This window comes from Empidonax traillii, unplaced genomic scaffold (genome assembly GCF_003031625.1).
Source record: "Empidonax traillii isolate 1590-97213 ecotype Southwest subspecies unplaced genomic scaffold, ASM303162v1 scaffold371:size713392, whole genome shotgun sequence".
Classification (NCBI taxonomy): Eukaryota; Metazoa; Chordata; class Aves; order Passeriformes; family Tyrannidae; genus Empidonax; species Empidonax traillii.
In genome coordinates, this window is record NW_020955564.1 from 410333 (window position 1) to 554511 (window position 144179).

A 144179-nucleotide genomic window follows, 5' to 3' on the forward strand; every position below is an offset into this window, starting at 1 on the left:
CTTTTAAGACTTTTTATAGCCTCTACCTTCTCCTCTAGTGCCTTTCATGCTTGCTGATTTAGTCATCCACTATTATCACCTGCAGGTAGTATTACTAGCATGTTCTGTATTGTGTGTCAGAGAGTGAAGTAGTTCATGATTCAGCTTCTGCAAAACACAGAGTCCAAAGGTTACTGGGAACGTGACATTATTTTCCTTGCTACCATCCTCTCTTCTCTATACAAGCACTCTTCACAAGTACTTAAGCACTTCATGTCTGGTATCTAATCATTACAGATGATTTGAACACTATCAAGTGCTTCCTGTTGTGGTGATACAGAATGTACAGATCTCAGCTCCCACTCTGCATCTAGAAGCAGTTGCTAAATATTGCTTGAGAGGGGGCTGCTCTTCAAAGGCTGTATCTGTGACACTGTGGTGTCTCTCATACAAAAAGAAAGAGGTGCAGGTAATAGACAACCAATCCAAAGCAAGGGTCAGATGAGAGCTTTACAGGGTGGAAAACAGCAGTACAAAGTGTTTGCAGGAACACAAGGACCATGGGCGGGGACTGTGTGCAGTGTGAAAGAATCTGGATTTCTGTGGCAACTGGAATTCATGTTGGATGTGGGTGGCGTGAGCTCTCAGCTCAACAAGTCCCAGCCATGTGCTACAGGCTGTAGAGTTTGGTGGGGATTGCAAGATATCACTCCTTCCTGAGGTCCATTCCCCAGGCGCTGCCACAGTGCCTGTAGCAGAATTGACTGTGTCAGAGCTGTTTCTCTGTGGTAATGCATTGCAGTTGTCATAAAGCCCAACCTCTCCTTGCATCCTTCTGCCACGCATCACTTGCCCAGTGAGCATAGCCCCCCACAGCCCCATGGCACAGCCTCTCACCACATCCACCCACACACAGCTGCTACACTGCCTTTCAACTCTCCCACTAGAGTCCTCTGCTGCCTTATCATCCCCCAGCCCTCAAGAACCAGTCTTAATATTTCTATTTCTATTAATACCAGCTATCTGGTATTAATATATGTGCCAGCATATTCACTGAAATACAGTGAATATGCTGGCACAAAATAAAGTCCGTATTCTTTCCATTTTCCTACTTCCTTAAGGGTAAAACTTTTCAATGAAAAGTAAAACTAGTCCCACACATCCTCTGCCTGCTGACCGTCTTCTGTCCCTTATGCCTGCTCTAGTCTGCACCTGAAGAAATACTCAGCAGTTCTGGTAGTTTGCAAATGCTTTTATAGCATTTTTAGTTCTGTTTTGACAGCTCCCAAAATTACCATTGATTGAATTATTATTCTGGCAATGTGTGCTGCGGTGCTGGTAACAGCAACTTAACAATTTTCTTTATACTCAGAGACAACAGGACTGATAGGAAAGCGAGTTTTTACTTGTTGCTACCTATCAGGACCAGTAACAGTTTGGAGAACAGATATTGCCTCACAGGCTAGTGGGGCAGCCATGGAGTTGATTCCTTGTCATAAGATACCTTTGCATGTACGTGCTTTTGTAAACGCACAGAACTTTTGTTTTTTGTTGATGGTGTGATTTCTTTCTACTAGAACCTAAATTATTCTTGTAAATAATGTTATTTATCAGCCATAAACCTTGAAGATCTCTCCCAGACAAGTTGGCACCTGTGCTGGGGCATGCTGGCAACCCTGTTACCTGTCTAATGTCCCTCACTAGGCTTGTGTTTGGTCTGAAATGCAGCATCTTGAACCTTACCTCTGCAGGAGATGCAAAACAGAAAAGTTATGACTAAGCAGCTGTGCTAGATAGATTTTATTTTTGCTTTCCTAATTTAGCCCTGTTTCAGATACGTGATGCCATGAATTACCATAGGTGTTTAGTTCCATATGCTTTGTCCATGGCAACTGCAGTAATGTGAAAAAACAGGAGAAAGTAAAACTATTTTAGGAGACTGACACTGTCCCAGTACAGTAGAGTTGTGATTGTATTTAAAAATATCTTAAGTTAATCTTTGCATTGCACAATTATTCTATTAAAAACAAGATAACATAATCTCATCAGTTCACAAAATAAAGTTCATGTGAAGGTTACTGTGAGCTAATATTACTATATTTAAATATTCTGGAATGATTACAAAATTTGTTTTTGCTTCTCATGATACAGCACTTGCAAGCGCAGTTTATAAAAAGAAGCTGGCTCCTGTTTACCCTGTGTCATCATGTAGTGAAATCATAAGACATGGTTTAAAACTGACATTAAAACTTGAGTTTACACTGCATAATTATCCAGTGAAACTTGTTGCCACAGGATCTCGCAGAGGCTATGGGCTGAGCAGGAATCTGAAAATCGATATGAAGCCTGTGTGCAGTGCGAGTGAGAACATCTGTGCATTTTGTGTCAGCCCATGTTCCACATCTGTCTTTGGTTGAAAACCAAACTGGGAAAGTAGCAATCAAGTTGTGAAGTCTTTAGAGCAGGGAAATGAGAAGGGAGGAGAGGAAAGAGCAGCTGCTGGGGTTGTGAGCACTGGGAAGGAGGCAAAGAAACAATGGTCTGGCTCAGAGGGCATGACAGCAGGAGGTGGGATGGGAAGCAGGTCGTGGGAGTGGCAACCTTGGGAAACATCTGGGAACCATTGTCCTCATTAATGAAAATTACAGAGGAAGTTCCTTTTAGATCTGGTTATTATTATTCAGTTTCTGGATATATTGATCAGAAGTGTTTGGTGATGGTGGCCCTCGGACATGGGATATCAGATGCATTGATCTAGGAGCAGTCATTGGATACATCTCTGTCACACAGAAGAAATGCTTGCACTTGTTAGTGCTTCCTGGAGAAAGCAGAAAAATCCTGAAGTTGGATAGTCCAGAAAATGACAAAAGCTTCAGAAATACGGTGTGATGGGAAAGATGCACACCCACTTCTTAAAGAATTTTATAAATAAACAATATCAAGCCTATTAAAATTATTTAAATGCTATTTATGATAGATTTTTATACTTACCCATCACAACTTGAAAGTAAATGTATCAGAAGAAATGGGTTGGACAGCGGAAAATTACTCCAGCAAACAGTGGTTCCTATCTTTTAAATTTAGTGAATAGACCTTTCAGCAGAGGCAGGAATGCCATTGAAATTCATTAGGTGTGGCATTTCCCTGTTTAGCTGTAATGAAAAGAATTGTATTGAATTTCCTTCCCCAAAATTGTTCCAGAAAGAAAATGTGATCTGTCAGATAGCTAATAAATGGGTTTCTGTGCTTACAGTCTTAACATTTGGTGTCCAACAGAAACGAGTAACTTGAGCATCTTGGTAACTTAAGTGCTGAGCTATTTTCTCTTGGAAGATTTATACTACAACTTGAGGGAGACTTGGATATTGGGCCACTTCAGATTCAGAGTTTCTAATTTGAAATGTGAAAGCATCTAAGTAAGCACTCTTTTTTCTGCAGATCTCTTCCATATGCCTTCCACGTCAATGTTCTGTGATCCTAAGACACTCATCAGGTGGAAAATCCATCAGGGACTGGCACTAGTGGGCCAGAGTGGTAGGGGCAGGAGCAGGTCAGAGCAGCAGTGTGAGGTTGTGTGACGGTGCCTGAGGGATGCTGAGGGCAGCCCAGCAGATTCCCATAGGCCCAATGAGTAACTAGAGCGAGTTGAGAGAGTGTTGCCTGCACTGATGCTTGTCCTGTGATACAAACTGATATTTCCTTTGCCGTGTCAGGCATTCACAATAGTTTTGCAGCTGTGTTAGTTTTGGTTCATGCACAGGAATAACACTCATGCCCAATACTCCCAAAGCTTTAAGACTCCACACAGCTGTGAACTTGCCCCTCAACTGGGGTGTCACAGCTCTTCTTGAGACCCCAAAATAAATTGTTTTAGGAAACTGTTTCAGACTTTAAAAAGCCCTGTATTTTGTATTTCAGGATAAGGAGGATGACACAGGCAAGTACAGCGGATGCTGATGTTGTTGTTGAAAATGACACACTATGCGACTGTGATACCTTAATCCTCAAGCTGACGATGCCTGGTGGGCTGTCAGAGGGGGCTTTCACTTTCTAGTCCTCTCTATCTTTACGTGCTGTCCAGCTTAGTGACACAGTGGCGAGAGACCACGCAGTAGCAATAGGCTATTTATCTACTCCATGCTGCTATTTTCAAAGTTTTCTATCAATTGGTAATTTTCCTACTTACTGAATTTGCATATAGCTGAAGGTTAATTATGAAGCACAGCTGGGCATATTTGTTCATTTGATAAGCATTATCAGCTCCTAGCTGACACTAGGACTCTCCTGCAGTGGGGTGCTATAAATAGCTTGTTTCATTATATAACTCAGTGGAAAGATTTGGAAGCCTTTGACAAAAGTCAGAAATGTAACAGAAGGTTCAGGGGTTTTGATGGCAATTTTGTTGCATCAGCTACTGCAGCTGAATGCCTTATATGCAGAGGAATAATGAATAATAAAATTCAAGCCACAGGTTGTGAATTTGCAAGCATATCATAGCTGTGAATTAGTGGTCAGTTTGGGCACAAAACCTCAGGCCTGATGGTGACACAGCTGCTATCCATGCCAGCTGCCAGATGTGATTTCAAGATGCTGGACTCAGTTGTGCCCTCAAACAACCAGAAGTCTCATAGGCATCAGGACAAGTTTATCTGAACTTACATAGGCTGTGATCTATGATAATTGAATTCTACATGCTGGTAGCAAACTAGACACAAAGAGAAAAAACAAAAGGAGCAAATGGCAAAGAAAATGGTCCTCTTTCAAATGCTATTGCACAGAAGAGTAGAAAAGCTGTGCTGCCTTCACACGTATACAATTATGATTGTGGAGTTGTGCTGCTATGCAGAAAGGCACAATTAGATTTTGGCATTAAGATCCTGTCTTGAAAACAAAATCAAACTATTAAAATCCATACAAAAATATAATTAATGATAGGAATAAAATGTTGTCAGTAAAAATTCCTTATATTCTATTTCCAGAGTTTATAACTTAGCAAACTGTCTGACCATAAAATCTCATATAAGGGTACTGACTGTTTGGAAGAGAATTTGTGTTTGTCAGGCTCTAATTTTTCACTGAACCTTTTGACTGAACTAGGACACTTGAGTCAGTTGCAAGGAAAGTGTGCTCTGGTTTACTGAGCTCAGGTTTCTTGCTCTGACTGTGCTTCCAAGAACTTCGGCAGGTAAAATTAGCAAGCAAACACGATCGCTGAGAAACTATATTCTCTGGAGCTTTGTTGTCTACAGCTAAAACTTGAAGGTAGCTTTTTTGTATATGGCAGCAACCAAGAGTGGTTTTAGTGGCGTATGAGGAGAACGGGGAAAAATTATCAGCTCAGGATGTCGTCTGAGGAGGAAGACCAGCCAGAGACCCCCATTGGCTCCCCTTGGTCTTGGGTAAGAACTTATGCCCTAAGGTTGCATAAATAACACTTAAAGCTTTAGAAAAAAAGTACCAAGCTAGGCTGTGTGACCCTCAATAGTAGTATAAGGAGCTGTTTTACTCTCCTGGTGAAGTTTGTGTTTCATGAGTGGTTAGATTATTTGTTCTAGTTCAATGTGGACATTTGAAAAGAATTGAATGGGGAAAACCTTCTTTTGCTTTTTCTGTGTGTGTCAGGTACTACAAGAAAACCTGGCTGATTCTGTACTACTGGCCATGTAAAGCAGCACTGTTGAAAACAGCACTGTTGAAAAACTTTTAGGTATAATGCAGGTAAAAGGATGTGAACAGTAGTGTAAACCTCCAGTTTGCTCTGGAGGTTTGCATTAAGAGCCCATGAGACTGTATTACAAATATAGAAATGTCCTACCATATTTTTTAGTAAGATTGAAGCTGCCTTAATGAAATAGAATCTGCACTGATAGTCCCCCAACAGTGGCTTCATGGTCCTGTGTTTTAAGATCTAGGCTTATGCCTAATGCTGCTAAAGAGGATGTGGGTCAGTACAGTTTTCTGGCAGAAAGACAGAGGATGAATTCACTCTGAAAGGACTTTTAGTAGAGATAGGAACAGCTCTACTGCATGGTCTGAGAATTCTCTAAGTGTCAGGAAAAGTGGGGTGTACGACAAAGGCTTTCAATTACTTAAAAAAAACCCATTAAAGTGATTAAAAAAACATATGTTTTGAAAATAGTATTTATGGTTTCATAGATGGTTTCCTTATATTTTGATAGACATACACACCTATGATTTTTCTGGGAAAGACAATGTTTGAAATGGTTTCTAAATGTTTGTGGTTAGGCATGAATGTGTGTGATAGCATGTATGGTGGGTTGACCTACCACAGCATGGAACTGAGGGTACCCAAGGAATTATCTGAGACATTTGCTTTTTGAAGGTAGAAAGCACAGAATAAATTGGTTTAGCTGCTAATAGGAACATGTATTTGAAATAGTGTCATCTTTGGAGGAACATGCAGGGATGGTAAAAATGAGCACCAGTTGTTCTCACTGTCAGGATACAGATTTCCTGGTGAGCAACAGTATTTGTGTGTTGGTAGATGTCTATTTTTGATGGAAAGGAAAATAATTTATAGGTCTTGATTTCTTAATTAAACATAAGTGGAAACTTTCTACTGAAAATCCCTTACAGACTTAGCAGAATGGAGGCTGGAGTGGGGGGAGAAACATGTTAGTTCACAGATGACTGGAGAGCTAAGGAAAATCTAGACTATATTAAACATAAACCAAACTGAGTAGAATCAAAGAAGGCAGGGATTTTATTTTTTTCTTAAAACCTCAAATGCAGGTGAATTTCTGGCCATCAGTTTTAGTAAAAATTAGTATACCCTACACAATATTTTAACTATTGCTTTGCGTGATTTGTACTTTAGCTTAAATTTCCTTCTGAAATTTCTTTCACATATAATTCTCTACTTGCTAAGGGGAATCATGCATCCCACTGCTCCTTGGGACAAATGTCTAAGCTTCATTAAAAGCTAAATAAACAGTGTTATTCAGCATATAAAGGATATTGGATTTCTGATAGAAATAGATGTGCTAAAGATCATTCAAAGCTGTTTCTATTGGCCTTTAGGAGTTGCTGACTTTGGGCTTCTGCTAAGGTCATCAGAAAGAAGAACCATGTGCCTACATAGATTTACTGAAGTGCTTCTGCATGTCACTCCCTGTAGAGTACAGAGAAAATTATGGTCCTTGGAGAGGAAGACAGACTACATATATTTGTTAATATTAAAAGCTCATAATAGAGAGCTCTTCCATTAAAAGATTCCTGAGGTTTGCAAAGATAAACATATGAGCCGTAGGCTTTGAAGTGTAGCATGTGATTAAAAACTTACATGCTTCCAGAAGCAAAGTTTTATTTTTGTAAGCATCTAGACCTCAAACTTCCCCTGGTTTACCAGGATGGTGTAAGAGGACCACAAAAATATGATTTCATATAGACTTTTTCTTTCCCTAAAGATGTGAATGAGACTGTACACTTCCGTTCTTTCCAGAGTAGGAATAAAAAAAAAAAAAAAAAAAAAAAACAACCAAATAAATTACACACGGATGTCCATGTGCTGGGCACAGAAACCTGATTTCCCATTCGTGACTGGGACAGGCACACATGGGCCATGTGCTGGCACCTGGGCTTGTGTCACAGACTGCTGGTGACAGCCAGATTTGAGGGCTCTGGAGCTTCTCTTTCAACTAAATATTGCCCAAAATGGCCACTGGTGGGTCATGTGTGAGAACGCTTCTGCTCTTCCAGCCTGGGGCAAAGAGCAATCACATTCAGTAGGGTGATTAGATCATCTCAGATGGAGACATGATGCTTGGCCTGACTTGCCTCCTGGCATCCCTGGGCATTGCTGCCCTCCTGCTGTGTCCCCCAGCAGCCAGAGCAGCTGAGCCATGGGGGGATTTTCTGTGTTACACTTTGTGGTGTGCATTGAAAACTACTAACGTATTTAACAAAGAAACACCCCCCACCCTGCCAAAACTCACACTGGAGAAAAGAGAATATTAAAAATGTTATTAAAACATCCCCAAGCTCTCCATATGGTGGCGTTTCTTTCAATCTGACCTCTTAAAGATGGTGGTTTTTTCACCTGACAACTAATAAAATACTATGGACTGTGTAGTTTACATAACAGGTACTGTCAATTATGTTCACATTTAATACAGAAATATCTAGGAGGGACATTAAAAGTACTCACACATCCTCATTATCACCAAATTTTAAAGCAAGTCTGGGCCTGTTAAAGCATAGCAGACATCAAGAAGAACTGTGCAAATTCCTGAATCAAATACAAACTTCCCATATGGCCCTAGGCAAAATTCAGGTTTCATTTGCTAGTGTTTCCACTTATTGCAGGTAGCTCTGCTCTGAGATCCTAGCTTGACATCTTCATATTCAGAGAAATTTCTACAACTTTCACCTGCACCACAGGGACTGAGCATCTGTGAAAATACCCCCTGAGCCGCTTGCACTGGGTACCCCAATTAAACAGGCACACTTGAAAATGGTAACCTTCATTTTCTCCCTACCTGCAACATTTTAAGGTTAATTTAACCTGAATTTTATGTTGTGTTTTGAGGTCCTCTGGCAGAAGCCTTCTGGAAATGCCTTGCTGCAGTTGCCATCTGCTGCAGTGGTGCCACTGAAGGTGATGCTGCCAAGGGAGAGGGCGTGGTTGGCTTCTCAGGGCACATCTCTGTCAATCTTTGCCCGGTCCCAGACCAAACCACTGGTCATTGGTAAAACCCTGTCATTTCTTCAGGGCCACAGGAGGTCCTGGATTTACCCAATTCCAGTGGGGGTAACAATGAAATCAGCATCCATTTCTCTGGAAAGCTAAGAATGTCTGTGTGTCTCTCACTGTGAGACTTTTACTACATTAAACAGCTTTCCTGTGTAAATCAGAGAGAGTGGGCCAGGGCCAGAGGTGGGTCTTCCCCTACCAGCCCTGTTGCAGCTCTGAGGAGCCAGAGACCAGAGCCCATTTGCCTGGTGGCTGCAGTCCTGCCCTTTACAGCAAGGATGCCCCAGCAACTCTGAGAGTAGGGTTTTTCCAAGCTGTTCCCGCAGATGGGAATGGTCTGGGATCTGGGACTGCTCCATCCCGTGGACCTTTGCTGGTGAAGGAATCAGGGCCTGATTCCCGCCCTGCTTTCTGACCTGCAGCTGATCTGTACCATTTCAGGCACAGGGATTCAACTACGGCCCTATGCACAGGGTCTTTGGTGTGAGCTCTTTTTTTTTTTTTTTTTTGGTAGACTTTTTTCAGCCATCTCCTGAGGAGACTTCAGACTTTTCAGAGGCAGGAGCATCTTTTCCCCACAATGGTCTTACCATGCCTTGCCTGGCAGGTCAGCAGCTGTAGCCAGGGGAGCAGATGCTGCTTAGTTGCAGTTCTTTGCTCCTGTTTTGGAGGGCTGACACTTCAGAGACAGGAGGATATATTTTTGCAAGGATAAGCAAGTCTCAAAGGTATTCAGTGCAGATCTGTTTTCTTCCAGCTTCAAGCACGTGTGCTGCCTTCCCACCTACTGAAAAACAAACAGTAAATTGAACCCAGACTCTTTCTCATGGTTCACCCCAGGGTTCATAGAGCACCTCTCTGGGGAGCTGGTTGCAGGCCGAGTCCTTTCACATTTTATTTAGGACAAATTGCTGGAGGTCAGCAATCTTGTATCTGGAGATCATGTCTCAGAAAGCCTGCCCTATCTTAATATAGAACTGAAAGTTCAGCTTGGTCCATGGGGATGAAAGTCTGTGAGGGCAGTAAGTGGTTGGCAAATAGTATCACAGCTATCAGCTGCTTCGCCTCCCATTTCCTGTTGCCTCCACGGCCTTTGCATGATAATATTTCTTTGCATGAGGAGTGATGCTTTAATAACATTTATCTTAAGCTGCCATAATTGTGAATAGAGTGTTAACCTCTCTGCTTCCTACTCTACTACTCTTTATAGTGGTCTGTGACAATTCAATCTCACTCGGAGGCGGAGTTTGAACCATGACAAGGCCACAACCTGAGAACTGGTCAGCCCAGGGGTGAGCTTCAGCAGCCCCAGCCAAGTGGCTCAGCAAAACCTACCCCGAGATCTGGGCCACAAGTGCAAAACACTCTGAAAAGTGGAGAAAGTAAGAAAAACCCAATCCAAACAGGCAGAAAACACAAACACATCTCTAAGAACAAGAGCTGTCTTAAAATCTCAGATTTTTGAAAGCAGTGATACATATTTGTTTCCTGCTACCCACTTTTATATATCTGCATTTAAAAAATTATCAAGCTCTTACCAGTCATGGCAAAGGTTAAAACACTTTTTCACTTAAAGTCCCTTGTCTCTGGGAGATAAGAATAAGATTCCTGAGAAGCAGCAGAAGTCTGGCACTTCCACTGCAGCTTCCCAAAGAGCTTCTGCTCCAAATCAACAAGCAGATAAGGGCTGGGCTGTCATCAGCTGAGCATCACCCAGGGAGCCACGAGGCCAGGGGGACATAATGGGGTGCACACAAAAAGGCACCATCACGTTGGCACCTCAGAATGTGTCCCCACTGTTTTAATGGGCACAAGCTGGGAAGATCATTTGGGAAGAGCCGTCGTGGCACAATGGTTCAGGAAATGCAAAACTGTCTTCTACTTTGCTCAAAATGATACATAGGGGGGGTAGACTGTGTTAAGGAAACAGGACAAAATGATTCTGTGGAACTCATTGCTTTTACACAGCTAGAAATAATTAAGAAATTGCAAATGGAGCTACATATGGCGAGGGCTGGAGACCGGCATGGAAGTGAGCCTGGGAGCAGAAAGCAAAGCTGTTACTTGCCTGTGGAGTAAAGGAGCAATGAGAAGAGAAGTACATGTTCTGCTGCAAAGCCTTGTGTATAGCCATCCTGTCAGGGCACTCCGCCTCACAGCTCAAGCCCCCACGCTACCAGTTCAAACGCACTTGTGTTAGAACTGAGGTACCTGGAGTCACAGTTCATGAAGTGAGGAAGGAAAGTGACCTCAAGACTATCCTAAGAATTGATTTTCTCTCTTTTGGTACCAGTAACCACACCCACAGGAAAATCGACCAATATTTTTATGAGAATTTACCAGTATAATGTCATAGAAATGGATGTAGAGAGAAAAAGAAGGTCCTGAAACTGTTCCTTCTTTAGCCTGTGGTCTATATTGTTCTAAATGGAGCTTGTAGCTTCTGCTGCACCTTCACCACCATCCTTGAATTCTCTACACCTGTGCTGCTGCCTATCAGTGCCGTATTGGGATGGTTTCCCTGCAAAGCTCACAGCAAAGGAAAGCCATCACTCAGCTTTGCAAAGCCTCTTTGTGTTCTGTCCTGTGGGGGCCCGAGAGTCCCCTCACAGGCATGAATTTTGTGGGTTTCAGTGTGAGTTTTGTTCAGGTTCAGCTTCCTGAGGCATTGCTATGGTGCTCAAGGGCAGGAGGCAAAAGCTTGTTTATTCCTTAGTAGTACCATTAGAAGCTACAGATCTTTAAATCTTCAACAAGTGGCAAGCGGTGGTTTTTATCTTTACAGTCCCTCAGGAAGTTCATCTTCAAAACCACAGACCACAGCACAAAAGGGCAATCATTTATTCAAACACAGCAGGTGCAATATTACAGGCACTGTTACCAGGCAATATAGATGTGCCTGTTTGCATTACATGCTCCATCCTTCCTTCAGAAAGGCCAAGAAGAAAATACCTGATGGAGGTATTTATGTATTTTCTGCATTGTCTGGCCCTTTTTCCCTTTTTTCCCTTCTGTCTCCTGAATTTCACAAAAGTCTTGATCTGATCTTGGAGTAATTCTGTTTTTGTGACATTGATGTTGAAATGCTCTGCTATAATGGATGAGCAAATTGTCCTTTGCCCAGAAGAGATGGGGAAGACAAGGGGCCAAGAAATTACATGGCTACTCCCAAGCAAGGGAGGCCAGGAAGCAGCCCCCTTTCATGAAGGCCTGAGACAACAAAAATAAAAAATCAAAAAGAGAGACTGAACATTGGCCGCTGGTCTGAAAGAATCTTTTTTTTTTTCAGACGCACTCTCCCTCTGAAGTCAATTGAATCAATCATCTAAGGAAGATCACTCAGGGGAGTAATATTTTGCAGGATTAGTCTAAAAATTAATCCAGTACACTTTTCTTTGCTCTTTCTTTACTCCTTCAGTGATGAAAGCCAGAAACTTGGAGTCTTTGAACTAAGTGGAAGATAACTGATCCACAAATCAGGTGAATAGTTTTAGCATATTCTTCTTTTAAATGCAGAGCCAGTAATGTTTCTGCATAGCCACAGAGACATTCCAACCCAATCTTTTAGTTGTTTTTTCAAAATTCATTGATTCATTAATATTATTGTGTTTCAGGCTAGAAATTTGCTAAGTCACTCTGAAGCCCTTCTGGGCTACAAAATATGTAGAAATGAAATAATTATTTTCCAATGAATTTTCATGTTCAGGTTGCAACCCCCAGTTCTGCTCCCTCCTGCGTTTGCAGAAGCCTTATTGCTGCCAAAAGGCTTTTAAAGTGAGGGATTTTTGGACCAAAAGTGCCCTCCAGTGGTCCCACACATTATTTATGGCTGATGCCTGGTGTTTATCTTTCTCTTCTTCGAAATGAGGCCAGGAGATATTTAAAGCTTGAAGGAAGTACAGCCAATTAAATTGGATGTACCCTTTAAAAAAGGTTGGATAATCTGAATGTATCCTTATATCCAGATATTTTGTACTCTTGTTAACCAGTATGAAAGTTTCTTTTAAATCAGTGTTTTACATCATAGATTCATAGAATCAGCCAGGTTGGAAAGGACCTCTGAGATCATCAAGTCCAACCCTTGATCCAACCCCACCGTGGTTACTGGGCTATGGCACTCAGTGCCACATCCAGTCTCATCTGAAAAACCTCCAGGGATGGAGAATCCACCACTTCCCTGGGCAGCCCATTCCAATGCCTCATTACCCTCTCTGTAAAGAATTTCTTCCCAATATCCAACCTAAACCTCCCCTGACAGAGTTTAAGCCCCTGCCCTCTTGTCCTTCTGTTGATTGCCTGGGAGAAGAGACCAACCCCCATCTGGCTACAACCTCCTCTCAGCTAGTTGTAGAGAGTGATGAGGTCTCCCCTGAGCTGTCTCCTCTCCAGACTAAACAACCCCAGCTCCCTCAGCCTCTCCTCACAGGACTTGTGCTCAAGTCCTTTCACTAGCCTGGTTGTTCTTCTCTGGACCTGCTCCAGCACCTCAATGTCCTTCCTGAACTGAGGGGCCCAGAACTGGACAGGAGTGTTTTTTCTGCATTATACAGGGGTATAACACCCTGTTCTCTTTGCTCACCCTCTGCACACAGTACAGCTTTGATGCTAACAGTCTTACTGTAATCTGCTACAGTACAGAGGTGACTTTTAAAAGCAAATAATATATCATCGGGCATCTCAAGGGTAATTTTAACTTACACAAGCGATTAGGGGTTCTGCATAGCTTTGCCAATAAAATCATTAGTTTTCCTTTAAAATCTAGAAAGCATGATGGATTGCCCTATCTTTTTTTAAGTATTTTTGGATCCCATGGACTCATTATTTCTTGAATATTTTAAGGCAGAGAAAGATGAGGTAGGAGTATAAATAGAGGCTTTGAGGGATTTCCATCCCAGTAAATATCTCTGAGAAATCTCTAGAGTTCAGGGATTTCCTTTCATTATAAATTTCTGAGCCACTCCAATCTGCCAGCTTTTGCTTAGAGATTTTTATGAGTCAAAGACATCTGAGGGCTAGCTTTCTTTCAGAGGGACATTTTGGAAATTCAATGGAAAAATACTCTTTAATATATAAATAATTTACAATAAATATTTTATTTGAAAACTCTTTTGCAAAACAACAGTTTCCTTAATCTGTTTTAGCCTTATATAAAACAAAACAGATTAAACTTGAAGGAGAGTTTTCCCAATAGGTATTTAAATGTCCTTCATCTTTATTTCCTTAGCTAAATTGGATTCACTGGCTGAGTCCCTGTACTTTTGTAAGGTCAGTGGAAATGCAACAGTCATTGCAACGGAGCTAATTTAAAGCAATTACAGACATGACCTTTGGTAAAAAAGGTTTGGGTACTCAAAAATCCCTTCTCCTGAAAATCTGATGTTATGTGTGCAATAGAGGCCAAAACTTGAATGCAAGTCAAGGAAGACTTGACTCTCAGCTAAGACTGAGGAAGGAGCTGTAGCTCTTGACCTAATCAGTGCAGCGCTGGCCTGAGACAGGATGACAAAGCTATTTTCCCTTGTACTGCTGGATGAGTTTCAATAACCCTCGGCAACTTTCTCAGTTGCTCAGTTGCAAGGGGATTATGCTAATAACACCTTTTGTACTATACTGCAAGATTCAACGAGGCTGTGCTGTGTGTGAGCAGGGTGATGCAGTTAATAAACAGGTTATAAACGCAATAATACTTTCCTTCCCCTTCTACGTGAAAAGTAACATTAAGTGATTGGAGTTTAAATGAAAGAAGGACTTTAATTCTATTTTTCATTTCATTTTTCCCTTCTGTTTCCCTTCAGCACGTGTATTAGACTTGTAAAGTAGGAGCTCATGAAGATGGGCACAGACCATTTCTGCAGCAACAGATTTGGATAAAAACCATGCCATAAAGCTGATGTTTTGCTCAAAATTAATACACTTTCTCTCTCTTTTCCCCCCCAGGGTAGCAGGTTGTGGATAGTCAGGCCCTAATGGTATAACATAGTACAAGTAGTTTCTTTTATCTCTTATGTATTTGACTAGTTCACTAACTTTACATTCTTCCTCCTTTCCTAAGTGCTGCACAAACCTCTGTAGATCAGGAAATAGCACAGAAAAGAAAATCTGCCAGGACCTGGGAAACACAAAGAAGATGGATGGTAGGAGGGGAACATCATTTTATCTTGACATAAGTCTGTGACACACAAAAAGGTGGCTTATTAATAGGCATTTGGCAGACATACTACACCAACACTTATTGACTCCAAGAAGACGACCAAAGCAGGTGTCTGATTTCCAGCAGGCAGCCTGTGCCTGATGGGTGGCAGGTTAGTGCAGCAGGAGAGGCAATGGTCACGTTTCCTGACTCAGTTTTCTTGGCAGTTCAGGGCAGCTGGGTAGGAGAGGGAAGTTTCTGCAACGGATGAGGAACTATGAAAATGTACTGGACTAAGAATTAACCCAATGCTTACTGCAGGATCCAGATATTTAGGTTTTGCCTGGGCTGGGTACTTTTCATGTAGCCTGTTAAGTAGGAAAGGGCTATTAGCAGAACAGCCTGTGGTGATGGATCCAGGTTTGGAAGAAAGGTTGGGAAGAGATGGGGGTTAATGGTAAGAGTGAAGTAGAGGTGAAGGGTGAGGGATGACAGATCCAGGGGCATGGGGACACCAGCTGGTGGGGAAAAGGTTTCCCTTCCACAGAGCACCCCCATAAATTGTACGCAAGAGCTGGGCTGCATCCAGCTCAGCAATGCTTTCCCTTGGCTTTTGACAGGAGCTGGAGGGAGCCTTCACCCTCCATTGAGAAGGGCTGCCAAAGGCCAGAGGCATCAGCCTTTAGCTCTTCCTCACATGGCATCTGGGGAAGAAGCCTCAATCCCAGCTACTCCAGGGATTCCCACAGATTCCCTGGGGCTTCCAGCTACTGCTTTCCTGTGGACTGATTTGATCTCTACCCAAGTTGGAGGGAACACAACAGGATGCTGCAAGTTTTTTTACCTCACTTGTGCTCAGTGGAAAGTGAGGCTTTGTTTGAAACCACTGAAGAATTTGTTTCCACAATCTAAAGCAACAATCCCGCTGGAGTAACTCAGTCCCTGGAACTTACTGTACCTCTCCACTGCCTACAGAGGGAACTGTGAGCTCACTTAGGCTTCCCCTAAGGTTCCAGAAGATGCTACTCACTGGGGATCTGCACATTTCCACATGTGAGGGGAAGTTCCTCACTTTAACTGGCTTGTGTCAGCTCACAGCTGTTGAATAGGGGCATTTTTGCTTGGTAATTCCAGTATTTTCTGCTTTGAAAAAGCCTTTTTTAAATGCCCAGACAAGCATCTCTGAAATCAGGACATGGGGACTGCTACAGGCATGCTTCCTGACCACTTGCTGTCCCTGTAGCTGGGTAGCAAGTTCCTCACCTGCTGTACTGGTCAAGCAAACTTTTCAACTTATCTTACACTGCCTACATTAATGATGACTTGTTACTTATTATATTAATAAAGCTGGTGGCAAGTAGCAGACAGTGAATGACTGCCCAAACTTTTGAACTCTAAGATGTGGAAAAACTTCACTTTCTTAAATTCAGGAGGATTTCATGAAAGAGACACCCTGGCACAACCTTTTTGTTTTGTCTCTGTACAGCAAGTGACAAAATGAGCCACAAATAAAGGTGCTAAGCACTGCTGAAGGTCAGAAAACAGCAGTATAGAATATGAGTCTTAGTGCATGTTCTTTTCCTTTATAAAACCTGGGATAATTTAATACTGAAAAAAAGGAAGCTCTTTTGACTGCTGTATTGATTTGCAGTGTGTATTTGCATTTGTTTTCACTTTTCCATTGACTAATCGTGGAGCTTTCACTTTTCCATGGCTAATTATGGAGCTGCAATCCCTGATGGAAGTAGTATCCTTTAGAGAAGGTACAAAAGCAGATCTATCCTGTAGTGGAAAAGGGTGAAAAATATAATGTAAGAAGAATAGCAGGCAGTTATGGAAATGGCCTTTCCGAGAGAGGTGAGAGGTACATTTACAGAAAACAGGTTGTATTTGAGTGCTCTCTGTCATACTGTCCAAAGGAAGCTCAAATGGATCATGCTTTGGCAGTGCTACACTTCCTGTTGATTAAAAAGGGAATGCAGGTGTAACCACCTTTGTTATGAATATCTCAGGTAAAAGGGGCAGCCCCAGGACCTGATCCTGCTTAAGAAATGTGACCTTGAAGTTAACGGGAACTATTCCCTGTCCCTTAAGTCAGACAAGTATATCTGGACTGAATATAGTGGGGTTCTTACATTAAACATTTTGGGATTATATGCCATGGGGACTCTGAATCTAGTGTTATCTCACTAACACTAGCATTAACAACCCTGCCCAGAGGCAGGACACCTTGCTGCTCAACTGATGCCACATAATGAAGACTGTGACCTGCATGAGAGAGGCTCTGAAACAGTAACGTCCTGTGTTGGCAGGTCAAGCAAAACAAGAATGGCTGGACATCTGTGCTTGCCCTCTGCAGAAATCCCTTCACATAGGAATAACTACATTATGGGCATTTATGGGATAATGAAGAGACAACAATTAAATATGCTGGAGCCTTCTACAGTGAACAGATTATCTCCTGCCACCAACTCTCTTTTTGCTGATTACCTGAGAACATAATTTAGAAATGGATTCTGCCAGTCTGGAGTATGAGGATGTGTTAATTTCTCACAGAGCATTTAATAATCCTTCCTCCATCTGAATGCAGGATCACCTCTGAAGCCCAAAGTACTTAAGAAAAGACTATGTACAAAATAGAGCTTTGAATGTTCCCTCAATTTAACTTCTGGAGGAAAATAGCCCTTTTTTAGGCACCATAAACAGAACTCAGGATCCTCCATTGACAGGGATGGATCTCTGATGTCCTTGCCCCTGTTGCTGGATGCTGGGTGAGGTTTGTGGTGTAGACCTTGCAACCTGTCTCTCTATATTGTTCTTAAACTATAAATCCAGGAAATAGAGACCCAAAGCATTCCTGAGGGCATCTGGTTTTGCTCTATTAATCCAGCAGCGCTTCACTGCCAGCCTAGGTGCAGTGGCGTCTTCAGGAGTGTTAAATAAACACTTGGAGTTGCTCTGCTCTTGAGTCAGCCAGCCCTGTGTGGTGACATCAACTGGTGACATAAACTTTATTCTCTATAGCCAAGGATCTGTAAAGCTTCACCTATAGCGTTGTGCTGCCTGGAGAAAAACTACACGGCATTCAACAAAGAAACCAATGGCTGCCAGGCTACTGAGCCTGGTTTAGGCAAAATACTGAAGGAAAAAGGAGGAGAGGCAGGGAACTTCTAAAAGTATGACATTGTTATATCAGGAATGAATTTTAAAGCCAGTGAAATTATTTTAGTATTAAAGCCCAGTAAAGCACAAGGGATTATTAACATTTAAAAAATATTTCTAGACTTTTAAAGCTCTCTGTGTGAACAAATACTAAACACGCGTGACAGAAATAATACATTCCTGCCCCATTGCATTCTGACATACTTCTTTCCAAGAACTTGATTCAAAGACTTCCCCTTGTTCTGCACATGCTGTTTTTCTTCTAGTCAGCAATGTTACAGCATATGTTGATTGGGTTTTATGACTGCCTTCTTCCTAGAAATAGTCCTGAACAATGTGTAGCGCTAGTGGGGAAAACAAATCACTTCCAATGAAAAGGCACACTTAGCTTTCCCCTCCTCTTTTTTTCCCCTGCCTTTCTGGACAAAAGCCAGTAGGGAACTGCTTTCAAAGCCTATTTATGAACGTGTGTTTACTTTTGCATAGACGCAGTCTTTACTACATGTGAGCCCTGTGTACTGACCCAAGGAGCTCAGAGCCTTTGTGAACATTGAGAAATTCAGTTTCATAACAGCAATCTGATGTTGATAATGTTTTCTCTATTTTAAATTGTAAAAACAGAGGCAGAGTGAGGTTAGACGGGCTGTGCAGTAGAGCACGGACAGCCTGCAATAGTGCCAGCTGCAATGGAAGTTTCCAAACTTCCTGACCTATCTCTCAGATGTGGGATTGTTTTTCCTCTCTTGTTGTTTCAACTCCAGAAATCTGATCTTGGGACAAAAGGTCTGTTCTCTCCATATTACAGACATACCCATGTTCCACAAAATGACCTAAACTTACTCCCTAAAAGGCTGTGGCTAGTAAATCCTTCTAAAAACTATGAAAACTACACACAAGGCACTGGTACTTTTTTTTTCTGCTGTTAGTAATGTACATGTGAGTCTTTAAGATTTGAGTGCTCGAAAAGTTTGAAAGAATAGCATAACTATCTGTCTTTTTATCCTAGATGCACAGAGAAAAGTGGGAAAAAAAAGTATATTTTAATTAATTCGCATTTCAATGCAGGCCTGTTGTGACTGTTCCAAACCTGTCATGAAGCCACATTTTAAAACCTGTTGTGCCCATTACTGTTGGTGCCCTGGTAGACTCTGGACAGTGACTTACATAAAAGTACTTAGATATTCAGTACTGCCTTGACAGTACTTACCTCTGTGGCAAAATTTAATCTTCTCTAAATAAATTTCATTCTGATGGGAGGCTTACCACAAATCAATGGCCAGTAGGATGAGAAACATCACTGGCAGCCTAAAATAGCCAAGATATCCATAGGGAAGACCTCTGAGTAAAAGTCTATAAGCAAACCAAGTGAGTGAACAGAAAGAATAAAAAGCCCAGCTGATTTTAAAAGGTCAGCCCCAGATGTGGCCATTAACTCCCACTTGCCACAATATTTATTCTGCACTATGGAGGCAGTTGCTGTAGGCAAATGGACAAAGGGCTCAATTTACAACACAAAAGGCTCACGTGGCTTTTCAGAGTACAGCACCCAGTTTTGTGCTGTCATCTTCCTAACCCAATCCCTACTACGGCAACTCATGCCTGAACTTGCACAGAAAACAAATGGAAGTAGTGAAATGCTCCTTTCCAAAAGCCTTCTACAAGGTGTTTGTATGTGACCTGTGGTAAAGTTTACCAGCAAGCCAAAGCACAATCTGTGCCCGATATTATTTAAAGAGCAGGCACAGCACAATCTGTGCTCGATATTATTTAAGGAGCAGGCACAGCACAGCAGCCATACCAGTTTGACTCTGTGTACTGCTGGGTGCTGCGGAGCCTGGGGATCCAGCGAGTGGCACATGCCCAGTTTCTCAAGCCTGTAAACAAACCTGCTGCCAGTGCAGTTCCACTGCTGTACCTGTTTGACCAGAATCCCTCTGAACTAATTTTCTTAATAGTTCCTGCCTTTTTTGCCTCCTGAGGGTCCTCTGGGTACATGACTGGGCATGTATCTTGTGTCTCAGACTGAACATCACTGGGGTAGCATCAGCTTTGTCTGCTCTATAACATGAAAACCCCAAATTTACAGATTCTTCATGGCTGTAGATCCTATATTCTTCCAGAGTTCAGTACTCTGAATTCCTCTGTCTTGTACTTAACAGTGAGGGTCTGGATGGCCCAAAGCTTCCTCCAAGGCCAAGCTGAATGCACAAGGGCATGTGCAGGGCAGATACCTCGGTTATGCAGCTCTAATACTTGCCAGCTTTCTGCCTTTGGCTGTGAAGAGAAGCAACCATTTTAATCTCTCTCGTGTGAAGGGCATGTATGGCCTCTTCAGTGGTCTGGGGTAAGCTGTGGCCAGCAGCCCCATTTCCAGGGCTCATGGTGCAGTTGCCCTGGAAAGGCTGGGAGGCCTCTGTGTCTGGAAAGGCTGATGCTATGAGGCAGCGTGTGAAGACTGGTGATGTGGAAACATCACCTCATGAAACACCTTTTGGTAGCCTGAGGTGGTTCCTAAGAGAAACATTCCCAGGTGCAGTGTTAACTGCAGCCATTAAAACATCCGCCAAAAGCAAGCTCAGGTGTGGTGGTGGAGCCACCACCTCTGCCAATGGTGGTGGCAGCCAAACATGCTCCACCCAGCTGAATGGTCTGTGGGAGATGACAAAACAGCCTTTATCAGCCTATGTTGTAAGATCTTAGATAAATAGCTGATAATTCTTTCTCGGAGTGACTAATGTGAGGTTAACAAATGGGAGGAGCTTAAGCAGGAAGAATACAGACCTGGTATGAGGCTCTTTCAGGATGTACTTCAAAGACCAGAGCTGGAGTCCCCTGTGTTAACCCAGTCTTGGGATGCACTTACTGAGGTGTCATACTAAATAAACTGCCATGTAGTGACTTGCCTCCAGTCAATTTCAAGTGTCGTGAGCAAACCACTATGCCTGAGCCCTGCTGCAGATTGCAGCACCCTGACAGTTCCTCTTCTCCCACTGACACTGAGCAAGAAGATTGGAGCTCTGGGACAGAAGTGCCACAGACATTCTCATTTATTTTTTCTTTTTAATTTAGAGAATTAGAGGCTGGATTGTTACAAAGCATAAGTCTGGATTTTTCAATTACGTAGGACATGAGACAGCAATGTGTACTCTCAGCACAGAGCTGAGAGCACCCTGGGCTGCATCAAAAGGAGCTGTGGTGAGACCCCATCTGTAGCACTGACTCCAGCTCTGGGGTTCTCAGTACAGGCAAGACGTGGACCTGTTAGAGCGGGTCCAGAGGAGGGACACAAAAGTGCTGGAATACTGCTCTTATGAAGACAGGCTGAAAGATTTGGGGTTGTTCAGCCTGCAGGAGACCTCAGAGTAGCCTTCCAGTATTTGAAGTGGGCTTATACAAAAGAGGGAGAGCGACTTTTCACAAGGGCATGGAGTGATAAAGACAAGGGGGAACAGTTTTAAACTCAAAGAGGATTATATTAGATGTTAGGAATAAATTCTTTACTGTGAGTGGTGAGGCACTGGCACAGGTTGCCCAGAGAAGTTGTGGATGCTCCATCATTGGAAGTGCATAAGGCCAGTTTGGCTGGGACTTTGAGCAACCTGGTCTAGTGGGTTGCATCTCTCCCCATGGTGGTGGGGGCTTGAAATAAGATGATTTTTAAGGTCCCTTCCAACCCAAGCCATTCCATGATTCTATGATTAAAATGCAGCTATCCATATTTCTAGAAGTGATGGGGCAGGGACAATACTGTGCTCGCACTGTAAGAGCTGCCCTGGCTCCCATGCTGCCTCCAGAGCAATACAGGCTGTGAGGGCTGGGCAAGTATGGAGACTCCAAGCTGCTTGTGATCTTTCCACCCTACACCTGTCCTTCTGTTTCCATGTGATGTCTTGGGACCCTGGAGCTACCAGGTTCCTTAACTATAATGACTCCTTTGACTTGGAAGCAACTACATGGGCCAGGTTTGAGTGAGTTGATAAGGCAGAAGTGGTTTTTTGTCATGCCTCCTCTGCTTCATACAATAAAACTTCACTATGGTTTCTGTGTTGCAAAGTACTTAAACTGTTCTGTGGAGATCTCCACGGGCTGCAGCCCCATTTGGCCTCCTACAGACCACTGGCTATATTTAGGTAGCCTTCTTGTAGGAGCTAAATGTAAGACAGGAATTTTTTGGCTTGATGGGTTAAGACATCAGGCCATTTAACTATGAAATCATTACTGCAGTTTTTGACAGAACTCTCTGAAGTTACATTTTTTTAATCATTATTTACTGATGTCCCAAGCTTCATCAGACTCTAGTTACAACCTCTCCAGGAAAACAAAAGTTTTCAGTCAAACCTGACTTATTCCAAATACTAAGAAATGGTTTTCTTACTCTAGGTCACTTAGAAAGGTAATTTGGTCATATGCCTAAATTAGATTGTAATCTTATTTTGAAAGAAGGTGGCCCTCCTTCCTCTTTGTCGCTTAAAATTTACTCTGTAGTGGAGATAGCTTCCTCTCACAAAAGGTACCAGCTCTGGGTCACTGTGACAGAAAAGACCATCTGCTCTGCACTCGGCACCCACAGTACAGAGAAAATGTAACTCACCTCTGGGCATCAGGTGTGCCTCTTGTAATTGTTTTGTAAAATCAAATGCTCCTCAAGGGAAGCAATTGGATGTTTCAATCTGCTATTAGCAGCAATGAAGCACACGTACACTGTGTACTTAACTACATTTAGAGGCATGATTACTGTAGGAACCTGATTTAAATTACCTGAGTAATTCACAAATGAGTAACTTTGTTTACAACGTCTGTTGCATGAATGTGATGGGCTAAACACCAGTCAGGTGATATTGTGAGACTGAGTCAGAAGTTTGAAACAGAAGACCTGCTTAGGTCACCCTGCCCATCGCTTGGCTACTCTACCATGCTTCCTTATAACTCGTTTCTGCATTGTTTCCTTAGTCAGATTCAAAAAATTTCATATAACAGGGTTTCCACCACCAGTTTCTGGATTTTTCCCCACTGTGAGATTTCATGGTTAGGAAGAAACTCCTGAAAATGCACACTCATTTTGCTGTGTCACTTCGTCACAGAATAATAGAATACAAGGCTGGAAGAGACACAGAGATCATCTGGTCCATTTCTATGCCTACAGGCAAATTCAGCTATAATTAAAAGATTTCTGACAAATGCATGTTCACCCTGCTCTGAAAGATCTCAGCTTCTTCCGGCAAGCCATATCAGAGCTTGTGTTGTCCTCCTATCATAAAGTTTTCCTAATGCCTAAATGTTTCCTGTTTTCTTTCATGCTCACTTCAACTCCATATCTCTCCCAAGGAGACATGGATTACAGTTATTACCTTTTCATTTTTTCCTTGAAATATTTTTATATAACATGTATTTTTCCCTCTACTGAGAGTATGGAGTTCTCTTGCAGATATCAGGCCATACCTGTTAACTCTGAGTCTTCTGTTTTGCTTCACCTTCTATCAGCTACAAGAAATATCCTAATTCTTAAATGTTTCATGTTTAGTTGGGAAAAATACAGCTTGGCTTAATGCTGCCAGACTGGGCAATAAAGACCATTTTTAGAGGTCAAAAGGCAAATTTTGCTTTGCACCAGAAGTTACAGTTTACTTATAAATATTATTGAATTTACCCTGACAGTTTAGGAGGATAATATTAATTTTAGCCATTGGGAGAACTGAACAACAAGGCTTGTGGCATGCCCATGCTCCTGGAAAGAAAAAGGTTCAGGTAGCTCCAGAGACAGTCTGGATCTCTTTGCCACACTGGTGCTAGTGAACTAAACAGTGACAGTGCCCGTGCCCATTCTCTGGCTTTGATGGCACTGGTGTGATCCAGACACCTCCATGCTATTAAGTTCCATCATTATTTAAAACCGGTCAGACCCCTTCAGATGCCTATTGGAAATGCTCTGTGCTCATTCCCAAAGTGGGAGCTGCCAGCTGGCTGCAGCACCCGTGCCAAGTGCTGTTCTTCCAGCGTCAGGGCACGGGCCAGAGCGTCCCAGTGACTCTGCCTGTGCCTTGACTCTGATTGTCTTGAACAGGAATAGCACTTGTGTCCTATTTCACTAACTCAAGTGCAAGGTCATCTTTTCCCCACATTAGCTTGTTCTCTAAGGTCAGCAGGGAGCCTACAGAGGCTGGCACAGATGAAGGAAAGATTTAATGCATTGTGTCTGCTTTAAAATAATTTTTGCTCCTGTCAGTTTGTATTTCCAAGCCTACTAAGTAGGAAAAGCAGACAGTCAATTTACAACAGTCACTCTGAAAATGGACAAAATATCATTCAATAAATACTAAATTTTTCCGTCAATTACAGAACTGAATGAAAACTCCTTAGGGTTGTTTTTGAAAAGTGGGAAGGGGCAGAGATTAAACAACTCTAAAGATCAAATACTAAACTGCAGCATTAACTGTACTTTCAAACTGCTGGCAGGGATCCTGGAGAATCGCGTGGTTGTTGCACCAGTACACAAAGAATGTTTTACAGGACTGTCTCTGATCACTGTTTTTCAGAGGAACTGAATGCACAGGCACTTCTGTACAATTACCAACTCTGTTGCAACACACTGTTGACTTTTCTGCTAATGAAACACACTGTTTTCCTGTGGCAGTTCCTATTATTATGTGTCTGAGATTTATTTTTTGGATCACAGAAATTTGATTGATTTTAAAAAAGAAAGAAAAGGAAAGAATGTACCCTTAGCCCAGGAGGCCAGCTGTATCCTGGACTGCAGCCAAAGCAGCGTGGCCAGCAGGTCGAGGGAAGTGTTTCTGCCCTTCTACTCTGCCCTAGTGAGACCCCACCCAGAATGTGGCTTCCAGCTCTGGGGTCCTCAGCACAGGAAAGGTGTGGACCTGTTAGAGCAGGTCCAGAGGAGGGACAGAAAAATGATCAGAGGGCCGGAATACCTGTCCTATAGAGACAGGCTGAGAGAGTTGGAGTTGTTCAGCTTGGAGAAGCTGAGACCCCAGGGAGACCTTAAGGCACCTTCCAGTTACTAAATGGGCAACAAGAGACCTGGAGAGGACTTTTTGCAAGGGCAGGTAGTGACCGGACAAGGTGCATTGGCTTTAAAGTGAAAGAGGGTAGATTTATATTAGATATTACAAAGAAGCTTTTTACTGTCATTGTGATGAAGCACTGGAACAGGCTGCCTAGAGAAGTTGTGGATGCCCCATCCCTGGAAGTATTCAAGGCCAGGTTGGATGGCGCTTTGAGCAAACTGGTCTCATAAAACTTATACTCCCCATAGCAGAGGAGTTGGAACTAGATTATCTTTAAGGTCCTTTCCAACCCAAACCATTCTATGACACCTCTTAGACACAAAGAGGCATATGCAACATGAAATTGTAATTGTATTGAATTCAACATTTGCATACAATATGCATGTGTATTTAAACCAATAATTCAGCCTGCAAAAGTGTTTCTGTTCATTTAATTATTGATGCAATAATGCAACATATTTTTATTCTGCTCCTTAGAAAGCATAGACCACTTTTTAAAACAATGGGCCACATGTAAAGAGATCTATTTCTAATTCAGATGCTAGAATTCCTTTGTAATGCAGAATAAGTAATTTAATCAGAATGTCTCTCAATTTCTTAATTTGAAAAATGACATTTATAATACCTCCTGGTCCATGGGGTTGTTGAGAGACTCAGTAAATTCTGTTTGAATAGTGTGGTGCAATCCCTAGAGTAATGTTCAAGTGTGAGATATTATGGTGAACAGAGAAAGGCTGTGTGCCAAACCTCTGTGTCTTCTGATGGTGCCACCCCAAACTTACTTGTCACATCCCCCACACAAAGTGTTATTTTAATTATACATACACCAGAGTGTGTGAGTGTAATGAACAGTAAAAAAACCCTAAGAACTGCACCTACCAGAACTGGGTGAATTTATTTCTGTAATGCTTGTTTTTCGGTTTCTGATCCTTATTTGAAATTGTTTCATTATCTTAATTCAAATGAAAGTAAGTTCAGAAAAAAAGATCATCTCATGCCTTCTCTATTTGCTCAGTAAAATTCCTCAGAGTATTCTGGGTTTCATACAACTTGGGAATGATAGAGAGCAGAGTGGGTTGGGTTTTTTTCTGGTGAGGATTTGTGTTTGAAAAATTTTGATATTTGAATATGAGGAAATATGAGTATTTTCAGAACACACCACCAGCAAATCTGGCCACATTTGGAAATTAATTCTGCAAGGCAAGAAAGGGAAATCTTTCAAATTGTTTTTTCATATCATCATCATATTTATTGATTCTGTTGAGTTAGTTCTTTCGGTATGAAATTTCACCATGAAATAAAAAGTAGTATAAAATGCAGTGCAGAATTTCTCTTCAATAAATTTTCTTTTTATTTTAAACATGTAACCCTTTATCTCCAACAACACTGGAAGCTTACCCTATTTAGTGGATATTAGTTTATTTCAGTGCGTCTTGCAACTGTGGCTTCTTTAAAAATTAAATCATCATTCACTCCTACTTCTGTGCATTCAAAAAGATGTTGTCACAGTAATTGTGTGCCACCTCAGCTGTGGGGCTCTGTCTATGGAAGTACAGCCACTCTGCTGAGGCTCTTGTGCTGCCTGTCAGCAGGTCACTGCTCATGGAATAAACTCATGGCTCTGCTATGAGGCTCCTGAGCCCCAGGTTGCTTCAAAGGGTGTGAAGTGTGTTCTTCTTGTCCTACAGAACTCCTTTTCCTGTCCTACTTGATATTAGAGGTCTTCCTGTGCCATGAACAGCTCTAAGAATGCGGCATTATGAAAAGATCTTTTTCCTAGGCGGTGGGGTGGAATTACAGCTCTACCTCTGCCCTTTGTATTGGGCATACCCATACTGCAAAAGGATAAACAGAGATTGTTGTGGTCCCTGCTTCTTCAGAGCTCACAGGGATCCCCTCCTTCCAAGCTGTCTCCAGCTGATGATACAGATCCTACTAGCAGAGGACTAAATACTTCTGCAAAACCCCTAAAACCTGAGGCAGAAAGAGAGAACTGAGAACATTTCTCAGTTCAGATAAAGATGACACAAGGGCAACGCGGCTTATACAAGAATCACAGGAGAGGTATTCATTAAGGGCAGCTGCGTTTCAAGGACCATGATTGAGGCTTGTATATGTTAACTTCTCTGTATAGTTAATTAACTGCATTATTTCTCATTATTTTTTGTTTCTTTCAGATTCCGTTGATGAAAGATCCTGGTTGGATTCGAAATGTCTGGACTCGCAATCTAAATGTAGGAATTCAATTGTTCATTTGCTTTTTCAACTCAGTGCCATAGAGCAGGCCTAGCTTGAAGCCCAATGGGTCTTTGATAAAGCAGGATCAGGCAGTGGTTAACTCTTCCAACTTTCTGGTATGCAGCTTGTCCAAGTGTCACACTTTGGACAATGTGTTACTATATGTCTCCCGCAGTATTATTGTTCCTGTTTGGAAAGTGGGTGGCTCTGGTGGCCCTAAAACGTGGCTAGTACCAGCAGGATAAGGATGGAAACAACACAAAAGTTTGGAAATTTGGCACCTGACGTGGGCAATAAGCACAGAATGAGCAAGCCTGTGGCAAATGTGAGATGCGAAACATGTCCCAAGCCAGGGAAAACATGCCCAGACATCTCTGCTGCTGCTCTTCCAGAAGGCAGAGAGCATATCTATGAGGTGGTCGTCTTGGGACATAGTCATGGATTGACAGAAAAACCACTCAGGAGAAGAAATGAGAGAGGGAGAATGGCATTTCCCACCCCAATGATAGAACCACCACTGCTGAATGATTGGTGGAGGAGGGAAAAGAGGAAGATCTGGGTATCAGCCTGATGATTTTATAAGTGACTCTGGATTGTATTTCCCAGTGACCTACTCTTACAGCAATGGTGGAGCAGAGTATTGAGATGCTGATGTGTTTGAAATCATATGTAAGACCACAGCATTTCTACTCAGCACCAAGCAGAGCAATGCAATCACATCCACTGAGCTGAGCTACGGGAGTCACCACACAGCCCTGCGTAGGTTTCGCAGGAGATGTATTAGTCTGGGTGGAGTATAAACTTAGCACAGTAATACTGCTCTCTCATGTAAATCCCACTCTGGTGTTTCCAGACAACCTACACAGTGCAGTATAGGATATATTCTATAATTTACAGAGGAACCTTCCTGATCCAAGAGCCTGTGGAGACTCGCATGTAGCTCCTTGGAGTGTACTGGCTGGTTGGTAGAACCTGGCAGCTTCTCAGTTTGGGTGTGGCAGATGTAGGAAGGTATGTCAGTTTCTACAAATTGAAGATTTAACCTTCATGAAGAGTTTGACATTAGCAATGTCATGTAAACCTTATAGGTACAAAAGCCAAACAGGCAGTCTGAAATAAGGACGAGGTTGGTTGCTGTTGGCAGGGCTTGGGTTTGGACATCCAGTACTGTAGCTGAGCTCTGCAGACAGAAAGGTACCTTGAAATTCAAAATGCCAGTAAAATGAACAGGGAAGGGACTCCAGTTAACAAAGGACAGCATAAAATCTGAAAATTAAACATATGCAAGGCAATATTACAAATGTGATCTTTTCATTCCAAACTTTGGGAACATTCAGATCTGCATTCAGGTGAGATTCTGAACTTCACAAGAACATCTCCTGGCTAATCAAAATATGCCATGTGAACATGTACTGTAACTTTGAAAGAACTGAGAAAAATGCATTCTTCCAGTAAGACTATACTTGAAGAAGAATCATGTTATGTTTTATTTGGGAAAAATTTTGTATTCTTCTTTATGTATCAGCACTATGATGTTTGCCCTAAATGTCTCATAATCTAGTAGAGGAATACATGAAGAAGAGGAGGAGGAAGAATTCTGTAATGTGGATGTGCTATATTTAAAATGTGCTGCACAAAAAGATCATGGGAAATTAGCAAACCACTAACAATAAAAAAAATATCAAAGGTGTTGCAGACAAAATATATTTTTGCACTAAGCTGGGCCTATGCCTGCTCAAAGCAGATAGCAGTATGAAACAGAAAGTGAGAAAACCACACCAGACTTTATCTGCCAGGGGAAGTAGAATTGCATAGAACAAATTACGTGTGACCTGGACAAGGTAGATGAGCAATGAGTATGATCCCAAGCCCATGCACGCAACACGAAAAACACGCAAGGTGAATGAACTGGGACGTCACCTAGGGCTGCAGGGGAGGGACGTCTGATATCACTGGGATGACTGCACAGGGAAGCCTTTCTGTTTGTGCCCAAATTGCAGTGTGGGGGTGGGAATGGGAAAAACAGTGTCTGAAGAGTTCAGATCAGAAGCAGACATGTACCTTGACATGACTCTGGACTACCTGTGGGTATGACTTTGTTTTTTATTCTATTAAATAGAATTAATTTCTGACCAGTCCTTTGTGTCTTCTTGTACTATGGTAAAGCTTGATAAAAAACACTGCTTGCCTAATTTGTTTCTAGTTGTGCTATTAAAAACAAAATAATCTTCACCTGTTTGAAACAACGAGTAAGAACATTTGCTTATGTAATACAGAGTTCACTGGCTTGAATGGGATTATGTTGTTTTGTGTGAACTGAATATCAGGCCTGATACTTTCAGACTCTAAACTCACTGGGTTGGGAATTCTCCTTGTGCATGATACACTGAACACAATGTCACTGACGTGCAAGTAATAGTAAAACAAGCTTATGTTGCTTTTGTGGGCATAGGCTGCTGGTTTTGGGAGACTATGCATGGTGTGTAGATTTGTCTGAAGGAGATAAACTGTACAGTTACCTGGAATGAGGGTAACAGGAATGAGGCAGAGTCTCTGATGAATTCTCATATTTGCATAATGGAATATGGAAAGTATACAGGCTGCCAGGACAAAGGCTTTCTGTCCCAGGACATGCTGGACCTAATGAAATGGATTTCACTAATTTCACCAAAGTAAATGATTTCCATAGATATACACAAAATTCTTGTTTTAACACAAACCTCTGCCACATTTATGGAACAAGGATGAATAATTTTCATAGTGTGCTAATTCGTGAATGCAGCTATTTTATTGAAATTGCTCTGAAACATAATGTTTAAGAAGAAGTCTTGTATGTATGTGCAAGTAAGCTCTTTTCAAACTGTAAACAATAATACCATAATCACTAAAATCCCCAATAATGGAATTACAAGGAAAGTGCTTCTAAGACAGATTATCCCAAAACAGTATCGCACCTCTCCCCCTGAATCACCCAGTGCTGAGTCTAGAGGTTAAAGATCAGAGAGATCTGAAATCCATGCTGCCAGATTAAGGTGTCCTGACAGCTTAACACACAAGAAGGAATGAGCAGACAGTGTGTTCATGGCAGGAGCTCATGAACAGAGCATCAACTTGTGCCTGCCTTGCTGTTACAGACAGCCCTGTGGGGGAAAGGGGCCCTTCAAGCAGTGGCACAGGACCCACACCTGCTGCAGAGGGTCAATTGGGAAAGTTACCCTTTTAAATGTTACACGCAGCCATTTTAAAAAACTGCTGTAACCTGGTTACATTCTACCACTTCAAATATTGAAGAAAATTGAGTATAAGTGAGAGAGGGGGGAAAAGAAAAGTAGTAATGGGTCGCATTATCTCAGTTTATTTCAGCAATAGTCACAAGACAGGGCTGAAGAGGCGAACTTCAGGGCAGTGCCTGTAGAGACCTTCCCCATCAGCTCCAGGGTCTGCCTCTCCTCCTGACAGCCTGCTCACAATCCTCCATCTGCCTCTTTCTTGAGGGGGAGATTAAACTCTTTTAATCCAGTTTATATGAAAGCCAGAACTAACGACAGTACCTGAGATAGCGCAGAATTATTTAACTTCAAAGCCAAGCCAACCTGCTTCTTGTAACCACAAGCCGGGAACAGAGTTCCCCTTCATTCATCAGGAGCCACACAGCACAACCCCTTCTATACCCTGATCTGCACAGAAGTGAAGAATTTTTCTGTCACAGTGAGAAGCACCAAATATTGCTACTTTTATTGTAAAACTCATTTTAAATACTCCACTCCTCAGTGGAGTTATGGAATGAACTTCAAAATGAGTTATATTAGCACTTAATGCTTAACCCATCAGAAGAAAGAGATAAATAAAATATCTATTTATCTTATTATCATGGCTATATCTGATACATCTTTGCCAGCTACAGTTTGCATAGTAAGGAGGCAACAACACAGTGGATGAATCAAGGTGTGCTGCTCTCCAATCCCTGAACAATAACTTTCAGAACATGTTTGCAAGGATAATTTCATGTTGGTAGGCAGTCTGATGTAGAAATTGCAGACATGAGGCTGAGAGAAAAGCAAAAAACTTCTCAACAGAAGGAGATTGTTTCCAAATATCTTCTTCCTCTTCAGGATTAAGATTGCCATTTCAGTTTGCAAGAGTTTCAGGAACAGTAAAGTAAAGATTATACCCTGGGAAGCAGACCAGCTTTGTTTGAAGTACTCAAAGTATGTTTTGTACTATTTTGTTCTAAAAAAATAATACCGGTGATTCTGATTTGCTGTGCTTTGAAAACAGAGTTCTGGGCAAAAGCTTTGCTGGTCATGCATAGATATACTGGACTGATGAAAATCTAGCTTTTGGGCTGGAAACAATAGGATGGAGGGGATTGCCATGGAGTTGAACATGATTTTCTTGTACATATGTGCACTTAGGCATCAGTATGTATTTTGCCTGAGCAGACTACAAGTCTAAGCTTGAACAAGCATATGCAGGAATTGTGGTCTTTGGCTGAAGAAAGAACATGCTGATGATTTCACTGTTATATCCTTAATCTCATACACCGTGATTGCTTTGCTTTATCAGGTCTCAAGTTTTTCTAAGCTTTTTAAGATTATATTTAGAGAGCTTAACCACGGCTATTTACAGATTTGGAGCTAAATTACTTTCTGATGAGATTAGACTGGTACAAGTGTACGTCCAGAAAGGTTGATAAATTTAGCCTCTCTTGCTCCTAATTTAAATATTCCTACACTCTTTTGCTTTGACGATGTTTGGGTCACAGAAATCAATAGAAGCCTCTGTTTCTCAGTAGCCAAGTATTTTGTAGCAGAGAAATGAGTTTTGACTGGGGAAAGAGCTGCTAGGATATAAAGGAAGCATTGAGGTTTTCGTGGTTTTGCATGGCTGGATGTGGATCTAGAGGAATAAGAAAGGCTCTTTTGAGAATTTTCATCATCCTGACTTGTTATATTCTGAGAAGGAAAAAAAAGCCCTAAAACTTGTCTGGTGATTCATTTGCTACAGATCCTTTTTTTTGGGCTGCATTTTCACTGAGGTGGAGGAAAGGGTGTATCTGTCACAAAACCAAGACCAAAAGTACTTGTTTCAAAATCAAGTTCAGTTATGCAATGCATGCCCTGATGGCATGAGAGCTGTTATCATTACAGATGAGCATTTTGGTACATAACCAGTGCCTTCTGCCCTGCCTCTAATTTCGCCTGCAACAGTTCCTGGAAAATTACAATCCCACATTTGATCATTTGACATAATAAGCCTCTCAGTTTTGCTTTTCACCAGTCACTCCCCTGCCTCATTGTTGTCTTACACTTTATACTACTTCTGGTGGCATCACAGTCCTCCTGAGGATGACGTTGCCATCTCCTCTCTTGACAGAGAGGTCAAAGGAGAAAGATAAGAAATTATGTCAGAATGTGTATTTGCTGTGACTGTCAGCAAATGATTACAATACTCAGGAACTGTGACGATACAGAAAGCAAAATCCAAAAGCTAAAGCTGGCAAAGTGCAAGTTGCTCAGGGGGACAGAATTGATAGCTGGGGCAGGCCAGAAACATCTGTCTAAATGTGACACACTGAACACACTGCCAATAGGAAGATAATTTTATATGAATAAAGTCCTGTACAGATTCATGTTGGACAAGGATTGCATTATTTCTCTTTTCAAAGTAAGTTGCTTACTACTCAGATATTCAAGTACCTGATGCTGAAACAGTTGGAACAGTCGATCCCAGGAATAGAGAAAAAGCAAAGACAGCAGGACAGTCAAAACTGACAGCAAGTGGGGGGTAAATGTTTTAGAAATCTCTTCTCTGCAACTAAATAACATCTAATTATACTTTTTAAAAAAAGTTCTCAAATCAATCAAGTACTAAGAGATAGATAAAATGCCAGTATTTAATGAAGTACTAGATAATTGGACTTGAAGGGAAAAGAAAAATGAAGGGAAAAAAAACCTGAACCAGACAGAGAATTCAGTAAACTATCACAAGTGACTGTATGTACTTTATAAAAATATTTACTTATGTTAGGAGAACAATTCCTTTGTTAAGATTGTGGGACAATTAATTAGATAATTACATAGTCAGAATCAAACTGCTTTTTTATGTTTACACTGGAATAAAACTAGATCAACTCTTAATTTACATTTCCTGAGCTACTCTGAGTGTATTGCTAGTATAAAGAATGTCAGCACCAGACCCCAGAGCAGTCTTTGCTTATGAGTTCATTATAAGTTAAAAGCTAAAAGCTCAACTTTTTATTTACTGAATAATTTTTCCCAGCACAGTGGGCATGCATTAACAATTGCAGTCATTCATGGCCCAGGTACTGTGTGCCTAAACAACAACTCTGGTTGTACTGGGGGTTGTATTGGGGGTTGTATTGGAGGTTGTTTTCCCCCATTAAAGTGGGGGGAAAGCCAGACATTACTGCTAATGCACAATGGTTTGAGCAGTTATTTTGCTCCCTGGCAACATACTTGCTAGAAAAATCAAGTAAGAATGGAAGGCCTTTTTTCCCTCGCATGGATTTTAGCAATGTTCTCTAGGAATCTGTTCTTGAGTATTATTAAAATCTTTTGTGCTTGTAGACTTTTTATAAATTGAGTTTTATTAATTTACAGAAGATTACACTGCTCAACTTTCTTCTTACTTGTATTTTCATAGGAACTATGTGCCCAGATCATAGGCTAGAACTCTACTGTACCAGAACTCTACAAACACAGAGTGAATACATAACCTATAAACTCTTTGGGACAGGAATCAAGAATAAGTTGTAATGGATGCATATAAGTTGATGACCAAAGGAATGGAAAGAAAAACTTACATGAGCAGGTCCTCCAAAATTTTGTTGACAGTTTTAGATCAAAGCAAGGAAACAAATATGCATTGACTAACACAATGCCTCCAGAAAGAAACCTGTCAAGGGGGAAGAAAACAGTAATAGTTCAGAATTTCATCGTTCCCGAGTGTTTTGGAAATGATATCACCAGGGACTTTCCTCTTGCAAGGGTAGAGCATGCCCCCTGACCATACTCCCTCTGCCAACTACTCTGTGGGTAACGCCAGAATATTTTTTAGGAACCACCCCTGACCATACTATCCTCCAAACTCTGCATTGGGCTGAGTCAAAATCACAGCCATGACTGTGTTAAGGCTTGGACGATATCGATGATTACATATTAGTGCTTGGTACTCCAGCTAGATGTAACTGGGAAGAACAGTTATGAGCTAAAGTGCAGCACAAGTAAAGACTTCAGAATCATTCAGCAGAGGTTGTTCCAGGGAAGTAATCTGAGGAACACTGCTCTGCACACCGGTCACACCATCAAAAAGAACAGAGTAAAAAAGCATAGAAGGATGAAGATAGTCCCTTGTTGTTAACTGAAGCTCACTGTTGCTCTGCAAGCATTTGACACATCCCACAGCTTCTTGTGTGTATCACGGCTGTATTTCCATGATCTTGCACATGGAACCATAAAAAATGTAGAGCATTATTCTGTGGGTTATTTTACATCAAGCAGCATAGGGTTAGACATGATAAGTAATTATAAACACCATACAGAACTTCCACAATTGAGGCTGTAGCTTCTGGATTTCTGAAAGAAACTCTAGCTTCTGGATTTCTGAAAGATGCATGGAAGGGTGGGTGTTGTTGAGGTTATGGAAAGACAGTGGTTTTGACTCAGTGTGCTATGATCACATTTTGGTTTTAGCATAGTAGAGAAAGACCATATTAGACCAATATATTAGAGCAGCCCTCCCACCTAACTTGGATGGTGATGGCTAGAGGTTACCATCCTCTCATAGGGAACACAATATGGGATCATAGTTCACACAAATGTGGTGGGCACTGGTCAGGATCCACAGCCAACACAGACAGAGCCTGTTGTATGAATACAACATCCTTGTATTCATATCAGGGATGGGATTATTTACCAGCATTTCTCATTGTCTACTGACTGTCCACTGACAAGGACGAGATGTGATATGCCTGGGAAATGAAACTGCAGGTATTTCTGGGCTCAGTTATGTATTATTTTCTCTTTGGGACTGAGTATACACCTTTATTTGTTGTGCAGAAACTGTCTTCACTGACTCTTGTGTTCCAAAACTGAAGTAAACACATTAGGGTAGCTGTGCAGGTGGGAATGGAGGAGAACAAGAGGCAGGGATTGGAGTCTGTGAGTGTGCACCTGGCCCCATTACCCAGCAACTACGTTGTAGCTGTGAGCTGTACAAAGACTGGCCAACACAGACACAGAGCTAATAAAGCTATAGCAAGAAGATGTGTCACAGAAAACAAGTCTGAAGGATTACGATTGGGTGATGTACACTGGGATTGTTTTACAGCGTAACTGGAAAGTTAACAGAAAATGGAAGACTTAAGCATTAATTACTCAACAGGGTAAGCCTGTTCCCAGGCTTCAGCTGCATGCACATTTTGGGGACTAGAATATGTAGATGCATGAAATCCAGTTCTCAAAAACTTGTTTTCAGGTCAAAAATTAGCGGGGTGCTTCAACTAATGATCTTTGATCCTTTTATATTTTTTCTTTGTCCTCTTTTGTGTGGTTGTATTACTCAGATTACTTCTCGGTTGTTTTGCACATAGCACCACCCTCTCTTGCCTTCTGTAAACAGACTTAAAAGAGCCTGGAAGATTCCTTCATCGGGTCGTTTCTAACGGGAACACCCACTTCCCTATTTATATCTGTAAGGCCGCTCTCAGTGTAGAAGGAGGTTATGATACGGTTTAAATGGAAGGGAAGCACTATCCGGCGGCAAAACTTTATTTAATCGCATTTATTTACAGTGATAAAGCGCATGAGGTTAAAAGACGTGCTCCCGACGGCTGCGCTTTGGCAGCTCAAGCTTGCACCGGCGCCTGTCACGGGTCAGGCTGGGCTGACCGATTCCCTCTTCCGCAGACCGCTTTCCCCATCACAAACCCGGGGATCACATCACCCCACGCCACCGCACCGCCCCCCGCGATGGCGCGGCCGCCGCCCCGCCCCGCCCCGCCCCGCGGCTGCCGCGGCATCTCCGGCGGGGCCCGCGCTCCGCCCCCGGCCCGGCCCCGGCCCCGGCCCGGCCCCTCCTCCGGGGCGGCACCGCCGGGCCCGGCGAGTCCCCTCGGCCGCGGCGGCCACAGAGGCGGCGGCGAGCGGAGCTTGTAGCAGAGCCGGCCCGAGGCAGAGGTGGGTGCCGGGGCTCGGGCAGGGAGGCGCTTCCTTCCTCCGGCTGCCCCCGGGCGGGGAAGGCGAGGCCGGGATGCCCCGCGGGGCGTTGTTGCCGCTGGAGGCGACGGGTCGGTCGGCCTGGGGCTTCCGCCGGCCCCGGCGGGGCTTCGGGCGGCTGCCCGCGGCCCTTGCCCTCCCCCTTACCCTCCCCGCTGCCTCCCCTTGCCGGGCAGGCTGGCGCTGCAGGGACAGCGAGCGCCGGGGTTGTTGGGCGCATCGTGGCCGGACAGTGCTTTGTGCACCGGCGAGGAGGAAGATCCGATGCTTCCCAGGTTTACCTTCGGGGAAGGCGTCCAGCGCGGGGATGTTGGTTTGGGGTGTGAGCTGCTGGAGGCCAGTGTCCCTCAGTGTCTTGCTGCTGCTGCTGCTTCCCCTTTGACGTTCGGGGCTGTATTTTTTGCCTCCCTTAGGCTGGCAGCTGCTGATGCAAATCTCCGCATTAGTGCCACTGCTTCGCTAATACTTTCCCTGAGCTGGAATAATGAAAGCGGTAACAGGACAGAGGGATTTAATGGCGTAGCAGAGCCTGGCTGGCAGCAATGCAATAGCTCCATATGAAAATGAACTTTAGATATTTTGTATTTCTTTTATATGGCACCCCTTTCCCCTCCTCTTCCCCCCCGGGCCCAAGACTTTTTCTATTGATTAGTGTATCTCCCCTACCTTCAAGAAGCAGAACTAAACGCAAATGTATCTTGTGAAGGGAGGGGAAGGAGATAAAGCTCTGCAATATTTTTGTTACCTGTCAAAACCAAGAATTGTATAGAGGCGGGATCACAGCATTGATGTTGCAGACTGTCTAGCAGATAATTTTTCTTTCCACATGTAAAGTCATCAGCCTTGATAGATCTGTTGACCTCTAATTTGGTGCATAGTCTGGGGGGTGTTTGGGAGTGGTTTATTTTCTGGATAGCTGTGTTTCTGCTGTCCTAGGAAACATACTGGCAAATGCTTAGAGTACATACGTAACAGTAACATTGTGCTGTCTTCATTGCACTGTTAGAAGTTGGATGGATGAACTCCTATTACAGTAAAATGAGCCTGCTTCCATGAAGAGAGATGGAGAAAAAGTGGGGAGACAGTGAAGGAGATAAGGGGGGAAACAACATAATTATGTTATAATTTTAAGCATGAAGCCATGAAAATAGCTAAAATAGCTTCTAATGGGTTTAGATACTTTCTGCTTTTCTGATAGCCCCTGATAATATTTGTTTACCTTATGTAGTAGGACCTGTTTGTAAGGAGTTGGGCAAGTTTTAGTCTTTGGCTGTTTTCCATACTTGAAGATGTGCAGGTACTCCCATTTGTTTATCTTTGAACATATATACAGTTGAAATGCAGTAAGAGTTTACTTTAAACTCTAAAAATATGGAAAATTCAAAATTAGAGCCTAACAAACAAGTTTGTTTTCCAATCCTGCTGAAAGAAAGGATGTCGAGTCACACGAGGTGCCAGTATATAGTAGAGCTACTACTGTTTTTCCATTCTGATTTATGTTGCCTCTCTGACATCAGAACAGTAGCACAGGGCAGCACTGTACATGACCTACCATATATCCTCCAGCTATTTCACAGGTTCTTGGTTTTAGGCATCAGTTTGTACTTTTCAGTTGGTTGTAAAGTTTGCACCTCTTTATGCAGTCAGTTCAAAGGGGTCTCAGCCCTTCAATATGTTCCCTCAAAGTGTCTCCATGAGGAGGGAAGCACTGTACAAGGGGGAAACTGAGGCACAGAGAGATCAAGGGAAATGTGGAAGGTCTCCCAGGAAACCTCAGGGAAAGGAGGAGACAAGTCTTGAGGTATGATTTCAAGACTGCCTGAAAAGTCAATAGAGGTGTCCTTTTTACTACGCAACTCTGACTCCTAGTTTCTCTCTGTAGTTGGTAGTAGCAATTGTATGGGTATGTGGTGAGTCACATCATCCTGTTGATCCAGCTAGAAGTTATTTTAAAATAATATGAAATTTAAAATTTAAAATTAAAATATTTATTTTGAAGCTGGTTTTAATGATGTTAGTTTTCAGTGCTGAGACAAGGGCAAGATTTAAGAGAGTGGGGAATGTACATTTGAGGGGTGGTGTGGGGATTGTGGTTGTACACTTCAGCTGGCCCTGAAGTAATTCTCCTGGACTCTTGGGTACCAGTCTGATACCCTGACTGAGGCTATGGGCCAGTCCTCCATTTGTTTGAAAAGGAGGAGTCATTATAGAGAAGTTTTGAGTCTTTGGTTTTTTGGTTTCAGCTGCTCTCAAGGAAATTATCTACCTTTTACAGGGACTTTGTGAAGTATTGCACCAAGCAAAGTTACAACTATTTGAATATCAGAACCAAATGAATAATCATCTTAAAGTCAAAAGTGTATGTCTTTGAGTGAGTGTGAGTGGTGGGTTTTTGGAAGGACCAGAAACTTGAAAGATAAGTTTGACCTTTGATCCATTTGACTCTTTGGCTGCTGTAAGAAGTCACAACTTTTGGTACTGGCCTTGGCTAACTTGTAATAGAAGTCAAATAGTTCCTAACAGCATATATTTCTGGAGATTTGGCTGGCAGATGAATCACAATGCTCTTACTTTGTTGTAGAGCCAGCCACTTGACGAATTTTGCTTTCTGATGTGGGACATACAAGTGAACTGCACCCGTGTCCTGATTGACCCGACTTATTGTCAGATCACCTGAATGTGATCTGTCCCACGCAGCTGTGAATGTGGGGAAGTCTGGAACAAATGTGCTTATAATCAGACTTGGACAGAGTTTGCACTCCTATTTACAGAACAACCAGAGTCACGCTGCTCAGCAGAGTTCCCTGGAGTTCTCCCTCAGCTACTTGTCCAAATCAGGGTCATGGTTGCTTATGGCTCTCTTTCAGGTCATGTGTCCAGGTTTCCTTTCCCAGGAAAAAGGAATATACGAGGAGAGTGCTTGTCTCTGTCTCACTTGGATGAGCTTGGCATACTGCAGTTGAGATATAACCACAGTAGTAGACCCTGTTTAAAACCGTTGGGAGTTACACACCCTCTGAGATATAAGCCTTAATAACATGCAAAAAACTATGTAGAATCTTGTAGGAAAGTAAAGTTCTAAACTAAGGGCTCTGTGCAACCCTCAGTTCTGTGCAACCTCTTCATGGCTCCTCTAGAGAAAGTAGACCCAGGCTCTGACTTTTCTCTGAGAAATGCACAACTATGGTGTTCTGTCTGGGAATTTACTCAAAAAAGTACAGTTGGAATTCATGGCAGTGACCTTGGGTTTGAGTGATGTGGGAGCTAACAAATAGTTAAGAAAAAGGCTTTCAAAAGTTCTTAATGATTTTCAGTTTCCAACCTGAAATTATTTAGGGTACAAAGAGATTTTAACGTGACAATCACACAGCTTTAGTGACTGTACAATGTGTTGATCACTTACTAATAAACAAAAGTACCTCTTCAAAAAATAATAGAATGATAGTTATTATGAGCTTTTGTGTTTGAGAAGTCACTGTTACTATGCTTGCGATACAGACTTGAAGGACTGAGCTTAACTTTAAAAAAATCATCTAGGGAATTGTTATCTGAAATATTTCCTTCTCTCTCCTACATTTTTATCATAAATCTTTTTTAGAACATAGCCTCTGAAACTGTTTTCAATATGGTAGAGACTTAAGTCAATAGTAACATTCCATTAATTGCAGTAGAGGGAGTTGATGTTCAGTATTGAATTGCTTCAGTGTCAAGGATATAAAAGTTTGATATGTAGTAAAAGAGTGGCAATAAGCACTGACTTTGAATAATGTCATTAACTTTTTTTTTTTTTTAATAAATGTGGAATAATTCTCTTGAAAGGACCATAGTCTGATTCCCAAATACAGTCTGGTCTCTCTCAAGCTTTACATCTTTAAAACAGAAGCCAAAGGCAGATCAGGTTTATAAAATTGTCATAGTTTCAGTTTTAGCAGCAGAGTTGCAATGATGTATTTTAAGCGAACACTGGCTCATCAGTTTTTGTCCCCTTTCATAATCTCACAAGTTGTATGGAAGTTCTTATGAGAAAAGTTGATTTGTTTTGTGCTTGTGCCCACCACTTCAGAGTGGACCAAGGTCTCATCATCACATCAGGTATTAAAAGCGTAACTATCTATATGTGTTGTTTTTCCTTGTGCTAAGCATTTGGTTTGTGTTATGTTTACCATTGCTGCAATTTTTTTGCTTCTGGCCTACAAAGCCAATGCACAGTCATAACTGTAGAACCTGAGAAAAGGGACAGAAAGGGACCTAAATGTTACATCCCTCCCAGTGAATGAAACAATGCCCAAGTCTGTTCTTGGTGGCCAGACCAGCTAGCACCATCTGCTCACATCTATTCTGTAAAGCTCTCTTAACCTCTAAAAGACGGTGTCTATTTCTAAAGTGGCCATGGGAGTGGTCCCCAGTCCATCTTCTCTCATTAGCTATGCCTGGGAATTGTTGGGAGAGTGCTTATTGGCCTGTGCCTAAAAGGTACCAGAAGCAGATTTTGAAATTTGAATAGATTCAGCTGAGATGTCCAGATTGTAATGTTCAGGTCTGTGATGGGATATGGTTTGGTTTACTGTCTTGGTCACAGGAACAGCAACAGTGTCTTTCCCGAAGATTACAGTTGCGTGTTTTTAAAGCAGTCCTAGCAGATGTTTGTCTTTCTCAAAATTTTCTGCGTTGGAAATTCCATATCTTCCAGAGGAAGTGTGCTCCAGATTTTAGTTACCCTTGCAGTATGCTACCTAAATCAAGTGTCTGACGTTAGAATGTGTTGAACAGCACTTGCATCCCTTAGTAATTTGGATGTGTGTGGATATCTAATCTATTACTCATTGTGTTGTGGCACCTGACACTGGGTATTGCGAAAGGAAAAAAGGCCTTTAGTTCCTATGACTTTAAGTATTTTATTCTGTGAAAAGAAAGTAAAGAAAGATGAAAATGTATGCATGAGACATGAGCTGTAAAAAAAAAAAATCCAAAAAAGCAAAATTAAAATAGGGACAATTACTGGCTTTTCCAGTGGAATTAGGACAGTCTAGTGTACCTGTATGAAAGAAGTGGATTATCAAGATGACAATGCGTTTGATCTTACTGTGGCATGTAGTAGAGCAGGACTTTAAAGAATTAACTTTGCTAGATCAATCTTTTCTAAGTGAATAAATCAGTTAAGTAATAAGGGAGATACTTAGCTATTTATTTTTTACTTATTTTTCCACATGATGATAAATTCTGAAAAATTACTGCTGTCTTTAGCAATCAGAAGAGTTGGAAATTTTTTAAGCCTCCTGGCAGATAATGCTAGTTAAATTTACATTAAAAATTATACTTTTAATTTTATAATAGATGCATTATTTAGAGCTCTGAAATGTGTTCTGGCAAAGAATAAAACTCAAGACATTTGAAAATCCTGACAGAAGCAGTACAGACTGTTCTCTCTTGCTGCAAGCTTGGATCAAAAGAATTCTGAATTTTCCCAGCATGAAAAAAAAAATATTCCATGCTATGTCCACTAGCATGATATGAGAACAAGAGTTTTACTAAGTTGAGTATAATTAGACAGACAGGCACGGGGGCTTTAGCGCATGACTAAGCTCATGTTTATTGCTGAAGTTGCTGCTGCCTGGTCAGTAAGTGAAAGACTTCTTGGAGCGACCAGAATGCAGTGTTGCTCCAAAACCACATGCAGTCTCTCTGGGGTTTGAGGAATGCTGGTTTCCTGGAGTGCTGACATAGTGTGGACTGACTTTAGGTTTGGCATATAAACTTAAAAACCTCAGACTCCAAACAATCTCAACTTTGGTTGGCATGGATAAAAGTTAGAATAGAGGGCCTACATCCATCAGAGTCTAATTTCTGAACTCTCCCCCATGTTAACTACAGCATCTTTTATTCCTTACATTTGAAATATAAACCATTTTTGTCAGGAAATTATGTGATTAGTCTCTTAGTCTGTCTCATAGTTCCACAGTGATTTTGTTGCACGTCAGGTTCAACCCAGCTTGAAAGGAGTGCCCATCACCAGCAGTTTGAATGTGGCACTTTCTTTATAAGGGATAGGAGATTTCCACTGTATGGAAGGAAGCTGTACTGTGCCAGTTGGCCTGGCCAGAGCTTGAGGATGGTGCCCAACTTTTTTAATAAAAATAATCTCTGTGTCCTGAGATAGCTGCACTGCCTGCCCTAAGATTTGCTGTGAACAAGAATAGTTGCAAAATTCTCTGTTTATGATTTTAGGAACCCTGCTGGTGTAACTTGTTAAGGGGATGCATCAGTTCTCATATTTGGATTGTCTGACTATAACTCTCCATATAGTGGGGTGTATATACTGTCCTAACAGCTCCTTCTCCGCCAAGGAAGTTGTGGCTGTTTTACACCTAGAAATTTTGTTACTTCAGCAAACCAAGCGTTAACTGGGGTGAACTATACAGTGTAATTTTGAGCCTAATTGTAGCCATGGTTAAATTTAGTCTTAACTGAATGAGAAATGTGTTTCTTACTGTGTTTTAGACCGGAAAAATCCTCAGTAGAAACTGAAGTATTTTCCAAAGCAAAGGGATAATTTAAGTTTCCTTACATCTGTCACCCTGGAGGCTCACTTCTGAACTTAAGTCTGTGCCTGTGTGGTGCCATCTTTTAAAAAAGTTTAGATGGTGGCCGCCAAGATAATTAGGGGGCTAAGAACTTTTGACTTAAAAAGAGAGGCTGAGAAAGCTAGTTTTGTTTAGTCTTCAGACTATTTAGTTACTTGTTGGGTATAGAGGAAACAGCTTAGATGGTGGCCGCCAAGATAATTAGGGGGCTAAGAACTTTTGACTTAAAAAGAGAGGCTGAGAAAGCTAGTTTTGTTTAGTCTTCAGACTATTTAGTTACTTGTTGGGTATAGAGGAAACAGCTGGAATGTTTAAAGGTGCAAAGTTACAGTACAAGAGGCAACTGCACAAGTTGCAACAAGGGAAATTCAAATTAGGTATTGGAAAGAAAATTTTCTCGGTGAGGACAGGCAAACATAGGAACAGAAGTGCAGGAAGGCTGAAAAATCTCCATCCTTGAAGACACTGAGAACTCAGCTGGACCAAGGCTGTGGGCCGTGTGGTCAAGTTGTCCCTGATTTGGACAGACCTTTGGACCAGGGGACCTTTAGAAGTCTCTCCCAGCCTATTGTTCTGTGACACAGCATAGGGTGTGGCCTGAGGTTCAAGTGCCGTTCTCTATGAAACAGTTTACCACTAGGTTTGCACTCAGGAAGGCATGTTTCTAATGTATAATAGGAGCCCAAAATGCTAATACCAGTTCAGTGCAGGAGAACTGAATATAGTTGTCATGAAGTTTTTATCTGTCGGCTTTTCAGTAGGTGGCATTTTCTAGATACCTGAATTGAGCACTATGCAGAAAGGCTTCTCCAAACAGAAGTATTTAGGGGTTATTCTTCCAATAGTTAATATCTGTCCTGGTTTTGGCTGGGTTAGAATTAATTTTCATCCTCCTAGATGGTACAGTTTGGGATTTTGGGTGAGAATAATGTTGATAACACACTGATGATTTAAGTGTTGCTGACCAGTGCTTACACTACACCAAGGACTTTTCAGTGTCTCATTCCCTGCCAGTGAGAAGGCTGGAGGGGCACAAGAAGTCGTTACGAGACGTGGCCAGGAATGCTGATCCCAAATGACCAAAGGGATATTCCTTACCGTATATTGTCATGCTCAGAATATAAACTGGGGGGAATACTGGTTGAGGCCTGTTGCTCATGTACTACCTGAGCATCAGTCTGCGGGTGGTAAGCAATTGCATTGTGCATCACTTGTTTTATATATTGAAATAGTTTTATTCTTCTTCTTCTTAGCATTAATTATTACATTATTATTATATTAATATGTATTATTATAATTATTATTTTTTCCTTTCTTTTCTGTCCCATTAAACTGTCTTTATTTTAACCATGAATTTTATTATTTTCACTATTCTGATTCTCCCGCACCCCATCCTGCTTGGGATGGGTGGTTGGTTGTGAGTGAGTAGCTTTATGGTTGTTGATCTCTGGCTGGAGTTAAACCATGACAACATCTTGTATAGTAAATACTTCAAAAAACCCCTGTGTGATTTTTGAAGTTAGTGCCTAGTTTTAATATTACACTTTTTGTAAGTCAGTTCCCCAGCTGTCAGATGGGGAGACCATTATTGCTTTTCAGGAGCAATGTATGTAGTGGTGACTATCATAAATAATTCTTCCTTTAGAGCATGCATGTTTTGTGTCCTGATACCCATGTATTAAAATAGAAACAGAGAAGAAAGCAAAGCCTCAGTCCATCCTTTGTGGAGGGACCTTTGGAAAAAAACACAGGTGAACATTAACTAATTAGAACAGCAGTGCATGAAGAGACCTGCCTTAATTAAAGCATTTCGTAACTTTCTGATTTTTTACTGTAATGCTTTCACTGTATTCTTTAAATAGTTTTTTGTTCATAACTTTAAATAACAGTTAAATTTGGAGCCATTTTTACATCTCATACATCTTTTTGCTGTTTATGAAAGAACACAGCTGATAGAGTATTGCAGCAGATGCTGCTGTACAGTGATTGTCTCCGACTCTGAGCTCAGTTCTGGTCTCATCACCATCAATGGGAGTTTGAGCGTTGCCCATCCTGCGAATGTCTCTTTTATTGATGTCCAAGTGATGTAGTACAACTTAGCAAAGAACTTGTCTGTAAGTCTTGTGCTCTATACTGAGTGCACAAGGACTTTGCAGAAATCAATACCTTGAAATGCGAGAGGTGTTGGAAAAATAATGAAAACAATAGACACTGGAAGTCCTTAAAATCTGTACTGTTCAGGATAATATCTGCTTAAATTCATTTATATTTTGAGAGCCCTTAGAAGTCTTTTTTATCCTGTGAGTGTGTCTATGCATGCTGTTGTGTCTGGGGGGCTAAATGTATTAAATAGGATGTGCATTAGCAGAGTAGAAGCAGCAAACTAAATGCTAAATACTAAACAAATCCAGGAGCAGAGGAAATAAAGCCAATGACTTCAGCAATCAACACGTGTCTGATTTTTAATAAAATTGCTGATACTAAAAGGCTGTTTGAAACAAGAACAGTGAAGTTGCATTAGGAAGAACTCCAATGTTCAGACACTCTGGATTGAAGGTTGATTGTCCAACCTTAATGCGCATCTATTGTCTAAATGCATTATAATAATCTTTTAATGGGAGAAATCCCTGTAAAGTGGGAAAACAGTCTTTGACTTCAGCGCAGTGGAAAATTAGATCTGCTTAAAACCATTCACTTGTCCTGCCCTTAAAAGCCTGTGGAAATAATGAGAAAAGTATATTTGGTGTTGAGGGCAAATAAATGCTAGGAGGAGATGTTATTCTGGAAGTAATGCTTTTCTCTTCAGAGATAAATGGAGGTATTTATGAGCTTCAGAGTCTAAAAGTCTGACAGTGGTTTTATAGGCAACTGATTTTAATGAACTTTTGAAAGTTGTTACAATTTGCTGACTTACAAGGTCTCATTTGCCTTTTTTTTTTTTTTTAAAGCTCTTTACGAATACGCATCAGCTGTAAATAAGTTAGGTGGGAAATCCTGATTCTATGTACAATTGTTAATTTGTGAAAGAGAATACCCCACTGCTGGATTCTTCATCTCTCAAATATCTCTAAAATAGAAATCAGGGATCAAAATCTAATTCGTTCTATTTTTTGCCTTTCAGGTCCAAACCATGAATTACGTTGGACAGTTAGCAGGGCAAGTATTTGTAACTGTGAAAGAGCTCTATAAGGGGCTGAACCCAGCCACGTTGTCAGGATGTATAGATATAATTGTTGTGCGTCAGCCAGATGGAAATCTTCAGTGTTCCCCTTTCCATGTTCGCTTTGGGAAAATGGGAGTTCTGCGTTCCAGGGAGAAAGTGGTAAGAAAATTGAGAACTTTTGTGTGTTTTGTTTGTGAGTTAACTCTAATAGCATGAAGATTACTGAATGTGCTGTGGTCTGCTAATCAAGATTTTCTTTAGACCCCCTTTATAAAGGACCCGAATTAAGGCAGGGTTCAATTAAAATGGTTGTTACTAATTCTTGCATTTCAGAGCATAATTTATGAGACATTGGCTATAACAAAAAACAAAACAAGCCATGAAATCTGTAATGTTTATTTTCAAAAAAGCAAAATTTTGAATGTGCTAATTTGAGTCTATACTAGATTCTGTTAGTGACTGTGTATTAAAACCCACTTCTTTGACACATTGAATGATAATTACAAACGAAGAGGTATTAGTAAAGTAATATTTTCAGATAATAGAATGTTGAGGTTAACTGAAGCTAGAAAAAGCAGTGAGTACCTTGAAATAAAAGTAACCAGGCTGAATGACATGGTAATATGATATTAGATATGAAGTTACTGTTGAGTAATGAGTGGCAGATTATTTTAGGAAATAATTTGTAACTACATACAGTCTAGGTTCTGATGTAGCCATAATTGTTCAGCAGAAAGATCCTAAAGTCAACATGGATATTGTTCAATTCTTACATGGATCAGAAAAAAATTCCAATATTTAGGATGGGTGAAAGTTGAAAATGTAATTGTGCCAATACTGTGTCCTGAAATACAACATAAATGTAGACTTGTCCAAATTTCCAAAAAATTTACAATGACAATGGAGTTGGTGGCAAGAGTATTTACAGGCAAAGAGGGAGATCCTTCTGAGAAGAAATGGAGATAATTAGGGTTGTACAGTGATGTGATAAATGTGTGGAAGAAATAGACACCTGAATTGAATGTAAAATGATTTTTCTAATTTTTGCTTCTTACAGTGTAAAGATAAGTCTGTTTAATGAATTTGAAAGACAGCTTTTTAAGAATTTGCATTTGGAAGTACTTCTTGCACAATTCAAAATTAGATGATGAATTAGAAGGCCAAACAAATTTGTGTGGCAATTGAAGCATTCAGAACTATATTTAAAAATATTCAGAATTTTATATAATGGCTGTAAACCTTTATGAGTAAAGGAACAAAACAGGAATGAGCTGAATGAGTTAGGAAAACATTTCTGCAATTGATTGCCTTGTGAAGGGGCAAGGAAAGAAACAGAGAGATTCACTGTTTTATGTTTATTATAAGATTTCCTACACTTCCCTGAGAAGAGTTTGCTCAGTGACAGCAGAAGGACAGCTGAACAGGAACTGTGTACCTAAAGTAACTTTCTTTTCATATGAGAATTCTTACTTTCTTCCAGGTTGACATAGAAATTAATGGAGAGGCTGTAGATTTGCACATGAAACTAGGAGACAATGGGGAGGCCTTTTTTGTGCAGGAGATGGATAATGATCAGGTAAGAGTCAAAAGTACTTTTAAGTCTTTAAACATAATTCAATACCTGCTCATCAGAGTCAGTTTTGATTTTAGGAATTTTTGTTGAAAAAATATACTTTTACCCATTTCATAAATTTGAAAGTTTCTGGACAATTTTCTGCTATGGAGATTAAATACTGTGCTGTTACTTTGGGATTTCTTTGAGTTTCTGAGATTTGAAAAAATCTAACGTTAACATGTGACTGAAAAATAAATCATGTGCATGCCAGTGTGTGAACAGAACTGGCATGTACAGAGTTCACATGCTCCAGAGTTGTGTCCAACAGAGGACCTGTTTTTTTTTTGTGGAAATCTTTAATTTGAACATATACACTCAGACAGACTGCCAGTAAAAGCGCACATGCTCTGTAAACATCTGTTCACAGATTAATTCTGGTACTCACTGTAAACATGACCTCACAACTATTATTCATGTGGAATTATATTTAAGTGAGAATGTCTGCTGTGGTTAAATACTTTTCTGTATAAATTATGATCACATTAATTTTGAGTAATCCACACCTAATGTAACTTAAGAAAATTTTGCAGGCATTTCTCCTCAGATATCCACAAAAATTTTTGTCCATGTCCAAAGCAGGATGAGTTTTCAAGTTCTTATACTGAGTATGATATTACTTGTTTCAGGTGAGAGCTGTGTGCATATGCAGTATTTATTTCTATATCTTTATTTTAAAACTTGTATGTGGCAACAGCTATTTGGTGACTGAAAATTGCTGGAAATACTTCCATGAGTGTTTAGAGATGTGTGTATATATGATTGAATAGCAGGATGTTTGTGTGACCTAGTTATAAACCACTGACCTATCTGACTGCTATGTGTCATCTGAGTTGAGAAGAGGAATTGGATTTTAGAAAACGCTCATGTTGTAGACTAAGATTTTGTTTCTGCTCTATATCTAGCATGAGGTGGATAGAGACTCATGCCACAACCTGGCCAATATTAGATGCTCAGAAGATGCTCTTTATTAAGAGTGTTGTTCCTGGCTTGCCTAAGGAGATGCAGCTGTGGAACAATTTCCATATGCCATAGAAGCACGCTGAGCTGAGGAATAAATGACTTATATTTTGATAGTTGTGCATAGGTTTTAGAACTAGTTGTATGACTGGTGAAATAACTAATGTGTTTCATGGTTTGGATTTTTTCTTTTCCAGGAGGTAATTCCTTATCATCTCTCCACATCCCCCATTCTGTCTGAGGGAACTGCTTTAATGGAATCTCAGCTGAAGAGGAATTCCATAGACAGGATAAGAAACCTGGACCCCAGTGCATCCTCACAATTACCGCCCCAAGCCCATGGATCCCAGTCTTCTACTGAAACACCTCCAGTCTGTAACTCTGTGAAAAAAAGGAGGAAGAAGAGGAGGAAGTCTACCCATAAAATAGACAGCTTAAAAAGAGAAGACACACATGGAGACACATCAGAAGATGAAGACATGTTTCCTATAGAGATAAGCTCAGAGGAAGAAAAAGAACCATTGGACAATTCGAGGTATTGCATTGGAATTAAAATATGTAATGAAAACCTGGGTTAATATTCCATTCCATGCCTTCCAAAAGTAATTTCTGAGTTAAAACACATGGGTGATGAACATGTTACTTTAAGATAAAAGCTTTAGACTAGAGAGCTATTGGGAATGTTAGTAATAAAAGTAATGAAAATGACAGTGAGAACATAAGAAGAATCCTCTGTGGTGTTGTGAACTAGAAAGTTTGAAACAGATGCCATTTCTCTATCTCGTTTTAGTTCTTTGCTGCAGAAGTGTTTTTTGTTATTTGATGTATATCACAATTCATTATTCAGATGTGTTTTTTAACTGTCATGTCTTTCCCCATACTTAGGATCCCTGTTCCAGATGTGTTTGTTGATGATGTATCTGATATAAAGGCTCCTGCAGTTTCTGTGCTTTCTCAGTCTGCACCTTATCCTCATTCAGATGGAGAATGGTCACCTCTTCAAAGGTACTTTTTCTAATATTACAGTCCTAGGTAGTACCTTCATCTTCTTTTTTCCATCAAAGTCTTCTATGCCATTGCTGTGTGAAGTTGTACTAAAAGTTTTGATAGCAAACATGGTCACTGACCACTGTTAGATGAATGCTTTCTGTAATTGCATTCAGATAGCGTACAAAAACTTCAGGTAAGCTTTGTCCTTGATTCAGCAAGTGTATGCATACAAAGGCAGGTCTTCAAATTCTGAAAAATATTTTTATCTGTAATGTCACTGTTTGTTTATAAATACTGTAGAGAGGATGAATGTTTTGTGAAATGTGAATATTTGCCTGATGCACACACCTTCTAAAGACTTTAGTGGATGCAGGTCTATAAGTCTTTAGTACTCTGAGTGTAATCCTTTTAAGAATTTGAAAGATTGAAATTGGTGTATAAAAATAAGATTTTTTTTTTAAAAGAATAAGAATACGAGCTTTTCATGTCCCTTTTAATATAGACACGAAATATTTATTGTGTGAAAAGGACACATACAGTAATTTGCTTACTTTTTCCTGTATGTGTGCATGTGTATACCTTTCATGTCAAATCAGAGCATGCTGGACCTCCTTTCTTGTCTGTGGAACCCTGGCAAAAAGGGACAATTTTTGCTTAATGTGCATTGCATTATAATTCCGATTAGGTCTGTGTGTGAGCACCCCCATGCACGTGTGCTCCACATCCTCCATGCAGACTGTTGGAGTACAGCACTATTCACAAGACCTTATGCTAAGAAGTCTAATCTCAATATCCTGCCTCTGTAGTTGAGGGGCTGTGGAAGGGATCGTGAGGAGATTATTTCAGAGCATGGGCTCAACTTAAATGTTTTGAATTGCACTCTGGAAGAAACTTTCTCCACTGTCTATAAAGCTTAATGTGATTGACCTCACCAGTCTGGTGATAACATATGTCAGTACTCTGTCCTTTTGATGGCTTTTGGAACTGTGTCCTCTGCTTGTTTCTTGATTGCAGTATTCTGAATTTTGAAAACTCTAGATGTAATTCAGCATTCATGTAGCTAATGCAGAAAGAGTTAATCAGCACTATTTTTCTTTCTCCCAACATGCTGCCCAGTAAACCTATAGATTGTGCAGGGCAAACCTCTCTCCTCACTGTTCCAGCAGATGGAGGCCTATCTAACTCTTGTCCTCAACAATCTTCCCACTTTTCTCTTCCAGACAGGTAGAACAGTTGTCCTCTTTTCTGGACTGCTCTTTACTCCTTTTAACATATTTTTACACTTTTAACACATTAATACTCAGTGAACTTCGTTGAATTTATAACTGTACTTACTGCTAACGCATATGCTTTGAAAGTGACATTGAAAACTGCTTCCTCTGCTTGCTTCTTTGTGGGCATTGACTGGAGGTAAGTTACCTTGTAGAATCATCCATTGAACCAGGATGGCTGATGTAACCTGGGTTAAAATTCAAGTTGATTAAGATGATAAAAACACCAATAAGGAAGAACATAGCTAGTGAAAACTTACATTCCTCTGAAGATTGACTTGTAGCTTTTTACAGTCAGCATATATTTTAATGACATTTTTATCCCCTGGTTTTCCTGAGTTGTTTGCTCGTGCATAGGTTGCAAAAGTAAAAGCAAAATAAAAGCCTCATAGATTGAGTGATCAATAAGAAATGAAAAACTTGTCACGGGAGGAACCCAATGCCAAAAGAAAACTCCTCTCTCTTTGTTGTCTGGTTTGGTAGAGGGGAAGACTTTCTGTGTGTTGGACTGCACTGGGGGAGAATGTTGCAGAGTAAAGATGACACAATAGTTAAGGCATCCTGTTGGAGGCCTAGGAGGCTAAGACTTAAACCTTCTCTGTAGGTAGGATTCCACTAAGGGTGGACTCTTTTCTACAAAAGTAAAATTGAATACTTTTTGTGTTATCTCAAATTTGAGAAGTCTCAAGATTCTGCAGCCAGGCCCTTTTTCTCCATTAAGTCAAGGGAGAGAGGTCACAGCAACTCAGTTAAAAAATTTAAAGTCGGTGTCTGAATATGACCTCAACAAATCTCCATTAATGCTGGGAGAGCTTTGAGTAGTAAATCAGGCTAACTTGCTCACTGATTATCTCACCGTAGTTGCCATGGGTGCCTGAGGCTGTACCGGAACTGATAATCTTGAGGTTTTCCCAGCTTCGAGGTCTGCCCCTGACTGTGTTGCAGCACCAAGTCAAAGTGAGGTCCGGGGATTTTCAAAGCTCTTTGCCCTAGTGTTTTTCATTGCAAGGAAGGGAAGGTGCACAGGTTGGAATGGAGCAGTGGTGTGCTCTGAGTGGCTCCATAAACTTTCCTCTGGAGTTCACCTGTCTTAGAGTCTAGGTAGCTCAAGTGCTGTAGTAACTTGTCTGAGTGAGGCCTTCTCTGGGTCTGCAACTGTTGAAATAAATACCTGGTGGGTCTTTCAGCAATTTTTCCCCTCCATGTGAAATAAGGAACTCTATTATGGCCATCTAAGAGGAGGTTTGGAGAGGCTCTCAGTTATCGCTGTGACATGTACATGGCATAGGCCTCTTTCCTTCTGACTATGTTTTCACGGGTTTTTTGTCATCAGTCAAGACAGGACTTTTTCTCAGGTCACACTGCTGCTTTCTTAGAGATTTTTTTGCTTCCAGTGGAAAACACTGCAGAGATCATCATGATTTGCTATTGCAGAACTGCCAACTACAGGCAAAGTTCCCTGTTCTTTGACATTGGATTAGATTAAGGGCAATCACAGCTTGTTAAGGAATACATAGGATTGTGACACAAGTATTCATCATTTATGGGATGTGAATCAGAGATGCTGATCTAAATGGCTGAAGGCTCCCTTCCTGCTTGTGCAGTGTTGTCAGGATGGGTGGCTCTAGTTTGATCTGAAATATCTCAGCAATCTTTGCAAGGCTGGGGAATTTCAGCTGGGCTGCATCAGTCCCTAACTTAAGGACAGAGGAATTGCAAGAGATAGTTCAGCCCAAGGCAAACCAAAATGTGTGCATGGATCATCAGACAGCCTTTTCCAGCAAGAGCCTTCAGAGAGCAGAACTCTACCTGCTTTAACATACATACATGTAAGTCATGGTCCTCAGTAACAGCCTCGGCACTTCCCTGCTGAAAGTACAGGCAACTGTACTTTCCGGGAAAATTGTGGAAAACCAGGTTTCTCTTCACCCCAAATTAGTTTTCTCACTGAAAAATGCAGAGGTTCTAACTGAAATGGAAACAATACCTCTGTTCTCTCAGGTTGGCTCAGTAATTGAACCTGGGCTAAACGTACTTCAAAGGCCAGACTGGAGATTTTTCTAAGGTAGTTTGAGGGTTAAAATGGCTGTAGCGCACAGATTAGGGAAGTAATTAAGTAGCAAGACTTCTTTAAGTCTAGGTGTTTTAGGTTTAAATTACCAGTAAGAGGACTATTGCTCGCTCAGATTTTCTCAAGTGCCCAGGGTCCTGACTTCCAAAGTTTCAATGTACCCTAAGCATGGAAAATACTGCAAATCCTACAAAATTTTCAGTGGGAGATGTAGAAGTTGCTGAAAAATCCGCTAGGCATTTATTAAATTCTTGGAGTTTGAAAATACTTTTAAAATTGCATTGTGTTTACTCCTTCATCTGTAAAACTGTAGGTTATACCCTGAGAACTGATAAAAAATTAAAATTCTTAGGACCTAAAAGATCTTCCACAGTGGTATGGCTTGTAAATTTTATAATTTAATTAGGTAACATAAATATCTGTAGCTAAAAAGTCATAGCAGTTGTTTATGAATTCCCTACCAGGTAGCTCTACAGAACTGCCTTTCACTGAAAGAGGGAGATCTTAGAGCAGTATCTGAAAGGGAGAGCGACTTTTGACAAGGGCATGTAGGGACAGCACAAGGGGCAATGGCTTTGAACTGAAAGGGGTTAGCTTTAGGTTGGACTTTTGGTAAGAAATTATTCACTCTGGGGCTATTGAAGCACTGGAACAGGATGCCATGAAAATGTGTGGACTTCCCATTCCTGGAGGTGTTCAAAACCAGGCTGGATGGGGCTCTGACCAACTCAGTCTCCTGGTGTGTCCCCTTCAGGGTGGTTGGATTAGATGACCTTTAAGGTCCCTTCCAACCTAAACCATTCTGTGATTCTACCTTCATTAAGTTAGGAACTTCATGAGGTAGGAAACCTTTTGTTTTTGAGAGTGAAAGTAGCTCGGTCTGGACCTTTGACTTAGGAATGTTGTGGATTATTTTGTAGCTTGTAGTTTTTAAATCAGGGTTGGATGAGTATGCCAACAGATTATGGCTCAGACAAAAAATAATGGCCTTTGTTTAGGGAGTCCTGAGTGAAATTCTATGAATTTCTATAAAAGGCAGAGTAGGGAATCAGAATTTTTCCTTTTGCCCTTAAAATCAGTGAATCATTGTTTATTAATGACTGACTCCACATTATTGACTTCACCACATTGAAAATATGCTACAAGCATATTATATTGAGTAGTTCTCAAAACAAACAGTTAACTATGTTTGAATTGAAAGGGATCAAATTCTTTGTGTAGCTCTCCTGCTGTTCACCATATAAACATGAACAAGTTAGTAGAAAGAAGGAGTCAGCTGGATTCCTTAGACTAATTTATTACTTAGTTAGGATAAGGTGTCTTGTTGATGCAAGTGAGTAATTTCTGCACTTCACATCCATTACAGCAATACTAACAACTATTCATCTACTGATGCTGGTACCATCCACATTGTTTTTCCATACAGAAAACCAAAAATCCTCTGGAAATGTTCAGGTCCAGTGTTCTTGTTCCATCTCTTTCAGCTTCTCAAATCCTACTTCCTTAACAGCACTTACTATAAAATGGGTGAGACCTCTGAATACCAGTGTCAGAGGATCCTGAACTGTTTAACCATTTTGTCATCCCTTTATACTTTCAGTTGGCTCATGATTATTTTAATCTTCAATGCTTTGGGTTGGTGGATATCAGTTTGGAAAGTGCTTAGTGCATTGTGATTACTTTTGGTTTTGTAACTTTTTTTGTTTTTCTTTAGCCAATCAGATTCACGCCCTCCTACTCCTCAAAGTGACTCGGAGTTAGTCAGTAAACCTACGGACAGAAGTGGACTGAAGGATAATCCCCACATGCACTGGGCATGGGGAGAGCTACCCCAGGCTGCAAAGGTATCCAACATAATTTGTTTAATTCCTGCTAGCATCTATTGTGCTTTAATGGGGCACATCTGCTTATCCTACTGCAGACTGCTGAAAAGGGAATGGATCCTCCTTTTACATAAAATTACAGTTTTTTATGTAAGAGAATTGCATCTGACTCCTTAGGGGGTATTGGATCTTACACCATGGATGTTCTCAACAGTGATGATATACAGTAGAAAATAAGAAGTACCTGAGACCTAATCTTGTAAAAGTTACAAGCTTAAAAACCAGATAATATCAAACCCAATGTCCTCTGGTAAATCATTGAAATTCATAAATAGTCTTAAGATGGAAATTAGGTGCTTGGTGTTTGCAGTATGCTTCAAAAAAATGAAAATGTGTTCCTTGAGTACATAAGCATCCAGAAACACCTGTATTTCTGCATGCCCAGACATGCAGTTCTCTTGGCTGAGAGGGCTGGCTTGGTGCCATTTGGCCCAGTTAGGTGGTGGGATCTGCAGTGTCCCAGCAGCATTGTCTCCTGTGCTGCACAGTGACTGCGTACGCTGCAGTTCTGTCAGGTCCTTTCACCTCCTTGTGATGGCTGTGGAGTCAGAGCATCTGCATGGGAAAGGGAAAGGGGGAGTTATTATGTCTGCTCTAGGGTGTGAGAAATAAAGGTCAGATTTCAGTGGAATATTGTAACTGTGGGGGCTGGGATGGTGCAAGGTTTGGCCCCTCCTACTGAAGGCTGGCTTCTCTGCAGACAGGAATGCAGGAGAGATGAGGTGACACACACAGTATGAAGAAAAAAGAAAAGCCTGCTTTGCAGGCCAGGGCAGTGGGTATCCTGCTCAGAAAGAAGGCTTCTATGTTCTGGTGATGGCACCAGAGTTATAATGGCACTGTTATAATTTATCTTATGACAAAAGCAGGGATGGGAATCCGGAATTCCTAATTTCTTCAGAAGAGCTCTGGTCTCTTCTTTAACAGGCCAAGGATGAGCTGTCCCATCACCTCTGTGTTATTCTCCTCCTCATGTGTATTAGAAGAAAATTGGGAGCTATTTTCTGCTCATAGAGAACTGATTTAAGTGCACACATCCATGCAGGAGTTCGAAGTTGGCATTTGCAGTCTAGAATTTAGGGTTTCCTGCCAGCAGATTTAGACATATCTTTTTTTATCCCAGTCACACAACCTGGTGTGTGTTGCAAATTTTATTCCTGGAGGCTTGTCCCTCTCTGTGAAGTCCCTGTCTGTGTCCTTAGACAAGCTATTCTGAGTTGGTCTGGCCATACCTGAACTGGGAGTTATGCTCTGGATGCTGCTCATCTTCATCTCAAAGTTGTTTGCTTGCTATGACGTGAAGGTTGTAGCATCTATACAGCTGCTGCTGTAGTTCAGCTCCCCTCTGTAAGAACACTTCCTGTCCTACACTCAGAGAAGATCTGAAATTGTTCCTATAAAGTTATTTAAAATCTGAATCTGGGGTATAGATGAATGATGGTGTCCTGGTGCCTGAGGGCATCCTGATTGTGCAAGGACTTCAGTCTGCACTGCCTTCTCCTGTTTGTCAGGGTTACCTTCTGAAGGAAAGCTAAGATTTTCACAGGCAGGGAGAAGGGCAGGGTGGGAGGTGGGATGTGCAGGTGAGTGGAACATGAAGACTGTAGAGCAGATTGCAGAACAAATCTTTCCTTGCCCCAAGATGCAGATGAATTTTGTGCAAGCAAACACACAGCAGGAAGGTCTTTAGTGCACTGTGGTTTCCATCTCACTTAGAGATGGCTTTCTGCTATAGTTGGTTATCTTGAGAATCTCGTCTCACTGGAATGAACCGAACAGGTTAAACTCTGGCTGTTGCATTTTTTAAGAGCTTTTCTTTATCGTAATCTGTTTAATTTTCCTCACAGGCCAGTTCTCTGCTCAAAGCAAAGGAAACCAGCGTGGTGGATGTAAATCCTTCTGAAAGCACTCACTTTCGGGTCATCCAGAGCTCTCCTATAGAAGAGTTTAATACAGTGTCTCCTTCACCTGCCCTTGGACAAGCAGATGCGGCAACTGCTGATGAAAGTGAGCCCTTAACAGCTGAGACAAATAAGCCAGAGACAGAGTTGCCAGGAGCAGCTGTATCACCATTGTCTGCCAATGAAGAAATAAAACAAGCTGCAGCTTGCTCAACCCAACCAACTGGCAAGACAGATTCCCCTTCAAGAAAGAAAGGTAAAGCTGTGGATTCTGCACTTTTATATATATGATTTTGTCTTCAAATTTCATGGTGGTAAAGCACCTCATTGCCATCTAAATTAATCTGTGCCCTGGAGACACTTTAAGGGCTGGAAAAGAGTAAGGTTTGGAAGGAGACTTCAAAACCTGAGTTGTGCAGCAGGAGATACGTATTAGAACATTCACAGGAGATATATATTAGATAGAACATTCTCTTTGGTCTGGAGTTTTTGGCAGCTCTGTGCATATGAGGAAGACTGTGAGCAAAACTTGCTCCAGTTTCACTCGTGTGATAGATTCAGGGGTTTCACTCTCTAGATCAGCCGGTTCACCTGAGTTATGTGTTGCTGGTAAGTGTGGAAACTGCTCTAGTAAAACATTGTAGTATGTCTTTTGCACAAACAGCAGATTTGCCTTAAAGTGAGGTGCTTCTGTTTCACATGAGCTTTTTGAGTTCTGTGTAGTAAATGTCCTGTCCTGAATTTGTGAAGTATAACTCCATCTACTTTTCCACTTCCTAATTTCTGGGCTCTATATTAATGATATTGTATCACAAGTGTTACAATCTTCACATGAAATTTATTTTCTTACAAACTGTCTGGTTTAGAGCACTCATTCTATATTTACATAAGCTGTATATATGCCTAGTTTGTGCAACTGCTTTTTAATACTATTCAGTATTTGTATAACTATTTTCCGATTACTTTTCTAATGTTTGGTGTTGAAAATTGGGATAGCGAGAAGTTGTGCATCTGAGAATTAATTCCAGATTAGTTTTTGGCCCCACAGCAGTTACTTGTTTAGATGTGCTAGCAACAACAGGACAGTGATGGCTCTGTGTGTTGGTTCTTTTGACAGACTTAAGAGCGTTGTTTTGTCCCCTACAACAGTGCATGTGCACAGACAACACATCAGTTGTATGTGCTCAACAGTGAGTTGTCTCCATAATAAGCCAGTTATGGTGTGTTAGTGACTATAGTCTAATCTGTTACTTCCCTTTTGCAAGGAGGGATTAAAGATTAGGTTTAGGAGATTAAATGCTCTGACTGCCATACTGTGACAGTAGGCCTATGCAAATACTAAAAAGGTTTTCCTTTTGCTGTTTTCCTGCAGACTTCTGATTCTTAGTGATCTTGTCTGGCATAGGGAGTCTTCGGCATGTCTCAAAACTAGTGCTCTGCTGTCCCATTTTGTGTATTCATAGTTTGAACAACTTGTTTTGAAATTTTTGGCAGTACCATTTTGTAAAAAATCAGTTCACAAACTGTTATAACTTGTTTGGTTTCTCAATCTTAAAGTGAATAGTTAAACAGTAATAACAGCTCTGGATTGTTACTCAGAAAATATTAATTGATAGGCTGATTTGTGCTTTTCTTTACAGACAAACGAAGCCGGCATCTTGGTGCTGATGGTGTCTATTTAGATGACCTCACTGACATGGATCCAGAAGTTGCTGCACTTTATTTCCCTAAGAAGTATAAGTTCTCTTCTTATATTTTACTTTTTTAAAGAGCTCTTGTCACCTTCCATATTTAGATCAAACTCATTGCCAAGCAGATAAGACCTCTTTTGCAGAGTGCAGGCAGAGATGATGGTAGAAGGTAAATAAAACTCTGTAGAGAGGAATATTAGAGCTTTTGGAAGGTGCTGCATTTGAGCCTGAGAAGTGTGCTTGCAGCTTGTTTTCTGTTTTGGTCAGTTAAGCATCATATATTGATTGTAGATCATTATGTAATATACACTGATGTTTGTGAGTGTTACTCACATGTCCTTGGAGAGAGTTGGCTTTGGGATATATTTATCCCATGTCCTGGCTTATTACCATGACGAACATATCTTACTGTTAATAGTATTAGCAGAAAATTGTTGCCCTAGTGTTGCTCTACTGTGGGTGATCACCTATAAATATGAATATAAGAAAATAATTTATGGAAGATGAATGACAGTTATATGTGGAAATATTGCACCCTGAGCATATGATTTCCAGCTCATTCTGATCTTTATTAGATCTTCTTTTAACATTTATAGCTCCTCTTTCCACATCATGTTTAAGTCATTTGACTAAAGTCATTGAGCAATAACTAAAGTAGCTTTTGTATTTTATTTTTCTTATTTGCTTGCCTAAAGTTAGCTGTTGCAATATCAGCATTTCAATAAAATGGAAAAAGATTAGTTATATGGAGAAAATGTCAGATTGAAAATTTCTTAAATGCATTCTTATAAATCTGGAGTGAAAAGCAGAGTTTGATGAGCTTGCATTTTGTAATAATTATGTCATCTATACAAAAATTTTAAGTGGGCGTAATGACTTATTGTTTCTTAAAATTTTAATCCTGGTAGTTTATATGTAGAGTGTTTTATTTATAGATACATGACATATAAATACACAAACATACACATTTTTGTTTGGTTTTAGCTATCAGTTTATATAATTAATATAAATTAAGTAATAAACTAATATGTTTATTCTTGTTCCAGTGTGAAATAGTTCTACTAGTATGAACTCTGCTTATAGTAGCATTATTTTGTCTACTAAGATTGTACAGTTTGTCTTATTTTTCCTATCTCTTGGAAATAAGTGAAGCTAGAATTATATGTGCTTAGTTTAGGCAAGGAAGTAGAAGCAGTCTAATATTTGAGGGTACATGAGGTCTATATTTATTCTTTCTTACTGTAAAATCTGAACGAATTTTTTTTCTTTCTCTTTTTTTCTTTCCTTTTAAATCTTAATTTGCATCAAATGTATACAGTGCTTGTTGAGGGGAGTGAATTTGAGAAGGAATACAAGAAGACTGAATTCCTGATTTTTTTCTTTTCCAGTGGGGATAATGTCCAAAGCAAGAGCACAAACGACACGGGGCCGCGGTCAGACAGCCACTCTCCTCAGTCTGTTGGGAGCTCAGGTGTTGACAGTGGAGCTGAAAGCACCTCGGATGGTATTCGGGATTTGCCCTCCATTGCCATTTCTCTCTGTGGAGGCCTTACTGACAACAAAGAGATAACCAAAGGTACAGAATGCCTTTCTGAATTGCAGGCATTTGCTGGCCGCCAGGTTTGAGCATTGAAGCCTGAGGCTGCAGAGCCCTCCTGTGGCTGTGCTCAAAAATGTGTTGAGAAGATAAATACTGGCCATGTAATAATCAGTTTTCTAGAACTTATCATGCTTAGAATAGTAGACTTATATAGAACTTATTATCTTTAACATGTTTCAATAATCCACTACATACAAAAATGTTTGAAGTATTTTATTGCTATTTTTATTTCTTGATAGTGCTATGTTTTGTATTACAATAGTGTTAGTGGTGCTTTTACCACTTGGTATGGTATATAGCTAGGAAATTCACAGCTGTCAGTGTCAGGAATTAAAAAGGTGGTCTTTAAATGGGGACATGAGGAGAGAGAGTTGGAAAGTTTAACCTGAGTTCCTGTGCTAACTCCAATTTCTTGTGTAACTTTTAGATACATCACTTACAATACTCTGTTCCTTACACTTCCAGTGGCATAAGGAGAAGATAAATGTGTTAAGACTTACACTTTCTGCAGTACTGTGGCATCATATAATCATATGAGCCTAATGCTAGGCTGCTTGCTGCTCAGAAGCTTTATATTAAAACATTTCAACTATACTGTGATTTATTGGAGTCATATTATTATCTGAATCACTTGTAAATTACATAACTTTTCTAAAAGGAGATTCTTCTCCCTCACAATTACATCCCTGAGCCTTGACTTAAATTGTATGTTGAACAGGAAGGACGCCCAGCAGCAGACAAAGAAACCCTCAGCATGTTCTGAGAGTGAGAGTCTCTGAACAACTTGCTTCCATATTACAGTTAAATCTCAGCACCCTCATAATGAGTGTGAAACTTAGGTGCCTGAGATATGCTAAGAGGTTTAGGTTGGCCCATCCTAGGCATCTATAAATGCATGCTTTACAAATGTAACCTTTTCCCCCACAGAAGAATTCTTAGAACATGCAGTGACATATCAGCAGTTTGTGGACAATCCCGCTATCATTGATGACCCTAACCTTGTGGTTAAAATTGGAAATAAGTAAGTATATTTCAGAAAAAAAAAAATTACTGTTGTAACAAAGACTCTTCTGTGGCACTTCAGTGCGTTAGATCAGTTTAGCCATAGCTGAAAAACAGGTTTTGAATGTCTGTAGCTTGGATTCATCCAGAAAGATTCATCCATTCATTCAACTCCCTGGTGAATTCAGGCACTTCGAGTTACCTTTCCTCCATTAAATTGAAAGTAAAGAGCAGTTTCAGATGACCTGTTACAGCTAACTGACACAATTTGAATTTCAAGAAGCTGCTATTAAATGCTAATAGTATTCACACTCAATTGACAGAGTAAAAATTAAATATGATATGAACTTGCTAAGGCTTGCCCTGAGCAAGTTTGAATAATTAATATTTGCAGGGATGTGTCAGTCTGCTTGCAGTCACTCAGTACCCAGTACTTTTTTTTGTATATACTGAATATTTTGCTAATAGGCCTCTATGGAGGCATTGCTTTTCAAGACTTGTCAAACTTCAACCATTGAGTATGAGGCTTACATTTCTGCAAGGATAAGATTATTTCATGTTTATGTTACCAGCAGCAGGGCAGTACTATAGTCTATGCCAGATGCAGATGCAACTATTTGAAGGATTCTTTAAGTTAAAATCTTCTTGCACCTGGCAAACAGTGTTAGAGGATAGAGGAGACGTCATGGCATTGTGCTTTGGGTACCCTTAGTCACAGACATTGCCTATGCAAATCTCATAAACCAGTTGATAGTTTGTATTGTGTATGTTATGGCCTCATACCTGACCCTCTCTGTGCTCTGAGGTAAGTAATTTCCTGCTTTCCTGACAGAGTCATTTGAATTTGATGATAGTATTTACCTGCTTACTGAATGTGGTAGGAATAGAAGAGTACTTAGTGAGGATCTTACTGTCATGTTCTCTGAATGCTGTGTGAGCTTCAGCTTCCCTAGGTGATGGATACTGTAATTGTCTTACTGTCTGTAATAAGAGTTGACCTCTATTCAACATGTAATAGCAGAAGCTTGACATCCTGCAGACTGCAGCCCTTGACTTTTATGTAGTTCCTGGATGGAAAAACTGAAAGACTTGTAAAAAACGTGGCACAATGCTGTGATAATGAGGTATAGTAAGGACATTAGCTGGATGGATGGTTGCCCCAGAGTTGTGCTCAATGGCTCTGTGTCCAGGTGCAGAGTGATAATGAGCAGTGTTTCTCAGGGCTCTGTCTTGGCACTGGTGCTCTTCAGTATCTTTATCAATGACATAGACTATGAGATTGAGCACACCTCCAGCAAGTTTGCAGATGACACCAAACTGAGTAGTGCATTTGAATCAACAGAAGTGGGGGATGCCATGCAGAGGGACCTGGACAAACTTGAGAAATGGGCCCTTGAGAACCTCATGAAATTCAACAAGTTCAAATGCAAGGTGCTGTGGCTGGATCAGGGCAATCCCAGACATGAGTGCAGACTGGGAGATGAACTTATTGAGAGCAGCCCTGCGGGGAAGGACTTGGGGGTTCTGGTGAATGAAGAGCTGGATGTGAGCCAACAGTGTGTGTTCACAGCCCAGAAGGCCAACTATATCCTGTGCTGTGTAGAAGGCAGCGTAGCCAGCAGGTCAAGGGAGGTGATTCTGCCCCTCTGCTCTGGTGAGACCCCACCTGCAGTGCTGTGTCCAGGTCTGCGTCCCCAGCACAGGAAGGACACTGACCTGTTTGAATGAGTCTGAAGGAGGGACACAAAGGTGTGATGAGAGGGCTGGAACACCTCTCCTGTGAAGACAGTATGACAGGGGTGGGGTTGCTCATCCTGGAGAAGAGAAGGCTCTGGGAAGACTTCATTGCAGCTTTTTTGTGCTTCAGGGGCGTTTAGAAAAAAGGAGAGCAACTTTTTACATGGGCTGATAGTGATAGGATAAGGGGGAACAGTTTTAAACTAAAAGAGGAAAGATTTAGTTTAGATGTTAGGAGGAATTCTTTACTGTGAGTCACTGGAGCAGGTTGCCCAGAGAAGTGGTGAATGCACCATCCCTGGAAGTGTTCAAGGCAAGGGGCCCTGAGCAACTGGTCTAGTGGAAAGTGTCCCTGCCCTTAGCAGGTGAGTGGAAATTAGATGCTCTCTAAGGTCTCTTCCAACCCATTCTGTAATTCTATGATGACTTGAGGAATGTGTGACAAATATGCTTTCTAATCAAGTGTCTGGCTTCTCTTACATACCCTGAAAAGTATATGCCATAAATACCTGTGGAATAAGATGGGTCTGTTATTATTAGTGCAGGCCAGAGTTTGACCTGTGCTTCATGGCTTTACCCTGCCAGGTGATAAATACAAAGTAGACTGTGAATTGGGATTACAAAATGCAGTAATCGTCTCTCTTGTGTACCCAGGTACTATAACTGGACGACAGCTGGTCCCCTTCTGCTGGCAATGCAGGCATTCCAGAAACCTTTGCCAAAGGTGAGATTGAACATGAAGATTGGTAAGAAGAGGAGTTGTGAATTTATGCCATTGATTAAGGGAGGGAATAGGGTTGTTGTACAAGAGAACACAGTACTATCTATCCACACATAAACATTCATCTAGCCTATGGTAAAGGCTAAATAAGCTGGACTAAGTTTGGTTTGTGAATAGTGTTTGCTTGCCAGGCAATTACAACTATTTTGAAAAAGGAAAACTTCCTTTTTTACTTCGTTAATATGGATTGTAAACATAAATTATGTTGGCCTATGTTAGTGTTTTAGAAAAATCTTCTGTGAGTGTGAAATTCAGTGTGTTCATACTTTTTTTTTAGTGGTTAATGTATATTCTGAAGGCTGATAACTTTCTAGACAGTGCAATTTTAAATTTAGTGGAGAAACTGGTATTTATATTTGGAACAATCTGTGTGATTGGGAGGGTTTACTTGGTTGAACTGTACCTCTGAAACTAAAATTACTCATTTATGCTACCAGTCATCCTATTGGTTTTCGTCATGACTTGTTATTTAGAGTTTTGATTTGCTGTAGTTATGAAACTAAGGAATTGAAATACTAAGATATTTCATTAAAGCAGACACGGTGGAGTGATTGAAAACCGAACTTTCTACAAAAAAAAAATAAATCACTCATGTATTGCAAAATACACTTAAATGCATGTCTAATTTTAAGCATGTGAATTCTCTCACTAAAAGTCAATAGGGCATCTGCTTCAAGTTGTTGATATGTTTGAGAACCTCTTTAAATTGTAGCTTTAAATTGTTGTTCTCAGTGGTGGCATTCCATTCTCAGTAGCTCCATCCACTCCCTGTTTTTGTTATTTTGTTTAAAAAGCTGTCATTTGCTCAACTTTATTCCTCTGTAATTTCTTTTTTATCCTCACATACTTTAAATAATACAGTGAAGGGAACCTATGGGAAAACTGAGCAAAGGGGTGCATTGTCCCACACATCAGCTGAGTGCAGCTTCCTCTAACTGCTAAGAGTTCTTAGAATGTTTTTTCCATTTTTAAAAAATCACTAATGAACATCACAGCTTTCTTTTGGTGACTTTGCTTACAGTGGAACCTGTCATCTCAGAAAGGCAGTGGCTAAGCTGTTCCAGGGCGTACCAAACCCTGTGGTCACCTTTGCTATAATATTTTCCCTTTCCATCTTTTGCATCTCTGTGGCTGAAAGAATTCAGCTCTCCTTGTTGCAATGCATAAGGCTTCAGTCATTATGGAGATTGAAGGAAACTTCTCTACTTGTGTCTAGTATGTAGAACCAATGAAACGTAGCCAGGGTTTATAAAAAACCAATTCAAACATTGTCAGTGAAATTCACAGCATCATGCGAAATTCATAACAGCTACTAATGTCTTTTCTTTTTTTCTAAACTGGTGATTAATTATGCACTTTACAGTTATTTTTAAATGAGAATAGCCATCTTGCATGTCAGTTTTTTACTGTTTTGCATGACAGCTCCTTCAGGAAGTGATATTTTTCTTTTTTTTTTTTTTTAACATATAAATACTAAATAACTTAAAAACAGTAGGTTCTCCATTCTAGACATTATACTAATATCTCTTTATGCTTTTTTTTTTCTTCTTTGATTTGGTTTCTTTTTCATTTTCCTTTTAAATATACCATAAGTATTCATGCTTAAGTTACTTCAGAGCAGCTCTGGATACCATTAGATTTTGCTTCAGTAGAATTTATGGTCCACAGACAGTATGTTTACTTTTATTCTATTTATTATCAGTTAATATTGTGTGTTTGGCACTTTTTCGTTTACATATATCAGGTTGTCCTTTGTTTTCGGCCTTTTTTATGTTACCATACATTTATCACAGGCAACTGTGGAATCTATAATGAGGGACAAGATGCCCAAAAAAGGTGGAAGGTGGTGGTTTTCATGGCGAGGGAGGAACAGCACTATTAAAGAGGTAAGTTTAAGAAGCAAGCAAGAGTTCCTTCTGGTTGCAGTGGGAAGGCTGGGTATTTCCATATTCATCCCTCAGAACTTTACTTCAGAGAGTATCACAGTATTCAATTTGACTGAGAATATACGCATTAAGAGAGATTTAAACATAGTCTGGAGTCTGATTTCTTTTGACTTCAAAAAGCTGTGGATCAGACCCTACCTGAAACATTTGACTGAAGAGTTTTGGTTCTGCCTTTATTTTCAGAAACAAATCTGAGGCATTATTATCTAATCTACTCCATCTCTTTTTGGCAACCTAGAATCAAAGAGTTGTGCCACTAATTTAATGTTTTCATGCAGACTACCTACCTTTCTGCAGCTTTCTTTTGATAGTTGAGGAGCAGACATATTTATGAGTAGTGTGAGCTGTAAAATTCAGCAAAACCTAAGATGGAAAACTGACTATATATATTAGATTGAAAGTCTTCTGGAGTTTCTTTTCAGAGCATTAAAAGTTTGTGGTAACAGTCCTAAAGCCATGGATGAACATTAAAGAACAGTGAAAAAACCAAAGATTTTATATGAAATATTGATCTCCTGTCTAGACATATTTAATCTTTAAAGTTGTCTAATAAAACCTCTTCATATTAATTTATTCTACTGAAGCGTTAGTACTTGAGGGGAGAAAATGACTTCTAATACAATTTTATGGTTATGCCTCAGTCAGGAACTTCTTTAGCCTTGTATGAAATAACCACTGTACTGATTTGTGGGTATGGGCTTCAGAGCATGAGATTTTAGTTTTATAGTTGTTTGAAGTTTTTAGAATTTACCTCTGGAAGTATTTGCTTATCTATTGAGCTGTGGAACTAGTCACTATTTAAAAATCTTGTGGAATGACAATCATGGTATTCAGTATCTACTCAAGGTAAGAGCAGTTTGGAAAGTTTTATTGGATAAAAAATTTTAATAATACTATGAAAGGTAATCACATTTTTTCCCATCTCCAGTCATACTTTGCTTTTTCAGGTGAAAGCTAGCTATTTGAGGTGTATGAATTGAGTAGTTATGGAGTTGATCCCAGAACTTCAACAGCACTAGATGTGAAATCTGATATTCCTCTACTTCTTCCATGCAAAACTAAATCTTAATTATCCTCTGGGTTTTATATTTGCATTTTTTAGGTCTTTGTGCAGCCTACAGTCTTTAAGAAACCATGACATTTTACTTTGCCTACAAGCAAAGGAGACAAACATGCTGTTGATTTTTACCAAGTTTGTAGAAGACTGAATTTGATTTTCAAGTGTTTTTCTAAGAACGTTTGCTTTCTGCTCAGCAGGACACGCCTAGCAACTCATACTTGTGTTCTTACAGGAAACAAAGCCAGAGCAAGGTATGAGTGAGAGTGGACTTACAGAAGACTCTTCGCAGATGAGCAGGGCAAACAGGTACCCCCAGAATTATCTGTACCTCAAATAAGCAAGAGTTAGCTTTTAAAAGTGAGAACACCTCATATATTTTGATCAAAGAAATACTGTCTCAGTGAAATAAGTTCAATTTGTTACTCACTGCACCACATTAGTGCAGATAGGAGAGCTCTACCTATGGCAGGGTTGCAGACTGTGTGGGTGCATTGTGGCATTTCTGTGGGTTTGGCTGGCACCTCTGTGGCACACGTTCCCATTTCAAGGGAACGTCATAGATGAACCCATGTTTTTGTCAGATCCCATTTGCTAAAATTTTCAATTTACTTGGATTTGTGGCCTGACCATTTAAGTTTTCCCTGCATTTTTTGGGAAGTTCAGGGGCCTAAGACTTTCCAGAGTGTTTTTCACAGGTAATAGCCATGCTTTCTGTTACTTCTTTCAAGGATAGCAGGAATCTCTTCCTTCTCGTGGTCCAAACAAATCACACTATATAACCAGAATCTCACCTTTAGGAGGGATCCATAAGATGATCTTTAACTTTCTTTGGAGGGATGAATTATCCAGGAACAGCTCTCCTACCTTGCCTCTTTTCTGTGCATACAGATCTTAATGTAAAGACAGCTCATCTATGTGCTGTCTGCACTTACATTTGAAAAGGGCCAGATTCAGATATTCTCATTATGTTAAGGTTGGGAATCACCTTTCTGAAACAAAAAGTCATTAGCTGTTGTTCTTCCTGGTGGTCAGCAGCTGCAATCCAGGTAAATGGGCTGAAAGGAAGATTCTTCATTCTGTAGGAGACTGTTGTCTCTGTTGCTTCTCTGAGATTGAGAGCCATAGAATAAATCAGGAAGGCTGATTTTACTTTTAGGGATGGCACATGACGTTTAGGTCTGTTTCTTACATGGTTGTTTAAAGATAACCTTTAAAGTGGGATTAAGACTTCAAGCAGAGTAGATTCTGAAATTGGTGTTCTTTGTTTAAATTTTAACTGGCCTTGGAAGTCTGTCATTAAAAACTTAATATTTACAAGCAAAATGTAACAAGTGGGATGTTGAGAAAAGCTTTTGAGATGAGATGTCACAAAAGATAAAATAGGCTTTTAAATGTTACTTGTCATGACATACAGTACCTTGATACTGGATCAAGACTTCCTAACATTAAACAACATCCAGGTGTGATTGAAATAAGAGGTCAAATGCTGATTGTTTTAAAGACAAGATTTGTAGGATTGGAAAGAGTATTTTACCTTCTGCCTACAGTGATAGATTTTTTTGGTGCAAACCTTTTCTCTGAAGAAAAAGACCCTTAACAAATCTCTAAAAATGGTTGTACAAGAAAAAAAAGACCCAACCTATACCAATGCATATTTAAACAGAATAGTGTGAGGGGGCTCAGGTTTTATGACTTTTCATCATTGTATCCTGAATGGGATAATCCTGAAAAGTCTGGAAAAGAGTAATCCAATGAGCTGAACTCAGTCAGTGAAAGAGAAAGGTAAGTTACTTTCCATAATAAAATCTGCACCCCCTGCATTTCTTTTTTATTAATCTTTAAATTCTTTGGGGGAGGAGAGAAGGGGGAAGAGAAAGCCAGAGTAACAAATGCATCTCTCTTCTCCTGAGAACAGAGGATTTTTGTTGTTATAGTATCTGGTGGGTATTATTTTTTTTGGCACAATGAGATTCTTGTGTCAATGCAACATGTTAATTTATATTTATTAAATTTAAGTAGTGAAAATAAGTGAATGGCTAGAGAAATGCAACTATGAATAATGGGGAACATGCCTGAATGAAAATTCAGTGCTTCATTGATATATTCAAAGCCATAATGTGAATGACCTCCTGTGAGACAGTACTTGGAAGCAGAGAATCAAGGACTTTATTTGGTGACTCACTGGTAATGCATTTTTAATGGATACTGAGATGCATTTACTGACATGATAACATCATTTTCTGTGTGTGCAATGTTCCAGAATAAAAGATGAATCTTCTTCAAGCGATGAAGACCCTAGAGCTGCCAAACAAAATCTTGCGTCATTGCAAACCAACTCCAGTCATCTCTCATTATTGTCTGGAGTCAGTTACAAAAAATCACTTCGACTCACTTCTGACCAGCTTGTGAGTTAATTTTACATCCTTGTCCTAAATGTCATTTCTAATACAACATGAACCACACTGTTATTCAGGCTTGCAAAGCTTAATTACCTCTTTTGTCTTCCATTTAACTCCCTCTCTTTTTACATTCAAAAAAAACCCAAAAACAACAAACACCTTTCCCTTTCTCTTTTATATATTAAGCATGAATGTTGTTCTTTGCAGCAAGTGCTGGCATTCAGGGGTGGGATCCCATTTAGAAAAATGTCAAAATTAAATTCCAAAGTATGTATTTTTCACCTGTGTAAAAGTGTACTAGAACCACTTCATTTTTTCTAGTATGTACGGTGTGTATATGTTAACCCACAAGCCTCTCTTTTTCCTTTTTTTCCTTTTTTCCTTTTCTTTCCTCTCATTCATAGGCAAACAGTCACATTTTGCATAAATACAGTTTTCTGCTAGTAACTTCTATAAGAGGTGCTTGTGAATTTACTATGAGACCAGACTATTAATTGTTTTGAAGCTGTTTCTTCTATGACAGAGGTGTTTTGACTAATGGTGACAAAAATGTTTCAGTTTTGTGTTCTGTACATTTCAACTCGATCTGGAAAAATAGGCTACTTTAGGGAAATACTTTCTGTCATCTTATCTACAAGCAATAAGTTTTTTGAAACCCACAGGGTGTACAGCATTAAACAACCCACAGAGTGTACAGCATTAAGCAGCCCGTCACTCACTGCCTGGATAATTTGTAAGAAATATAGAATTTTTCCCACGAGATAGATGGGATGTGTTGGTAATTTTCTATAGCAAACAGAAAGCAAGGGTGGCATAAACATATTCATACATTTCAGTTTCAGAAACCTTGCAGAAATTAGCTGAAACTAAAACTGCTCTTAAATTGTTTTCTTGATGAAACAGTGGGTGAGACTGATCAGTTACCCATCAGTTATTCTTCATTCCCACCCCTTTTTCACTTTTTTACTAATTGAAAAATTACAGTGGAAGATAATTAAGAAAAAGGTACACTTAGAATATTAAATTCCTACAAGTTTGGGGAAAATGAACAGGTAGGTCCACAAATAGAGTCAAATCAGTAGTCTCTTGTCCAGCACGTTACTGAGTAACACAGAAAACAGTGAAGGTCAGCAAAGTGGGAGAGTGAAGGATATGGGTGAGAGTGGTGGATTATTTTATGAAAGAGGTGAACATTTGGGGATTTTATTTTTTTTAAAATATACCTGATTTTGAAACAGACTTTTTTCTTTATTTGCTTTGTTCTGTTCTATATGTCAATGCCTAATATACACAACAGAGGGCAAACCTCTGATGATGTTATTTAGACCATAGCTCTGCTGAAAGCAGTAAGATTCAGTGTGACCGAGGCAATGATCATCTATGGCTTTGTGTTTGCACTGTACCCATTTCACATGCTCAGTTTGTTGATCATCTTGCTGATAATGTCTTGCAGAAAAGCTTAAAGCTCAAGAATGGCCCCAATGATGTGACCTTTAGTGTTACAACACAGTATCAAGGCACTTGCCGCTGCGAAGGCACCATTTACCTGTGGAACTGGGATGATAAAGTTGTTATTTCTGACATTGATGGAACAATCACACGGTGAGTTCATAAACAGGGAGAGACTTTATCTGCAAGGACAAGTTGCCCTTTAGACTAAAGGAAAAAGTAATTAACAGGGAATTTTGAGTCAAAGAATCATTGCATTCCAGTGTTTTCTGAGGGTGTTTATTTTTTTTTTAAATTTGGCTATCAAACAATGCAAGAATCCTTAGCTGAATTCTTAATTTAATAAAGACACATGCCATATGTTCCTATTATTTGTCACCCATTGGTGTTTAATGGTAGTATTTACAACAATATTGGAGGACTTCCTAACCATTTTGCTGCATCACACTTACGAAGTGCACTTGCTACATTAAAAAGCAGAAACACGTTAATTTTTGTTTTAGATGCTATTACTGGGGCATTCCACTGAGAGGCATTAGTATTATTTAGAAGACAAGACTCCAGAATCAATGTCAGAATCTGATGGAAAGTTTCAGATTAGTACTTTGGGTAAAAAACCAGAATTTTAGAGTGACCAAAATGATTCACTGACTCATTGATTTTTATTTATTTAGTTTTTTAACACTGGGGAAAACAATTGTGTGTGGAACAGGGGAATCACAAAAACATTGTCTTTTTAAGTGAAATGCTTAGATTTTGTTTTTAAACGATATATTTCAAATGAAACCTAGCTTTATCTAATCAGAGAAAGGAATGAGGAAAAATAATTTCCAAGAATAATCTGGAAGGAATTAAAATACCTGATTTAAACCGAAACTCTCTTCTGTGATTTATCCATTGTATTGCAAACTCCTTTTTTGGTGCAAAATTCTTGTTTTGTTTTTTAATCTTCAGTAAAGTTAGTGGGATCTGTTCTTCACTCTGTTGTTGAGCCACCCAGAGTTACTTCATTACTTCACCTTACAATACCAGTGCAAATCCACCCTAAGCCACTGCCCAATGTTTTTCCCTCTACAATATGAGATCTTCGGGGTGTGGACTTCTTACTGTGTATCTGCACAATGCTTAGTCAAGCAAGGTGTCTATTTGTACCATTTGTTATTATACTGTAAATAATTTTCTCATATAAAGCAGTAAATATGTTGAAACCAGAATAAATATTTCAAAATACTTCATATGTGACCAACTCCTGGCTCTATGAGGAAAAGTCTGGAGTAAGCTAGAATGTGACTTATCTCACACTCTCAATTTTCCATAAACTTCCCTTATGAGTATATTTGGTTTATTTAGAAAACAGTTAATTCAAACCTCAAAAGGTATGCTTAGTACTGGTGGCCTACATGCCTGACTGATGGCCTATGTGCTGTAACTTCCATGTTACCTTATGGGTCACAAGCTTATCTGTCTTGGGGCACAAGAGTAATTAAAACAATGTGGCCAAGGATGAGCATATCAGTCTGTCTGAAAAGAAAAGGGAATAAAATAATCCTCTGATTACAATCAGTACCTTACAGAAAACCTTATTTTCATTTGCTGCTAGCTAAGTAAGCTAGTGGGGTTTGTATTATCCTCAACTGTTACTACAAGTATTGGGTTTTTTCAGTTCAGTTACATTGTTTTCCCTTTATTCAGGTCAGATACTTTAGGCCATATTTTGCCAACTCTTGGCAAAGACTGGACACACCAAGGGATTGCGAAGCTGTACCATAAAGTGAGCCAGTGAGTATTCAGTAATTCTGTTCATGTATCTGTGGCTTGTTTGTTTGTTTATTTGCACATAAAAATTAAAATTTCTCTAGGTTTCTCTTAACCTGTAAGGATAACAATTTCATCAATATCTTGTCACTTCAGTGATGCTTACACAGTGTAAGCATCTGCTGCATGACATCCAGAGCAAAATCTGCTTTGTGATACCCAAAGCAAAAGCCCCCTATCTATGAGTAGTGATTGCTCTTCCAGCCATCCCAAACAGATACCTACAGATAGTTCAAAGACCGTAGTAATTTGAACGAGTTATGCAGTTGCAGTGTGCAACTTTTTTAGTACTGATGATTATACAATTAGTTTTGTTATTTATGTATACAAGTGTTTGTTACTGTTCCATTGTTAAATTGAAAGGTTGGGAAGGATTAGTCTTAAAATATTTTTGTGTCAATGGTTCATTTTGAGAGTAGGTGATAAGTAAACATTGCTTAAAGTACAGTTTAAAGGTACTGAAGATCAGTAAGACATATGCTGTGAGTGGCCTAAGGAAAAGGCTTTAACTTGGCAACACCAGTGGGAGCTGCTATATTATAGCCCAGTAATTGACCTGCACTGATTGGTCCACAGTGATAAATACTTTGCATGCCACTGGAGGGGGTAAAGGATTGGATTTATCATGTTTAGGTGTGGCTTTTACATTCTCTATAATCCATGGAAAAAGATGGGCATCTTCAAAAAGTAGCTCAGTACACCATGTTTAGAAAAAAATATTTTTTTCCCATTAGTTATTGAAGATATATTGGGCAATAGTATATCAGCTGTGCTTTGGGGCAGTTAATGTCATTAACAAGGGGAATATCTGGGTATGACCTAGAGCAATATATTCCAAAAAAATGGGGATGTTTCCTCTGATGAATCCGAACAGGAGAAAATCAATCAGACTGTACCAGCTCACATGGGGTGATGTGTGGGAATGCTTCTACGTGAGCAAGGCTAGTGCAAAAGTGTAGGTGTACTGTTGGTTCCCTTGGTACATTTTATGATGTAGCCAAGCCATTGTGTACACTGGAAGATCAAAGACAGAGTATGGTGAGTTCTGTAATTACCCATTGAGAGATAAAAGGAAATGAGGAAAAATTAATTGATGTCTGAATGGGATCAGATAAAGTATCTGATTTTAATTTTTACAAGGAGGATTACTGATTGCTGTTTTCTTTTATTGCATTAAATCAGCTTTTCTTATATATTCACATTACCAGAAATGTTTGAAGAGCCTCTGGTACACATCACAACTGTCCTCCTAGTTAATCTGATTTGTTCTGTGCACCAGGGTTATGCTGAGGTTCATTTAATGCTTTTTGTTTTACATAGATGATGAATTATAAATTATGGATCATGAAATCTAATTATGCCAGAGACACTTGTCTGTGTGTAAACATACATGTACACAGAAAAGACAGGACAGCTTGGGAATTCACATGCTGAGTTCTGTGTATAACCTCTGCATTACGTTTGGTGAAAATGTTAATTAATTTTTTTAATTGCAGTTGTTATTTCTGTGCCTGCCAGCACTGTCAGTTGCTAGAGCTTTGGTGATCATAAACATAGGGGAAAAAATAGATTTGAGTCATGTTGGTTTTCAAATTACTGAGTTAATTATGTAGTGGCTGGATATTACAGCTGAACACCATATAAATGTTCAGTAGTTGGATCTAATGACCATGCGTGCGCCGAATACAATATTTCTGTATTTTATGAACAGTAATTTCCTTATAGGAATTGGAAAGTAAACTGCTATTAAGTTGAACTAATATCAGATAGGACTCTCTTCTATCATGAACAGAACCTGTGACTTCTGCCATAACTTATTTCACTGTCAAGCATTTATTCTCATACTGTATTTTGAAGTTCAAATTTGTTTCAACTTGAAGTAATATGTTACTGCTGCACATAAACTAGTCTGTTTTTACAGAGACCCAAGAGGCAGGAATGCAACACTCTTAGTACAACAAAGACCTATACACCATTATGTGTTCTATGCCAAGTGTTTTCCTACTCACAGATGTCATTTCAGTTAATTCTAAGGACAATGGTTCTACCATGCAGGAGTGGATAGGAAACCATAAGGAGTCATAAGTCATGAGAAGAGAAGAACCTCTTTAGATGCAATCATAAAATGCAGTGAAACTAGATAGGTTTTAATTATCCAGGTTTCTGGCATAAATGTTTTTATTCCTTTTAAATCAAGTTACATTAAAGTAAGTCTGTTTAATAGTCATGACTTGATTCATGCAAGCCCAAAAATTATTAATACTTAAATACCTGCTTTATTTTTACAGTAGTTTCTTCTTTTGTATCTGTTCACAGAAATGGATATAAGTTTTTGTACTGCTCAGCACGTGCTATTGGAATGGCAGGCATGACCAGAGGATACTTGCACTGGGTCAATGAACGAGGAACTGTGCTGCCTCAGGGGCCAGTGCTGCTGAGTCCAAGCAGTCTTTTCTCAGCTCTTCACAGGTAATGCAATTTCACTCTTATGCAGAAAGAAACTGCAAGGTTGGTGGAGGCTGAATTCTCAGCTTTTTTTAATGGGAATACTTGAAATAATTTATAATGTGGTTTTTTCTTACATATTGGTGCAAAATTTCTCTGGGAAGAAATTTTGTTGGAGAAAGACCAAAATTCAGTAGATAATTAATAGATCGTTTGCTTAGTTTGTCTTCGATGTATATTGAGGTATATCTATGTTCTCTGTTTACCTACAGCTACTGCTTAGTGACTTCATGTGTTTAATATGGTGTGTTAATATTTAGCTGTAGGAGAAATGTGGACATTTTAATAGCAATCCTTCTTGCCTTGGTCTGTAAGGTGTTCCAGTTGGCATGAATATATTTTTGTGTGAGATTATTTCTTAGTGGATTTTGAAGAAATTCATGTGAAAATGAAATGAACTTTTTACATGCCTGACTGCACTGTGGAATTCTGTGTGGACAGTGTTATCTTTTCTAGGCGTTGAACTGCAATAAGTGAATAAGAATAGCACAGATTATGAATATCATACCTTCTTTCTAATTCAGTGAAGCATGTCAAGTGATTACTGAAAATATTTTAAGCTAAGTTAAAAGCTGCTATGACAGGATATATTTCATTAGAATTTTTAATGGAAGGTTGTTCAGATGTTCTCCTGATTGAGTGACATGCTACAGGCAGTCTTACCAGTCATGTTCTAAATATAAGAAACCGTGGAGGTATTACTGTGCACTTCTCAGACTGATTAAATAATAAATGCAGTGAAAGGGTAGTTACTGTTATCTTATGTTTCTCATACCTAGAAATACATTGAAAGTGATACTATTTTTGGTATCTTGTTTAGACTAAAGAGTGCCCATCTTTCAGTGTACACTGTTGTAACTGCTCTGGTGTGTGGGCAATAAATTACTTCATTGTTATCCATAGATCTAATTATTGTAGGTTTGAGATCAGGTGTATGTGAGACTGAGGAAAGATGAGTTTATTTGTCTGCTGTACATTCTCAGACTTTGATTTATACACGAATCTCCTGTTCCAAAGGGCTGTTTTACTCCTATGAACCTTCTGTACTATTCACATCTTCCTTGACATATGTGTTGGTGCTAGGATCTGGGATTCTGAGCTTCTTAAGCGCTTTTGTGTCATGCTGGCATCTTCCTATGTTATGGGAACTCCAGACTCTGCCACCTGCTCAGTCTTCTTGCCAAGAGAAGCTGTTGTGAAAGGGCTTTTGCCCAGGAATGAGATAACTACTCTGTTCATTAATGAATTTTATATTCTGTAAGGAGCAACTGAAGAGAAATAGAAGATGGCCTTATTCCTTAACTTTTGTTAATTAGCACTGATAGAGGACCCTGACTGTAGAAGTATCTTAACAGGCTGAGTTGCTTCTAGCACATATGGTGATCGCAGTCCTTTTAAAAATAAAATTAAAAAACCAACGCTATAAGCAGTGAGGGCTAATATAATCTAATCTAACCTCTGAATCATTCTGCAGTTTGCAGGAAGCACTTTACTTGATGGCAGTTTATGCCTTAGAGGGCTTGATTCAGCAGCTACTCCTTGTAATCCACCATCCTTGCTCAGTAGCCATCTTTGCAATGTAGGTTTCAATGTAGTTCCCTTGAATTTATTTACTGTGCCTATTATGCAAACTTGGGAATGCTGTTTTGTCTTCATGGGCACTCTGACTTCCAAAGGAAATAAGAGAAGAGTGGGTGCTCTATATTAGTATCCAGCTACGTAAAAATGTTGAATAAAGAAAATGTTTTGTTCTATATTTCATATGTACTTATTCAGCTTCCCTTTTATATCATTTCAGGGAGGTCATAGAAAAGAAGCCAGAAAAATTTAAAGTTCAGTGTTTGACAGACATCAAAAATTTGTTTTATCCTAACACAGAACCCTTTTATGCTGCTTTTGGAAACAGACCTGCTGTAAGTAATAGCTGAATTTATTTCTATTGCAGAGAACGGAAAGTTTGCTGCTATTTCATGGTTCTGTGACATTAGAACCTAGAAGCTGTAAATGAGAATTTAGAATATTTTATTAGGCCCTATACTAAGGAAAATATAAAGGTTCTTCTTCAAAAATGCTGCAAACAAAGATGGAAGAGCAGCAAAGTAACTGTGCTAGGCCTGCATAAGCTGGCAGGTAAGATCGTGGTGAAACACTGATCTATTTTTAATCCACACGAATACAGTGTCAGTGAGATACCTGTGGGCAGATAACAAATATTTCAGATTAATATTGGTGGGACTTACACTTCAGACCCTAAGTACACTCAAAAGACCTCGGATGTCTCATTGAAGCCAGAGCTTCTACTTGTATGGAAAGTGATAAGTTTGATGTGAAGAGGGGAAGATAGATCTCTGTCACCTGTTTGGAGACTGTATCTTTGGGCCATAGATTGCTCTCACTCCTGCCCTAGGCCAAAGAATAATTTTATGCATCTAGGAAACAGTCCCAGGAGCTAGGGCAGAGGTGGGAACCGTGGCACGTCATTATCCCTTCTTTAAAAGCATTATGGTGACAGGAGGTCCTCACTGTCCACTTGCTATATTAAATTGTTACATCAGACTCAACTTAATTTCTGTTATCAAGGTACCTTTAAACACATGATTCTGAAATAAGTTTTTAAAAACTTTTGTGATTTTGTATTATGGATGAATCTGTTTCCAGTTCCATTTTTTGAACCTCAGGGAAATAAAATAGAATCATTATTTTCATGCATATTTGAATAAAATTTCAAGTAAAACACTAAGTTAATATTTCTAAAGTAATTGCTGATAACTCATTTCTCTGATTGCTACCAGTGCACAGGCTTCAGGTATGTGATGTGACACTGGCTTTGTGAAAATCAGGATCATAGCTTTCTCAGTTTTCTACTCTGCTTGTTTTGTTTTTGCTTTTAGTTTAATTTTTCCAAGAACAAACTCAAGGAAATTCTTGTACTTATGGATCTGACAGGTGTAGACAGTGCATGGGCTTTCAGATTGCTAAATTCTGTTCCAAAAAAATTAACTGAACAAGTCTTTACAATGTAGATATAAAAATAATCTCTGTATCTTCATTAACATTCCAGTTTTTTTCACCACCTTGGCTTTTAAAACTATGATTTATTTTAGCAAAACGGAAGATTATTTTTACTGTGATCTTCTGGGAGATATTTTCATCTTTGGTTTTGTCAAACTTTTCTTCAGAACAGACCAAAATCTATTGTTTTCCTTAGCAATCTGGATTTTTTAGAAGACATTTGTAATTATTACTTCTAATTGTACTTCCCTTAGTTGCATCTCTATTATCTGCTGGGATTCACTGCTGCTATTTTGCCATATATTTCTTACTTTCCCTTTTTTAACTCTTGCTCTGACATGGAGCATGACACAAATCTGAATTCAGGAGCTAAGAGATGTTTCCAGGGGTTTTAATGTAGACACATTTGTTTTGACTTCCTTTTGTGACCTTGTTGTTAAAAATTGCTGTTTTATGTGTCAGTTACATTTTAACCTCTGTACAGTAGATACTCAGTACAATGCACTCAAGAAATGAAATACTCTCTGAAAAAAAAACCAAACAGAAGGTGCTAATGCTTTTACACCAAATATCCCTAGTTTTTTATTGAATGTTATTGTTAAAGGAAAGTTACTGAAAAAAATGAACATGATTTTGATTAATAGTTTAAACTGATGAGTAGTTTAAACTGAAGTGGCAAACTCTACCTAGCAGCAAATTGTGAGTTTGATGAGCATTTTGTTAGATTTACCTCATTTGTAACGTAATGGAGAATTTCAGGTACACAGGAATTAAGTAAATTTAGTACCAATACTGTGTGAATATGTTCTTTTGTGTAATATATTCCAGCAAGAATAAACATTATTGTGCAAAGGTAGAATCATGATTTCTCTTTTTTTCTTTTCTTTTTAGGATGTTTATTCATACAAACAGGTGGGGGTTTCTTTAAACAGGATATTTACAGTTAATCCCAAAGGAGAACTTATACAGGAGCATGCAAAGACAAACATCTCATCGTAAGTAATCTCTTATCCCTGACATCTTATGGACTAAATTAATTTGCTGTGCTAATTTGAGACTCAAAGATCCATTCAGTTGTAGTAATGAAAGATTCCTTAGAATGCTTAAAAGGCAGCATAAAAAAATTTGGAGCAAAGTACAGACTTTCCACTTTCAGTTAAGGACAAAAGCTCACAAAAGGAATTTTTTTACTGTATTTAGTATAATATATCCCATCTACTTTAATCATGTAAAAGAATTATAAGTGTATGATTTAGTCTGCATAAAAATGAGACTCACTAGTTTGCTGAAGCCATCTGTCTTTTCATGCCCTTTTCAAAATTTTCTTTTCCTGGAGCTCCTATCTAGAAGAGCCAGAAAACAAAATCTGAAGAGAGGGCCAAGTGTTTCCAGCAAGAGGCTTAGGCACTGGTAGCACCTACCACTGGAAATGGCCTTTAGTAATGTCAAGTGTCCTTAATTGAAGGGGAGCCGTATGTGTATAAAATAGGAATAATCAGTTCATCAGGGAGCTACTTGAGCCAAGGTGGACTGAAATGGAGATGCAGAATGTGGTGCTTGAGTATTTGAGCAGATTATTTGGGTGTAAGATGGCATCTGTTTCTTACTAGGTAAGTATAATTTGTTACAATTAATGGATTAGAATGAATTTCTTGTCTGAACTGTGAACCCTTTCTGGAAGCTGTTCACCAAAATTGAGTTTAGTTTTATTCCTTTGAGGAGAGTGACCTGTCCACCTTGTCTGTTTGTAGTAGTCATGCCTTACTGGTTGGGACTTAAAAAAGTTCAAAATGAGATGATCTGAAATGGGTCAGCATTCTTTTTTATTTGTTTGTTTTCCAGCTATGTCAGACTCTGTGAAGTGGTAGATCACATTTTCCCTTTGCTAAAAAGAAGCCATTCTTCAGACTTCCCTTGTTCTGACACCTACAGTCAGTTCACCTACTGGAGAGAACCTCTGCCGCCGTTTGAAACTCAGGATGTACATCCAGCCTCATCTTAACCACATCTCCAAACCCTTGACCTCTGCTCAAAGAATGAGTTGTCTTGTATTGACAGGACAGCAGGTGGCTTTTGCTGTTGACAGTTCACCTGGAATCTCTGATGATGTGAGCATTGTGTTCTTTTGCTGTGAGCAAACTTAGAAATGCTTTTTCATACTTGGTCACGTTTCCAGACAAGAGGAGTCTTGCTGGAAATAGGAGTTGCATTTCTAGGTCTTCACCCAGCTCCTCAAATTGTGCCATGCACTTTCATTATGTAAGGTTAAATAAAAGTGAGGTGATGTTGGAGTTGCAGTTAAACATACCGTAAGGTTGTAAGGTGGTTCCATGTCTGTTCTGCATCACTGAAGCCATCTTTCATCTCGTCAGAACCGCTTGCCGCTAAGGGAGCTGAAGGTGCTCACCTTTCCTGACATCATCTGGTGACACGGACAGGGATTGCAATCCATACATCAAAATTTTTCTCTCTAAAGGAGCAAATGATTCTTCCCATTTCCCCTTGCTTGACCAACACTTGTTTGTTTAAGAGTTAATTACTGGTCTAGATCCTCACTGATATTCATCAGCGTAGCTATCAAAGCCAGTTGAGATGTGTTGATTTATTCCAACCTGTTTTGACATGGCACAGTTCTGAGGAAATAAATTATACGTAATCTAAATAGAAGGTAAATGAAATAGGATGGCTAGATTCTGCCAGTCTTTTTCAATTTGAGAAGAATCATTCTTCAAGAGTAGCTATCTGGATCAAGGTAAATGGGCAAGTGGAAGATACAGGCTTTACTGTGCACAGTGCCCACATTACTGAAGTGGGTGATTTTCTGTAAAGGCATTTTACCCACACCATGTGCTGAGGTTCAAGATTGTTACTGAGCCAAGAACACTGAGAATTTTGTCAAAATGGGATAGTTTTATTTGAAACATTACTTTGGCTAAAATGTGAATTTTGATGCCGGTGAATGATGCATCTCAGGTTTTTACTGTATGGATTTTTTTGCTTTGTTTTGTATTGTAAAGAATGGATACTTTTAGTGCTATTTACTTTCCTTTAAGGTAATGAACTCTCCTCTTCCATCTTTTTTTTTTTCCTTATTTATCCAGACACAAACTGTAGTTACTGTTTTTGCTACCTGCTTTTGACAGCCTTAAGACTTAACTATGCGTGCTAAAAGCAATACTGCGGATCAGATGATGATGTTTTCCAAATGGTCTGCCTTTATACAATGTGGTAGTTCAAATGTGGACTTCAAGTGCCCACATGCCAAACGATTCTCAAATGGGCTTGTAGTTAGGAAAGAAACTTTTTTTTTCTTTTACTTTTAGAGTATAGTGAAAAGTCTAATTGTTCTGAAACACTGAAAATGTCAGCATGAGATTCTGTGTATATTGTATTTCAGTATGGGTAAACCCATGGTTCACAAACTGTGGTCTCTGCCAGCTTGTGATCTCTGAGGCTGTGATACATTTTGCAGCTGCGTTGTAGTGTTTTCAGTTAAGAGGTTAATAACAGGAAGCCAGAGTGGTCCAGGAGAAATTTTAAGTTGTGATTATGATTGTTATCACCCAGAAGTTTGGGAATGGCTGCTCTGTATCACATTTCTTCTGTTACAACAAATTCTGGTTTTGCCTGTCAAGAGTGATGGCAACATAGATGGGATGGTAACTCTGTACTAGGGATTTTCTAACTTTTAGTACTGCAGACTTTATTTGGGATGTCAGTGGGCCAATTTATGATTTTCTCTGTGCCTTCAATAGTAATGAATATAAGTGCAATCCTTTACATAGCTGCAGTATGCAGTGGTGAGCACTCCCTAAGTCTTCCTTTCACATGAATGCTGCTGCTGATACCAGGATTAGACACAATGAGAACAAATGCAGATTGATTGTTCTCTCTTGAAAGTTTGAAGAAGATGCAAATATCTTTTTACTTAAAGATGGAAGAAATGTGAGGTGGATTTTCTGAAAGATGGTCGGTGGGGATTGCAGGTTGCCAAACTGAGATGGTTGCATCTCTAAATATAGCCACACTTTCCTTTAAGTATCTAATAATATTTGTAGTTAATGATTGAATAAATGTCCTAGCTGCATCCTATTTAAGTTCAGTTTCAGTAAAGGTCTATTTCAATCCATTTATTATGTAAAATAAACCTAACCAACCCTTCTCTTCAGTTAGAGTCTATTAGTTTTGTGGGATTTATCCTTAACAATGGTAAAGATCTATTTTCTTAAGATATTACACACAGCAACCTCCAGCAGAAAATACTCTCCCTGAAAATTTTCCACAATTAAAGGATGCAATATGTTTATTTATAAATTAATAAATAGGTAATCCAGGGTTGTTTGTTGCCATTTGTATTTCAAACCAAATGATAGTGTCTGTTTTAATTCTGTCAGACTGTTGCTGTGGTGAAGTGCTGGTACAGGTAACCCTGAGATGCTGCAGAATCTGTCCCAGAGCTTTTCAAGACTTGGTTAAACAGGGTTATGGCTGACTTGATCTAGTGCTGGCAGTCATCTGCTTCAAGGATGAAGTTGGACTGCATGACCTCCAGGGGTCCCTTCTGACCAACATTTCTGTGATTGTGTGACATTAAACGCCTTACCGCTGACATACTGTGTGCCACTTTGTATCTGAACATTGAAATATAGCTGAACAGTGTCAGGAATGTGTGTTTGTAAAACGTTTATCAAATTTGCTCACGAAAAAAGACCCTTACGAAAAGCAAGGGTGTTTGACCTGCTAGAAACATCGCCATACTTTTCCATACTTTGATTTGGTAACTGATTAATTTTAGCTTAATGTTTAAACTGCTTTGTTAATTCATGTAGAAGAAAAAGGGATTATTTAACGAATTCCTACTCTTTCTGTGAAAGAAAAAATATCAACCTTGTTTGCAGTGTAATGCTGGGTTTTGTTACAGAAAGAATATGCTAACATAAGTATGCAGACACATTAAATCACAGTACATTCAATTCATTCAGTACACAGAAACTAGAATATGCAGCAGTGAGGAGTGACTAAAGTTTATTTTCTTCAAGCTGATGGCCACACCACTCCAGCTGGGTCATGAGAGGGAAAGAATACCGTACTTGTGGCATTAGATATGTTGAAGATAAAATGTTACTGCTGTAATTTGGAGAGGGAGGAGAAAGAGGTATTGGGTATTTTTTATTTATAGATATGGATTATTATTATTTAAAAACCTATTTATATACAGCATTTACTCTGTATATGTATGTGCTACTGCAATGATGAAAATAGTTTTAACACTTCATTTTGATCTGCTGAATGCAACAAGGGTAGAAATACATATTGTAATAAAGGCAAATATAAATTTTTTCCTGACTTTTCTATTTTTCTGTATTCTTAGATAATGGCAGAGTGCTTTTGCAGAACTGCTGAAACCTGTAAAGTGTGTCTGTTGTAGCTCCAGTGTCTTAGTGGGGATATCCAGTGTAACTTGCACTGTTTTTGCAGTTTGGCTACAGTGTTTTACTCAGAGCCTTTTCAAACGCAAAGAGTTTGCTGAGAGAGATGGGGCCAGGGTCTGGTCTGGCTGTTTTGGGATGTAGGAGCAGCACTTTGAAGCCAAAAGCAACCAGACAGGAACTGGAGCAAATGAGCTGCTGGGAATCCAACCCCACCCCAGAATTTTTTTGAATCTTTGTTTTATATAATTCCTAGTGTGACCTAAGCAAAAACTAGCCATCTGTTTTGAATGGAGATGTTGTCACTCATGGCAGTGAGACCAGATAGTCTATTTTTTTATGTCTTTTTTTTTCTTTCTCCTCTTCTTTGACATTGGCTATTCTGCTGTGGAGAAGCCAATGCTTTTTTTTTCCTTCCTGTCCCTGAGAACACAGAGCTGCCTTTTGCTCCCACTGTCAGGTTTGCTGAGCAAACTGACTGCAGCGTAGTGATACTGCCAGGCTTGTGTGTGCTGGTATGAAAACAAAGATGTTTGGGGTTGATAAGGCTCTGCGGCATCTCAAGTTCTCTGTTAAAAATACAAGAGCAGCCGTATTTGGGCAGCCTGCAGTCACTGCTTCTTCAGTCTTCTCTATTTTCTGTGTGTCTCTTGCTTGTATAAACATTTACCCTGGAGCTCTGGAGACGGGCTTTGAAATGAAGGTGCCCTTTTAATTTGAAGTCAGAGAAACGGTGCTTTTGCATCAGCAAACCACACTTTATAAGGACATACTCATTGCTCCTGGAATATCCCGTTAACACTAGGGATACAACAGTCTGAGGAAGGAAGCCTCCTGAGGAGCAAAGAGCATAGAGTTGTTAGGGGGTTTTTTGATGCCATGAGTAATGTAGGGAATATTTCCAGAATACTATGTTTTTGTCCTTATAAATAAATAGTGACAATCCAGTATGCATTGCATATATCATCAAGTACCTCAGGATAGTTCATTGCAAGAGACGGGCAGAAAATGGTTGGTGCTGAGATGGTGCCTAAAATTATAATTATTATACTTCCAGCTCTTTCATAAATGCATAAAAACTGAAGTCCAATAGTTGTTCTTAGTATGTTTTTCTTTGTGTTTTTTTTCTTTCTTTTTTTTTTTTCTCTTCTTTTCATAGAAATTCAACAAAGAATGGTGGTGAATGGAATATACTCAGTGCCACAACCTTAGATAGTTCCCACTCTCTTGCAGTAAAATACAACCCCTCATTCTCTTCTGTAGCATTTTGGAGATACTCAATGAAAGGGATAGTTGTAAATGAGAAGCAAGAGACTGGCTCTAAGCAGCACCTGGCCGTGGTGCTGAGGAATTACACCTGCTGAATGCTTTGGGAAGAGAGCTTCATCGAGACCTTTCCAGCCATTGGGACGTGAGGGAGAAAAATAAAGGTAAAATGAGAAATTAGTTTTTTTCTAGGAGGAACTTGAGAAAGGGAACAAAAACAGAACAAAAAAGCAGCTTCTTGTTCCTACCCTTGTGTTCACCCTGGGAGGTAGTGGGTCAGGTGCTGATCTCTACCTTTTGCCCCTTAAGCAGCACTGCCTGAAATCCCAGGTGTCTGAACTGCATGGAAAAGGTGAGAAGGCCATTTTGGCTTCATTTCCCAAACAGAAGGGAATAACATTGAACAAAAGGAAATCTATGCTCAAAGTGTCCAAGGGACACCGCTAACAGCAAAACAAAGTTGCAGTTACAGCTAAATTTTAAGCTTGTGTAAGAACTAGGGCTTCTTTATTATTTCATGAACTTGAGAAACAAAGCTTTCACCTGCAGTATATACAACTCTGTGGTACCATGCGTTCATCCTTTTAATATGGCTTGCTTCAGTGAATAAATACAGACATCATCATTTTTCACCCTATTTAAGCAAGTGTTTAACTCATCCCTCCCTGAGATGAAACTTAGGCATGTTCTGAAGTACTTTGCTGGATTAAGCAAACTAATTCCAAGAAAACTCTGTACTGGGGAGATACAATTTCTGAGCTGAAGAATTGATCTGGCTTTACTAATGGTTACCCTTGGACCGGTTTTTAGCCTCCAGCACTGTCAGGTGTTCTGCCTACTGCCAGCAATCTATTTATTGATACAGGAAATCCATTTTGCCTTGCCTTGCTTTTAATGAGTTTTGCAAGCAAGTGGCCCCTTCCTGTGACTCATTCTATGTTTTCTGAGCGGGAGATTGTGGTTTTAAGTTTCACATTGGAAAGTAACCGCTGTGTCTGCTTTCCTTGTCTGCTGGAATCTCAACAAGAGGAATACATTTTGGAACAAAGAAATGTAAATGGAGTAGAACAGTTCATGTTTCTTTGCAAAATTGTATAAACATCCTTCTTTTCAGGACAGTTAAAAACACTAGTGCATAGTGGAAATAAGTCATGCTTTAAAATAGCAGCTTTATCTTAGAACATTGCTCTTAACATGGGCAAAAAAAGATATTTTTCCTTGTATCTCAATAAGTGTTGGCTTTTTGATTTATAGCCAATAAATATCCAAAAATTAAAGAGTGGAGGCCTTTCTCTGATCTTACTGACGCAGGAGCAGCTCCATTAGCATCTGAATGGCTGCTCAGGTATGGACAGCTACGATTGCAATCTGAAGTGTGAATAGCACGAGCTACAGATTTCCATACAATTCATGATCCCTTTAGAATACGGGAACCAAAGAGGTAGGAGATGTGGATGTATTTGTTTCTGACTTTTGCCAAAAATATGGTGGCGGAAGGGCAGAATCCTCAGCAGGCTTGGACCGTTAGCACTGAAAACTTAGATTTACGTTAAAAACAGCCATAAATACATCAAAACCAATGACCAGGACAGTTTCCATTCCCCATTGTTAGATACAACTATTTATATTTTGGGCTCAGTGGCTATGTCTGTGCAGATAAATCACTGCCCAGTAAAGGGCAGGAATTGTTTTTAGGCACCCTCACCAACAGGCTCACTTGGCGAGTGTCCAGCTGCCTGCCTGCCACATACGGGAATTGCTGGCCTCTGCTGACCCTCAGGCTTGGATGAACGCTGGCTACCCTGGCTCAGGTCATGCTGGGGACCTTGCTGTCAGCATACTGGATAGGCAACTGTGTGGCAGAGCTGGGGCTTGTGCCCTGACACTTTGCTGACTTATCTGTGCTGTACCTGGGAAGAGCCAGGTCTGGGGTTTGGGCCTGAGCTGTAGCTCCTTTCCTCATGCGTGTCCCAGCTGGCTGGGTAATGAGATATTGGGACCTCTCCTGGAGATTTTTGCTATGAGCTGGGCTCACCCTATGCCTTAAGGAGGCCCTTCAGTTCATCTGTAGTTCAGTTGGATTTCAAGAGGAGGCACTCTCTGGTCCTGAACTGCTTTCACCTCTGTCTGGTGCAAGCCTGTGCAATATTAACCTACGTTAGGGAAGCTACAGTTCTGCAAAGACCAGAAAAATCTAAAAGCTCTGCCAGCATAGGCTTCTTAGAGTTGAAGTGTGGATGGGGATATAAAGAAAAATCATACCTGAGAGCAAATAAGCACACTGCAAAAGCAGAAATTCAACAGATCATGCTTCAAATGTGACCTTCCTGTTACCCTTCTCCACTGTCAAGTTCGAGTTGGCAGAGACAACAATTGGAAGGAAAAATTGTGAGGCTCAGAAACTGAAGCAGTTTTATTGGGAATGTACTGAGAGGAAACAAAGAAGAAAATCCATTATTATCATACTCCTTTCCTGTAGGGATCCAGATATATAAAAATGCAGTGCTCTGTATTGTGGACTTTGTTTCTTACTGATGTATTGTATGAATGACAACATGAGAAATGTCTTTATTTCTCAAAGTATGATTGAGTAGTGTGGTTTTCAGGGGGGTTGTTTGTTTTGTGTCAGTAACAGATTGTATGGAATTACAGTGACTTAGGGAGCAGTCCAGCTGTTCACTCCCGAGTTGCTTTCTAATACAGTCTCTGCACAACTTGAGAGCCTGCACAGGTATTACACCGCTCTGCAAAGCTCATTTCTTCTCTTCCTCTGGATTTCTCTTCTGCACATCATTGGTATGTAAACACTTCTATTTCTTTTGACTTAGTAAATTCTTGTAAACCAAGGCTATGGATTCTTGGGTGGCTGATCTGATCTGCCAGTTTTGTTACTACCTAAAGGAAAAAGTCGCTCTCTCTGTTTCCTCCTTTGTTCCTCCTGATTTTCCACCCCACTGTACTTCTGAGATAGTTTTGTTCTGTATTAGTGAATTAAATGGGCTGAGAGGGAAACAGGACTTTATGCTTGTGTGTATGTCCCATGAAACTATAACCTCACTTGTACCGTGTCCATCCCAATTCTATTTCTAACCTCTTTATTCTTATAGTAATCATCATCTCATTGTGGGCAGACCTTATAAAGTGACATGCCTGGTGTCTGTCGAAGAACTTGAGAGCATGAACATAACCACCCTCAGATGAGACCATGAATGGTAACACACCCCATGTAAAGAAACTGCGGGATCAAAACCATCTGCTCAAAATAGGAGAACTGATAAGGAAGCAAAAACCTGGTCCCAAGTAAGGAACTGGATCCAGTCCATGCTCTGACACAGAAATCTTGTTGACTGAGGTGAATCCTTCACTGTGCTTCGAGCAGAAGGCGGGGATGATAGTTCCTCTGTCCCAAACATGCCCTGCAAACAAGGCATTAATGTCTAGGAGATGCTGTGATGTGAATCTGAAAAGTCATGCAAAAAAGGTGTTTGAACAACCACCGGTGGTTCAGCTTCTGAACACCTGACAGTCAAGTTTTATCCTTGGCCCATGAGAGGGAAGAATACTGTCTCCATTTCCCATCAGGAGACAAAGCATCTTGGTAGCCTCAGTAACTTCAGCTTCCATTTCCTGAGTCTGTTGTCAGGGTCCCAGGTGACGTGTCAGCCTTCAGTCTGCTCAGAACAAGAACTGAGAGGAGGCAAGGAGCTTGAGGCAGATCCTAATTTGTCAAGTAAAAGCTTCTGGCCTTTATACTCATGAAGGCTAATAAGGCCTCCTGGTACTATGGTAGTCTTTAGGATGCCTCATTATGATCCCTGCAGTAAGAGACCACCTACAAATAGAGCCCACCTATAAGAAGAGAGCCATCTACCAGAAGAACCCAGAAAAAAATTGATATTGCAAGTATGTGTCTATTTGGATTTGCTGGAAATGAGCAGTGAGTTAGGCTGGTGCAAAGAGGCATCAAATTAGCATTAGTGATTGTAACAGAGAACAGTATATGCACCAGGGCATCCTGGCTTTTGTGGGCTAACATCTGCTCTTGGGGTCACTGCATGATGTCTGTTTGCTTGCTGGTTATGTCCCAGCTAATTTTGCAGTGTGAGTCTAAATCCTTCAACCGCACATCCAGTTTGTAATTTAAGCCTGCATAATTTTATCTCTTCTTGCTTACACCCACTGTCTCCTGGTTTACATAGGCCATTGCTGGCTTCTGTAAGAATTGCTGCATTGATTGCTACATGAAACAGGAAGGTAGGATGTTTTAATGTGGAACAGTATTTAGAGAGATGCAGCATCTGTGTCTAAAGTGAGAGATAGTTACAGGGTTAGACAAGTAGGCCATCAATTACCGGAGACTGAGGTTAGGACCATCTGGCTGTTTGAAACAACACCAGGTGTTAGCAGAAGCAAATTTCCTGTGTTGCAACATAGGAGGAGAGCAGCAGGCAAGAAACAGCCCTCCAGAGCGAATCTCAGCCATGAAAGAGGCCGCTTCTCATTTCCTTTTTTGTGCTGTCTTGTGGGAAAAAAAATCTCTCCAAGAGCCTGACACACCTGTGTCTCCTGCTCGGTGCCTCCCAGGGCTGCTCAGGGGGCAGTTCTCAACCAGGCCTGGGAACCCCCTCCTCTGAGGAGGGCTGAGCGGGACTGGAACCCTCACAGCTGGCTTAGCCAGCTTCTGGTTTTCAGTCACATCCTGACCCTTGCTGATGGACCTGAGCACTGGTGTTCTGCTTTGTATACCCAGCATCCACGGTCCTCTCGAGGCCCTCCTTGCTGCAAAACCCACAGTACAAGGTATCTCCAACCACGCACATCTCTGCCTCAGTTTCCCTCCCCACCCTGAACTGTCTCCATCAGCCAGGAGAGAGGCACCCAAGGGTGGGCTGGTTTGCTGGTGGAGAGTGCCAAGAGGTGCAGAGAGATGACGGTCACCCATAGTCTACTCAGCAGATGAGCATGTTGTTACAGCTATTTTCAGGCATTGAAGGCTACTGGGCTGTATTTTTAAATAGTCACTGGCTTGATACATGCAAAAAGTGTTGCTGCATTGTCGATATGTGTATTGTTAAATCTGAAGGAGCTTTTCATGTGGTTATACTGCTTCAAATTTTCTCATGCATGCTCGACAATGTTGTTATTATTATTTACATTAAAAAAGGGAATAAACCATAACGCTGAAGTTCATCCAACCTAAAAGTCACACTTATATAAATAAATGAGGAAATAATCATATCTCCCACTAAAGTTGTTCTTACAACTAAGTTTTAAATGTAGCAAAAACTTGGTGAAGGGTCTGGCAAGGGGCAATGTCCAAGGCAGTTGTTTCTGTTAAGCACCCCAAGTCATCAATGGTCTTTCAAAACAAGCAGGCAAAAGGTGAAAGACTAGGTAAATGCAGTTTCAGTAACTGGCAGCAGAACTTTAGATCAGTATTTCCTTGTCTCTGTTTCTATCAGAGAGAAAAAACCCTTACAGGTTTATTTTAAACTTTAAATATCATCCTTTAATTATTTTGTGCAAGAGGAGAAAATCCTTTGATTTGATTATAAACGCCTAACTTACATGAATTCCTCAATAAAACGCTTTATTTAGGGCCATGGCAAAGGTTGCTAAGTGACATCAGTGTAGTTCTGTATCAGAGCCCTTCCAAACCCCTATCACTGCGGAGAAAATGAAATAGCTGATGACACCGGCATGTGGGCAGGATGGGAGGCTAAAGGGCTCTGGCTTATAAGCAAACCCATACCCATGTATTTTTAGCCACCTATTAAATGTAGGCTGGTTTTCAGAAGCTCTGAACAGTTATGACATTGCCTGCATAATGACCACAGTGAGGTGTCCAGGTCACTGCTACCCAGGTCCTCTTGTGAAAGGGGATAATACGGTGTTAGCTCCAGCAGGATTTGAAACCATCAGCTATTATGCAAATCAGAAGGGCTCACACTGTCCATTAAAATGCAACAAGATGAGTGTTGACCCGGGAATAACATTTCCAAAATGTCCCCGTGACAAATACTGAGACAGAATTTTGGCTCATGAGAATTTCTAAACATTTCCTGTGAAGAGGGAGTGTTTGTGAGGAATGTTGCAGATAACAGCAATAACCATTCCTGAAAATAATGCTTTGATTGCACAAAAATATGGAAAATTTTGAATGTCTGGTCAAATTATTTTCCTATGGATTTACCTGTGAAACTGATTTGTATGTATGAGTAATAACCACATGCATGACCTTCCATAGTGGTAAGCAAACACTTATTAAACTCAAGAGATGTAAGCACATAAGTCAAATAAAACCACTGCCTATTTTCAGGAGCGGAATAATAATTTTTATGTTCATTATTTTGTGAAACGTTTTGTTGTATGTGACTGTTTCATATTTTGTACTTAGAGATGAAAAAGTAATATTTATTTTAATGATGGACACTACAAATATATTGCAATCTTTAACGCTTTAAAATGCTTTTTAAACTTTTTATGTGCCAATTTGTCAGGTGTTGACTTGGGTTTTTTATCTGAATAATTTTACTTAAAAAGGAAATCTCATTTGCAAACCAAACGGAATTCTAAACTTCTAAAACTAGGCAAAAATGAGACAGAGGGATGGTTTGACTGTTAAATGAATGCATAAAATTAACACATAACCGCAGGTTTCTAAGATAGGGTTAGAAAGACAAATATCCAGAAGTATGTGTTGCCTGCATCTAGGCAGGACATTTGCTATTGAATTTTGGATGGCTAAGTGCCTATTATGTATTTCTCTCATCTTCTGCATCCAGCTCTTCTGCATTTCAAATTGCACTCTTCCTACGTGTTTAGTCCTCACCTCCGTCCCGAGCTCTCTGTGTTGTGTGTAAGTGTCAGGACCTGTTTCTATTTCAGATGGACTTGAGACAGGGCTGTGTTGGGTCTGATCCTGCCTGTACGCCCATCTGCTTCCCCGTCGTTGGGAGACTGTGCTGAGGTGCTGTGGCAGGAACCAAACAACAGCTGCTCGTGGCCCCAAGGCTGACTGCAAAGATTTCACAAGGACTTATTTTATTTACTAACCTCTTGGAAACTGCCAGAGATGCCCCACCTATATCAACCCTCAGCCTGCCCTCTCCAGTAACCAGTTTTAGGTAGGAGTAATGATGCACTGGATATGTGCAGAAACATGGCATAGCATCACTTTACAAAAATACTTATAAATTGATCTTTATAAGGCCTTCATTCAGGAGGCAGATGATTGGCTGCATTTGCAGCTCCATCCTGGTTTCTCACATATTTTCAACCCTGCGTAAGAGTGTTCAGGAAACTTGGCCCCAGGCAGCAAAAGTATTGTGGTGAGAGAAGTAGAGCTCAGTCCAGCTTAGACTCAGTTTGGAGCTTATCTCAGCTGCAGGGTGATGTGTCTGGCACAGACCTTGTGCTGGATGAAACATGGGTGTTGAGCAACCACTGCCACTTTGGCTTCTCTGGTCACTGCCCAGCACTGTCGCTTGCTGACTGCGCAGGGCTGAAATTGTGAGTTTGAAAGAGCACGACCCATCTGCCAAGCAGCTCTTCTGCTTGGTGAGGTCCATGCAGGTGGGTGATAGCTTGGCTGGCAGTACATTCCTCTGTGGTAAAATAAGTAAGGCCAGCAGGAACGCAGTGCTGTCATATCCTGAATGACTCTGTTTCTGCAGTCAAACTGCTGGTACCCCTGTAAGTACTCTGGCATATTTAAATCCCCCAGGCTGAGGGTGGTGCTGACGATCATTTTGGCTCCTTGACCATTGAGTCAGTTGCTGGGGCTTATGGACCAGGAGACTGTTTTGGGTACAGCCTTGTGGTAATGCCTAAACAACTGCTCTGCAAGTGGTCCTGGGAGGTTCTGTGCAACCACGGTGCAACCTCCTGCCTTTCTCATCTGGAAGCCAGGATAGAAAACCTGATACTGGGATCTGCCCCCTTGCCTTTGGCTTGGTAGGAAGAATCAAAAGAAACCAGCAAAAGAAATATTAACACAACTGTCTTTGATCTGACTGAGAAATGTATTCTCAAGAATAATATGTGAGAAAGGCATCAGAATTTTTTCCTTTTTAAAATTTCCCATTGTCTTCTACGAAGCAAATACTTTGGTGTATATTTTGTTTAGCTGGATTCTTTTGCTATGATGGTCTGTCTACACTGACTAAATTCTTGTGCTAATGGCTCCATGATGCTGCATTTAAAGATTATAATACATTTATAGCCCACTGATAAAAAAAGCGCAACTTTATAAAAGCCAGGTATTAGCTATTATTAAATAAAAATAATTTACAGCTTACCACAGTCACGATGAATGAGATTGACTCACTCATGGGCTTTAGGACATTTTTTCTAGTTTTTGTTTTACGAGACTTTACATGAAGGATGTTAACTCAGTTGGAGATTTTCTCTTTTACTCTGTGCCAAGGTTTTCAGAAGTGACTAATGACTTTGGGTGCTTAACTGGAAACACTGTAATAACGCCTGAATTTCAGAATGGCTGAGCACCCATCATCTGAAATTTAAGTCCTTTTATGGTCGTTTAAATTCAGCTCTCAGGACTGAGGTCCTCTAATACATCAGAAACTCTTGAAAAGCTTAGAAGTTATGAAAATATATTAAAAAATTTAAGATGCAATTTCTTCCTTAAAAGCCTCCCCATGCCAAATTTTCCATGTCCCAATATGTGTGGAATTAAAAGAAAGAAATTGGCAATTATTGAATGCAATATGCTTTGAATTTATGATAAAGAAAACATTGTGTTCATTTGCTTACCACGGTGTGGTAGCCCTGCTTTTCTGATAAATTGTGATAGCCATAGCCTTGTTTATAAAGAGTGTTGTGTTAGTTCTCCAGATCTTCAGCATAAATCAGTGAAGTGGTGAGGGAATTCAGCTTTTGTTTGCAAAGGTGGACACAAATCTGTTGTCTTTATTCAGAGAGGAATGATTCATGGGACACTGCAAGCACAAGAGGCTTGGGATGTCTGGGAATGAATGCCCCACACAAGATGACAATACTCTTTATTTCATAGATTTCCTGGTGCTGTGCTGCCAGAAACCCACATAAACCACCGTTGTGTTATGGACACGCTCCCTTTCAATAACATTGCAGATACTGAGTCAGATCTGTCTTTGATATCCACTGGTGCAAACTACCGCTATTTAAATTACACCATCAGACACCAGGTGGGCTTAGCATATTGTGGCTCCTTGGGAGGTGAAGCCTTCCCTCAGATAACTGGAGAACTCTGGCTGATTTTCTCATAAAAATCAGCTCTTGCATCAGGAGCAGAATAGGAGGAAGTGAGTCTCTTTAAGAAATTATATCTGTAAGCTTTTACTTTGTCTAGCCAGGCAGTTACCCACAGCTTAGATCAGATCTGATCTTTTTATATTTTTCTACAGGTTTGCTTTGGTTGTCTCCCCATTTTCCAATAAACAGTCTAAGAGACCACTGGGCAATTAGTGAGGAAATCCCTGGGAACTTTTCCTGCAAGTTTAGACGTGGCATGCAGGGTAAAAGGGACTTGCCCAGGATCACGTGCTCCCAGATACACAGGGCACACGGATGACTGTTCCCAGAAGAGGATGCCAAGAAGCGGGCTAGTGAGGGGCATGGGAACAGCCTTGTGACCGCAGCCCACGGCAGCAGTGGGACAGAGAGGGCTACAGCTGAACTGTGAGAAATGAAGCAGCGTGTTTGGTTTTGAAGTGAGAAATGCAAGTGCTTGTCTAAAGCATCTCTGAGCACCCAGCTTTACAGCAACAGTGCTACACAGAGGTGCTGCTAATCCTTTATCTCTGCCTGACTGATCATTTCATCACCTGGATGGTCCTGAAAACATAGCTGTAGGCAAGAACAGAAGAGTAAGTTTATCTTCTACTCTCTTTTTATTAAAGGGTTATAGAAACTATTATTTCCTCCAAATGTTTTCCAGCATCCAAGCTTTCTGAGCTTGGACTGTAATCCTACACTCATTTCTGTACATACCTTTCCAGTCTTCAAATATCATCTGAGCAAGTTGTCTCCCTGTCTTTAGCCAGTTGACACACTGCCTTTGTAGAGGACACTGTGGAGGCAGTAGTTTCTTGTACCTTTTTTTTGTAACTGTTTATTTTATTTCTTCTTGTCCAGATGAGCCTACTCCAGTCTGATTTATTGAAATCTTTCAAGACACATGGGGCCCTCCTAGCGTACAACCCAGTTGTGGCCAGGATCTCCAGGACCTCGCTACCCAGCATCAATTCCTCCTGTTGGGAAGGCTCCACTTCTCTCCTCCTGTGACAGATACTCTCAGGCACAAGGTCTGTCCAACAGCATCCAGGTCTGTTGTGCAGCTGCACCATCTATAGTGGCAGCATAAAATCATAGAATCCCAGTGTATCCTGAGTTGGAAGGAATCTACAGTGAAGTCCAGCTCCTGGTCTTGCACAGGACAGTCCCAAGAGTGTCCTGTACCATGTATGGTTTTGGGTTTTTTTCCTTCTGTCCCAAGAATCACACCAAAAGTGATTTTTTTTCCTCCTGTCCTGCATTCTCTGAATTACCAGCCTGGCAGTTGAAGTCCTCAGCAAGGCAGACACCATGATGGCAAGGGCAGTCTAATGCCATGTGCCCTTGTATCACTTCTCTTTCTCCCTTCTCATGATGTGATGTGTTGGAATGGTTGCAGGAAACAGGATAGAAAAGGAGGGTTTTTGAAACATTCTTGCTGCTCAGCCACCCTTCCCCTGGAGGTGAACAGTTTGTACTCCTAGACATACCCAAATGCGCAGACACTTCTGTTCAAGGCATTATCCTTCAGCTAAAATATATGATGTCTGTTTTAATAAGAGCAGAATAGCAAGATATGTATGCCAGACATCAAAAGTCTTGGGACTTAAGAGTTTTGTAGATGTAAAATGAGGCAGATAATTTTTTTAAATGGGTCTAAGAGTTTGGACAACAACATTGCGCGGTGGAGAACACAGTTGACTGCACTTGTACTCAAGCAAAGGTACATTGCACTGATTTAGTGTCTGGACAAGGTAGAAAAGGTAGAGCAATGAAGTCTACAAAGAGAGTCTGAGAGATAACAATGGAGACATAACCAAACCAGCAATCTGTTGCCTGGCTCATCACCAGGGAATAAGGTTTGCCCCACTTAACAGGGAAATGAACAGGGCCCTGGAGGTACGTCTGAAGAATGAGACAGTGTCATCTGCAATAAGCATGGCTTGATATGACCTCTAAACCTCCAAAGCCACATCTTCTGCTGGTAAGGAAGCAGAGCTGAACTGGCAACATGGTGTCTGCAAACATCGTGGTGCTACAGTCCCACCCAGAGCAGTAAGGTCCCCAGCAGAGTCACAGCTGCAGGAAAAACGCCTGCCACCCTAACCACATCCCATCTTGTTTCACTTCTGCTGCCAGAGTGATTTTGGTAGCTAACTAGATGATCTTTAAGGTCCATTCCAACACAAACCATTCTATGATTCTATGACAGCACTTTTTTTTTTTCCTTTTCTGTCTGTGCATTGGTGGCTGTGCTGTGCCGATGACCAGCACAACAGTGTCTGACGGCCAGCTCAGACAATAGGACATTTTGAGGAGGCCTCCCCCTGTCCCAGCATAGCACCCCCAACCCTTCCAACACCCCTCTCAGGCACTCAGGCGCCTGTGCCTAATTGAGACAGAGGCTGGTTTTAATATGAGCTCTGAACACTGTTTTGGTTTTTTTTTTTTAGATCCTAAATTGCTTTCAAAGGGATGGTGCATCATCCCCCCTCTGCCTAGCCCACGCTGCCCCGGGAATGGCGGGACAGCCTGTGCAGCCTCCAGAAGATGGTGCCCTGCTGTTAGGAACAATGCTGTGAGCACAGTCATTCCAGTTCACTGGCACAATGTCATACAAAATGCTTTGTGTCTGTCAGCACATTCCTGGAAGGTCACAGTGAATGATGAATGCTCCTGTGTAGGAGCTGAGGAGGTTTGGGTATTTTTTTCTTCTCCTTTTTTTTTTTTTTTCCCCTTTCCCTTTTCCCCATGAATTGCATCACTTGGCAGCCTCTTGGCCTCATTCATTTGACTCCTGCGGTTACAAACCTTTCCCAATTGTTGTGAGCCTGCTTCCTCCACAACCCCTCTGTGGCCAAAGCAGGATATTCATGACTGACTGCCCTGGAGAAGCTGGATGACTTCCAGCTACTTTCCACAGCAGAGTTGCTCACTTCCCTCCCCCTGAGGGCTGAAATATCCTGTGGTTCTGGTTAGCTTTCTCTCCGGATGCACATCAGCTAAAGCATATGCATCATCATGTGATACCCAAGGTTGTTTCAGCACAGCTAATTGTGACAGAGGCTTTATTTAGATGCCATGTATAAAAAGATGAGTAAAGCACTCCAGTATAAAGTCAGAAGGATATTTGACTTGATCCTGAATGAAAAGCTAATTTTAACTGGCATGTAGCATTGGAGTTCTCCACTGAGCTTTGCACATATGTCTAAGATGTTTAAATAATTCCAATAAACTATGATGTCATCTTTGTAGCTCCATTGCCATTTCCTATGATTTGGTTCATGATTTCTTTCCACTCTGAGTTACTAATTGCTCATGAAGCTTGTGCAATTGAATGGGGCTCTTCTGTTTTTTCACAGTCCCTTCCCCCATACAGAAAGCACACAGACTTGCTAGTTTTAACTGGGGGAAAAACACCTACAGCTAAATTCAGCATTACCTCTCAATGGGAATTGATCAGAGTAGCAGTAGTCACTTGTACAGCCAACCACATTGATGGGGATTTTGTTGGTGTGGGGAGTGTCTGGATGGGGAGGAGGGTTCAGAAGAACCCATGCCAGAGTGAAATTGAAAGATGAACACCTGCAGTGTTTGTGGGCCTCTTTGTGGGCTCATGTGGGCACATATTCCTCTGAAAGATGGAGATGCATTAAATAGTCAGAACTGTTAACAGCCTCCAATACCTTTGCTTTTGTTTGAAAAAATGCAGTAGATTCAGAGAAGGCAGCACTGGGACCCCAACAGTACATCTGTTGAGGACTCTGTCTCTCAAGCAATGTCTGTACTGTTAAACTCTCTTTGCCTTCAAAACAGGGTGGCTGCATCTAACTTGGCCACTGGATAGGGGGGAAAAAATCAAGATAGAAAGTCAATTCTGGGTGAGGAAAAGTTCTGGACTTCAGTAAGAGACTAAATAGAACCAGAGAGAAAAAAAAATCAGAGGCCAAGTGAGTCCTTGGGAGTCAAAGTTTGTGAATTAAAGTAGGATATTATATTTTTCATACTTTATCCATTTCCAGAGAATTCATCAGAACTTTCAAGTTGTTGAAGAAATTTCAGGAAGCAGAAAAGCAGAGGTTTTGCACAACCTATGAGTGACTTAAAAAAAAAGAAAAAAAGAACTCCAGTTAGAGAAAGAAATTAAAACTTGTTTGGGTTTATTTTTGTTTCATGAAATCCCTTGGTGTTTTTATTCCCCAGGTCTGCATTCACAGGCTCAGGTTTCTTTGTCACTTCCTTTTGTACAGACCAAGAACTGTTCCATATACAGGCACTCCAATAGCATCAGAAACCTTCTTTGGGCAAAGGTCACTTCAGACCAAGTGAGCTCTTTGTCAGCATCTGTAAAACCTGATAATAGTATATGGAAGCAGGTTGGCCAAGAGACATAACAAGATTGAAGCCACCTTATTCTTTCCTCTTCAGCATTTCTTGATGTCACTAAAGTGAGTTGCTAGTAGGACCCTTATACTTGTATTGTTTTATCTAGCCATGGTGGGTTGCCCTGTGTGTCTCTTGTGCAAAACACAAGGATTATTGCAGGGCTTTGGAGGTGTGGTGTGAAGCCAGGTCTGTGGCACATTCCAGAGATGTGACAGAGGTCCACGCAGACATGATATAAGCAGTTAGAACAGCCCAACTGTGGCCATTCAGGCTTCACCAGGATGCTGGCTTTGCAGCTGGTGGCTGTAAGTCCACTGTGTCTGCTTTTCACAGGTTGCCTATAGCTCCCTGCAGTGTCTACCCAAGAACAGGAAATCCTCAAATCTTCTTGCCACCCAGTACCTCTGAGGAGGAGATCACGCAGTCACTGAATGGGTCAGGCTGAAAGGGGCCACAATGGGTCAGCTGGTCCAACTTCCCTGCTTAAGCAGGGTTATCCTGGAGCGCATTGCACAGGATTGCATCCAGATGGTTATGGAATGTCTCCAATGAGGAAGACGCCACAACCACTCTGGGAACATGTTCCAGTGCTCAGTCACCTGCACAGTAAAGAAGTTCTTCCTCATATTCAGGTGGAACTTCCTGTGCAAATGTATATGTATATGATGCCATATATTTTGTATACACAAAGCAGTAAGAAGGGCAATGGTGCTGTCTGCACCTGTGTTCCGGGGCTGTCACAGAGATATTTGTATAATTACTCAGTGCTAAGGACTGCAGCTCATGTGACTCCACATGAGAAAAAAGCCTGCCAAATCTGCCTTTTCCATCTGTCCAAGAGCAAACCTCAGTGTGCCCTGATGCAGCCAGAAGAGCCTGTAACAGAGAAGATAAGGAAAAGCAGTCTGTTATCATTCTCAGTGCAACACAGCTTGAGTACTCATGAGTCACAGTTTGCTCTCACTCCTGACTGAAGGAAAATGCCTGGGGATGTGTCAGGAACTTGAGAAAAGTAAGGACTCTATGGGTCTTCTCAAGGTACTCTGACACGCACAGGACACCATTTGAACCTGAATAACAACAAAATTGTTACCAACATCTATTGAGTGACACCCATTTACATTTGTCATTGGGATTCAGGGACGGAAGGAGTTAATACATGCACACACATGTATGAAGAAAAAGGATTAGAATTTCCGAAGTTCTTTGAAGAAGGCAGTTTGCTGTACACTCTCATGTTTGACCCATGCAAATAAAAACTTCCTGCATATTTTTACCTCCTCAAATGGCACTTTCATACAATGTTCTGAGCACTTAGAGTTATTTGAGAGTGAGACCTCCTCTACTGCAGACAGAGTAGCTGGAGTTTTCCCCGTTGTCTTGATCCACAGTGGCAGCAGAGCTACCTTGGAAAAACAACATGACTTTCTCTGCTATGGTCCATAATCAGCCCTGGCAGAGGAAGGCAACACCACAGTTGTTTCCTCAGCTTCTCTCTCTGCTGTCCTTGTGAGTGTGAAGGTGGGTGAGGACAAACACTCTCCACATGTGAGATGTCCTGCTCCTGAGTGGTGCAGAACTTCCCTCTCCTGGCTTCTTCATGTGTTTGTCACAGACAAAACCCGTGCTCAGTTTCAATTTTGTTCTTCTGAAGCCCCGGAGAGGGAAAGGCCAGGACACGCTGGGATGGATGTGAAAGCTATCAAATGTGCCTTTCAATTACCAGTACGGTAAGTCTAGGCAAATTCACCATTGAAATTAACAGGGGTCTTTTTAATGGGTTCAGCTGGGCTTGGATTCTTACTCTAATTATGTGCCTAGGCAGGGTTTGAAGACTGGGAGTCATCCACCTAAATGAAGGTACTTGATGAAGGTAGAACCGTCAAAAGTAGAACAGTACAAAGAGACAGATGTAGTCAGACAATGGGACAGACTCTTTGAACCCATCCCATGCTGTTAACCGTGAAGAGTCATCAAAGAGCTTAATCTTCTAATTTGGTGCCTTGAATAGTGCCCAAACTTAGTGGGAAGAACAGGTTGAAGCACCTCAGTACTCAACTGAAACAGTGGGAAAATTATTGCATAATTTTCCTGAGCCACACTTACTAAGATTAGGATGGAAATGTGCACATGTTGCTGAGTTGAGGGACAAAGAAGGAATATAATAAATTAAAAAAATCAAAATGAAAATAAACTTTTATTTTTATGCTTCATCTTAATGTAACCAGAATGTTAAGAATTTATCACCCGAGATAAAAGACTTAATCATTACTAAACCCTTTGGCAATTGTTTTAATAACATTAATCAAGATGAGCTCATTTAGTGCTAATGGGGATGTTTTAAGTACTTTTATAGGATTTTCACTGAAATTCAGAATTAAATAATTGGGCCATTATTCTAAAGTGTTTTCGTCATCCCTCAGGGAAGTCCCAATTTCTTGGATTTCATCTACTTGGTTTTATTTCCTCTCATGCATTAATTCTGATTGCCCTTGACAATTTTGGGGCATCTCCTCCCAGTTATTAATTTGACCCTCTTCTGAGCAGTCTGAGGTTGCCCTTGATAATCTATTTTGCCAGTGCAGTCATGGACAAGAAAGATTTAAAACACCACTAAATGAGGGTGGTGATGGATGATGAGACAGCAAGGGTGCTGATTGCCATCAGCTAAAGGGTCTAGTGAGTTGAGTTTTTCCAACACTCAGACTGGATTAACAATACGTTACCTTAAGCGTGTTTAGTCTTTATTAGGGGCTGCAGTCTTTGCAGTCTGGAACACATTGGCAGTTGCTGAAGGCATTATGGAAGGAAGGCAGAGTTATGGACTTAGGTTAGCCCACTGAATGTATGTATTTAGTGCCAGCCGATACACCAAAATGTGTCTGAAGCATTCTCATAATGATGGCAGATGTAATGTAGGACGCATGGTAGACATTTGCCTTCCCTGGAAAGCAGTTTGATGCCATGAGTGATCTGAAACAAGTGTTTTGGGCAGTTGGGCATTGTGGTTGGGAATTCATTAGAGATTAGGACTCCACATGTCCATGTACACCCATATATACATAAACCAGGTGTCTAGACTCCTTTTATAGTCAGTGGAGATCTAGTTAATGCAGTCACTGAAAACCAGCATGTCATTTGGCTGCTTAGGCACTGTCTGTCTACACTTAGATAAGTTGAGACACCCTCCAGACTCTGCTGGCTGTACCCAGTAGATCTCTGTTAATACAGTGCAAACTGAGATGCCTCAGGCTCCATTCAGTTGACTGAACTTTGATGACTAGTGCCATGGTAGATGCTCTCGAGTATCCTGGCTGACCTCCAGCTCTGTCTTCAGAAGCAGCAGGTTGTCTCCATCAGCCTCATGTGGGCATTTCAGGCATTTTATGATACCTAAATAAATTGGCTACATGTGGGCACCAAAGTGCTGCCTTTTGTCATAGAGGGCAGGATGCAAAACACAAAGTCATTTCAATAGAAATGCTAAAACTCTCTGAATCATTTGTATAATTATGTGTTCATTTATATGATAGTTGTATTAGAAGGTTTTATTTAATTTGGTAGGAAAGCCTGTATCAGCCATTCCCAGTTTTGATAGCCATAGGAGATGTTGCCATTTCAAACTCACCCCATCAAATTGTCAGGTCATATTCTACCAGCATGTTTGATAATTCACATGGCTAAACCTGAAGAATGACTGCAAAGGTTAACTGTAATACATTTAAACAAGAAATACTGCATATTTTTATCATATTCAACCAGTCTTATGGCTGCTGTTTTCTATTTTTTTCTCAGAATAACTGGAAGTTTCTTACTTTTCCTCCATTTCTCTTACTCCATTATGGTGATTCAAATAGCTCAGGCTGGTAGGTATATGAGGGGAAAAAGGAAGAAGAATGTATTTTCACTTTATATCTTGTCTGGAAAATAAGCTCTGAAAATTTCTTTGAAAAGATTATCCTCAGTGCAAAGATCTTTATTCTGATCATTGTATTAAGCACAATAAACAACCTACATTATATCCAGCAGAAGAAAACTTCAGCTTTACAAATCCCAGTTTCCAAGGCTTTATGCGGTAACAAAGATCAAATTTTATAACCAAAGTGTGTATATCTGTTAGCGTGTACATTCTATTTGGTTTCAACTGTTGGCAAACTACTCAGCATTTCAGACTTAATAATTTCTAACTTTTTATTCACAGAAAGAAGTTGAACTATAACACTGAACATCTAATATAACTGAGAATAATTATTTTCAGTAATATTATTTAGGTATTATTATTTTGGATAACTTAATAATTGGGTAGAATTGTTAAGGTGTTGTATTTTTATCATCAAAAGAATCTTTATTTTTGTGTGCTTTGTGATCCCACAGGTAGGTCTCAGGTTTTGCAGTACACATGTCTTATGATCATGCCAAATATGTTATGAGGTCAGGATCCAGGTAAAAATATTTGTTGTCTACTGTTTACACTTAAACAGTTATAACAATTCAATCCTTTACACTTAACTGATACAACAGGTTTCCATTTCAGGAGGTTAAACTCTGTCCACATGAGTGATGAATGCTCTGTTGCAGGCTGCAGCTGACATTTTTGCGTCTCCACTACAGTTGCATATTACTCAGTCTAACAGCACCTACTGCATCCAGTCCTTGAAATTACTTAATCAGGCCTTCCAAAGGTATAACTCAATTTCAACTTTAGCTAAGAAAGAACTGATTAGGGATTTCAGGATTTCAGTTTCAGCAGGTAACTGATGCAAAAATTAAGCTGAAAAATTGACTCCTTGTGTGCCTTTAATTCTTGCCACTGTTGCACCAAACAATAGTCAAAGTAGCCACGTCTGGAGAGGCCAGTTTGTCATGACTAACCTGGTGGGTTGGAGCAGAGGAAAAGCAGCTTGATTAATTGTAACATTTGTTTTCATTTAATAGCTTCACGAATTCCAAGGCCAAAAGGGAGAACTCTGATTGTCTAGTCTGACCTCATGCAGAACAGAGGCTGTGGAGCTTCACCAGGTGATCCCTGCACAGACTAAACCCTTGTTCCCTGGGCCATAGGGAAATTCTCCAGCCAGCTGTATGGGTGAGCATTACCTCATGCAATATACTGGGCTGTATCCTGAGCTTGTTTTACCATCTTGTAAATCTGAGAAATTTCACTTGGCAACACAGGGCTTACATGAATGAAAGAGAAATCAGAATTTGGCTAACAAAATTGTACCCAATGAAAATTTGTTTTTACTCTCCTGTATAAAAATTGTAAGATGCATGTTTATGTGCTTGCGGTACATTGATTTATCCTGCAGTGTAATGTTTCGGTTGAATCAATGAAGTTGAGTTAACTGGCCCCTTGGTCCAGTCATAGAATTTGGCCTTGTTTAGGTGACAAGGAAGAATCTTCATTACTTATATTACAGTTTATAGATGTGTCTGACCTTCTGCCTTGTACACATCAGATTTTATCCCTAATACTAGCACAGAATCCAGTATTTCTCATGTCATAATAAAAAAAAAACAACCCTCCAAAAGATTTATTTTAAGAATCCACCATATCATGAAGCAGTTTTTTTGGAGTACTTTCAGAAGCTGTGTGCCTACCTCCAGAGAGGAAAAAAGGGAAAAGAATGACATTACAGACTAAAAATCCCTGAGTGTAGTCAAATTACATATTGATCTTTCCTGTTAAAAGCAAAACCAACGTATTTTAAATACAGCTCAATCTAATATGACAAGAAATGAAACAATTCAAGTATAGTCACAAGGTAATATTCTGCTGCTTGAAAAGGTAATATTCTTCAAGGTATTATTCTGCTGCTCGAAACTATTCTGAATTTGTGCATCTAAGTATAGCTACATAGAAGATAAATGCTGTTGTATTGTAGTCAGATGGAAAAAGAAGGGTTAGGACAGCTATAAGTGTCAATCAGGTTACTAGATAGTTAAATCTGGGTTTCTGCCAACCAAAATTATCAAGGCCCATGTTTGGCTGAGATCACCAGGTTTCTTTGATACTCACAGTTATTTGCATATCTGTATCTTGTGCATTATTTTACAGTTCTTTTCAAAAGAAAAGGATGTAGTTCCTTTAAGTCCTGAGTCCGAAGTGAATATATGAAAATGATCCATGATGTTATTATCCCAACCACACTTCCCAAGTGATACTTTCTAATATCAGAAAAATTTGTTGCCATGGTGACTGGCCTGACCTGAAACAGTTCAGTTGATGCTGAGCTTCCTTTCCCTTCCCCAAAAAAGGAGCTAAATATAATCCTTTGGAGAGGCAATTTTTCTTTTGATTAGTTCATGGCAATCTCTCACGACCTGTTGTTCATGCCATATTGGCTTATTAACACTCTCAGTTAGAAGAAATAGAGAATTCAAAGAAAAGTGAGCTTGAAGATAGGCTATAGTTTTAAATGAAAATTATCCTCATAAAAGCATGTTTAGCCCACGTGTCTCAGGATACCATCTAATTTAACTTTTTTTGAATGTAAATTAAAAGTTCAAATGTGCTATTAAAACCCAGAAATTCCAGTAGTGGGTCAACTCAGCATTCCCTGCCCACAGATAAAGTAGACAGTGGTTTGTTAAAAGTTCCTTTGATCTATTTTGTAGAAAATTTTCTTTTCTCTGAAAGGGGTACTAAGAAGGAGGCAAATTCAAGAGTGACATCCCTCTGCAGCTCCAGCAGCATCTGGGACATGTTGCACTAATGGTGAAAAAAGGGCTGAAACACACAAAAGGTCACAAGTGCTAAGGAAGGAATGAGATGGCTTATCAGTGTTTAAAGGCCAAGACTGCAAATCACAGGGTCCATACTTAGCACAAACCATGAATTCTCTGGTTAAGTTTTCCAGGCCTGGAAACTTTCCCCCTTTCCTAAGGAAAGGCTTCAGCTGTTTACTGTGATCCAGCTTGCCTAAGGGGCATGCCTGGGGTTTCTGAGGGCAGCAAATTGAAGAAGCTTATGTATATAAGCTGGAGGTAAGGCCAGTTTGTCTTTAGAATTTACAACAGACTGTTTCTCAGGTACCTTAGTCTTCCTGTACTTCTCAGATTTTTTTTTTTTTTTTTTTTTAATTAACCTTGGTTCAGGAATGTCAGCTGTAGTCCAGGAGTAGAGTTTAGGGGAAGGATCTTGGGACTCTTCTTGCCAACTCCTTTGGAATGAAGCAGCATAGCCCACTGTAAATCAGCAAGGGTATAGGCCCCTTTCCCATTATCTCTCTAGTAGTAAGTCATTCTTCCCACACCAGCATCCTCCTCTTTCTGGCTGAGTGCTTTAATCACCATACTCCAGACTGAGAGTTCCTTTTGCTTCTCTTTCTTTGTCTCAAGAGTGTTTGAAGGTTTGGTGCACTTTTGGTTCAAATGATGTTCTTACTTTCTGATGGGACTTCCAGCTGTGAATTTTAGCCTGTGCTTTGGAGACAGACATACTGGCATTTACTGGCTTGCCTTTTGGCAGCAGTTCATCCAGTATGTGGGCCTCCAGGTCTGAACAGGGAAATGAGGGTCTGAATGCAGCATAGTGAGGTCAAAGAGACATGGGAGGTGTCCCCGTATCTCTTTGTGGGATACGGTGTATACTAACAACAGGACAAGCAACTAAGTTGCTCTGTGTTCTTGGCACATCATTTCACCTTTCCAAGGTCTCTTTCACAAACAATAAGAGGAGACTCACTAAGAGTTGCTCAGAATATGCACTGAAACAATGTCTGAAGAGAAAATTAGCTTCTTAGCTAGCTGACCAATGACACTGATGAAGACCTTCTGCATTGCTCTAAATTTAACCCATTTTGGTTGGAAAAATTACAAAGCAGAATTGTTTGGCTTTCAGCCATGTTTAGCTTACAAGATTTTTGCTTTGCTAGATCTTTTTTTCAGGAAAATATCATTCAGAGCACCAGTATTAAATAAGACATTTCAGAAACTAGCAATGAAAAATGATCTTGAAATGCAAGAAACAGCAGTGTTATAACTGGGGACACCAGCAAGGCAGAATTTGTAGGGAGAGTAAAGTTCTTTAGTATATCATCTTATGTAATTGGGGAGAAAAAATGGGCATGCAAACCCTTCCTCAGATCTCACTAACTTACAGAAGGGCCCTGGCTAGTAATAAAGGGCGAAGAAGTATGCCTTCAACTTCTCCAGAATTGCTCTCCAGAGTCTGTAATTGCTCTCTTTCACACACACAAACATACACAAACAAGTTTTAAACCCACTTATCTTGAACAGGTCTGCAATCTGCCAAACACCATGTTCTCTGAGAGGTTACAAAGAAACATGGGATTCCTCTTACCCCAACAAACTAACTGACTTTGACAGCTAAATTTTCCTTTAAATATGTTTAGAACTTCCTTTATATAGAAGTGTGAGTCATTCTGACAGGCTTAATTTGTACTGAAAAATGAATGTGTTAAACTTATTAGCCATTCAGGTTAGAAAGACCGTAAACTGTAGACTGATGACATTTGCACTTGGTGTACTACACCCTTTACGCCTAAAATTGAAATTATAAGAGTCAGTGAAAGACATGCTGAAGATTCATTAGAAATTACATCTTAGTGCTTTTCTGCTCTTGACTTGATGTTTTCTTGATATTTCATTTTCTGTAATGAGGAGTGCATGTATGAAATGATAACCCTTTTTTATAACACCATCATAGTTATGGCAATTTATTTATTCATATTTCCAGCATAACTAAACATCTAATAGCAAATACAGAAGTTTGTTGGAGTTAATAAAACACTGCATGATATACCAAGTGATCTGAGTTTGAAACCCATCAATTGATACTTAAGGAGATGTGCCAAGCTTTGTTTAGAGATCTTGACAGTTTCTGGATCTGAACTTCTCTGGTTTGTTTCCGTGCTAAAAGCTTGCCTGACTTGTAAATAACAGAGTGGAAGGAACCTGGTATTCACAAAGTCAAGTGTGAATTACTTAGGAAATCTCTCAAACTCTCTTTTTTCACAGTGGTAAGAAAAAGTCTCCAGAAGGTGATTCAGAGGCAAAGCTTGACTCAGATGCTCATAACCTACCCTTAGATAAGCTTGTCAGATAAGCTCAGTGTGAGAGATGGCATCTCAGTACAGTCTGCACATGCCTCTGCGTTGACTGGTTTGGGGAGAGCTGGCAGGTTCTCCAGGCAGGGAGATTCAAGCAGAAATCTTCACGAGCTTTCTCCGAGCTCTGAGCCTACTGGCCATGTGGTTGGATCTTGAGTCTCAAGCACTGCTATGAAAGAGGATACAGATCTCATCTCAGAGTAAGATGTCTTTTGGCTTTGAGTGGTCTTGCAGATTACTACTAAGGGCACATAAAACTGGCAAATTAGGATTAATGTAATGGATTAATAATAATGGTAGAAATAACTCCTCTGTGCCCTTCATAATCAAAGAGTGGACAAAGATCACATAGTCCGAAAAGACTCACTTATTGTGCTACAATCTTGTTCCATTTTGGGAACTGGTTGATAGGACTTCGGGTCCAAATCAGCCCCTGTGCCAGCAGGTCAGGTACAGGGTGGGAACCACTAGCTAAAGTTGAGGCTGATCTTGTCAGTACAGTCCTTTCCCTGTTCCCATTTCTTCAGCAACTAACAGTTCAAGAAGCTTAAAAAAGCCTAGCTCTATCATGTAAGGTACAATATTTCAATGTCCTTCATATTTATTTCATGGAGAATTTTCTATCGCCAAGTATCTGAAGAATTAATGAAGAATTAATGGTAAGATAGGGAAGTATCTCAAAATTAGAGACATTATAAGGGTTTGCTTAGAAATCATACCTTTATCTCTGATACTTGAAAAATCTTAATAGGTAATCATCAAATCCAGCAAGTATGTCTGTAGTCAGGAAGGAAATGTCTGCTGAGGTTACTTTCTAGTGCTATCCAGACCCTCCACATTGCTCTGCAGTGTATCAGGAGTGTGAAAGAGAAGATAATGAGAATGCAGAATCCCTGTCAAATAATGAGAACAAAAGAGGATTAGGGGTGTATTAAAATGAACATTCATCTGATTTGAATATGCCAATTCTATGAACCCTTGCACAGCTGACAGCTTTGGGGTGATATACTCTGCAGAGGACTTTGTTTTTCTTCCTTTGCCGACAGTTTTTCTACTGGGAATTGAATGCATTATTGTATTCCACGGCAAATGTTTGCAGCCCATGGAATGGATAATGAAAACATGTGACTCATTTGAAGCATTTTAACCTGTGTTTGTGTGTGTGTGTATTTTCAGGACTGTTTTGTGTTTTGTGCAACACATTTGCCGTCAGGCCAGTCTGCAACTCTCCAAAGGCCTCAAGGATTAGGACTCCTGTAAAAGCACATATCAGGAAATGATGCATCTGAATATATAGAAACAGTAAAAGGAGAACAAGTACATGTAGAAGTACAAAGGAGTCTAAGTATTTTTGATATTGTTTTGTTCAGATATGACTATCTTTTTGGATTGAACTATAATAAATTAGTAGTTTCAGATTTTTTACTACAGTGAGTCAGAAAAGATAAATCAAAATGAATCTCTGTGCTCTTGTTGCCTTGGGATTCTAAAACTGGTTTTATGTGGAGCAGTCCAAGCTAGATTGTAGCAGAAAACCAAATGAAAGAAAAAATCCCACCCACTTGGACAACTACTCTTAAAAGAACAGTTCTAGGCTTGCAGATGCAGAGATTTAAAATTAACAAAATACCAGAATTAATATTGTCTGTGGTTTTCCATTCACTTTCTTAGGTTACAGTATTGAATTAAATAGTTACATATGATTTTTCCCACTCTGCCAAGGGTATGAATCAGACTTGTGAAGGCATCTGTTGTCTGTTAAGTCCCCTGACTCATTTGTTGTACAAGTTGGAAGATGTGAGATGAATGAAGGGGGACAGAGGGAGAAAATGGGTTGTCTGGTGGCTGAGGTAGATGGATGTCACTCAGGAAAACTGGATTCCATCCCTGCCTCTGGCACAGAGGTCATATGAGGAACTCTGCAAATCATTAAAACCAGAGTTCTTATATTCAACCATGAACAAGAAGAAATTACACTATGATCTTCCCACTGCACAGATATAGATTTCAGTTCCTTCATGGTTCTCTCTGTTACAACCAAGCTTTTTCTGGTTCTTCTGCTTTGTCCTTGCTCTGGAGAACATATCAGTGGGTTGAGTCCCCTCGTCCAGTAGGGAGCATGCCAGGACCTTGGCCATTACCTTACAGTGTCTGGGGCACTTCCAAAGCTCAGGCAGGGGCAGAAGTGTCCTAGGAGAGCTAAGGGTACAGATTGTGCACTACAACCAATCTAGGTCACCCATCTCATGATCTTTTCTCAAGTTTTGAGAACTAAATAATATCATATTTTGTTCACATTCAAGAGGTTTGAGGTGATCTCCTCTTCCCAGCAATTCCTTTGTACTGTCCCATGAAGGTAGCTGAATGCTTATCACCTTATCTGCATCTGGCAGAACTTGGCTGCTGGATGTAACAGGGATGCTGCAAATTTCACACATGCACACTAGCAAGGGATGGGACAGGTAGTCAGGTAAAGGACTGAGCTGAAAGATTTTGGGCTTAGTAGCTCTGAGGATGGTTGAGTTCAGCTTTTCTACCCTTTAAGCAGAACTGCTGGGCTGCCTGTTCTTGTTTCAGTCCCATTCCAGACCTATTCCAGTCCCATTCCAGTCCTGTTCCAGTCCCATGCCTAACTCTTCACTTAACACCACAGAAATCTCAGAAAATCCAGGTACATCCCATTTGGGGATTCTTATCCCATTCTCACTCTTTTCCTTTCCCAAAACTTTTCCCTCACCAAATATTCAGTCAGTCTTGGTCAGCCCTCAAACTTCTTTCCGTGACCTTTGTTCCTCTGCACTGGCATCCAGTCTCTGCAATGGGGTCCTCATCCCATCTCTGAGCACAGTTCATGTGCACACAAGTATTCCCATCTCTTCCCTCACCATGACTATGGCCACTGCTTGCACCTGTGGCACACCTTACTGTTTCAGGGCTCTAGCTGCTATGCCCCTTCCAGGCTTCCCAGTGTGCTGGGTCCTTCCCAGACAGACTTGAAGATGGAATTTTTCGCAAGGGCTGTAGCACAGGACAAGGGGTAATGATTTTAAACTAAAAGAAGGCAGACTCAGACTAGATATATGGAAGTGATTTTTTTATGAGACAGATGGCCAGAGAAGTGGTAGATGCCCCATCCCTGGAAACATTCAAGGTCAAACTGGACGGGGCTCTAAGTGACATGATTTGATCGAAGATGTTCAGCTCTGGGCCCCTCAGTTCAGGAAGGATATTGAGGTGCTGGAGCGGGTCCAGAGAAGAGCAACGAGGCTGGTGAAGGGACTTGAGCACAAGTCCTATGAGGAAAGGCTGAGGGAGCTGGGGTTGTTTAGTCTGGAGAAGAGAAGGCTTAGAGGTGACCTCATCACTCTCTTCAAGTACCTGAAGGGAGGTTATAGCCAGGTGGGGGTTGGGCTCTTCTCCCAGGCAACCAACAATAGGACAAGGGGACATGGGCTCAAGCTCTGCCAGGGGAGGTTTAGGTTAGATGTTAGGAAGAAATTCTTTACAGAGAGGGTAATCAAGCATTGGAACAGCCTACCCAGAGAGGTGGTGGATTCACCATCCCTGGAGATTTTTAAGCAGAGATTGGATGTGGCCCTTAGTGCCATGATATAGTAATTGGAGTTGGATCAGGGGTTGGACTTGATGATCTTGGAGGTCTTTTCCAACCCAATCTATTCTATGATTCTATGATTCTATGTCCCTGCTCATTGCAGGGAGTATGGACTAGATGACCTGTAAAGGTCCTTTCTAAACCAGACCATTCAAAGATTCTGTATTTCCATGGGTTAGTCCCAGTCTCTATTCTTTGACAATATCTAGACATAGTGTTCTCCTTTACAAAAATCCAGTTCTCTACACACTTCTTGATAGCTTTTGTTCTGCTACTTATTCAACAGGAGGTAGATATCACCCTTCTCTGGGATGCTCTGTTTCAGCAGTGGGTCGACTAAGAGTGCAAGAGACACCAGCTCCCTGGGGACACATCCTGTGCTCAGGAATGCTCAAGCTCAGGATGTGTGGGAATAACCTTTACAGAGAAAACTTTTTTTCATTCCTATAACCTGTGCTGCAAAATACTATTTTTTCAAAAACTTTCTTTTTCCAGTGGCTGTGAAGCACATACAGTTCAGCATATGCAGAACTTGTAAGGAGCTGGGCTATGCTCAGTGAAGACAGACTGCCTGGGGATTTTAGCTGTTAAACTCTGGCAAGTCTTTATGAAGTATGTGTAAACTACTACTTGTCAAAGCCGGGTACATTTTTAGGGTGTGTATATATTTCATAGGGAATAAAAATGAATAAATGAGGTTTATCCTTAACAAAAACCACTCTGTTTCTGCCACACAGGGTTCCTGCAAAAGACAGAATCCTGAAGTTTTGAAAGTACATTTTTTATGTGTTTTTGGCAGTTGTTTTTTTGAAAATCAGGTAGCATGAAAAATGGCAAGAGTGAAATCTCAGAAAGTTTCTCCAAGCTTCAAATGCAAACATGGTTATACAAAAAGAAATGCCAGGTAGCCTTGGCTGCTTTGAAAGGATAAACACCCAGATGAAGTACAAATGGACCTGCTATGTATGTTCACATCCATTATTGAGCCAAAAATTTTGTTGAAAGTCAATTAGATTATCTCTAGTTCTTGTATTCAAGCACTCTGGCTAAGACTATATAGGTGTGCAGATACAAAGCAAATGCCTTTCCCCATCCTTTAGTATCTCTTTTAGGAGTCAGATTAAGATTCCCTTGTTCACTGAGGAAGAAAACACCTTAAAAGGAATGGAAAAAGTGAATATATGGTATCCTGCTGCATTCACTGCACTGCAGTAGTGGTTCAGAGCTCTCAATGGCAGCACCTGGCCATGTGCAGCCTCATGGAGGAGTGGTGCTGCCCCTTCAACATGTGCAGCTGAGTTCTGGGAAGCCACAAATGGGGCTGTTTGCATCTGTCTGGCTGTGCAGCTCGTCTGAGAGGAGGAGGAGAGGGAGATCTCATAGCTCTGCATCTAAGTAATTTTTGTTATGGAAACTTACTTTTAATTTGTTCCATATGAATCTGAGGAAAATGAACCATTTGAGAAGTTTATCATAATTATAGTCTAGATAAACAGCTCAATAAAGAATGGAAAATATGTATTTTGTCAGAAGGCACCACTAAAAAATATTCACATATGGCAATGATTTCCTTAGGATTCAACAAAAGATTGGCTTGGGAGCCTTCTCCTGTAGATACAGATCAGATTTATCACTGTGGTAATGTCACCTGACTTGTACCATGTTTAAGCTGTGAGTCAGCAGAGCAGAAAGACATAGTTCTCCAGTATGTACAGTATTTATCCTCTCCTTTTCCACTCACTGGCGCTGTTTTTGTTTTTAACATTATTAGGGAGTGATTATTCATAGCTAAGGTTACAAATGAGTTTGTCTTGAAAATTTGTTTTGGCTTCTCCCTATGACCTACCCTGCCACTCTGCTGCTACAGGACCTTGGAGATGGTAATCCCAGCCGAGAACAAGATAATCCAGTTTTTCAAAATGTGAATCGAGTGGAAGGTTTGCTGAATTCCAGTTCTCAGAAAATGAAAATACTCCCACATCAGAAGGAGAAGTCCTCTTTCTTTTGTTGCTTTGTCCATCTTCAAGAAATTAGCATAGAATTGCTTTATTTCTCTGTGGGATTTTCTAGACACTTCCCCATCAGCCTGAAAAGAGCCCTCTTGTTTTACTCATCACAATTTAAAGACAGACATTGGTTAGAACAAGGAAAAAAAAAACAATAAAGAATACATGTCAGTGTTAGCTTTTGTAATGAGCTGAACAGATTGTGGATTTGAGTGCTCTAAGCCTGCAGGGCAGTGATGCAGATATAGATCGAGGATTTTTAAGAAGTGAAGATGATGAGCCTAAATAAAAAACGTGACCCAACTAAAATAAACAATCTGAGACCACTGAAGTTGCAGACCCCTCTGTTCAGCCAGTGTAGCGTTGCATGTGTTGAGCAGCTCTGTGCCCAGTATAGTCCCTGCTGGGAGCTGGAGGGGAGAACAGGGCAGAGCAGCAGCCAGGTCCCACAGGATCCAGTGCTTCTAGTGAGGAACCCCTAAAGCCCTGTCAACACCTGCCTGCTCCTGAAACATTCACATGGCAGTGTCCTTCTGCTCTCTCCACTAAAACAGACTGTTAAGTGTGTAGATAACGCACTGCCTTCCTCCACCCCATCCTTCTTCCCACACAGAGCAGAAAAGCTGCTCGTGTCTGAGACTCTGAGGTGCCTTGGTGCTCAGGAAGGTCTAGAATTTAAAAGACTTTAACTCTTTCACTTTTTTATTTCTTTATTTTTACTTTTTATTTTCTTTCACCTAGCACTGCCTCTTACAGGCAGTTAAAGACAGTAATTAATTTATGATGCACCGGTTTTTATACAAAAACTTGGTAAGGATTTTGGGAGCTTAATACAGGGACATAAATCCCATCCTGTGTGCCACGTATATAAAAAAGAGTGTGGTAGTACACGACACATAGGTAGCTTTTTACTGGATTTCTTTCCCTGAACAACAATGCAGAACATCCAAATTCAGTTTAACAGTTAAATTCTTTTGGTTTAGTTTAGTATATTATCGTTACTAGCTGCAGAAATCTCAGTCTAGGCTTGCAAATCTCAGTCCAGGGTTTTCCTATCTGAGGGATGCTCGGCTAGCACAACCCTCGCAGGCAAACCTAAGATTTCCTCTCTTAGACCAACGTACCTGGGGCGTGTCCCACTTATCAGGTGCAGTTCACAGATAGCCTGTGCAGAAAGTCATTGAGAAGTAGGTCTGAAAGGATCACAGGAAATTAAATATTCCAGCCTTCCAGTCCTAGATCACCAACACATTTGACTCTTATGAGTTATTAAGGTAACCTGTTTCCAAAGGTGCCTCATAGCATTCCCAGGAAGTCTATTACACTAAGCTCATAATTCCTTTCTTGCTTCTCCTCTGCACTGTCATTTAAGCTCATTATGATTTTTTCTTTCCTGCCCCTAGCCATAGAGAAAAGATTACTTCTTTCCTCTTAGCAGCTGCTTTTCTGTGTTTGAACACAGTTATTCTGAGGCTACTCACCTTCCTTTCCAGTCTATGCAACTACTTTTATTTTATCCTTTACTGGTAAGCCACATAGGCTAGGCCTGACACATCCACTCTTTCTGAGGGTGGTAGATCTTGAAGTAGGTCTGATGAAGAACTTTGGACATTAGTCAAAAAAAAATATCATGGTACCACCATCGTGATGGGATCAGCTGGACACTGTTCAAACAGAAACCAACTTTGTGTGACTACTTCAGATTTAACAGATTAACTGATGCCAAATGAGGCAGCACTACAGATGTTTAACCCAGAAAGGGCTATCCCACAATAGAAAAGTTCCCTCTGCAGATGTGGGAAGTGGACACTAACATCAACATTAGAGCTGAAACCAATGTAGCTGAACTATATGACAAGATAGACCATCTGAAGGCATGTGACTGGCTTAAAATAGTGACATTTAGAAATGAGGAAACGTTATTAATTACTCTTATTTGCCTTTGGTTTTTGAGCCTGCAGGGGTAGCACAAGATTTCCAAGCTTTCTCCTGGAAGCCTCTGTGAAAAAGACTGAAAACTGAGATACTTGGCTAATCACTTGGCTCTAGAAATAGAGGCTTTGGGAGAACACCAAATGTTGTAATTATATTGCTAGAACAGGTGTCATAACATTTTGTTTCTTTTTGTGTGGAAAATGAGAGAGCTGTAGTTGTGGATGAGTACTTGGATAGGAAAAAGGTGATTCACACAGAAACCCATATAGGCCTTTCTGAAACATCAAGGTTGATTCATCCCTACTTATTGCTGTGATGGATTTCAGATTGTTGTGACAATTGATTGTTGTGACAATTGTTTGACATGAAAAGAATTCGCGTTCTCCTTATACTATAGATAGTTGGTCCAGGGACACCCTAAAGATTTGCCTGGGCATGGCATCTGCAAAATCTGAGCTTAGCTGACACATCATATGGAAATTATTTGTCTGAGGTATGTTCTGATTTGTAATTAACTTTTACCAATTCTTTGTGAGGTGTGGGAACCATCAATAGTTAATATGTGAAATATCAGATAACCATTAGTGAGAATTTGTGGGCATTTACACTGACATATCAGATTGCTGCAGCGCTAACTTGAAAAGATGTTTTGCTTGCTATTGATTAGAATTTGGAGAAGGGAGAAATATTTAATATCAAGACAGAGCTACAATTATGTGTGATGGATCTCAAATTAGTTAAAATATTTACTTAATACATGATAATTTAAATGAATTAGACTTTAGTTTACAATTGCAATCAAAATGTGTTTTCCCTAAGACTTTTGCTGTTCTAATGATTCTTTAAGTGTAAAGAAAAGCCTGCTGCTTGATTGAAACATGTCCAAAAGGCATCACAGCTGACAGGAACTTGAATTGGTCTTCTGCATTCATTTATGATAGCAGAGGCAACATAATCTGACAGCAGATGTTAAGCAGGCAACATTTCTCTTTTGCTCCTAGAGCAGCTGACAAGAATCTGTAGCCTAACTTAAAACAAATAAACAAACACAACCACCACCACTAAAGTTGTCCAATTAAAATTGGCTTCCTTCTTTGGAGAGAAATACCATTTAAAAAATGCAGGGGCAATTAACTCATCCTGATTATTTGTGAGTACTTTAAATGTTTTGCATTGCTTGCCTAATTTTAATATTTCTATTCTATCTATTTTAATCTTCTTCTTTGACCATTCTGTTTAACTGTGGCAGAATGATCTACATTTCCTGAAGGTAAGGAACCCTGACAATGTTATGTCCTTTTAGGTAGAAATATATGATTCCTATTTACTTCAAGAGCCCCCAAACCGCTCTTTGAGCTTGAGTACGAATGTGTTCATTTGTCTCTCAGTGGTACAATGATTTCTTATTTATCCTCTGTAAAATGAGTCTGCTTTTAAAGGGGGGATTAAAACCTCTTGCCCCAGTACTGATTCACCCCAATCATCAGAGCAGCCTATGGCCTAATGGTTAGAGTTTTTAACAGAAGATTTTGCCCTCATCTTAAGACATCTAAGTGTCTACACCAAGCCGCACTTGTGCTGGAAGAGTCTAAACTTCAATGATACTCAATGGAAAGATAGTGCTGCCAGAGAAGCCTAAAGAGCAATTTAGATGCCTTACTACCTGTCTGCTATAGGGAGCATTGGGTAACTGTGCTGGGTATACTAACTAGCTCTCCAGTGAACTACAGACACTTCCTGCAGACATCTACCTTTATTTAGGTCCCCTATGCTTGAGTAGAATTCCATCTGGAAGGTTCCATTTTGTATTTCAGACAAGACACCCACTACCACTGGAGATTCTCTATGATATGCACAATATCTATATGGACTTAGCAGATATGATGCAGCACCTAGGAAAGAATTCCAACTTTTTGAAATAATAGCAGCAGTGTCAGGAGACCAGGTAAATAGCACTCTATGTCTATGCTTGGTCAAATGAAGTGAGCAGGGAGGATGGGATTTCATTGCCAAGGGGTAACTGCAGATATTCAGAAATCTTGAAATAATTTATGTTCCTCCTCCAGGTCCTTAGGAAAAGAAAAATCCAGATTTGTCCTGGCTCTCCCTTCACGTTTTCAAAATGTCTGCACTTCCTTTTCCTTTCAGTTGTAATAAAAGATTGCTTGAGCCTCCACGCAGGGTCCTTAATGACGCTGCCATTGCTAGAAATCTTTTGTGCACTGGATAATGTCAGAGTACAGAATAGCTGAGGGGAAGACACGCTGCAGTTTGCAAAATACTTGTTACAGATCTGTGCTTCTGTCCTGGGTGATGCCTTTAGGTACATTACCTTTACGAGTTCCTACAGGAACACTTGGCCATTACTTTTTCCCTTTTGGCCTTAGAACCTCAATTTACAGTCCATAATGCCTGCACTTTAGTAATGGAATGACCCAGATATTAAAATAATAATATAATATAATATTATATTATTATATTATAATTATTTACATTATTATCATTACTGTAGAGCATGAGCATGTGAATGAACTCAGAAAACACCCTCTTCATTTTACAGTGACAGAGCATCTTGGTTGATTTCTGCATCCTCAAATCATTGTCTGTATAAAAATATTGATGGCCATTATGACCAATAGCCATATAGCGAGCTATTCATTAAAATGCCTTGGTTCATTACTCCACTACATACCTTCACGTAATCCTACTTGAAAGAATCTCAGAAAAAACCCTAAACAAGGGTTGCACCCAAACCAGCAAAGCCTGTTTAAAATCATGGCTCACAGTACATCCTCAGAGCAATTTCTGGATGGTATTCATGCTTCGTTTAATTCTGCATTTTGTTCTCCAAGAGCTTCTAATGAACATACTCAGGATTTAACAGTTTCCTTTCCAAAAAGGACTGATTTCAAGATAGGAAAACATTAATATTCACAAAACCAAAACCAAACAATGCCCAGGCTGGCCTTTTTAAGCAGCAAACCTCAGGCTGCTTTCATGATAATATTGCTGATCTTGATGTAAAAGGATCAATCTACAATATTTAGACTTTGACTGTAAGTTGGATAAAAATTTCTTTTTTGTTTCCTAAATTTGTTTGCCTCTAGGATATCACCATGCTATCACCATTGTAAATTGTCATTATGAGATTTTAATTAGGAGGCTTCTTTGAAAAAGCAGAGGTTTTGCTTTTTGTTCTGCATTCCTATCTTTGCCTGTAGAGACTGCACTGGGCAGTGATTTACTCTATTAAGACCATCTGAGGCATTATTGTTTAGAAATGTTGAAGTTGCATACATTTCAGTCTAGCACACTTGTATACACAAATACTAGAATATTTCCACTACCTATAATACTCAACAATGCTCATCAAATGAGCAGTGAGTGTTCTCAGTTCTCACTCACTTAGAATAAAATAAAACCCCACCTATTTTAAGAATGAGTTCAAATAAAGGTATGTAAGCAAATAATCCTCTCCTTTTAATAGTAACCATGTAAAGAAAGTGTTTAGGTTCATTATCATCAACAAAAAATATTTCTGCTCCTTTAACTATCCTCATGGACTTTTTATGGAGAAGCCTAATTCAAGGTGCTTTCAGGAAAGTATATTTGTGTCTAAAAATAGCTAAACACCCTTTACCTCCTTTTCTTCTTCAAATGTACACCTAGAAATTTCTGTGGCTAGATCTTATGAATTTTGAGTAGGAATACAGCCAGAATCTCTGATAAAAGATACAAATAGGTCACCGATGTCTTTATTCAAATTAATTTAGTGGAAATCTGGTTTAGGGCATATTAGATGACTGTAAGAATATATGAGAGTAATGAGGAAAAAAAAAATCCCAGTAATTAAAAGCCTGATTTAAGCAGCATTCTTAATCTAAATGTCAATAGTAAGATTTCTCAGCCTAAGGTTACACATATGTTCATGTGTCTGGTTGAATCATGAGCTTGGTTTTATATTTATAGGAACAAAGTTCGTGTTTCCCCCCCTTCTTTTGTTTGTTTGTTTGTTTGTTTGTTTGTTGTTTTTTATTTTTGTACAGTAATATATAGCCACTAAAACTGATATTCTCTACAGTCTTCTTACAAATGCCGGAATATGTTTCTTGCAGACTACAGAGAGGTCATGGATTTCAGAAGTTACCCGACTTCTAAATGATACACAAACCGAATACCAGTGAAACTACCAGCAGTCAGGTACTGAATTGATATTGTTGTTATGGTCCACACAGTCTGCCTTTGTGGCATATCACTTACATGGATGGTTTTCTAAGACCTAACCTGTGCGTATCCAAAATGAGAATGACCATCTGATACTAATTATTCAGTTTAGGTAACGTGATCTCACATACTTTGGTTCCATTGCTGTGTAAGTACAGATGATAATACTCAAAACCAGTGCAGACAGTGACAGAGAAATATTTTCAACATGTTCCCCTTTGGCAAGACAGACAAATTTTTGGTTTTAGTTTTTATTCTGTTCACATCTATCATTTCCGTAATGATGATGCAGCAAAACAAATATTCCTACTCATTTGATTTCTGTGCTCTAGTATTCGGCCTGGCTAATTCCTGCAGCAAGGGATTCACAGCTAGTCTCTCAGTGAAGCACAAAACTATTTAGATGTGATGGGATCAGCCAAAATAGTCAGGATTCCAAGACTCAGCACATTTTAAATTATGCTCATGCCTTCAAACTACTGCTTTACTTTTCACTATACATTTCTGAACGGAATTGGCATCAGATAGTCTTCTGGATTAAATATGCTTCTGGTTTTCTTAGTGGTTCAGTCATTTGAACTTTTTAATCTCTAGAAGATTAAACTTGCAGAAAATCATCAACTTCAGCTTGAATTTCCCACCTCCATTTCTCCAAGTGGATGGAATTTTTAAGAACTGAAATCTTGTAATGGTTTGAAAGATTATCCTAATTTCCAGTTTAGGTGTACTTCTGGCTAGTATATTTATGCTGTTAACCTGTTGCTTGAGAGGAGTAACTCCTAGAAGTAAAACAGCACAAAGCCAATCAAAGGCAGGTTAGGATGCCAGAAGCTGGTATCTTGAAGTGCTGTAGTTCCTTTGATGCTAGCATATGACTTGCACCAGTAGTGCCATCCAGTACAGAGATCATCATTACCCAGGAAAACCAAAATGGGTTTATTACCTGATTCAAGTCCAGATTACTTGTGATCAAGTCTCATAAAATGGCACAGCTCACTGAGATCTCAGAAAAATGTATTCACATCACAGTTCCTATTCCAGTGAAAGTGCCACTCTTCTTAGCAGACAGGCTGGATGAACATACTGAACATACACTTGAATTACTCCTTACTAATACTGGATAGCCAATCAATAAGGCCTTCTTTTACTAGAGTACCAGTAGTCAAGAGAGACTAAGATTTTCAGGGCATCCTCGTCTCTTCTTCTGATAAATTACATTTTTGAATAAAACTGTATGTTGAAGAAAAACAGCTACTGATTCAAAATGTCACTCTACCAACATTAGAGAAATGTTCCTTTTGGGCAGAATAGCTTGGCTTGATGTCTGACTGCAGGAATCCTCTTCAAAATCCCCTCTGGGAGAACCCTTTCAGCCAGGCACCTACAGCCAGCAGCCTCAGGGCATAGCAAGTTTGGTTCACACAGCTCTTCTCCCCAAGGCTTTTCTTCAGGGGCTCCCTCATTGAGTAGAAGCTAGAATGATCACAAATGCACCCAATTCAGAATATAATTTTATCTCTACCTATTTGATCTAACTTCCTGTCCATAATTCGACAAAAACAAATTTTTAAAGAACAAGACTCCAACATCAAGGAAATTATAAAAACAGATCTTTGCCTTCTAGCTATTTTCCAAAGTGCCAATAAACCTGTGAATCAATAGGCATCATTTAATTCTTTAAAAATAGGGAATAAAGCATGTAGGCAGTTTAGCAAAACAGAATAATGGTATGAAGGAGAGATGGTAGGGAGAAATGTACTGATCATGATGCATCTTTCTTGTTGATAGAAGCTGGCTAGTGGTACTAAGTAGACATATGTCTGGATAAATGGTTAGCATCAACATATTTCACTAGTATTAAATTGACATATCGTTATCTAGATTTATTTTTATATTCCCATCTTTGCTGTTAGGGATAAGTCCACTTGGAAAGAATCTCCATTTCTCTTAGTGCTACATTTTAAAGTGGGAGAAAGACGAGTCATTTGGCATCTTAATCTCTTCCAAATATGTGAACAGCTCCGCCTTCCTGTTCAACTAGGGAGTGAAGGAAGGGGCAGGAGAAGGGAAAGTTATGAGGCAGAAAGTGGAAAGTTGGTAAGGGATGGAAAAAATGACTTAGCTTAACTGATGTGGTAGAAAAGAGAAAGGAAAGAATTTATCCAAGAAAGGAGAGAAATCAATAGGTTTAAAATAATGTTAGAGATTTCTATTATAATTTTGTGAAGCTATTCAGATACCATGGTGATGAGCACAGCTGAAATATCTAAGCACTCTGGGATAGAATATATTCAAACAAAAAGGGTAATTAAAATAGTGCTTATTTAGATGAGAGATAATGTCTCAGTTCCTATGCAAATGAGCATAGTTAAAGGATCACTCGCCTTTTTATGAAAATGAATATTGAAAGTTTGATGAGAAACTTGGGACAGAAACATTCTGGAAGTCAAAGCAAATGCAATCTCTATATGCAAATGAAATCAATTAATTTTAGCAGCCATGTATGAGTGTAAATGAGAAAATCAATGATTTTCAAAATCTAGTAATTTGATAGCCATTAGTCTCATTAGACTTCCTTTTTAAAGCTTAATTATTCAAAAATACAATTCGATTGAAGTGTGGTTTAGAAAGGACACATTCTTAAATTAATTACAGTAGTGATTTTCCCTGCAGCATGAGAATGCAGTGCCAGTACATGGATTTGTAGATAGAAATATGATTTTTTTGCTGGACTTGGGACTTTATTTTTATGAAGAGTCTACCAAGTCTCTGCAGACCACCTAAATACCTCTGTAGAAGCATGTGAGTAGATGCTGAAGCCCACGGAAGATGTACTGTTTGCACCTTATGTGGATCCAGTCCTTGATTTTTAGGGACATGCATAGAGTGAAGAGCCTTGATGAAGAGTGCAAGTGGAGCAGAGAGATGACCCTGTGTGGAGTGCTGGCCAAATTGCACACCACTCCAAGGGCTCAGACACCAGGCACTGGCTTGCAAGGGTTCACCTTCCCTCAACTGCCTTTGGGGCAGGAATTTCTACCCATCATCTTCAAAATAGCCTTCTGGCTGCAGCACTTACCCAGGGAATGGTGCCAAGAGATTTGTGCTATTTGTCAATCTGGAGGAGATTTAAACAGATTATGACTGTAAATTTGGTCTTTTGAGAATTGTCTGTGAACTTGATGAGCTATAAAGACATCTTTAGTCCTAAATAGCACAGTACCCACTTCCCCCCATTTTTTTATTCTTTCAAAATGAGATTTACTGTTTGCACACTTATATCTATAAAGAGGAAACCTCTTTTCTGAGTGTGAGGTCCTAGTCTGGTTTAGCTGAGTTCATCGCATTCATTCACAGGCTAAGACAGGTGGCTGCATCCAGACTGCCTGTTGGGGATGGGCCTTGGCCTTTGCCAACTCCAGAAATGTGTCAGTTCCCAAATGGGAATCGTTTGGATGAATTCTGCCTGGCTCAGGACAAAATTGTGCGAAGGACTGTTTAAAAAATTTATCAGCATAGACAATGATGTTCATATCCTCAGGAGGTACCATGGCACTGTTTTGTTTATTGGAGTTGATAAATTTTACTAACTAAATTATTCCAAGATTTTCAATCCATTTCTCATAGGAAGAAGTGTGATTGCCCAGACTCCTAGCTATGTTTCTTCAGCCTGTCTGAGGATCTGCCCTATCACATTTCTGAGGATCATGTTGTGATAACTCACCCCACTGTTGCAATACTTGCCTATTGCCTCTCCTGTGTCTTCCTCTTTCACTCTTTGCAGATTTCCCCCTCACTTCCCTCCTCCCCTCTCAACTCCTATTCAAAATGATCAAGATATAAGAAAGATGTACTTTCAGAGGCCAATTAAACGCAGCGGGGCACCAGCTGAGATGAGGAGCTGCAGTAAGTGAATTAAAATCAAGCTGCAGTTTCTGAGAGATGATCTCTGTACCACCACTGGAATATTTGTTAATAGTGGCAAGGGCTTCAGGCGGATCTGCACATCACCAGGGAGGCTAAGCCTTACTCAGATCATTGTGTGAGCCAGAAGTGTGAATAAAAGAAAAAAAGGAAAACTGGTTAAATTATGGCTTGTGAATCACAAACAAGTCTGCAAAATTTTATACTGAGATCATCTATGTGGCAAGCAAACAAGGAGTAAAAAAGAAAGAGGAACAGTTGGGTAAATCACAATATTAACATACATTTATATAACGTGATTGGAACAGCTCAGGATTGCAGAGGATTTAAAAATTAATTTTCTTTTATGTAAGGCAGCTACTTTTCAGTAGTGGCATTATCATGTCTGCACTCTCTGCTTGGCAGAGGCAGTTTTTAGACACCACTCCAATGAAGCAGAGATGCATTAAAAAGGAAGGAATCAGCACCGCCCCATGGATTTAAGGCTGGTCACAATTCTGAAGATAACCCAAAATTTCAGCCCTTGACATAGAACATCTCCCCCAGCTTCACTTCCTCATTCTTCCACTGCAAAGTCCTCGATCTCCCGTGGTGTGAGCCAGCCTCGGCCCCTCGGCAGATGGTGAGGGCTGTGTGACCCTGCATGCTGCCTCTGCTGGCTGCACTGCCCCCGACCTCAACCTGATTCCCGCTGCCTCCTGGCTGCTGGCTAAGAGTCCAGCTCTCCTCTGCCCGTGGCCGTCGGGGTCAAAGCTGAATCTGTGTGGTGATGCCCAGCAGAGCTGTAGGGTGGCTGAGGAGAGGAAGTAAATAATTCATCTGGTTGTCTCTGCAGCAGGGAGCTAGAAAATGAAATGTCTTCTCTTCCAGAATAGTGTCAGGTCACTAGCCAGGTGAACGCCCTTCAGGGTTGTTCATGACGCTTTCTGGCTTTGAAAGCAGTGGGAATTTTACTTTGTCTTCTGTGCCAGCAAGCTGAGAGACAGGACAGACATGGGATTCTGATTTTGCAGTTTGCTTGACTCTGTCTCATGGTGAATGATGTTTCATGTCCTGGATTGCCCATATGGTGACACATTTGCTACGTGCTGCAGCTGAGACAATGTCTTTCTTAAACAAACAAGAGAAAATGAAATTGTAGAGGCATCTCTTTTCCTGTCTCCTGTGATGCTTGCAGAGGCCATGGCGATGGAATATATTTCCAGGGCACGGACAGTCCCAGAGCTTCGTGTACAGGTGCCACCAGGAGGCTCTGCCAGTGCAGGAGAGGAATCTCAGAAGGACTTTCATCAGTCACAGCAGAGCAACAGAGCACTTTGCAAAATGTCCTAAAGATTGAGAATGTGCACCTATAAGTGCCCTACATAGCAGTAATAGTAGCAGAAGGATTTCAAGGTTCTGCCTTTTTCCACAGTTCTGCCCTTAATGAATGATTAAACTCTGCACTTAATAATAAGTGCTGGTGGAATTTAAATGGGTTGCAGTGCCCAAGCTTGGCTTCTCCTCCCTTTTGGAAGCAGGGCTTAAGACAGACTTATAAAATCTGAAGAAATGCAGCTGTGACTAATTCTTGGCTGCTGTTGGGAGGAATTGAGAGGGGAGGCATAAAGGGCAAAAAGGGTTTTCTTGAGCACTAGCACTGGCCTGGCCTCTGTATGCTTATCCTGTTGAGACTAGACAAAATGACTGCATGGCCTTTTCCAACCAGGTCTAAGGAGAACTCCAGGTACATGGCATGATAGTTATATGAACTAATAATATAAATCATAAAATTAAATAGTATGATTTCATTCTGTAAATTATTTGGAGACACGGTTTACAGGAAAGACAGAACACAAAGAAAAATTGTATTGCATGGTATAATTCTTTATGAGCTTTTTGTAGTTTAATATGATATAAAATTCATATTAATAGGTGTCATTTTTATGAAGAAATTTATAGCCAAAATATGGCAACTTCTTTGCTGTAAGAAACTTAAATTTGATGATTGCACTTTTTTTCTTTATTTTCATGGATGTTTTGATGTGAAGCAATGAATTGTTTAAGCTTGAAAGCTTTTATAATATATGCTCTTTTATTAGCCACTTTGTTCGTGATCAGCTTTTCTCTGGCATCAGTAAAAAAATATGGTATCTGTCCATGGGCCAAAATGACATCTGTACTTTTTCACTTGCATCAGCTGAAGAATGTGTAGCCTAGAGACACAATTAATGCTAGGCTGGCCTCTTCCCCGAATTAGTGGTCTCCTATGCATAGCTTTATATGCCATATGTGAAGGGCCAAATTAGTCCCACTTGGGTCACACTTTCCTTGATCGCTTCAAGAACTAACTCCACAACAGAGGGTGTTTGTAGAGATGTAATTTTCCATGACTGAACTGATATTTACCTATAGAGGGATTTTTTCATTAAATATTCTTTGTGAGATGCTGGGACATAAAACACACTGAGATATATTTATTAGTAAAAATCTATCGAGATTTAATACCTCCTTGAAGACAAAAAAATCTATGTGTAAAGGCTGCTGCTATTTTCCTTCTTTGCCTGGGTCTGTGAAGAACCACCCTAACCTATATCTGCATCCAGATATGGAAGTCACCAGCTTTCTTTATTGTGGCTTCAGCATGGAAGGACAAAACCACAGGTCACTTACCTGAGCTAAAGGGCCAGTGCCAGGACATAATAACCAAATGCAGTTGGGCATACAGGAATTGCTGGAGATGTGGCAAATCCTGATGCCTTCCCGGGTAAGGGATTTTTTCTGCCCTTGGCATTTCTACTCTTGGCAACTCTGCTATGAGACTGAGAATTACAAAGGAGGGGAACATAGATTGGGCCACCAGATAAGTCTATAAGCTCATTGGAATATTACTATATATCAGCAAAGCATAAAAAAGACAATTTTAGAATGATTTAGGTTGGAAAAGACCTCTAAGATCATCAAGTCAAACAGTTAACCTAACACTGCCAAGCCCACCACTAAAGCATGTCCTTAAGTGACACATCTTACATGTCTTTAAAATGTCTTTAAGGATGGTGATTCCACCACTTCCCCGGGCAGCCTGTTCCAATGCTTGACAACGATTTTGGTGAAGAATTTTTTGCTAATATCCAACCTAAACCTCCCCTGGTACAGCTTGAGACCATTTCCTCTCGTCCTGTCACTTGTTACTTGGGAGAAGAGATCAACCCCTGCTGGGCTACAGCCTCCTTTTGGGTAGTTGTAGGTCCCCCCTATACCTCCTTTTCTCCAGGTTAAAAACATACCCAGCTCCCTCAGCTGCTCCTCACACGACTTGTGCTCCAGATCCTTCACCAGCTCCACTGCCCTTCTCTGGACATGCTTCAGTGCCTCAATATCTTTCTGGTACTGAGGAGCCCAAAACTGAACAGAGAATGAGAGGTGTGACCTCACCAGTGCCTGAGTACAGTGAGCTGATCCCTTGCCTAGTCCCAGGATTAGGGAAGTCCCTAGTCCTGCTGAACACTAGTTCTGATGCAAGACAGGATACCATTGGCCTTCTTGGCTACCTGGGTACATTACTGGCTCACGTTTAATAAAGATGATAGGATATAGAAGAAAGTAGGAGTTTGGAGCTTCCTAATTTGTACATTGCAACATAATTTGTGCTTTCCTTCTCTTCAGTTTTGCCACTGAGCCAAAATTCATGGCCACTGAACTGTTGTGTGTTTGGGTTATGTACTTTTGCATATGTGCTAGGATGCTTGGGCTTTCCTGCTGTTCACACTACAATTTCAGTATAATACTTTGATGAAATAGTTAGGTACGTTATTTTGGTCACATATTTTGGAAGATAATTTAAAAAACATTTCAGGAAAAAACTCCACAAAAGAGGTAACATGTTTCTCTCTTTGTCTTCTACCTTTAGGGATTAACCTAGATTATATACTGTACATGGTATTAAGATATTACAATTGTACTGAAGAATAAAAATATTTTAAAAAATTGAACCTATCTTTGAAATTATTTAAAGAAGCACTATAAATATTAAAAATCCTATATAATAATGGTATTTTGTTAGTTTATTTATGATTTATTGTTTGCTTGTCTATTACAGGGTGCAGCCTGATAGCGGAGGTACTGTTTAGTGTCTTTACAATACAATTTAATGTCTTAAAACTTGGACTGTTTCCCAAGAGAATTTCTGACTTCCTTATTTTTTGACTACTTAACAATGGGATAATTGCAATGTGTGAGGAACACTTTTTAATCTTAAGTGACTAATATTTATGCAGTCTCAATGTAGATTTTTTGCTTGATAATATTTATATGTGATTCTATGCAAATTTATAACTCACATTTCTTCCGGTTGCGATTAAAAAGTTATTATAAGGAAACAATAGTTTGAATACCCCTGTCCTGTGTCAAAACATCATCCTTTTCTCAAGCATTTCAAAGCACTGCACACTAATGGAGCATGGTACTAGGTCTGGTACACTAACTCATATCCTCATAAGATGTAACTAGAAATCTGTTTTGAAGGATGGTAGTAAATGAGAAATAGTGTAAGGAAGAGGAAATCCATGGACATGAAGGTTATTCCTTTTAGGTACATCACCCACAACAGGTCCTGTAATGTTAGAGAGAAAACAGCAAAAACCTTCCCTCCAAAATTCATAGGAAGACATGAACATTTTTGTCATTGTGTACTATCCATGTCATTAACATTAACATTAACATTAAATGGCTTTGTCTCTAGAGGGACAAAGATAGTTATAAGACCAAATCACTGCCTTATGCTCTTGTTTTTTTCTGTGATCAGTTCAATCATGTATTTATGCACCAAAGTCATTAGAACTGCAATGGTAATCAGAAAGAGGAAATGGTCTCCCATCTATCATCCTGTTTATAACAAGAAGAGGTAACAGACCATTTTAGTTACAGTGCATTAATGCTCATTACTCCCCTAATGAAGATTTGTGTTGCTTTTCCAAGAACCTTGAAGTTAATCTTCAATTTCCTCCTAGCTTTCAAAGAAACACCAGTTTTCACATGACTTCAGCCTGTTGGAGCAAGTGAAGTATTAGTGTGACCATTATAAAACATAGTTTCATCAGGGAAATTATTATGAAAAACACAAGGTAAAATCTAGTTATTACTGTGGCTAAATCCTGTGAGTTTGGCAAACACTGGCTGACTCAATCCCTTTGATTGTGCCCAGACCTTTCTCCTAGCAGCTGTATCTATACTGCTACCATATGGCTGGTATTAAACCATTACCTATGAAACTATTATCACATATTCAAGCCTATGTGATTGTGATGTATTATAGAAACCATATGGCCACTGCACATCTTGCCTAAACTTGATTTCTACATAAATACTAGGCTCAGTATTATTTCAAATACCTCCATTCTTACAATGGAACACTCAGGGTGGGAAGTGGGAAATGCAAATGATCTCAGTTGAGGACTTTTTGTGACGCGCCATGTGCCATTACAGCACTCACGTCTCACAGCCAGTACTGCTTGGGAACTGGCCTTCCTTTGAGCAGTGTTTGCTGTGCTTATCCTGTCCTGGTGAGATTAAGTTCCAAGGGAGCTTCATGCAGGGCTGATTGCACGTCCCAGAAAGGAAGGCATGCCAAAAAACCTGATTTTCTGGTGCTCTATGTCACTGCTGTGTTGGGGCTGGACACAGTTAACAAACAGACAAGGGACTGAACTTTTGCTTACTATGTGGGCATTAGGAAATGTGTCCTCTCTAAACAGTAGATTCAGGGTTTCGGTCTGATTTTGCATCCAGAATTCAGTGTTTGCTCAAACTGAACACCTGTTCAAATATCTTGCTCTATCAGACAGCCTCAAACGTATGAGGGAGTTACTTTCCTGAATTTTGTTTAAGCATCTGTTGGAACATGTTCATCCTTGGTAATTAATTGTCATTTGGACACAAAGAATTCTAAAGAAAGGAAGTACCTTAGTGGCCTTAGGAACATTTCAATGCATCCTAAGGAAAGACTAACTTGAGTGTTTTTGAAAAGCTTTAATTTTGTTGGCAAGGCTATTGGGAACTAAAACCCTTTACACTTGGAAACAAGCTTGCCAAACCGTTTCCTTTGCGTATCTTGTTCTGCAGAAGTAACAGAATATTCCATTCCTGCATATTTTAATAATGCCAAGGGAAAAGGTGTATGCAGAGTCAAGGAAAGCTTTCTAACCAGGCTGTTCCTGCCTGTTTGCATGGTTTATGAGTAACAGTGGTGACACACAATTCCTCCTTCCTGTGGAAAGGATATCTGTTACGAAGAGAAGCTCTGCTGTTCTCTGAAAGTTTGACCTCTTTTACTGGTAGCAGCTTGGCAGGTGTTTGTTTTAATTTTTAGATATGCAACTTGCAAAAAGTAAAATGGACTCTAGGGATCTGACCATCGTTCTATTTTACATCTGCTTTCATCAGCACAGCTCCATGGCCTTGATTCATGCTGGTGTGAATGAGAAGAGAACTGGGCTCTGAGTTTCCATCTTTTTACTATGCAGGAAAATGAACATAATTAGAAAGAGAAGCAGTTTAAGAATACTGTGGAGTATGTCTATACAGAGATATAGATCAGTGACTTGGATTAACATATGGCAGTCAGTTCTGTGCCCAGTAGTAGGTATTTGAAGAATAAAGAACTTAATTGTGAACAGCTGTTTCCACATACTTAATAAAGTGTGCATGGCCAGTTCGAGCTCTATAAAGTGTAAAACATAGTTTTATGAAACACATACTGGGGCCATGCACATTTTTCAGAGTGCATCAGCTGTTCTGACTGTTAAGTCCTGTCTATCTTTTGGTTTCAGAGGCAGATCTCTGAAAATATTTTTCTTGTTTTTCATAGCGCAACAGACTTGGATGACTCCCTAATATTTGTAAAAAACATGGCTATTCTTATGCAAAAGGAGCACTAAGTTATTTTTATTATAGGTGTCTTTCCACCTTAACTATTCTGTTTTGCGATATTAAAAGGAAGAAAGAAAGGTTCGTGGTTAACAATGGTTTTGTTTCAGTTTGGTTTATGGTTTCAGAATTATCAAGAATATTAGTATCCCAGGGGAGCTGTGATGCATCAGAAATTAATAGTATCTAGTTAATCTGCAACATATCAGCTGAAACTGAGAGCCCTTGGCTCTACAAATGATCTGCAGCTGTTACTCATTCAGCTGCCAATCCCATGCTTTGCTTTTCACTAATGATGATTAACAAAACACTAAGGTGTATGACCAGCCACAGAGGTTTGAAAGGTCTTTGGGGTGTGAACAACTAATGTGTTTTCACACCTGTTTTGAATACAGGAATCAAGTGGTCCATTTTCACCAGTGTCTCTGCTCTGGGGTCGTGTCTCTACCTCCCGAGGGTATCAGCTGTGGTCCTGTAGAGTGGCCACATACACTACTTGGTTTTCAGATGAGTCCTCTGATGTAGTAGGTCAAAACTGCAAACTGGGTCTTTTTTGAATAATTTCTTGGTTCTAGAGAGCAGGAAGTATTCTACAACTTCTTTTAGAGGCCAAAGACTTTCAGTTCAGAATTTCACTTTCAGAATTTAAGCTGGTTCAGGGAAGAAGTGGAGAAACTCTGCAATGGGTTAAGCAATCACAGTAAGACATCTGGGTGGGAGAAGACAGCTTTAAGGAACAGGTTGTGATACAAATTTTAAAGACATGTTGAGAATTGCTGTGTTGTAGCAGAGATTTGACTAAATTAGACTAAATCAAATCTCAACAATAAGTTTAATAGCACCTGTAACTAAATCCCCTGTAGAGAGGATGTTCCTTAAACTTTCCACATCTCTACCTGAAATGCATAAACATCAGTTTTGAAAGTACATATTTCTACATTTTACATGAGTGCACAGTATTCTGCCAGTTAGCACTAAGTTTGTACAAGTAAAACTAAATAATAAGAAAATTAATCAATAAAGTGTGGACAAATGAAGATCAAAAGGATTTTAAACAGTCTATAAATCTCTTCTCTCCACTGCCGAGTTTCCATGCTCCTGTTTCTTCATTTGACCTTTAAGCCTGGAAGAATAAACTTTCACATCCAAAATAAATAAATGAATAAACAGAGTGGGAAAGTTTTCATGTTCTTGTTATTTGACTCCAGCTCTTACATACGTCTTGTTCAATGTCTAAGCAAGTAATGTTAAATGAACATGAATAGTATCCAACACAAAGTCAAGTAAGGTCAGCAACACTGAAGGACAATTACCTATTGACATTTTTTAGTTAAGTGGTCATGTGCATGGCTCTTTGAGCTCAACTACCTTTTACTTTAGACTTTTGGATGCAATTTACAATGTTTATTTTTAATAAGAGGGGCAAAAAGATCTCTCCGTTTCCTGCTCTTGATCCCTTTCAGGTTTCCAAGAAGCTTGGGCTCTTCCTAGGGTGGCCAACGGCTCCCAGCTGCTGCACATCTCCAAAGGGGACCTGGCACTAGCGGGCGATGGAAACATACACTTTTACCAGCGTGTCTCAATTTGTTAGAAAGCAAAACTAGAGGAATAAGATATTAATTAGCAAGTTCTTGGATGAAAGGTATACTACTGCTATGCTGTCCTCATTAACTTCTCATATTTTCTCTCTGGATTCTGTTTATTAAATTGTTGTACCCCAATCCTGTGGTATTTCTCCACATTCTTTCCTTCCTGTTATTATCACTTCCTGCCCTTCAGAATTAGTTCTCTGTCCATTTGCATGTGATCTGAAACTTGTTTCAGACTCCCTATCAATGGTATTTCCTTAGAAGTCTCTCTTCTGTTTTCCATTCTTTTGCTTTTTACTCTGGTCTTTCCCTGACCTTATTCATTCTGTGTCCATCTCTGTATGTCCATCCTACCCCTTCCTCATCATACATCCTGCCCCAGCCTCCACTGAAAAAATGCAAAACCCATCAGGATGGAAAAATAAGAGTTAGAAGGTACATCATCACCCGTGCTGATGATTTGGACAGTGAAAAGAAGAGGCTGGGTGTTGGTTTTGTGCCTAAATTGTCCATCTATGGTATAGTACACAAATAATTCATAAATAGGTACCATAGCTAGGATTTCCTATAACCTGGATAAGTGTTGCAGTCACTAAACTTTATTGTCATGTAGCTTAGCTCCTTCAGGAGGAGTGGAGCATCTGTAACTGGTTCAGTGATGATCTGAGGAGCTGATAAAAGCAGCTCGACCTCTGGCTGAAGGAGGCTGAAGCCTGGATCATTTGCTGCCTAACTGCTAAGGTTGCTGTATGAAATTGGGTGAGGTTGTAAGAGACCATGGATAAGCCTGTCAGCTCCTGAACTGAGGTTCCTGAGTTCCAGAGACGACATCAGGATACCCTGCATGGAGTTTCCCCATCCGTCAGTCGAGGCTGCTCTGTGTTTATACAGATATCTGCGTGCACTGTTGTGTGTCAAAGGCAGATGGAGGAAATTGTCTTCTCTGCTGTGTGCAGGCAGCTTCAAGAGGTGAAGGGGTGCACTGGTGGTTAGGAGGCGGGAGTGGTTTGTGCCTGTGACTGGTGGTGGGAAGCTTTGCCTGGCAACGGGAAGCTGTGCCCTGACTGCACAGCATGCTCTCCTGCTAAAGGCTTCTCCCTTTGAGGCAGTCAGCTTTTCTCCTTGTGTAAGCACCACATCCTTTCAGAAATGCTGTAAACTGTGCTGGTGGCCTGGTTAGGCTGTGTGGGATTAATCATGGGTTAAGCTGCTCTCAAGGAAAATTTCTTCTGATGCATATAGGCAGAAAGAGAGCTGCCACTCAGTCATCTGCCTCAGTCCATATAGTTTTTATTATCCTTCCATGGCTTCTCAAACCTAAGACTTCAACCACTTGGAAATATATCCTGGATTTGTTACTCGAGAATCTTTTTCTCTTTACAGAAGACTCAGGATTAATTCATGGAAGAGGCAGTATGTCTATAGATCTGTCATCCCACTTTCAATATTCTTTTCCTAGTCACAAATAAGCCACATATCCCCCATAGGCAACTCCAGGCTAGACATTGTCTCTAGGGTCATAACTTCATAACCGGCACTTGAAAGAATGTGTGAGGGGAAAAAATAGAATAATGAGAATAGTGGGAAAGAGACCCCTCTAAGCCACCATAAATTTTTAAGAGCACACTGAAAATTGCATCAATGAACAACATGGTCCTGCAAATGGATGATTCAGCTTGCATTTGCTTTTCATGGCTGCATACCACTCAGTGTCACTTCACTCACTCATGTCGTGTTGCCCTCTCTGAGCCCAGTGGGCATATTCTCAGTTGCCATGAAGACAAAAACTCACCAGGCAAAGGATACAATGCTCCCAAGCTCCATGACACTGTAATGCAGACAGTTCTTGAAAGTATCAATTTTAAAGTTATTAAGGTGACAAATATTTCCTCCTCCTCCAGAAAAAGCAATCTCTCACCTCATCACTGAGGGATGTAATTCCAGCTGCATTTCCCTAGAAATGATATGATGACAGGAGGGTATATGATTGAGAATGAGAAGGTATTATACAGACTGGTATTCAAATTCATTATCACGCAGTGAGACTGATGACTCAGAGTTAGAAAAAAATGAAACAACCAGAGATCGCGTCTCAGTCAGTGCTCATAACAAACTTGAATTCCCATTTGCACAGCTCATATACATGGGAATTACATAGCATGCTTAGAATCAATTTGCATATGCCGTTTCTACTCAGTCACACAACAAATAATGTATTAGGAGTGCATTTTAATGCACTATATTATCATAGAGCTTGAAATGCTGTCTGCTGTTAATGTGCCTTTCGAAGGCTGCGTGCACACATGTGTGTTTTGCTCATTCCCTCACTGTTCCTCTTAGCGTAAGGAAGTCTACCTGAGGGACCAGATTAAAAAAGAGGTGAATTTGGGAACTGAGGAGTTTGGTAGAGGTAAGAAATAGATATGAATATTTCAAACAGAAGGTTTAAATCCCTTCTTTGGCACTGGAGAATTATCTAATATGCATGCAGATTTCAGAATCTGGGCCAGAGTCCTTGCCAAGGCAGGCTCATGTGGTCTCCATCTGGCCTCATCCTCCACAGAGATCAGGCCCTTCATTAAGTGCAGGACTGTGATCTCAGAGCTGACCAGCCTGAGTGGATCTGCTTTGACAGCGTAGTGTTTTTGCTGTGGTGATTCGCTAGTTCTACAGCTTGATAAGTACCAAAGAACTCCAGAATGTGCTGCATCACTAATTGATTTTTTTGGATCACTGATAGTAAAACCAAAACTTGACAAATATATCTGCACTCTGTTTTCAGTGATCAGAAAAGTAAAACACAACCACCTCCCCAGCCCAACAACTATGCACCAATTCATCAGATTAGGCCAAATGAAACTACATTTTGAATTTCAGCCTTTCTCTTGCTGTATTCTCTGGTGAAAACTCTGGGTGTCATGGAGGGGGAGGAGACCAACACCCTTGCCTTACTTGTTATTGAGCTATTTTCAGTAGTCATTCTGCCTTTCCTTCCCATAGAATGCTTGGAACAAATATTGTCTGATGTGCCTGAAGAGAAGCTGTGAGAGCCGCACAGGCCTTTTGAACTGTAAGAAGCTGAATAAGTGGCAGAGGTCTTTCTCCTGTCCTTCTGTGCAAGTGCTCCTGATTCTGTCCCTTCAGTGATGCTCTCCTCAGGACAGTACTGATGTCTTATTCCCTTCCCTTTCCTCCCCTTCCTGGTGATGATGGATGAATTTACCCAGACATTCATACATCACGTCTTGTGCTGGGTTCTCCTCTTATTGCTGTATATCAGACTTTTCAAGTGGCTCAGAGAAATTAAACTGTATTTCAGAAATGTAAATTAAAATATGTCAGGGCCTGTTTTCTAGCTGGAAGGCTGACAGCTAGAAATGTCCTGTGAATTTGACCAGCTTGGAGCTTGAATATATGTTCCTTTTTGCTGGCTGTTAAATAGCATTGGGCTTGGTATGGATTTTATTATTCCTTCATCCTTGAATTTTAACGATCAAAAGTGATGTGCTAAAAGAGTGATGGTTTACATTAAGATTGTGTTATACTAGTGTTTACAAGACACAAACTTGAGGCAACTGTCTCTCTTTTTGGCTTTCTTTGAATGGTTTTGATGACTTTAACTGTTTTTAGATATTTGAGGAACGCTTGGAAAAAAGTGAAGAGGACCACATCAAGGGAGAAGAGAGACACTTGGTTGTTCCGAAGATCACAACAGACACTGGTATCTTTGGGTAGCTAGTAGGCACTTAAAAACACACCACCTCACTGTAGTACTTTTAATAATAATATATTAGGGTACTTTCTAAAATCTGTAAATCAAGAAGAGCCTTGCAAGCATACACCATATGGTTCTACTGGGAACATGGACATCACAGTTTAAATCCTCAAATGTTCTTTTTCATATTATTTAAATAATTTGTAGTCAGCTGGGTACTCCCAAAGCATACAGGAAATACTAGTTATTCTAGACACACTGAAATCATAACTTCATTGTAAAATCTCTCTGCAGTTGAGATCTCACCCTGGATGACAATGAAGTCTTAAACTTTTACTTAAAAAGATAACTTCTTAAAAAGGTAATTCATCATGAACTGACTTGAACAGAGCACAGTCCATTTACTGTTTATGTCAACCAGTTTCTTAACATAATGTTGTCTCATTACTCATATTCTTTATATAGGAAGGGTGCTAAGTTATCTCTGCATTACATAGTGCTTGATTCTGGAATAATAAAGAATTAGCCTTAAACTTTACTGCAGAATTAACTTACATAATTTACTACTTGGCTGTGCTAAAGACCACAATATACAACAGCAGAATACCCTTCAGAAGGTTGTCATGCATAGGTAACACTAAAACAGAAGGTGACATACACTGATTGTAGAGACCATGTTCTCCTCGTTTTCTCTTGAGTGCTCTGTTAAGACACTAGATAAGTTATTACTGGGTCAGAACTAACTTGTGGGTCCAACCTCACAGGGGTAGGGTGGTATCATATCCTTTATTACAGCCACTGGAACCCACATGGGGAAGCCTCAGCGTAGCTGTCAGTCACAGACAGCCTGGGAAAACTATAACACACCACATGTCCTGCAGCCCCTGACCCAGCTCAAATTGGCAGGGACAGTGAGAACACTTCCCTTCACCCTGGCCTGGAACCCCAGAGTGTTTGCTGGGTCAGAGATTCCACCTGAGCGAGTTTTTCAAGGGGACCCGAGCAGATAAAACCAAGGGCATGTGTTTGCCACAAGTCACAGCCCTGCCTTGTGGATGTGTGAGAGCTGGTCTTTTACAAGGCTTCAGTGATAGCTCTCTCTCCCTCTTTCTCCTTCTCTCTTCTTGATCATTCTGTTTCTCTTTACTCCTTTCTTGATGCTTGGGGTAGTTTGGATCTGGAGGGATTGAACCTTGATTTATGTGTTGTTGGATTGAATCTTGATTTAAGCATTATGGAATTGGTTGTATTTTGCCTTAAGTGCTATGGGTTAATAGTATATGTTGAATCAGTATTGTAGGGGAACATTTTTGTCTAACTTGTGTGGTGTCCTTTTGAACTTTGGCCAAGTTCCCTTATTTACTCCTCTAAATTAATAAAGCAATTCCTTGGGAACAAGTCTGTGGCTTATTCTCTTGATGCCATCTTGAGGTATTAAAGAACCCTATATCTATATAGCAAAGTAAAACTCATAGCCAGTGCTGTGAGCCAGCAGCTCCCGGGGCTGGAGTTTTACGTGCTCCTCACTTCCTCTTGTGTACTGCTTGCTGTTTATGTGGACATCATATCACAGTGGTACATACTGCTCCTGACTTTTAGGGAGGAAATTAATGAGTTTCAAGCATGGTTGAAGAATTTGCTTGAATAACTCAAGAATGATGAATATTGAATCTTACTGGAAAGTCCATTTTAATGCATAGAACAAACACTTACATGAGAGATAGCCTGTTGCCTGTATGTATAATATTTTCTTTCCCACAGGCTGGAGCATATGGGGTTTAACTGCTACACTAGGAATAACACATCCATACTGCACATATGGCACAATGATGTGAGCAACACAGAACTAGGACACCATCAAGAAAGATGAAGAGTGGTTTTGTTTAAACATGAACACACAGAGATGTGAAGAGCAGGGCTAAAATATCAGATGTTTGGATAGAAACTGCTGTGGGAAGGCTGTGTCTTTGCTAGCCCTCACTGCATAAAATACAGGATGAGAAGCAAGAGCACTGATGGGCCTTGTGTTGGTGCTGACTAGGACAGATCCTAGTCTGGAGTGACTGGAGGAAAAAACATAAAAGACAATACAAAGAAAGACTCGCTCTGAGTATTGCTGCAGTTACTGCTTTAACAAGTTGCTGAATTTAAGCCTACAATTCCAGCAAAAATGATGTGAACAATTTGTTCCCCTGCAGTAACATCTACAAGCAAGACAGCTTGATGACCTTTAATTGATTTAAAGATCCACCATCTTTGGGTGGGTGAACGTTTCTGAATGGGAAATAAGAAATAGAATTCCTCTACCTTAAAAAAAAAAAAAAGGTCAGTTAAACTAAGACCTTTCTGCAGAAACTGAAAAGTACTTTTCAGAAAGTACTTTTCAGAAAGAGAGTACCTTTTCTTTAGAACTGATGCTAATCTGTTGTCCAAGCTTAGGGAAGCCATGTAGGGTAGAATTTCATCTACCTCTGCTCTCTTGGCCTGTGCAAGAACAGGCCATCCAATGAAGCCACACAAAGGTTCAGAAGGAACAAAAAGAGGTGGTTCATTATGGTATTTGGGAAAGTTCTAGATGTTTAAAATATGCACAAGCATAAAGGAACAAACAGAAGAGAAATTGCTTCAGAACACTTATAAACTCATCATTTTGTTCGTTTGTGTGAAGATGTTTGTTGAAACTTAGAAATGAAACTGGTTTATGCTCTCACATGAGCGAGAGAAAGACATTGTCAGTTGTGTCTGATGAGTGGGAGAGGAGAAGAAATGGGGTAAAGAGGACTACTGTGTCTTTGAGAGGACCTGGGAATCCAAAGACCTCTGTTTGGGTGAGCAAAATGGTCCTCATGGACACTTCCACACTTCGTGGAAATGTTTGGTTGCAAAGAAGGTTAAAACAGGCCTCAGAAATAGGCCAGTGCATGCTGTCATCCTCCACATCTCACATATACTTCTCCTTGAGTATGCATGGCTTTGACCATCACTCCTTTGGGAATTCACATAATAGGTAAGTTTTATGAATGCTTCAGGTGCCTGATTTAGAGTGGGATTCTCAGTCTTCCTCTTTTTCTTAGGCTATAATTCTGTAAATGGAGTTGCACATCCACTTGCTTTAAGGAGTGAACTGTACTTTTGAGCTGATATATTTGATTATAAGATGAAGTTTTGGAAAAAGTGGTTGATTTTTCAAAAATGAGGGTGCAGCTGAGCTGAAAGTATTGATGAATTTAAACTAAGTAAAAAAGAGTTGTTCCATCTCTTTTTTTTTTTTTTTTTTTAAACACACATGAAAAAAGAGAAATATTACAAATATTCAGCTTTTTATTTTAACATAAAAGAACCCCAAACAAACAAAAAAAAATCAACTCAACAAACCCCCTTATCTTTCTCCCATAAAAAAAATTAATTTAAAATTAATTAAACATTAAATAAAATGAATAATTAAATAAAACGAATAATTAAATAAATTAAATAAAAAATTAAATTAATTACATTAATTTTCCTCCAAAATAATTCTGCAAATATCTCCTTTGCAGCTGACAGAAAATAATGTACTGAATATCCTTAAATAATAATAATTTAAATATCTAAATTACATGAAAGGTACCAACAACTTTAATATTTTTTCTCCTGGACATGCATATGCAAAGGAAAAAAAATGATTTATTTAATTTGGCCTAGAAAATTTCTTGGAAGATTGATAACTGTTAATGGAAAGCTCAAGATTTCTCAGATTTCACCTCACATAACTGTGGATTGTCAGTATAAAGGTAGTTAAGGTCAATGCTTAATGACCATACCGATTCATCACTAAATGTTTGTTTACTGTCCTTAGAAGAAGGAGATTATATTTGCTGTTTTTGGCAAGTCATGCCATTTTAACACACATTTTTCTTTTCTCTTAGAAATTTACCCCACCCTCTAATGAGCTATTAATCAGAAATCAGTGGACAGTAAGGCTGTGGGAGATGAGATGAAGATCTCTGGAGACACCTTTCATCCCATTTTACTCCTTTTATGGGGCCTCAGCTTCTTTTATAACAGCTCACTATTTAACAGCCACTGTCATTTTAGCCTGGAAGTTCAAAAGACCTATAAATTTCTTGACACAGTTTATCTGTCACAGAACAGGAAGGCTACAATAAAATTTGATAATAAATTAATAATCAATAACAGCTGACAAGGTTTCTTCTTGCTCTCCCCTGCGAGACAGCTTGAGTAGCTGGACCACCAGAGGGTTTGTGTCTCAGAGTAGAGGGCCAAGAGACAGAGCTAAAGTTTTGGATTTTTCTCCTAAAATGTCCTGTAAAGACATTTTTTGTAGCTGATACTGCTGGTTCATAGCCTTAACTTCTCTGTAGTTAGATTCAGATGAGAAGACCTAGAAAGGTGAGAGCTTCTTTTGTTTTTTTTAAGACAATCTGTTAACTTTGGAATCTGGTTACAACTGATTGAACATTAAAGCTGTTGTTACTTTAATTGACATGATTTTTAGCCAACCTGCAGACAAATGAATAACTTTTTTGTTTGTGATGGGGTATTTTTCCTAAGGGGGAAATAAAAAAATATCTCAGATGTGGAATAGGTTAGAGATTTCTGGTTACTGTACTGCTTACCCTCCATTTTTTGTCTGAATACAGAAAGTGTCCACTCCTGATTGTGGTCTCAGGTTCTAATGATACTAAAAAAGTGAATCAAAGGCTTTCTCTGTGTGCTCAAGAACAAGCAGTTTGAATTATTTTCTGCCTACCTATTTTTATCTCAGGGCTGTCTCAAGGTTAGCCTGGAAGGCTGAGAAAGGTTGGCAGTTCAATATGCCCCAAACAGCATGAATGCACAACACTTGTTTGGATATGTGAGTTAAAAATCAATCTGTCTTTATCACGGAAGCATCTAGCACTGTATTAAGTAGCGTGACAAATATCTGTCACATGAACTTAATTTCCTCTCTGTTTGATTTGTTTTCACTCATCACTACCTAAACTGTATTAACTAAGCAACCTCAGAAGATTTCTTATTATACTTTCTTTTCTCAAAGACCTATAGACATGCTGGATACTGTATGCCCATCTACCATTGCTGCTACTGTCATGTCTTGGAATGATAAATGCTGCTATTTTCCAGCAGGTATAGGGACAACACTTTGAGTCCTAAGGGGTGGGATACTGAGTTATGAAGCATCAAGCAGCTAACAGAGATCTTCAGCAATGCCTCTGCCTCTTTCAAACTCCCATAGCTGCTGTATATGAAAAAAGTGGCAAAAAACTTTTCCTTGGCTTGGGTGCTGTGCTCCACAAGGTGTGAGTAATTCCCATGGATGAATTCAAGCATATCTCAGGGAGAACTGGATCACAGAATGGCTCTGTGGAAATATTTTCCTGCAAGATTTGAAATACCTTATTTACTGCCTTACAAATAAGGATCAACACCATTCTTCAAATCCCAGTAAAATCAGTGAAAACCTCCCGTGTATGTGGATGCTGTATGGCTTCCATATGGGGAGGAATACTTCCCAATCCACTAGCTTGACAAAGAAGACTGTTGCTGCTAAAAAGGAGTCTAAGCCAGATGATTTCAGTTGCTGCTGCTAATAAATGGGGGCTAAATAGGTAGCTGCTAAGAAATGTGGGCTGCAAACCCATGTAAAGTGATGCTCAAGGGATGATGCAAAGTGGTATTAAAGCTGAGCAAACGCGGAGGTGTGTTTGGTGCCAAGACAAGTTTACCGTGAGTGGTAGAGTATTTTAAGAGAAATAACTGTTATGTGCATTTGTGCCTCATATATTAAAATCAGAAATTCTTCAATCTTATAAGAACCTTTGGAAAAGTCAAAAGCAGAGTATAGAATATGTTAGAAGTGAGTTTGACTGAAGGTTTCAGAAATGGTAGCACCATGGCTCCCTAAAGGTAAGCCCTGCTGTTTTTCTTTGCCTTGAATTACCTATTCAATTAAAATTTTAGTCTGCATGATAGAGTTTGTTTAAGTAATTTGCTCTGAGTTAACAAAATCTTCAGCTTTATTGTAATAATTAATTCAAAGAAAAGACTTATTATTTTCTTGAACATGTTCTCTTATGCTGGGAATACTTAATAAGTCATTAAATATATCACTGCTATTAAGAGCACATTGATGTTATCAGATCACTATATGTAGGCTGCTGCTGGAAAAACTACATGCTTGTAGAGAGGTGGAAGGAATTGCAGACACCCTGTGGTGCTTCTCAGCTCTAGCAAATCAAGGTGTGGACCTTGCTGCTTTATCCAAATGGGTGCTCAGTGAAATGATGAATTCCAAACATAATGCAAATTCCCCATTTCCAGAGATCTGAAAACTTAGAACACTTCTAGAGAGCACTAGAACCTCTGTGCTTGTTTAAACATGTAAGAATAAACCCAAGCTAATAAACTGAGTAGGGCAAGAGCCTGTTTCCAGCTCCAAAGCAACATAGCACAGGGTAGCCATACCCATACCATTTAAAGTCTCTCACTTTTCCTCTCCCCACTGAAATAACAATTCACCTACTGGAAGGGTTCTTGGTGCATGCCAGTGCCTGAAACAAGACTGACAGAACACTAGCTGTCTGAAAATGTGCTAGAGTCATGCCAACAAACAAGAAGGGTGGATTTCTGGATTCCATCATTCACGCCCATGCCCTAACACTACTTCCTTTACATCCATGACTTGAATTAGGAAGGCTGTATCCATTTGGAGAATAATACAATAAATCCCACCTCTCCAAAGTCACTGTGCAATAGATTATTAGTCACAGTGTGCTGCATCTGCTTGTAGCAGAAAGTTGTACATGCTACAGCTGCTCTGGTAGCTGAGCACAAAAATCTCCAGGAAGTGACAGTTTTAGGACGTTGCTGCTCCTAGAGGGCAGGAAGAGCACACTTTTGTGCTTTCCTTGGCTCTTGATTTTTCCCACAAGTGACTGAGACTTACAACATGTTGCTTCTCTGCTTGTTCTAAACTTTACTATGAATTATGAGGCATTATGAAGCCTCATTCTGCTCTTTTTAATTTCACCTGATGCATTTCTTCTTCCAGCTGCCTTTCTAATAAAATTCACCAATAACCCTCCTGACATTTATAAAAAAAGAAACAAATGAAATGTTCTGGCTTATTTATGGTCATTCACTCTGTGCTGGTCGATTGCCATTCCTTGCAGGGTTGTGTGTGAATTAAACTGTTCACTACTCAAGACCAGTGTATTTACATGGCTACTCAATCCTGTGCAGAACTTAAAACAGTAATGTTAGAGTCTGGGTTGAAGCCACACAGAGAATTTGGCCCTTAACACTGTTTTAGAGTGAAAGATGATGTTTAGAGAGCAGTGCTGAGATACTGGACTGCCTTCTATATATTCAAAACCCAGTTTTACAAACTACAGAAATTTTTATTATTTGAAATTACTCCAGCCAAGAATTACATTATTGATGACATAACTTCAACACAGACAGTGGCTTGAACATTCCCAGCTGGAGTTCCCACTCCCAGCAGTCAGACGTGAGGTTTATGTAAAGATGATAATCACCTCCTGACTGCTGACTTTTCCTTCCCACTTAGTAAAGTATGTTCTTGCAGAGCCTGAGCTAAAACCCATATGAAGTTTATGGGACTCTTTGTACCAATACCTTTGAATGTTGCATCACTTAAAAAAATTTTTTTTTTATCCCAGACCATTTTAAGGTGTATTTTATAACTAATCACCAAAGACTTTTACCTACAGCTACAGCTGGAATGATAGAAGTAACCAAATAACCACAATGACATATTTTGTACCACTGACTACAAGGATTGGTTTGGCCATAGGTCATGACTCATTGGAGTCATGTGAAACCTGCCACAGCATGTAAGATTTACCACAAGTAAGAGGAAGATGNAAAAAAAAAAAAAAAAAAAAAAAAAAAAGGTCAGTTAAACTAAGACCTTTCTGCAGAAACTGAAAAGTACTTTTCAGAAAGAGAGTACCTTTTCTTTAGAACTGATGCTAATCTGTTGTCCAAGCTTAGGGAAGCCATGTAGGGTGGAATTTCATCTACCTCTGCTCTCTTGGCCTGTGCAAGAACAGGCCATCAAATGAAGCCACACAAAGGTTCAGAAGGAACAAAAAGAGATGGTTCATTATGGTATTTGGGAAAGTTCTAGATGTTTAAAATATGCACAAGCATAAAGGAACAAACTAACAGAAGAGAAATTGCTTCAGAACACTTATAAACGCTCAACATTTTGTTCATTTGTGAAGATGTTTGTTGAAAGTTAGAAATGAAACTGGTTTGTGCTCTCACATGAGCGAGAGAAAGACATTGTCAGTTGTGTCTGATGAGTGGGAGAGGAGAAGAAATGGGGCAAAGAGGACTACTGTGTCTTTGAGAGGACTTGGGAATCCAAAGACCTCTGTTTGGGTGAGCACAATGGTCCTCACGGACACTTACACACTTCGTGGAAATGTTTGGTTGCAAAGAAGGCTAAAACAGGCCTCAGAAACAGGCCAGTGCATGCTGTCATCCTCCACATCTCACATATACTTCTTGTGATAGGTGAAGACACTGGTTTTTATTCCAAGCAAATTAAAATAAATAAAAGGGGGGTACTAACAAAAAAAACCTATTTCTGTATATTTACTAACTTCTAGGCATACCGTGGAGTCTGTAAGGTGAAAGGTCCTGTCTGGACCTAACACCAGGGAATCTTTTGCGGCCGGGAACAGGGAACAAATTATAAATAAAAATACATTTCTCTGTGCCATGTAGATACAGAGAAAGGACTTACAGCGTGAGGATGATGCAAGACCCCCCCTGTACAAGCCCAGGGGAGATAACATCCACCCAACCAGGGGGTAACATCCACCTCCAAAGCAGGGGAATTACCTTTTAAGGCAACAAACGGACAATGAATGAATATTCAACAACTGATATCG

General features: G+C 40.1%; 1 protein-coding gene and 1 long non-coding RNA gene across 7 annotated transcripts; one reads left to right on the forward strand and one right to left on the reverse strand.

The window, feature by feature from the left end:
• Window positions 1–5127: 5127 nt before the first annotated feature.
• Window positions 5128–83255, forward strand: LPIN1 (lipin 1). Of its 6 annotated transcripts, none has more exons than XM_027892838.1 (22): window positions 5128–5164; window positions 27187–27243; window positions 46189–46389; window positions 47711–47806; window positions 49000–49337; window positions 49688–49807; window positions 50909–51016; window positions 54849–54978; window positions 56865–57174; window positions 58559–58652; window positions 59998–60185; window positions 61137–61230; window positions 63603–63672; window positions 65523–65615; window positions 66968–67041; window positions 68996–69140; window positions 70588–70736; window positions 72276–72362; window positions 74715–74867; window positions 76702–76816; window positions 78807–78910; window positions 79758–83255. In XM_027892838.1, exons 2-22 carry the CDS (start codon window positions 27196–27198, stop codon window positions 79915–79917), a joined length of 2877 nt encoding a protein of 958 aa, XP_027748639.1. In that variant the 5' UTR covers window positions 5128–5164; window positions 27187–27195; the 3' UTR covers window positions 79918–83255. The 6 variants fall into 6 exon arrangements, with proteins under 6 accessions (XP_027748639.1, XP_027748642.1, XP_027748638.1 ...); XM_027892837.1 differs by lacking the exon at window positions 5128–5164 and adding an exon at window positions 5210–5378; XM_027892839.1 differs by lacking the exons at window positions 5128–5164; window positions 50909–51016 and adding an exon at window positions 5211–5378.
• A 48645-nt stretch (window positions 83256–131900) lies between these two features.
• LOC114061908 lies at window positions 131901–136008 on the reverse strand. The gene is made up of 3 exons (XR_003572252.1): window positions 135914–136008; window positions 135637–135761; window positions 131901–131928 (listed from the first exon to the last, which is right to left on the reverse strand). It is a non-coding gene; the product is annotated as an uncharacterized LOC114061908 (long non-coding RNA).
• Window positions 136009–144179: the final 8171 nt, after the last annotated feature.

Excerpts from the sequence above, each read along its gene's own strand:
- LPIN1 (XM_027892837.1), top strand. The coding sequence starts at position 5,289 with ATGAGGAGAACGGGGAAAAATTATCAGCTCAGGATGTCGTCTGAGGAG. Across the intron at positions 49,808-50,908 it reads GAATGGTCACCTCTTCAAAG|TAAACCTATAGATTGTGCAG; the intron begins GTACTTTTTCTA and ends CATGCTGCCCAG. Across the intron at positions 72,363-74,714 it reads CTGTACCATAAAGTGAGCCA|AAATGGATATAAGTTTTTGT; the intron begins GTGAGTATTCAG and ends ATCTGTTCACAG.